The sequence below is a fragment of the Pocillopora verrucosa genome, chromosome 1 (assembly GCF_036669915.1).
Source record: "Pocillopora verrucosa isolate sample1 chromosome 1, ASM3666991v2, whole genome shotgun sequence".
In the NCBI taxonomy this organism is placed as follows: domain Eukaryota; kingdom Metazoa; phylum Cnidaria; class Anthozoa; order Scleractinia; family Pocilloporidae; genus Pocillopora; species Pocillopora verrucosa.
In genome coordinates this window covers 25,655,011-25,772,515 of record NC_089312.1, presented here as the reverse complement: position 1 = coordinate 25,772,515, position 117,505 = coordinate 25,655,011, and the positions used below count along the sequence as shown (strand labels likewise).

The following is a 117,505-nucleotide window of genomic DNA, read 5'->3' as shown; positions in this document are numbered from 1 at the left end:
TCACACGACCAATTTTTTTTGGGCTAATTTAAAGGGAAAGATTTGTTTTTACAATCCTTCGATTATTGAATGAGGTGCACAGAGCAAAATGTTCACAGAAAGCTTCTTCCTATCAAAACTTTTACTGCGTGGATTGTTGACCTTTTGGAGTTGTTTCGTTACAATAAACAAACTTTTTCACCTTGAAATTTAAATTTAAACGAGAACCCTCATTTTTTTAACAAAAGGCTTAAACGTTTGGATGTATCACTAAGACAATATCCCTGGAAAATTCCCGTCCTAGCGGAGGCTTGTACTCGGTCACGTGAGACGTTCGTACCTATTCTAGCTCTAAGATCATTCCTACCGCGTAGCTGTGGGAATGATCTGTCAGAACTTACACCTGCTTGGCCGTGGAAGGTCTGGGTACGAGACTGGTGAAGACCAACATATACGAAGGAAAGCATTTGATGAATTAGAAAAATTCATATCCGACTGTGTTTTGTATACTTTATAATTGACATAAGAAGATGTGTTTCAGTGGAATTTTCTTTGAGAGAGCACTTTCTGATGCCAGGAGCCCATTAGAAATGGGCTCCTGCTGATGCCTATTCTATGGTGAATTAATTTCTTTGACGGTCAATCTTGTTTATATCTATCAGGTTTCAAATTAGCCTTGGCGTGTTACCAAGGAAAGTTTAATTCTATGTTCATGTATATCATTAACAGTCGTCGGGCTGGAAAGGAGGACGAAGACCCAGACGAAGATGCAGACGGGGAGGGACGAGGATACGGACAGGGACGGACGAAGAAACAGACGGGAACGCGGACAGGAACGAAAACAAGGACTAGGATCAGGATGAGGATACTAAGATGAGCATAAGGATCAGGATGAAGATACTAAGATGAGCATAAGGATCAGGATGAAGATACTAAGATGAGCATAAGGATCAGGATGAAGATACTAAGATGAGCATAAGGATCAGGATGAAGATACTAAGATGAGCATAAGGATCAGGATGAAGATACTAAGATGAGCATAAGGATCAGGATGAGGATACTAAGATGAGCATAAGGATCAGGATGAAGATACTAAGATGAGCATAAGGATCAGGATGAAGATACTAAGATGAGCATAAGGATCAGGATGAGGATACTAAGATGAGCATAAGGATCAGGATGAAGATACTAAGATGAGCATAAGGATCAGGATGAAGATACTAAGATGAGCATAAGGATCAGGATGAAGATACTAAGATGAGCATAAGGATCAGGATGAGGATACTAAGATGAGCATAAGGATCAGGATGAAGATACTAAGATGAGCATAAGGATCAGATTGAGGTTTTAATATAAGTATTTGAATGTCTTGCAGCACACAAGAAAAGAGCGAAATATGTTTCTCAAGCAAAACTGACCGCACCACTTTTACGGAGACTCGATCTGTCTTCAAGCATTAACAATCAAACAACATCAAATTGAGTTCATATCAAGGGAGAGGACCAACCTCCTTTTTACACCAAATTACTGGCAAACAGAAGAAAATTCTATGAATGACGCGTCTTGCCTCCACCTTCAGATCTTGAACTCGCATACAATACACCACAGGGTTTAAGGAGGAATTTGCCATAACGATCAATGTTGATACATCTAGTATAAAAAGCGATGTGCTTCCAAAACCTTCGATTGTAACGAAAATCAAAATACAGAAAAATGGAATGTAAGTTAACAAAAATAAACAGAATATCAGAAACATGCTTTTTAGAGATTTGCGATAATGTTCCACCTGAAATGAGCGCAATGCTTGTACATGAAGTTTTTGCTGTTGTAAAGTTATGTAGTTCCTCCTGTAACAATACAGGGAAGTGACAAAACAGATGAAACCCACAATATCACTGACTACCTGTCTAAATTTCATACTAAAAAGTCTGGAAACCGTACAAAAGGCACTGATGAGCCAGCCCAAAACTAAAGCAGCAACAATAAGTTTGACAGTAACCACTGTCTTGTATCTCGTGAGGAGATGAAGAGCGAGATATCTATCCACAGCGATAATGCTCAGCGTCCATAGAGACACCATACTAAAGAAAGAAGTCATCAGACTGAACGGCAAAGCTACGGTACAGTAAAGCCATGCGTTGTCCCAAGCAGCACCCAACAGATATGCAACAAATAAGGGCTGAGTTAGTCCTGTCGCGAGATCGGAGAAGGCAAGACTGTAAAAGAGCGCTTTTGTAGCGGAGTACATCGATTTACTGCGCCCGAGAGCGAGTATAACGATTGTGTTACCAACAAGGGCTGCTAATGAACTCATTACGCTGCCCATAGCTAATAAAATGTAAGAAAACGAAGAGTTCTGGCGAGCAAAAATGAAAAAAGAAATATCCAAGGAACATGAGATGATATATTTGCTGCTTGTCCCAGAAAGATTTCTGAAGGATATTCGTGAAGAATTGGTCATCGCTTAAGCAAACTTACTTGATTATACAGGAACTCAGCTGTCGAGAAGCAGTGCAGAAAGATAATCTCCGTGGCGAAGAGTTTTGCTTTTTAACTAACGTGAGTGGGTTATACGTAATTGTCAACCATTTCATTGATTCAAATTAAATACATTTTTCCCTAATGGATACTTCTGAGCTGTTCCGATAATAATTCTGACTTACTGTTAAACCCTCAGTGTTAAGGGCGAGTTCGTCAAAATTGAAGAGCAGCCCACATCCTTTTGCTTTTAACGAGCATTTAAAGCACGATTTCAGTATACAGGGACGGTCACAATTAAGTTCAAGTGTAGTTGAAAGAGTCAAACGAACTTGACATGCAAGTAACAAAGATCAGGTTCTCAGCCTTCTCTCTGTAAGCTCTACTTCGACTGTCCTTCGCCACGTCTAGCGTAATCGTCCTCGCTTTTCTTCTTCTGATAAGATTACAAGAATTTTTTGTATAGAACTTTTTAAGTTTTATTGGAATTGATATTTTGTTTTTGATACAATGTTATCTGGAATATTATTGTACACTCTATGAATGGGCAGGTGTTGCATGAGTTGGCTTTTGTCGTCAAAGAAGTATCTGAACAATTGTTCAAGTTTATTTTAGAGTGATAATATACAAGCCTGATATCAAAAGATGTACTTTGAATTCAGGATAGCTTATTTAAGAACATTAATTTCGGCATGAGCTTTTATTGTGGTTTTCGATGCGAACGAAAATGAGCACCATAATATATGCTGGGTACGATTTGTATGTAAGGCACAATCAATCTTTTTCAAGAGGTACTTGTACTTAACAATCTAAATACAAGATAATTTGGTTTTATCAACTGAGTTGAAAATGTAAATTGGCCATCATAGAGTGTTTCTAAAGCTGGAGTTTCGAGCGTGGGTGCTGAAATCGGCATAGATGGCTGTTTATAGCTTTCCTTTTTAACTGTTTTCTTGGTAAAGGGTTTGCGAAGCATTTTATGTCAGACGTGCAAGAAACGAGTGCCTGTCTCAGAACGGAAAGCAACGCCTATACTAATGTTACCTTAAAACCTTCTTAAGAGCCTTTTGAGCGCCATTTTGATACCTAAGAGTAGCGAGCATCATTGGTTGTAATTGAATATTATGCGAAAGAACTCAATCGACAACTTTCATTGTGAGACAAGTAATGTATGAAATCATGAGTGGGTTAGCAATTTTAAGAGGTTTTGGCTGTTTTTGTGAAGTATTCATTGAAAAGAAATATTTGCTTTCAAATGACCATGGGATGGACTTTCCGAATTTTAAGAGCAATCTTTGTTGAAATAGAGTTTACTTGATATAAACAAATTGACAGAAGATGCTCCAAGCATGCCAGAAAGATTTCGTCTCGATCGATTTACTTCGGCGATTCTATGAGTAAATACGCATAAATTTATAAGTTTCCTTCAAGATGGAGAAAACGCTAAAAAGAGGGCAAACAATCACGTTATTGTAACATTTATCCCTGGGACTGGAGTTTTATGGAGCAAAGTCTAGGTTTACTTCAGCTGTTCAGCAGACTTCATGTCCAAACTCCCTCATGTAATATGAAGTAACGAGTGAACGGTCAAAGTTCTCGGTTCCCGCTCCATAATTAAGCTCTTTTCGACTTTCCCTGACTAAAGGTGACGTAATCATCATTGCCTTCCCTTCCCTGCTTAAGAATAAAATTACGAATTTTGTTGAACTAAGTTAAACTTTTTGAAACTCAATTGGAATTGTTAATCTGTTCTTTAATCAGTTCAATTTAATTATCTGGAATATCATAATGGACCTTTTGAATAGGCAGGAGTTGCAGAAGTTGGCAATTCTCATCAAACAAGTATTTAAATGGCTGTTGTCATGTTTATTTTAGAGTGAAAATGTACAAGTATGATATTAAAGGATTTGCCCTGAATTCGGGATTTGCCTCACGTGGCTTTTACGTATGCATATACTCACGGGATAGCTCCTCTACAGAAATTTAGATATTGATTTTTGGTATGGTTTTCAGTGCAAGTGGAAATGAAAAACTTAATATACTATATACCAAGAGCGACTTGTCCTAACGGTAAAATCAACCTTTTTTTCCACTTGTAATTAAGAAGCTTAGTAAATACGTATGATTAGCTGGTGCTGAAATTGGCATACACGACTCTTAAAACCTGTTCTTTTGCAAGAAAGAGTCGCCCCGATGTACCTCGGAGATTGAAGGAGTAAACATTCATCAAATAATACGTTTCCTTGACGGTGAAGAAAACCGTGACTAAAAACAAACAATAAAGAAAATAAATAGAAGATGAAACCGTGTTAACGACTTGCCTGACAAGGTAGGTGTGGGCATTGACACGAACAGTGGTGCTGCTTCAGCGAGCATGCAATATTGCCCAGGCTCGAAAAGTTGACGTATTTGAGCGTTGAAAACCTTAATAAAAGAATAGAAAAATCTCCACTTATGTCCAGGGCTGAACACGAGTGTTTTTAGTGTATATTTGATATATGAGTACTAGCCTCTCCTTTGCGAAAAAATATGCTCGGATATTTGTGTCTTGGATATCAACTTTTTCGAGAAACCCTCGATTTTTAGAGAGCGAAAAAAAGGTGTGTCTCTAAGAACAGATACCATCCAAGGACGATCACAAGACAATTTTGTTTTCGAGCCAATTAAAAGTGCATGATTTGTTTTTACAATCCTTCGATTATTGTATGAGGTGCACAGAGCAAAATGTTCACAGAAAGCTTCTTCCTATCAAAACTTTTACTGCGTGGATTGTTGACTTTTTGGTGTTGTTTCGTTACAATCTGAACAAACTTTTTCGCCTTGAAATTGAAATTTGAACGAGATCCCTCATTTTTTTTAACAAAAGGTTTAAAATTTTGGATTTATCATTAAGACAATATCACTGGAAAATTCCCGTCCTAACTGAGGCTTGTACTCAGTCATGTGAGACGTTTATACCTATACTAGCTCTCGGATCATTCCTACCGCGTAGCTGTAGGAACTTACACCCACTTGGCCGTGGAAAGTCTGGATACGAGACTAAAGTAGACCATCCCATACGAAGGAAAGCATTTAATGAATTATATGACTTCATATCCGTCTGTGTTTCGTATACTTTATAACTGACACAAAAAGATGTGTTTCAGTGGAGTTTTCTTTAAGAGAACACTTTCTGATGCCTACTCTACGGTAAATTCATTTCTTTGACGGTCAATGTTGGCTATATCTGTCAGGTTTCAAATTCGCCTTGGCATGTTGCTAAGAAAAGTTTAATTCCATTTTCATGTATATCATTAGCAGTCTTCGGGCTGGATAGGAGGACGAAGACGCAGACGAAGATGCGGAGATAGGGGCGCGGACAGGGACGAAAACAAGGACTAGGATCAGATTGAGGTTTTAAGATAAGTATTTGAATGTCTTCCAACACACAAGAAATGAGCGAAATACGTTTCTCAAGCGAAACTGGCCGGACCACGTTCACGGAGACTAGATCTGTCTTCAAATATTAGCAATGTAACAACATCAAATTGAGTTCATATCAAGGGAGAGGACCAACCTCCTTTTTACACCAAATTACTGGCAAACAGAAGAAAATGCTATGGATGACACGTATTGACTCTACCTTCAGATCTTGAACTCGCATGCAATACACCACAGGGTTTAAGAGGGAATTTGCCATAACGATCAATGTTGATACATCTAGTATAAAAAGCGATGTGCTTCCAAAACCTTCGATTGTAACGAAAACCAGAATACAGAAAAATGGAATGTAAGTTAACAAAAATAAACAGAATATTATAAACATGCTTTTTAGAGATTTGCGATAATGTTCCACCTGAAATGAGCGCAATGCTTGTACATGAAGTTTTTGCTGTCGTAAAGTTATGTAGTTCCTCCTGTAACAATACAGGGAAGTGACAATACAGATGAAAATAACAATATCACCGACTATCTTTGCAAATTTAAAACTAAAAAATATGGAGACCGTACAAAAGGCACTGATGAGCCAGCCCAAAACTAAAGCAGCAACAATAAGTTTGACAGTAACCACTGTTTTGTATCTCGTGAGGAGATGAAGAGCGAGATATCTATCCACAGCGATAATGCTCAGCGTCCATAGAGACACCATACTAAAGAAAAGAGCTGTTAGACTGAACGGCAAAGCTACGGTGCAGTAAAGCCATGCGTTGTCCCAAGCAACACCCAACAGATATGCGACAAATAAGGGCTGAGTCAGTCCTGTCGCGAGATCGGAGAAGGCAAGACTGTAAAAGAGCGCTTTTGTAACGGAGTACATCGATTTACTGCGCTAAAGAGCGATTATAACGATTGTGTTACCAACAACGGCTGTTAATGAACACATTACGCTTTTGATGGCTAATAAAATGTAAGCAAACGATGAGTTCTGGCGAGCAAAAATGAAAAAGGAAATATCCATGGAATTCGAACAAGAGATGTCATATTGGCCTGTAGCAGAAAGATTCCTGAAGAATATTCGCGAAGAATTGATCATCACTTACGCAAACTTACTCGATTATACAGGAACTCAGGTGTCGAGAAGCAACACAGAAAGATATTCTCCATGGCGGAGAGGTTTTGCTTTTTAACGAACGTGAGTGAGTTAAACATTGTTGTCAACCATTTCATTGATTCAGATACATTTTTTTCCTAATGGATACTTCTGAGCTGTTCGATGATAACTCTGACTTACTCTTAAACCCTCAGTGTTAAGGGCGAGTTGGTCAAAATTGAACAGCAGCCCACATCCTTTTGCTTTTAACGAGCATTTAAAGCGCAATTACAGAATACAGGGATGGTCATAAGTTCAAGTGTCATTGAAAGAGTCAAAGGAACTCGACAGGCAAGTGACATAGGTAGTGAAGAACAAAGATCAGGTTCTCAGCCTTCTCTCCTTAAGCTCTACTTCGACTTTCCTTTGCCACGAGTAATTTTTAAATTCTATTGGAATCGATATTTTGTCTTTAATACCCGTTAAATATTATCTGGAATATCATGGTGCACCTTTTTCAATGGGCAGGTGTTGTATAAGTTGGCTTTTTTCATCAAACAAATATCTGAACGGTTGTTCATGTTTATTTTAGATTGATAATATACAATCCTGATGTCAAAAGATGTGCTTTGAATTCAGGATAGCTTATTTAATGACATTAATTTCGGGATGGGTTTTTATTATGGTTTTCGGTGCGAACGGAAATGACCACCATAATATATATGCTAGGTACGAGTTGTATGTAAGGCACAAACAACCTTTTTTAAGTGGTACTTGTAATTAACAATCTAAGTGCAAGATAATTTGGTTTTATCAACTGAGTTGAAAATACAAATTGGCCATCATAGAGTGTTTGTAAAGCTGGAGTTTCGAGCGTGGGTGCTGAAATCGGCATAGTCGACTGTTTATAGCTTTCCTTTTAACTATTTTCTTGGTAAAGCGGTTAAGAAGCATTTTATGTAAAGGGTGCAAGAAACGAGTGCTTGCCTCAGAACGAAAAGAAACGCTTATACTAATGGTACCTTAAAACCTTCTTTAGAGCCTTTTGAGCGCCATTTTGATACTTAAGAGTAGTGAGGATCATTGGTTGTAATTGAATTTTACGGGAAAGAACTCGATCGGCAACTTTCATCGTGAGACAAGAAACGTGTAAAATCATGAGTGGGTTAGCAATTTTAAGAGTTTTTTTTGGCAGTTTTTGTGAAGTATCATTGAAAAGAAATACTTGCTTTCAACTGATCATGGGCTGGACTTTCCGAATTTTAACAACAATCTTTGTTGAAATAGAGTTTATTTGATATAAACAAATTAACAAAAGATGCCGCAAGCATGCGAGAAAGATTTCGTCTCGATCGATTTACTTCGGACTTTCTATGAGTAAATACGCATGTATTTATAAGTTTCCTTCAAGATGGAGAAAACGCTAAAAAGAGGGCAAACAATCACGTTACTGTAACATTCATCCATGGGAATCGAGTTTTATGGAGCAAAATCTAAGCTCAGTTCAGCTGTTCAGCAAAAGTCATGTCCAAACTCCCTTATGACATATGAAGTAAAGAGTGAACGGTCAAAGCTCTCAGTTCCCGCTCTATAATTAAGCTCTTTTCGACTTTCACTAACTAATGCTGACGTAATCATTATTGCCTTCCCTTCCCTGCTTAAGAAGTTTGGTGAACTAGGTTAAACTTTTTGAAACTCAATTGGAATTGGTAATTTGTTCTTTAATCGGTTCAATTTAATTATCTGGAGTATCATAATGGACCTTTTGAATAGGCAGGAGTTGCAGAAGTTGGCAATTATCATCAAACAAGTATTTAAATGGCTGTTGTCATGTTTATTTTAGAGTGAAAATGTACAAGTATGATATAAAAGGAAGTGCTTTGAATTCTGCTTTTACGTATGCATATACTCACGGGATAGCTCATTTAGAGAAAATTAGATATTGATTTTTGGTTTGGTTTTCAGTGTGAGCGGAAATAAAAACTTGATATATTATATACCAAGAACGACTTGTCCTTACGGTAATATCAATCTTTTTTCCACTTGTAATTAAGAAGCTTAGTAAATACGCATGATTAGCGGTTGCTGAAATTGGCATACACGACTCTTAAAACTTGTTCTTTTGCAAGAAAGAGTCGCCCCGATGTACCTCGGCGATTGAAGGGGTAAATATTCATCAAACAATAAGTTTCCTTGACGGTGAAGAAAACCGTGTCTAAAAACAAACAATAAAGGAAAGAAAGAGAAGATAAAACCGTGTTTACGATTTGCCTGACAAGGTAGGTGTGGGTATTGACACGAACAGTGGTGCTGCTTCAGCGAGCAAGCAGTATTACCCAGGTTCGAAAAGTTGACGTATTGAACGTTGAAAACCTGAACAAAATCTCCACTAATGTCCAGGACTGAACACGAGTGTTTTTAGTGTGTATTTGATATATGAGCACTAGCCTCTCCTTCGCGAAAAGATATGCTCGGATATTTTTTTCTTGAATATCAACTTTTCTCACGGTTTTTTAAGAGCAAGGAAAAAGCGCGTCTCTAGGAAAAGATAATATCTAAGGACGATCACACGACTAATTTTTTTCTTCGAGCCTATTAAAAGAGGACGATTTGTTTTTACAATTCTGCGACTGTTGCATGAGGTGCGCAGGGCACTATGTTCACAGAAAGCTTCCTATCAAAACTTTTACTGCGTAGATTGTCGACTTTTCGGTGTTGTTTCGTTACAATCTGAATAAACTTTTTCACCTTAAAATTGAAACTTGAACGAGAATCCTCGCTTTTTTTAACAAAAGGTTTAAAAGTTTGGATTTATCATCAAGACAATATCACTGGAAAATTCCCGTCCTAACTGAGGCTTGTACTCGGTCATGTTAGACGCTTATACCTATACTGGCTCTCGGATCATTCCTACCGCGTAGCTGTAGAAACTTACACCCGCTTGGCAATGGAAGGTCTGGGTACGAGACTGGTGAAGACCATCCCATACGATGGAAAGCATTTGATGAATTATAAAAACTCCATATCCGACTGTGTTTTGTATACTTTATAATTGACGCAAGAAGATGTGTTTCAGTGGAGTTTTCCTTAAGAGAACACTTTCTGATGCCTACTCTATGGTGAATTAATTTTTTGACGGTCAATCTTGGTTATAACTGTCAGGTTTGAAATTCACCTTGCCATATTGCCAAGAACAGTTTAATTCTATTTTCATGTATATCATTAGCAGTCTTCAAGCTGGAAAGGAGGACGAAGACGCGGATGAAGATGCGGACGGGGATGCAGACAAGGACGATGACATGGACTAGGATCAGGATGAGGATACTAGGATGAGTATAAGGATCAGGTTCAGGATCACATTGAGGTTTTGAATGTCTTTGAACATCTTGCAACATACAAGAAATGAGCGAAATATGTTCCTCAAGCGAAACTGACCGCACCACTTTCACGGAGACTTGATCTGTCTTGAAGCATTAACAATGCAACAACATCAAATTTAGTTCAGATCAAGGGAGAGGACCTACCTCCTTTTTACACCAAATTACTGGCAAATAGAAGAAAATACTATGGATTACGCGTAATGGCTCTACCTTCAGATCTCGAACTCGCATGCAATACACCACAGGGTTTAAGGAGGAATTTGCCATAACGATCAATGTTGATACATCTAGTATAAAAGCGATGTGCTACCAAAACCTTAGATTGTAACGAAAACTAAGATACAGAAAAATGGAATGTAAGTAAACAAAAATAAACAGAATATCAGAAACATGCTTTTTAGGGATTTGCGATAATGTTCCATTTGAAACGAGCGCGTGCAGTGCTTGTACATGAAGTTTTTGCTGTCGTAAAGTTAGATAGTTCCTCCTGTAACAATACAGGGAAATGACAATACAGATGAAAACCACAATATCACTGACTATTTGTCTAAATTTAGCACTAAAAAGTCTGGAGACCATACAAAAAGCACTGATGAGCCAGCCCAACACTAAAGCAGCAACAATAAGTTTGATAGTAACCACTGTCTTGTATCTCGTGAGAAGATGAAGAGCGAGATATCTATCCACAGCGATAATGCTCAGCGTCCATACAGACACCATAATAAAGAAAAGAGCCGTCAGACTGAACGGCAAAGCTACGGTACAGTAAAGCCATGCGTTGTCCCAAGCAACACCCAACATATAGGCAACAAATAAGGGCTGAGTCAGTTCTGTCGCGAGATCGGAGAAGGCAAGACCGTTAAAGAGCGCTTTTGTAGCGGAGTACATCGATTTACTGCGCCAAAGAGCGATTATAACGATTGTGTTACCAACAAGGGCTGTTAATAAACTCATTACGCTGCCGGTAGCTAATAAAATGTAAGCAACGATGAGTTCTGACAAGCAAAAATGAAAAAAGAAATATCCAAGGAATTCAAACATGAGATGTCATATTGGCCTGTCGCAGAAAGATTCCTGAAGAATATTCGGTAAGAATTGGTCATCGCTTAAGCAAACTTACTTGATTATACAGGAACTCAGGTGTCGAGAAGGAGCACAGAAATATATTCTCCATGGCTGAGAGGTTTTGCTTTTTAACGAACGTAAGTGGGTTAAACGTAATTGTCAATCATTTCATTGATACTTCTGAGCTGTTCGATGATAATTCTGACTTACCGTTAAACCCTCAGCGTTAAGGGTGAATTCGTCAAAATTGAACAGCAGCCCACATCCTTTTGCTTTTAACGAGCATTTAAAGCGCAATTACAGAATACAGGGATGGTCATAAGTTCAAGTGTCATTGAAAGAGTCAAACGGAGTCGACAGGCAAGTGACATAGGTAGTGAAGAACAAAGTTCAGGTTCTCAGCCTTCTCTCCTTAAGCTCTACTTCGACTGTCCTTCGCCACGTCTAGCGTAATCGTCCTCGCCTTCCTTCCCCTGATGAGATAACGAGAATTTTTTGTGCATGAGAACCTTTTTAAATTCCATTGGACTTGATATTTTGTCTTTGATACTTGTTAAATGCTATATGAAATATCATGGTGCACCTTTTGAATGGGCAGGTGTTGCATAAGTTGGCTTTTGTCATCAAACAATTGCAATTATCTGAATAATTGTTTGTGTTCATTTTAGAGTGATAATATATAAGCCTAATATCAAAGGATGTGCTATGAATTCGGGGTAGCTTATGGAGGGACATCAATTTAGAAATGGATTTTTTTTATGGTTTTCGGTACGAACGGAAATGATCACCAATATATATATATGCTAGGTACAATTTGCTTTTAAGGCACAAACAACCTTTTTCAAGTGGTACTTAAAATTAAAAATCTAAGTACAAGATAATTTGGTTTTATCAACTGAGTTGAAAATGTAAATTGGCCATTATAGAGTGTTTCTTAAGCTGGACTTTCGAGCGTGGGTGCAGAAATCGGCATAGACGACTGATAAAACCCTTCCTTTTTAACCGTTTTCTTGGTATAGCGGTTGAGAAGCATTTTGTGCTAGACGTGCAAGAAATGAGTGCCTGCCTAAGAACGGAAAGCAACACTTATACTAATGGTACCTTGAAATTTTCTTAAGATCCTTTTGAGCGCCATTTTGATACCTAATAGTAGTGAGGATCATTGGTTGTCATTGTATTTTGTGAGAAAGAACTCAATCGGCAACTTTCATCGTGAGACAGACAACGTGTGAAATCATGAGTGCGTAAGCAATTGTAAGAATTGTTTTGGCAGTTTTTGTGAAATATTTATTTTAACAGCAATCTATCATTTTAAAAAGCAATCTCTGTTGAAGTTGAGTACATCGATAAAACGGAATTAAAGAAAATTCTCCAACTCGTACATTTTCATAATGAAAATCAATACAAACCCTCATAACGTATAAGTACGGCGTTTGTCTCAGATATTCCACATTACGCTCGCTGATAATAAATGACCTAGCTAGTCTCAGGGTCGAAGATGTTTGATCATCGCATAAAAAGCTAAGAAACAAAAACAAAGCAGTCACACAGCTAATCAGGAGCTTAAACTTATCGTGACTGTTCGAAATTGTTTGGTTGAAACACAGCATTCGATTGTTCAAGTCTCCATCATCTTCATTTTTTCAAACTTCACTTTGGTTCCTTCGAGGGACTTCAGGTTTTCCTCTAGCTTTGGCAACAAATCCTCGGCTGATTTTCGGTTCGGATTTGTGCTTCTCCAACTGATAATGGCATCAGCAATCCCAATCACGGCACCCAAACCACCAAGGGCTTTTGTAAATGCGGTGACTGCCAGTGTTGTTCCAGCCATTGCTGCACCCTCTGCGCCGGCCATAACTGTTAATCTACCGCCCTGAAACACTGTGTTACTCAGCGCCAATGCTTGTGGTAATGAGGCCCCCAGTTTCATGGCATCTTTTATGGCATTTAAGTGTGGAAGAATTTTGACAATATCGACGAAACCTCGCACGACTTGAACACCAGCTTGAGCAGCCATTTTGGGAACACCAACCAAAAGGAAAAGGATTGCATCGTCTTTGGAGATATCCAATCTCTAAGCAAAAAAATCAACATTTTCTCAATGTTTTAGCATATGCTAAAACAGCTATCCACCTCAGTTTCGGTAGCTAGTGGTGGATATTTGCCTCGCCGCTTCGCGGCTTGGTAGATATCCACCATTGGTATATACCACACAAGTGAGTTTTGCTTTATGCGCCCACTGATTGCCTAACCCTATTCACCTCCAAGCAGCTGATGAGACAAAATCACGCGTTAAGAGTTTCATTTCCGACCATATTTCGGTATATTGATAGAAATAAACTAGATTTTTTCGGTTTCTGTGTGGAAAATACTAAAACAATTATTCCCCTCAGTCTTTGTGAAAATGGTGGATAATTACCTCGCCACTTAGCGGCTCGGTAAATATCTCCCACTATTCACCTTCACTTCGGTAAATAATTGTAAACTAGCCAGCTAGCCACCTCCACTTTGGTGAATATGCGTTAACCATCAACTCTTTAGTCTCACCATTGAGAATAATTTGTCTACTTCCTTTAATAACCATCTTTTTGGCTTTTAAACATTTTGTCTTCTTTTTGCTAAATCACATCCTGTTTGAGATGCGATCTTCATAAGGCCAGGAGACCCAAAGTGTTAAATTATTTGCTAACCTCGGTGTTATCTTTAAACTTAACTTCACGGTAGCATTATCTTAATTACCTGTGCAAGTATTTCAGCTTGTGCATTGAGCTCCTTTTGTAACTTTTCCAACTCAGAATCTTCGGCTTTCATTTCTTCGACTTTAGCTTTAAGATTTCCTCCTTTTACCTTGTTGGCAATAAAGTCGCCAATCGTAGTAGCAACACCAGTGGCTCCGGCTACGACCAAGCCAGCAAGAGCAAGGGGTGCAGCTGGAGTGAAGAGGCCAAAAAAAGATGCCACACCCAGCATCGCTCCACCTGTCTTTGCTCTATTTACCCCTCTTTCTTGCGTTTTGACTTCCTCAATAAAGTCTTGTAGCCACTTAATCATTTCCTCTCGTAAATCTATCATTTTTTGCAACTGATCCAGAAATTTGGACAACAATTCGGCGTCGAATTTTTCGGACATCTTTCGCAGCCACTTAAAACTTTTAACCAATCCTATCTAAAACAGAAAAAAGAAGCTCACATCAACGAAAAAAATTTAGTTACTTCATGTATACTGTTATTTAGATTATATGTCGCACATCTATTTACATATAATTTGTGCGCTGATTTAAAAAATTTTCCTCTCTTAGCCTGTGAGCAGGCCCTTGTTATTATTGTTTCGGTAAGAGCATGAAAAATTATCGTGCGATAAATGGGAAAATTGTTTGGTCGCACGTGATGGGCTGTCACGGACGTTGTTTCCGTGGACGAGACGAAAACGGCCGCAAAAGTTGGAAAGTTCCTTCTTAACGGGGTTGGCGATGCAGAGGTGACATCGAGACATTTACAAACCTGCAACAGAATTAGAAAGATTGGATAATCTACGCTTGTTCTCAGATACTGACAGCCATCTCTGAAAGTGTCTCGTAAGATTTCGCAAAATCAAGGTTTACTGCACTGATTAACAGAGCCATGTGTCGTAGAAGTATTGTAAAGTACTGCTCAATGATCTTTTCACGAAAATAAAACGAACTATTGACCTCAAAATATACCTCCTCAACTGTTGCAGCCATTATCGTCTCGTCCACAGAAACAACACGTGTGACAGCCGATCACGTGCGACTCAACAATTTCCCACTTATCGCGCGATAATTTTTCATATAACATAGCGCGCGTGCTTGCCCTAGATAAGTCCTATTGAGCCGCTATGAACAAAATCTTTATTTACGCACTCCCGTGCGTAAAATTTCCGTTTTTATTGCTGTTTTTAGAATTGTTCAACCTGGGGAATAAAGTACACAGTTGTTAATTGGGAATTTATCAAAACCAAAACAATCAAGGCTGCAAAAAATCTAAATGCGACAAATATTTTCTTCTTCGTGCAGATCCTTGTTGTCGCTCTGTTATAAAATAATTTTCTCATGCTTTTAGCTGTGCGTATATCAAGTTGTGGATGCACGCGGGAAGTTTGGAGAGTACTCAAAAAGCCAGAGTTGCTCTCGGTTGCGCCTCGAGCTACTCTTACGCATTTTTCGTGCTCTCCAAACTTCCCGCGTGCATCCAGAATTCGATATACGCACTCTAAGCGTAAACAAATTTTTCAATTCAGTGCGCGATATTTTGATTTCATCGTCCGATAACATTGATTTGAAAAGTGGATAGCGTGTTCACTATGGGCCACCGTAGTATCGTGATCAGTTTGCGTAAAGAGAAACCAGAGTAATTTTCGTCAAGTGACTTTCGTCAGGTGATCTTCGCCGATGTTTATCAAATCATAAGAAACTCACATCAAATTAAGGCTAGGAAGTAGTAGTAAATTGCAACAAAAAGTGCGCACAAATACAGCGAAGTTGACAGAAACGGAGGCGATTTGACTCTCAGTGGTGGCGAGTTTGTAGTGGTGGCGAATTGACCGAAATCAAACTGAAAATCTGAATACTTTTGCCACCAAAAAATATTTCACTGATTTGGGTAGTCGGCACCGTTAAGCAAACAGAGACAACTAATCAAACGAGAACGCTTACCTGCTTGTAACTCTTTGAGGCTTCAACCATCTGGTGATCCAAGACTGATTAGTGCGGTTTAAATAACCATAACAAGGAACTGAGACTGTGCGTCATTTATCTGCTTCACGTGAACGGAAACTGATTTTGTGTAGGTATCCTTCGGATGTTGTATTGTAAATTTCTTTTTTCTGTTTTTCATTTGTGGTTTGAATGAGTGCCATTAAGTTGAAAAAGATAAGGAGATCGAGTACAGCTACGCAAATGGTTCCGCGTTCTGCGACCGCAAATGAGTTTCCAATTGAACTGCAAACGACCCCTTCTAGACCATGGGTACAAACATACCAAAAAGACGTGTCTCGAGTGCAAGGCCCAAGATCAGTTATCGAACAGGGCTCTTAATGCCTTAACATTCCATACAATAGCACATACCTACAGATCACAGCCCTCATGGAATTTACTTTCACTGGCCGAAAGGAACAAGAAAAGAAAAGCTAAAAAGGTGCGTGCTTCAAGTTCACTTTACAAACCCGAAGCCCTTAACATAACGATGAAGAGGTTACTTTAAGGGAGATCTAAAGTAAAATATCGAAAAAGGAATAAAAATATCGAACAAGGAATAAAAACAACACGGAACAAAACCTTAACATTCCATACAATACAAATAGTATTTTACTTTAAGGGAGATCTTTCGAGCAACTAAATATCGAACAAGGAATAAAAACAACACGAAAAAAAACCTTAACATTCCATACAATACAAATAATATTTTACTTTAAGGAAGATCTTTCGAGCAACTAAATATCGAACAAGGAATAAAAACAACACGAAAAAAACCTTCACATTCCATACAATACAAATAATATTTTACTTTAAGGGAGATCTTTCGAGCAACTAAATATCGAACAAGGATCGAATAAAAACAGCACGAAGAAAACCGAGAGACGTTCCATTGTTCTCGTAAGAGTGCAGTGTTTTATTTACTACTCCTCTTAGGAGTAGTAAACCTAGAGACGCCAGTAGTAAGCCAACGCGTGTTACAGAATCCTCATCTACACTAATTGATTTGATCTATGCAAATTATCCATATGCTGTTCCGATGTCTCCCATATTGCCATCAGCGATCATAGCCTCGTCTATGTTTACCGGAAAATATCTTCTGATTTACCATCTAAGAGACACTCTTCCATCTCTTACAGAAATTTTCGAAATTTTGATGGTGAAAATTTACGAAATGAAATCTCTCAACAAGACTGGTCGTTCAATGAATCAGAAGATCCAAATATGGCATGGTCTGGAAAAAACAACTTTGCGCGTTGTTAACTCTCATGCTCCTTTTCGAACTAAACTTCTAAATGGCAAAACACCCTAGATTGATTCAGCCTTGAAGAAAGGTATGCGCTGTCGCGATACTGCTAAAAGGAAAGCGATAAAAATAAAGAATCCTCAAGACTGGGGCAATTACAGAAAGCTCCGAAATCGAATCAACAATAAAGTGAAAACCACTAAGACATCCTATTATCAAAATAGTTTTATTCAATCCAAAAATCTATATAGTATCTCTGCTAGGTTTATTCGTGAGTGTGCTGATATTATTTCAGGCCCGTTATGCGATCTATTTAATAAATCCCTGTGTCTGGTATATTTCCTGACGACTGGAAATGTGCCAGAGTGATTCCGTTGTTTAGACAGGGCGAGTCATCTGACTTAAACAACTAGCGACCTATCTCAGTCATTTCCGTAGTCGCCAAAGTGTTCGAGAGGATTGTGTACGATCAGTTATACAATTTCAAAATAGTGAAAAAATCAGCTCTAAACAACAATCTGATTTCCGGTCTCTACACTCAACTGTTACTGCACTTCTAAAAGCCACCGTCTGACAGTTGGGCGTTTAAATATCGATCGTGGCTACGTCAATGCCGTAGTGTTTCTCGACTTCAAAAAGGCATTCGACATGTACTGTTGATCATGAGATTTTACCAACTGAAATGAATCGGTGTGGAATTCAAGGTAAAACTCTTGATTGGTTTGAATCGTATTGGACAAATCGTACACAACGGTGCTCTGTTAACGGTTGTCTCTCTGACTTCACCACTCTTAAATGTGGTGTGCCACAGGGAACGATCCTTGGTCCTCTTTTATTTCTAATCAGTTATATCAACGATTTGCCTAACTGTCTTTCGTTCAGCATACTTAGAATGAATGCTGATGACACCCACATTACTTATGCTGGTTCTGATTTGCATTTGACTCAGTCTAGTCTATCTCACGACCTTGAAAAGCTAAGCAAATGGCTTGTGTCTAACAGACTTACCTTGAACGCGACAAAAACTGAATATATGTTGATCGGCTCCAGGTATCTGATAGACAAAACCGATTGACCAAGTTTCCTCTGTGAAATCACTTGGAATATAAATCGATGAAAATTTAACGTGGCATTCCCACACTGATAAACTGTGTAAAATGATTGCTTCTGCAATGGGAGTCATAAAGCGAGTTAAGCCATTTGTGCCTCAATCCACCCTACTCAATAAATACAACTCACTAGTTCAATCTCACTTTAATTACTGCAGCCTAGTCTGGGGTAACTGTAGCAAAACATTATCTAACAAGCTACAAAAACTACAAAACCGTGCTGCATGAGTAATAACTTCATCAAAATATGACGTAGATGTCGATTCTTTGTTTCACAAACTCATTTGGAAAGACTTGAAATCTGAAAGTCAAATTCAGAATGCCTTAATGGTTTTTTCAATTCTTTAAACGGGCTGGTTCTTAGGATTTTTAGGTTTTAGGATGTTAGTCACTGTATTAGAATTTATTGTACCTGATGAATTTTTTACCGTGTATAAATAAATAAGTAAATGAATACATAAATAAATAAATAAATAAATAAATGGACAACTCGCTATAATGGCCTCGTTTCAACAAAGTAGGCAGTTAGACAACAACTGATGTACTGTGGAGGTAAGGCGAGGTATTTTTTATTGAAAATTTGACTGTATTTTTACATCCTGAGAGCAGTTGTTAACATTCCCATACAAACTCTTATATTTTTGCCATGACGCTCATAAGCAAGATGATCATCTTACATGCAGCTGGAGTTTGGGCCGCCTGTGGCAGCGTAATAACTTAATGACTATTACATTTGCGTTAGTGTAACAGGAAATCATGATTCTGATAAACGCAATAACACAATGACTTCACGGCTACCTTTGTGTCGGTACGTAGGGAACTCTAAGATAGCCGGTAACGCAATGACTTAACGGCTATATTTGCGTCGGTGTATAAGGAAACTCTAAGATAGCTGTTGTGCTGTTTGTGAGACAAACTACTACACGTGTTTTGCAAAGAACACCATCTTTTATTCTACCCCAGAATCCTCTTGTACGTACATGATTCATGTAAGCTAACACAACAGCAGCCAGTAACGCAATGACTTAACGGCTACCTTTGCGAGAGGGAAATTATAAGATAGCTAGTAACGCAACTTTTAATGGCTACCTTTGCGTCTATATATAAGGAAATTATAATATAAGTGGTGTCCAATGTAATCAAAAACAGCTTTGCCTAGCGTGGTATAGTTCGAAACTAACTGCGCAGTAAAACTTGAAATCGAGGAAACTTTCGACCGCCGAACACTGAGTATCTATGAATTGCGCGCCCGGAAGTTCGCAATAAGCCTCGAAGTCACAGATTTCGTTTTAAGTCAGTTTAAATAAACACAGAGCGCCGAGCTTAAGCTAGCCTGCAGTTCAGGCGTCTTATTAGGGCGGGCTAACGCTGCAAGCTCATGATCGTTTATCCGACCGGCCATGTTTGATTTGGAGTTAGAGTGGACGGTAAGGGTAGGAGGCGGGGGAGGGGTTCACTCCCTTACCCCCACCCCTCTCCATATTTTTACCGATGACCGCCCCCTTGGTAGAAATTTCTTTCTCTTCCAAGCCTTCCGTTGGCATTAAAATCAAAGATGGCGGCCATAATTTTTGTCAAGAAAATAACAATTTCGCCCGCTCTACATGCTAAGCTTATGCAAAACTCGCAGTTCGGTGGAAATCGTGAAATGTCCAGCTATCTAAAAACGCATCTGATGGTGAACTGAAATTAGCAAATATTTTCGACTGCCGGACACCGGTCCGGCTGCCGCTGGACACAGCGAATTTTTTATGATACGACATTCAAGCTACCGTGTAATAAAAAGTTTGTTCATTCAACAGTTGTGGGTTCATCGTGACGTGAAGCGGTTAAAAAGGTTTAGAGAGCACTCTAGAAGCTGCTCCTCGAACGGATCTTACGCATCTTTTGTCTTCTACAACTGGGAACTGCACTAAGCACTTAATGACCGGTCCAAAGGAAGTCAAACCTCACCGTGCTGTTTCCTTTGAGGTCAGTCGTTAAGCGTTTTGCTACTCTTCAATTTAAATATCGAACAAACTTATCCTGATTGAAAACGTTTAGCTTCCATGACTGCAAAAACAAAAAATATATACTTTCTTGACGCAGGCTGGCACTCAGATTTGCCGCACTGATCAAGCACGAGTCGAGAGTTCAATTTCAGTATTGTTTCTCGACGGATTTAGTAAATTTTTACAAATAGCATCGAAATAGCACGCGACTAGTTCTTCTCCAATCGACTACATCTTTGTTCAGTTGGTCTGCTAGAGAAATTGAGACAATCCACTCATCCAAAGAAATAAAACCGAATTTATCTCACTAAATATTACAAGAGAAAACAAAATTAATTAAAAGGTCACAGAGGGCAGTTATAAACAATAATGGACTTGTCGTCAGAGACGGAGACAATCTTGGAGCCTGTGGCGTTATACTTCACTCCCCAAACCTACAGTAGAAAAATCAAATTATAATAAGAACTTGCAAACCAATTAAAAGATGAATATGAAAGTGGTCTTCGCAGTAATGAGCAGTACTTGAGCAATAGTGATAATAAGCCTTGAAAAATATCCTAGCCTGCTACGTATTCAAACATGTTCAAATCCTGTTCTGGCCAGAATCTCTTTTTCAGGCCTTATTATCACTACTGCTCAAGTACTGTTCATTACTGCAAAGATCACTTTCATATTCATGTCTTCATCTGCAGTTCACATGTATTATTTTCATATACACTCGATTGCAAAAACGTTGACACCTTGAAAGCATAAACTGTGAACGATGAGACCCAATGGTCCGAGTATGCTTTGGGCATACTTTTTTTCCCAGCAATGTATTTTTTATTGCAAAGAATAAGAATAGTAAATTATTGATTATCATGATGGAAATGAGGTTATTGTTTAAGCACTACCCACAAATCTGTCGGGTCTCATCGTTCACGGTTTATGCTTTCAAGGTGTCAACGTTTTTGCAATTGAGTGTATTCACAGTTATAAACTGAAATGTCTTATCAAAAGATAATTTTAGTGCAATCTTGAAACTCCAGCAGAGAGAGAGAGAGGAAGGGTATAAAACAGTCATATAAGTAAAATGGATTCACCAGAGCACTATACTTCCCGAGCAAGTTCGTAATATAAAAATAATAGCTACCTGGCACAAAAATATGCTAATACACTTGTTTGTGGACATCATCTACCAGATAATGCCAAAGGAAGACTGATTGGGATTCTTAACGAAACAGTAGACAAACGTTTATCATCTTGAACTGAACAATGAATGAAGACCCTTGTCCTGTTTTACATAAGGATTGAAAATTGGTAAAAATCACTAAAAAATAAAATCACCCGAAATTTGGTCTGGTGATGCTTTTAGATCAAGAGATTTATATTCTCTTGCTTTAGACCCAATACCACCTGAACAAAAATAATGTAATGGATGACAAATGGATGTGGTGTTTTGTGGGATTTTCATCAATAAGGACACTTCTTGTTGCTTATCATGTGGTATATGAGTCCCATAAACATTCAATCCTGGACAATTCCCCAGTATTTCAGACATGCCTTGGAACTCTTAACAAATAGAGCTTAATTTAAAATACATGTGTATGCATTCAACTAAGTTGCCACAGCAGCACTAAAGGAAACTGATTATTCAATTCTACGATTACCTGGTCATTGTGTTCATAAAATGTCTGAATACACTGCCTTGAGCCTGCATCCCAAACTTTTACTGTCTTGTCACTGGAACTGAAATGCAACAGAAGAAAATAGTTGTTCCTTAACCCTGTTAAAAACACACAAATCTTCGCAAATTTTATAACAAATCTTATTTAGTTTAACACAATTGGCAGACAATCTTTTTCTCTTAAATAAACTTGATTTGTGGATTATTTTAATTACAATACAAAATGGTGAATACCTCGAGACAAAGTGTGTGTTGTCTGGACAAAATGAAACACCAAGAACCCATGAGCCATGTCCTGACAGAGTCCCGGCTAAATTAGCATGTTGTCTGTAGAACGTGAAATTACCAAAACAAACAAACAGACAAAAAACAAAGAAAAGAGGACACAAAGAGTCATCCAGATCTAAGCATTGACATGTAAACGATGTAATCAAAATGACAATATCTTTTACAACCACCAACCAATCCTGCAATGAGTAGCTAAAGCATAATATTTTAAGGGTGCAACAAGTACATGCACATGCATGTATATGTACAAGTATATGTACATGTACATGTAGATGTACAAGTACATGTACATGCATGTATATCTTCATCCCGCAGCTGAAATAAATCTGCAAAATCTTGCTCAGAAAGCAGAGCCTAGTATGGGAATCAGTAATAATTGACAAGGAAGAAGGAGTCTTGAATGGTACACATCATACATCTTGATATGATTGTCATCTGAAGCTGTGATCAACAGCTGGGAGTCAGGTGAAAATGTCAAAGATCTGATGGGCATGGCATGACCTGAAAGATTGATGAAAAAATGTGAAATCACTGCCAAAGTGGTTGGAGGACTATTAAGAAGAATTCATTTCAATTTCTAACCTTCTAGAGTGTGAAGTAATTTTCCAGTTGTAAGGTCAAAAATATTGATTATTCCATCGATGGCTCCACAAGCTATGTAGTGACCATCAGGGCTCTGAAATTAAATATAGGAAAACAAATAATCAAAATATTTATGTCCGTAATAACAATTTCAATATAAGTTACAGTGATAATAAAATGATGGCAATTATTATTATTATTATTATTATTATTATTATTATTATTATTATTGTTATTATTATTATCATCATCATCATTTATATATTGTTCATAGTAGTATCATTATTTACTATATTAGTTTACTAAATCATTACTACGTTATAGTAGGCTAATATATCCATTGGAATGTCCACTAGCATTCCAGGAACTACAGTTTTAAAGAACACTTCTTGCTTACAGGCAGACTGGGAAATAATATATTGGAATAACTAAGTAGACAGAAAACTTAATAGACAAAGTTTTGGAATAGACTGGATATAGATTTGAGCACACAAAGCACAGTTTTAATAGAATCTGTATGACTAACATACATAAGCTATGCTCATGGTGAATTTTCCTCTTGTATCCAAGGCACTTTCTTTTTTACCACTTTCCACACCTATCAAGTTTATTTTTCCAGCATGGCTGCCAGTTGCTATAAGTTTAGAGTCTGGAGAAAATGCCACTGTCCATGTGTCCACTGTGAAGGAAAAAATAACATTAAATCTTATCCTTTAATTTGTTATTGATTGCAGAAAGGAAAAATTCCCTATTGAGTTGTGATTGATTGAAATTAATTTCATTAACTTCTCTTTGAAAATGGTTTTTTATCAAAAATTTGTGCTGCCCTCATGACCAATCAAATGTAAACTATCAACCAATTGTGCCTTTGTGCAATATGCTTGTTTTCTTTTCAACCTCTCCAAGGTGCCTTGCAATGTCCTTTTTCATTCCTATGGGCCATTACTAGTTTATGATCACTTGTGTTGTGGTTTTGGTTAAATTAAAACACTCAAACTAAACCTCTGTATGAAAGACTGATAGCTCATAAAATATAATTTTCACTATGATGAAATACACAATGATTTACTCACAAAATACTGTTTTTTGACAAAAAACACAACTTATTAGACCTTGGGTTCCAACCTTCTCACTTCAAAATATTTTAAATACTTCCTAAATCAGTAACAGAAAATTTATCAAGTGCAATTGGCTTAAGCTTAAACTGATAGCCAAGCTCTTTTACCTATTACCCCTTATACATCCACCAATTATATGGCAAGTCTTATCTTACTTAACCAATGTGGCAGCAAAGTAGGAGGGATCATCAGTCATTCTCTCTATTACATAAAGTCTGACTAAATGTGTGACTAAGATATGACCATCATGTACAGAACTTAAAGTTAACACAAAGAAGGTTGCAGCATTGTACCTGGACCACAATCAATGGCTTTAAGTTGTTTCCCAGATTCTAAATCCCATATTCTGATATGACTGTCTAATGAACTTGATGCAGCAACTATCAGTTGGTACTCTCGTCAAGGATTTTTCGATTTCAGCAGTCTATCAATCAGCTCTTAGACATGCTCTTAGACATTTTAGCATGGCAAAATCCTCAGTCATTTAGAGAATAACATACATGCAAAAAACTCTACAGTACTACAGAAAGAGGTCTTTCAGGGCATTGACCTCTAAAAATGACTAGCATCTAATGCCTCCTTACAAAATCACCCCTCAATCAAACTTGAAGGTCACGAGAATAAAGGTAATGATCACCAACTCAAGAGGCTCTTGATTGTTAAACAAATTCTTCTTATCAGCACCTTTGGAAATGTATAGAAAACAGTATGGAGAATATATATTAAGATGTCATGGTATAAAGGGTTAAGGTATCCAAGCAGGGGATTTTTTACCCTTTGGAGTAAGAGTGCACTAAGAAGTGCATTGAATGACAGACAAGTGGTAAACAAAAAGATTGCTTGATTTCCACTTCTTAAGGTTGCAGGCCCCACCTATTATGTACCCAGTATAGCCGCAAACGCTAATCACACGTATTTCAAACTTTACTAGAACAAACTTGACACATTGTTGAATACGGTAACTGAAAATGACAAAATTACAAACACGCGAATGAGCATAAAATAACTTACATAGTATGAGTGAAAGTACTGGAAAACGACAAAGCGAGATAAACAAGGATACTTACAAGACGAATGTGACCAACCCAAAGACGAAAACATGAAACCCAGAGCTAGATATGTAACGGTAATTTTCACAAACTAGACAACTAACCAAATAAATTACGCGCAACCAATATATATACGATATGCAAATAAATATAACAAGTACAAAACTGGTAACTGACAAAGGACACTAATGGAAGACGAGAAAATAAACACCTAACACGAAACTATGAAACACCAACACTAACAAAAAATGATAGTACAAATTCTTGCGCCTACACCCAGTAATTGATATCAGATTCTACCTTCCAAGTAGAAAGAGCTTACAGATCACATGATAAGAAACAAAAACTTGTGAGAATACTAATATATGTTCCAAGTTTTAAACCTCAGTTCACTGATGAGTTGATTTGACTCAATAAATGGCTAATAATAAATATTTGACTCAATAATTGGCTAATAATAAATATTATAATAAATAATAATAATTACCACTATTTTCTATTGAGAGATGAAAAATCCTAAAACCTTCCTTAGAATATCAAGACACAAGGTTGTTATTTACATAAGTTGAAGCTACTGTAGTATTGATTTAGGATACTTGTCCCAGTTAAATTAATATCCACTGACACCACACCAAGTTGATGACCTTCAAAATTAAATCTAGGTTCCAGCTTTTCTTCATTCCTAAAAACACAATTTAACATCAGTATTATCAGCGTCAAATAATTGGTACCTTTACTGCTGCATGATAATTTTACAGATGCGGAGTTTATTTTCTTGGTAAACAGAACAAATTCATTTCCTATCAAGGTCAGTTTTAGACCTTTGAAAAAAATCACAAACAATGCAATGCGATTAATTTATCAACTGCTTGAGTGTTTTTGATGAGATCAGAGATGTCAGCAGTATCATTTTTGTCTCCTGCTAACCAAGGTAATTTTCTTAAATTAAACTAAAGCAATTTTACTATAAATGAGCAAAATGTTAGTCATGTAATTACATTAATTCTGATAAAAAATCTTACAATTCTGAAGGGTAAAATGGACAAAAAAATTAAACAATTATTATTGTTGACTAAAGACCTAAATTAGAAAAAAAGGTTTAGCTCTGAACAGGTTAAATGAAGACAAATTCAATGAAAATTTCCTTACCATCTCCAGCATTTTACCATATCATCAACAGCACCACTTATAATATTCTCTATTCCATCTTTATCACTAGTTCCCCATGCAACTGTCCAGATACTGTCCTCATGAGCTAGAGAAAAATAACTTCCATGTTACACATTACATGAGTCTACTCTGAGGGTGCTAAACAAAAACTGGAACAATCTCAGATAGAATTCTGTTATTAACCAGAACTGTCAAGTCAAATTGGACAAATATTTTCTACTAAACTCTTATCCATTAAATCTTAAGGAATTTTTTAAAAAGATTATGGAAAACTCCTGAACAACACCCCTTCATTGCAAAATTGACCAAGATAAATGTAACAAAAGATGTTTTCACCAAAACAATATCTAATGAAATTTTACCCATTAAATCATAAGGAATTGTTTAAAAGATTATGGAAACTCTTTGAAAACACCTATTCATTGTAAAATTGACCATGACAAGTGCAGCAAAGGATGTGTTTACCAGCTAAAGTACAAAATAGGTTCATGATTAATATGAAAAGTACAGGAGGCAGCCACAGACAGATAACACTAAAATATGTTTCCTTTCATGTCTATTTAAGATTGCTGATAAAATTTGATAAGATCACAACAAGGTCCAAAGCAGGAGTTATAAGTATATAACTGATGCAACAGGAAACCACAGGCACATACACCTTTAAATATTTTTATTTCAATTTAAGAAAAAGGCATAATTCTGTAAATATTAAGGGTATTGGAGTAGAATTGTAGTCAAAATATTACTTAAATAACTCTTACTTTACCAATTCTCTCTTTATTTTAAAGAAATTTTAACATACTATGACATACTACTACTCAGGAATGAATACCTTGCTCTTGCTTGTAGCAGACACTGTATTGAGACTAGACAAAGAAAAGAACGGTGTCATGGATGAGGAAGTCTCTCAAATCAACGTACATGAAACGTTCCAAGTTAACAATGCAGGTTAAACAGTACTCCGAAACATGCAAAAACTTTGGCTCTGTCATAATTATATTACGTTTCAAAATTTGCATCAGCACCTCACTTCTTTAATTCATGAACATGATAAAAGTTATATATATATATATATGTAATTATAAGTCAACAAAGTTTTTACGCTCATTAAAATCGAAATCAAATTGATTGTACATATAGAATATAAGCATCAAATCTACATGTATTTCAGGAAAAACTTCATAAATGCAACAGATACATGCAAAATTGAACGTCAAACAAATCTAGGAGTATTTTACCCACCATGGTTTAAAGAAGACGGGAAATTTCAAGAGGAAATCGCGTCCGTCTATCAGGCAGCCATCTTGAATCGGCTCAGGCCAGCGTTTACTGCTGCTAGGCACGCTCTGTGAATACATGCGCAGTGTAGCGCTGTCTTACAATCTACAAAGATGTCGTTTGCCGGGAGAACTTTGACTGTGCTTGGCCGATCTGCCATCCGTACGCGCTGTACGGCTTTACAGCGTTACCGTGGAGACTTTTCGAATGCACCAGGAGATGTGAGTATGCCATAATTGTAATTATAATATAGCCTCTTGTGAGTAATTTGATTCGTTTTCCCATCATTGAACTACAAAATTTCGACGGATGTGTAAATCGAGCTTATATTGTGATCAACGTTGATATAGTTGTATGGTTTACGCCGGTTTCGCTACTTGTCGAGTTCGCTACTTTCGAGTTCGCTACATGTTCCTTACCGCATAACCGAGTTCGCTACTTATCATAACCGAGTTCGCTACTTGTACCTCGATGCAAAATTTAAGACTTGTAGCAGAGAAGTTGTGGGAGCAATCACATGGCACAACTCTGTTTAACGTTGTGTCGCATTCCAACGCCGAGACTCGCGACAATTAAGACCGATTCCGTTCAAAGTTCGAGCAATACGTGCAAAAATTATTTACTAAAAATCTACTTAAAGAACACTGACTTCTTGAATGCTATTTAAAACATCTCATCGTAATTCACTTCTCTAAGTGACCCCGCGATGAAACCCTCAAGCATTCTCGAGAAATTTAATGTCAAACCTCGTAAGAATGCTAAAAGCGAGTGTTATTGTATTTTTGACCAACGCGAAATGGCCATTTTAACTCAAATATGGAAAATATATGGATAGTGAAGTTTATAGAATGTATTAAGTATACCTGTCGTCGTCATTTGTGTCTTTTGGATGTTAATAAAGTTAAAGTTTGGTAGCGAACTCGGTTATCATAAGTAGCGAATTCGGTTATGCGGTAGAGAACATGTAGCGAACTCGAACGTAGCGAACTCGACAAGTAGCGAAACCGGCTGTTACCAGTTGTATCAGTGGTGCTATTCATAACAGTCTTCTTCCAAATTTTAGTTTTTGTGGTTCATACGTTTTGTAAGTTGTTTTACACCCAAACGCCACTTCTTCTTAACGCCTGATTCTTGCGTGAAATCCTGATATTTTAGCTTTTCAATTGATATTTACTGAAGATGATCTGGGTTGAAGATCAGTCGATGTTACCGACGATTACCGGGTAACCAAGCGCTACGAACCGATTTAAGTCATATCATATCGGAATGATTGACTCAATTGTGTTCCCAAAGGAATGAAATAAATGAGAGACGCACTGATATATTAACATACTCAGTTAATTAACCCTTTAACTCTCAGATTAAATTTGTAATCTCCTTACCCTCAACCATACAATTCTTGTAATGTTAGTTCAGAGAATTTAGTATTGGATCAACTTATTATTCCCAAATTGATATTTTTCTTTATTCTCATCCCTTATCTGGTTGATATTGTATTGATATCGTCAGGAGAAATTTTGTCTTGGTCACTCATGGGAGTTAAAGGGTTAACTACTCTAGGGTTTTCACTTGTAAGAATATGATAGTGGAGTCAGATCATCTAGGTGAGTGTAGTTTAGTTGTGATGTTGTTGGTAGTAGATATGATCATTTGGTAAAGTTAGGTTATTCTGTTCAACTTGTTTGTGATGTCAGTGTTGCGAATAAGTTGTTTGTGTAGTGTCAGTAATAGTTGACACCTGTTGAAGGGAGTCTGTTGTAAGTTAGTAAACCAGTTTTCAAGAGTCCATCACTCAAAGTAAATAGTGTTGTAGGATAGCACCACCAAACTATAACCCATACTAATGACTGAGTACTTGTATTGTGATATGCAGTTTGTCATTATTCATGTTTCTAGAATATGCCTTTCCAAGTAAAGAACAAGCCTAGGCTTCTGGCAACCATGATCCTCTATCTAGGAACATGCTTTACTCTTCCTTTCATCTGTGTGAGATTCCAAATGGCGAAGCAGAAAGGTGATTGATGTTCAAGAACAAGGCAAAGACCTGGAATGGAGTGAACATCTGTTGGCATTATTAAATGTGAACCTTTCCTCTTAATGTATGGTTTTTTTCAATGTTGTAATATTGTAACCTAGTAATGTCTAAACTCATAATTGTTCGCTGATTAGTGGTTTATACTGGTTTTATGCTTCATCAAGTATCATTTAAAAGATGTAACTTGAATTGAATAAACAGGCTACTTTGGAGTTTATATGTTTGTGAACAATATTTTTTAGCCTTTGAAAGTAATACTGTGCAGTGGGGACATTTAGACACAAGTTCAAAAACAGGCTGTTCCATCTATTTCTTACACAAAATGGGGGTTTATTTTCTCCTTCTATATAAAATTTAAAAAAATACATTTATAGCAATGAAATGTGACTTATTCACCTTGAAGAAATCAGTGAATTACACCCTTATGTTGAGCATTGAGTATTTCCTAGTAGGTGCCAAGATTATCATCTCTTTAAAAAAAAGGCCATAGCCATGTTTTTTGGCATGTTTTACAAAGAACTAATACTTGTACCAGCTTCCTTTACAAAGAACACACTTTTAATATTAACACACTAATGTTTACAGCATCAAATAAATCTTGTGGCAAGAGCCAGCACTTTTGACAATTTTTCTTGTCTCTTTCTTAAAATTGTTGGAATTGGTGCTTTTACTCGTGTTCCAAGGGGGGCAAGGTTGTCATCCACAAGTACAATACAGTTGTTGTCATATCTTGGAATTGTGTGATGCTTTGTTTTCCTTGTGCCAATGACAACTGCTTTATTGGTCTTTCCAGCCACAGCAACTCTTATCACATCCCCAGGGTCAGCAGTCTTCCTTTTTCTATAAAATCCTATTAAGTAAGGTTTGCGATTCTTCTTCACACTTTTCCCAAGAGTACTATTATCAACAACTTTGAATGTGGTAAGTAAGGTAATATTTCTTTTCTGAATTGAGCCAAGAAGGAATGGTGACAAAGTAACTGAGTTGCATCCTGACAACAGATTTGTTCCTGAAAGTTGACATATAAACAATACATAACTGTCAATGAAAGTTAAAAAATCACAACATGACTTTTCTACTCTTGTTAGGTCTACATATGGTTATCTTAGAAACTCAGGGCTCAGGTCTTCCCTCTCAAGTGCATGTTGTCTATGGAATAATCTAGGTAACTCATACAGAAACATAATTTTCCACTCAAATTTCATAAAAATGCTACAAAATGATTTCACTGGAACATTTTATGATTAGTAAGACTTTAATTTTTATAATAAATTTTAATAATTTAGTTAGAAGTGTAATAATTGGTAGGATTAGTATGATTCTTGTATGTGATATGTTTTTGTTTTTGTGTTCTGTTTTTGCTGGGGCCATTATGAAAATTACCAGGCTACTGGTAATAATGTATTTCACTCTCAATAAATAAAGTATTTGTTTATTTGTTTGTTTGTCTGGGGAGTGTTGCTGGAGTACTAGAGGTCAAGATATGAGAGAACACCAGAAAACCACAAACCATATGTCCCTAATGCTAGTAGTCTCATTAATCTTTGTCTTTGTGGGCTCTTTTTTCCCCCAGAGCACCAGTAACATCAATTTGTAACAAAATACCCACAGCTTGATATTATGAATTTCATGGTTACAGTTTTATTATAGCAGGAAAATTGAGTTGAGGTTTCTCTACTCTAGTAAAAAAATCTGTACCTACCAAGCAAGTGTGTATTCCAAATTTGTTTTGTTTGAGCAAACAGTGGAGATGAGCCTTGGAAAAACTGTTAAATTGTGGAGTTGAAAAGGTCAGGCCACATTTCAATATATAATTATGTCTAAGGAACAATGTGCTCCTTAAGTCTTGTAGACTAACAGATACAAGCAGAAAAACATTTGAAAGTTTCATCTAATCTGGAAAGATGCAATGCAATATTGCCCACCTTAAAACATTTTTCCAATGGCTAACTTGGTAAAATTTCCTCACAGCCCCATACTACATTATGCATTCAGTTCTTGGATAGAGAAAACAATGACAAAAACAATACATCACCACTGGGAAAACAGATTTGTTTTACAATAGTATGGGGCTGTGCGGAAATTTTATCCAGATTACGATTTCACATGTTAAGAAAAGAGAGAGAGAAAGAACAATAGCCATTCATGATCATAGCAATGAAAAATTTCTCTATCGATCGTTCCGACGTTTAGAATAACAAATGTTCTCACCAGAGACTTCAGCTGCCCGTTTGAGGAAATGGTTTTAGAGGTAAATTTAAAGAACGCTGCCATGTTGCCTGTTGGCGTTAGCGTGGGTTACAGGAAACTGGGACTTGCTCTCGAGTTTTCGAGTTTGGAGTAAATTGTTATGTATGCTACATTTTGCGTCCTAACTTGAAATGTTTTAAAATCAATTCTTCTCACAGCTTATAAAAGATTCTGAAAAATGTGAAGAAATACTCACGCATAATAAGTTATATTCAAGTCAGTTTTTATTCACTTGGAAAGAGGACTGTGCCTTTCGTAGTTATCCAGACTAAAATGAGTTTCCGCACCGTGGACGTTACATGTAGGATACATGATGAGTTAATGGAACCTAGTCCTTTACGACCTTCCAAGGAAATCCGTGCATATTCCAAAGTAATTTATGGACTTCGTCGCTGGATTTCAAGCCTTTCTTTTGTTAATATTGTACTAAATGCATAAAAATATGGAAAATGGCTTGAACTTAAATTCTTCAAACTGTGGTCAAAAGGAGACGAGACAAGGTCTGAACGCCTCGCCAATGGATATGAACAGCCTGCCTCAAGTTGTGCTCTTGAGTATCATGTCGTATTTAGATGTGAAAGATTTGGGCCGAGCTTCTTGTGTTTGTAAGCGTTGGTATAATTCAACTCTTGATCCAAGCCTTTGGAGAATACTGAAGCTCCCGAAAAGGCAAAAGGTGGACGATGAAGTTCTTGTTCGATTAACAAACTATGGATCGACTGCTACTGTTTTAGATGTTTCAGAATGTGCTAACATCTCTGAAGAGGGTTTGATCAAGGCTCTGCAACAGTGTCGGTATTTAGTCGAATTATCTGTTGTAAGATGCTCGGCTGTGACTGATAAATGTCTCACTGAAATTGGACAGAGTTGTCAGAACATTAAGTTTTTGGACATAAGCTTGTGTCGTGTGACAGACTGTGGAGTCAAAGAGGTGAGTTTAATTTCACATTTTGCGCACAAATTATTTTTCAACTTCTCTTTGTTCATTGACCCCAGTTAAATGCAATTTTAGGAGTTCAAAGTTTTATTACATTCCGGTTATTACTGTTTTTATTTTTTCAGCTTTGTCAAGGTTGTGTCAAATTAGAGAAACTCACTATGGACCAGTGCCGCTCCCTTACTTGTGAAAGCCTTTTTGCAGTTGCACAAAATTGTCCAAAAATTAAAAGCATTTCTGTAGAATACAATAGTAAATGTGAAGATGCTGGGGTCTGTGAACTTGTGCAAAGATGTCCACTGCTTGAAAGACTTCATCTTAACTCCTGTACAATTACTTCGAAGACAGCACTCCACATTTCACAATACTGCAGGAATATGTCTGTTTTGGATCTCCGTTGTTTTTCAAGTCTCACTGATGATGTGGTGAAGGAAGTAGTGTTTGGTTGCAAATATCTTAAAGTCCTAAACTTAAGTCTGTGCACTAATGTGACAGATTCATCTCTAGAGTATATTCTTTCAAATTGTGCTTCTTTAAGAGGATTGTACTTGGTGCACTGTGAAATTACTGATGATGGTGAGTAGTTTGACCTTTTACACCCCAACATCAGTATGCATATTCTCTATACCATTTACTATACATTTCCTTAGCACTGAAAAGGAGAATTTGTTCAACAATCAAGAGCATCTTAACTTGGTGATCATTTAATTTATTCTTGTAACCTTAATACGTGATTTAGGGGTGATATTGTAAGGAGAAATAGCAGTAACAAATAATTGTCAAATTTTGTAGATAAAAATATAATTCCTGACACTTGTTTGAAATTACATATTAAGTTTCATGTTTTAAATAAGTACAGCTGTAACATTGTACATGGTGTGACAGTTTCAAAGAAACACATTTTTTGCAGTGAGACTTTAAATGGGAAGACCACACAGGAATGACAAACCTTCAGACCCAGGATGTATCCTACCACAGTAACTATTTGGTCACATCAATTATTCACCAAGCTTGCTTGTAATTCTATCATTTAGGATTGAAGGCCTTCACTTATCACACTTGTAACCTGGAGAGATTGGACATAAGTTGGTGCAAAAAGATTACAGATGAAGGAGTCAAAACTGTCTTAAAAGGATGTCCTCACCTTAAACATTTAGGTGTGTAACACTACCAATGCCTGGTAAAGTTTCCTCTTTAGTCTAGAAGTCTGCAAGTGCCATTGAAGTTTTGACTCATGTTGATGGACATCAAGAGTATCTGGCAAGATTTTCCAGAAATGTTTTTTGCATGGGTTTGGCAGACTCTGAAGCTATAAAGGGTAACCTGTTTTGAAGCATAATTGTTCCGTCTTTATAAGAGAAAACTTGTCGACTGCATTTTGTATATTATGGCCTTGCAAATGTCTGTAAGAGACAATGTAGCAGTTGGAACAAGAAACAGTTAATGCACTCTTGTCCATTATGTTACTTGGGCTTTTTTTTAATTTTTTCTTTATAAAGTCATTCAATAGGATAATTTTAAAAACTGATATCTGTCAGGCAACGATAAGGATCTCTGTATGTGGGATGTAAAGAAGGAAGGCTACCTTATATTATCATTGCAGGTGTGAGGAGTAGTTTGTTAAATGGCAGTGTGGGAGTTCAACATTACTTACATTGTTGATTTTTGTGTTTGCATGATTGTTTTAGGACTTGTCAGATGTGATCAAGTCAATGAGAAGACAGTTCTACAACTGAATCAACACTATCCTCATGTCTTCCTCAGCACTGTTACAACAGAGATGAAGCTCATGTGTGAGAAAGCTGGCTTCCCAGACCTTTGTAAACAATGAAAACTTTTGCAGTAAGGCTTTTTAACATAAGGTTGAACACTCACTGGAAGGAAAGATGTGGAATGATCTGTTTTCTCTCAGATAGAGATGACCTATTTCTTTCTCAATGCAGTAAAAAGACCGAAAGCCATGTTTGGGGCAAGCATGAATGGCAAGGTATACATACAACAAATTTATTGAATCCAGGAAAATTCTCCAAGTCACACAAGGGGACTTTTTGCGTTGACTCATCATCATGACCCATCAGAAAACAAAACATAATCTATGAACTCTCCTAAGGATAAGAAAAAGAGACATGACTTCTCTAAAAACACACTTTAAAAAATAATAGCCCTCATTCCCAAACAACAGGCATACGCATTCAACCTTAAATACTTATAGTAATAAAAAATCACACAATCTACATATATGAGTAATAGAAACTAATGCGAGCTAATGTAATTATTAAGTTTTTGTAAGTCTGTATCACTAGATTTATTATAAAGGAAAGTCCTCAGACAGCAAATCCAATGAGAAGCATTTATTTAAGTTGCCCCACTAATCTTGTTTTGGTAGACTGTGACTGTTCCCCACATTAGCTTTAAACTGCAATAGATGAACTCTAAGGGCTGATTATTTAGTAATACAGGAAGTTTAACCCAAAGCATAGTTTCTTGTAAGCGATGGGCCTCAGGTATTGTCCATAAGACGATTGATTTAATTAAATATATGTTACTTCCACTGTCAGCTTTTGGCCCTCTTGACACTCTTCACAATATGAATGATCAGATAAAAAGGTTTGACTAAATTGAAGATCATTTAGAGTATGGTTTTGTTAAACAAAAGCTGAACTTTATTTAAATAACCTGCCATTAGGGTTTCTGAGGCTGGCAATCATATACCATTCATGCAGGGAGTACTGACTGATTTTGTTAAAAGTAAAATAAGATAGCCCCTCCTCTTTGTGAGAAGATTTCCTGATTAACTCTTTTTGGTGTTGTCGTAAATCAAGAATTCTTGCTTTTATAAATATATATATTAATTTACTTAGTTGTATAATTCTTAATTTTTATCCACTGACATTGTACACAGTTTTTACATTTTTCTGATGGTTCATCTGTTTAAATAGTTTTTTTTTCTTCAATTGTTAATTTTATAGTTGTCCAGGGCACCCATTTATATCAGCTTCAGCTGATGGGTTTACCTTGGTTAAATGTGTTATGTTATTAGTGCTATTTTATTATTATTATTATTATTATTATTATTATTTTTGTTATTATTATATCTTATTTACTATTATTATAATTATTTTCTTGTCATTCAGAATCTTTGTAGCAATGAGATCCAATAGTGTTTAAAACACTTGAAAAGTTTGCAGATAAAGAAAATAAATACATTATGGTATTGTATGCTGTTAATTATTTATCAACATTTTGGAAAATAATTCCCATAATTCTTGCTGTTCCAGGGAATGAAATTTTATGATCTTTAACAACTTGAATAATATAATTTTTGTTAGCTTGTATTGCACTAAAAATTTCCTGTACGAATCAAGATAAAACAAACTCATTTAGGGTTTCAAATGACTCAGTAAACTGCAAATGCAAGGTCTTGACAGTGTAGACTTTAAGTAGAATGCAAATGTAACTCTGCTTTCAGGACAGCATTTGATATGTCTAGGTGTACAGCCTAGTGACACTTGATTTGGAACATTTCAATGTGCAAGTGTGTAGACCTGCATGTGAAACAACTGTCTTTAAAATTTTAAGTAATGAAGTAGTTTGCCAAACCTGGAAAAAAAATTGAAAACTTCGGAAAGGAAGCTTGTAACTTGGAACCTAGAGGCGACGAGTGCTTAGTTGGTGAGAGTGATAAATTTCATCAAGGATTTCTCAGGAATGACCTTAGGTAGGAGGGCATAAAGAAGTAATCCCCCATGACTAAAGTGCCACCTTGAACACTGTTGGAGCGGTTAGGCAGCTTGTGTTGAACACCTCTCCCTAGATAACCTCAGTCTTTTTACCTAGACCCATTGTGATTCTGTAAAGACATGGGTTAGGAGCCACAAAATGTAAGCTACTGGTTTCCTTAGATGGGAGGTGGGGATTGGAGGAAGGGGTTTGCAAAGAGCCAGCCTCTCTGTGACGATGTTAACCAGCTCAACATCTGCCCACAACGGTCTTGCGGATTTCACGTCAGAGGCAAAAATGACTGCCATAGGAGAAGTTGATATGATGATTTGGGCCTCATCTGATGTGAAATGGATTGAAATTCACTCAATTTGGCTCCTGTCATTTACTGCTGCATTCAATGTGTCAAAAACCGAGAAACAAAAAACTATAGCGCTTTCCTATGTCGAATTCGTTGCGTGCTTGCGTTTAGATCTTATGCATTTGTTGAAAGTGCAAACTAAGTATATGTGGGTATCCTTGACCTTCTTCGTTGGAAAGCACCCCAACCCACCCCACCCACCCCTGAATGACAAAAGTCCACGCGTTTGTAGTGTAAGCTTGAGCAAGTCGTCCGTCGGACTGCTAAGTTCTAAAAAAGAATGGACAGCCTTCAATAAAAACATTTATTTATTGTATAATTTTCACAAATACGTAAGCAAAAGAAATAACTGAAATAAATAAAGAATAATGTCGGCTCCCTTTGGCCGATTATTATAAACGCTTAGATTGTTTGAATCGTTAAATAACAAGAAGTCGTAAAGAAGATGGCAGAGATAATTTCGCTTTTGTAGATTTAAAATCTTTCCGTGACTACAGGAGTTATGGTGAATTCCACGAGGCGTACTTCACTGATTAAACCACGATTTCAAACTGGCTAATTTTGCTTTCGAAATGGGTCAGTTAATTGAAGCCGTTTCGCGTGAAACCTGCCAGACACACCGGAGCTGTGTAACAGATTTCCTCTTCGGTCTGTACTGCAAGTTATGCAACCTAACCTCCCTCCCCTCCCCTTTTATTTCATGGGCCGGTTGCTTCGCCCTTAGGTCATAAACCTGAAGGAAAAAAAACTTCATCTGTAACTTACCCTAAGGACCTTGAACTCAGTTAGTAACAGGTATTTATGTTTTCTCTAATTGTTCCTTAATTGTAACTTTAATCGTTAATCACTTGCAACATTGACTGAAGCGTTTACGGTGCATTATTTGGCCATGAAAAAAATATATTCCTTTGATCCTTTGCTGCTAATAAGTTATTTTTAATGTCTTTACCACCAGGTAAGTCAAGAAACAAACCTATTTCTATTTATATCGGAAAGTACTCATCAAATAAATATTAAATTGTCCAAATTACCACGTTGTAGACACGAAGTGCCTACCATGATGATTATAAATTATCATTTAATACTATTTGTAATAATATATGAATAAATTCAATAAATAAACCTTTTTTGCATTTAATTAACATTAAGCATCGTCTAACTTTATTTTCTTAAGCTTCACATTACTCTTGATCATGACAAAGATTGTTACCATGGAAAGTTACTACGTAGACCTTATACTATGACTATAAACCGCCTAAAATGGTTAATATGGGAGTAATAAAAACTATCAGTGTTTCACAGAGCTTCCAACCGTATTCCCCCATGGTTTTTCAACGACGTTCGTTTTTAAAAAGTCACACCTCTCCTTCAAAAAGTATCTTACTCACTGCCCTACTGCCCGTATAATACAACAGATCGAACCAATCAGGACGCACTTAAATTCCTAAATAAACCAATCAGAGCTCCATGTGAAACAGTGCGGTTTGCAACTGTTAGGAACGGCGGGAAAGGTCATGAACACAGAATTGCATGTCCCGGCTTATTCAGAAATGTGAGCAACAAGAGGTAGAGCGAAAAAATGAGGTTCGAGACGAATTAATATATCTAACCAGTAAATAAAAATCGTCAAAGTTACCAGCGTCGTGCCTGTGGTATGATCGCTAAGGTATGATTAACCCTAAAAAGAATTGTTGTCGATTATATTGTTGCTAAAAACTACATTTTTCAGCCTACTCCTACTTGAAAAGTTACACCACAAAATAGACCGATACTCCTGGATTCAAACCATGTGCGGTATTACTTTAAACTGTCAGCACCAATTTTTTTCTGCTGGCCAAGTTCCATGACTGAAATTCTGAACACGATTTAACTCATACGGAGGATTCTTTCAATCGCTGCCCAGCGCATCCAACCCGTCTTCTCGCTGAATAATAGGTAGGATTCAAAATAACATCTCCCAGACCGTAATGAAGATCTCTTATGGCTATCTTGAGCTGCGACTGAAATAGAAAATTAATAAATAAATCAGGGACAGTCAACATTTATCGTCTGGTGTGTGTGTGTGGAGGCGAAGGGGGGGGGGGGAGGTCAGAGGCGAAGGGGGTAATCATATGGTTTTCAGGGAAACGGATGGGGGATCAGTCGTCGCAGAGTATAAAAGGGGAGAACTTAAGAAAATTGACTACCAATAAGGGGGGATCATTAGTTGTACTACAAACCCTTATAGGGGGATCAGGCAAATTTTTACTACAAAGCCTTAAAGTTGGGATCAGGCAAATTTTTACTACAAAGCCTTAAAGTTGGGATCAGGCAAATTTTTACTGCAAAGCCTTATAGGGGGATCAGGCAAATTTTTACTACAACGCCTTAAAGTTGGGATCAGGCAAATTTTTACTGCAAAGCCTTATAGGGGGATCAGGCAAATTTTTACTACAAAGCCTTAAAGTTGGGATCAGGCAAATTTTGTTGCGACACAACCAAAATCGTCCGACTAAACAATGATTGGTAACTCGCTGCAATAAAACAACTCATAATTATTTATAATTATATAACTATCCACGTTCTTAAAGCTGCATTATCGTGTTTTCACGTTTTATATAGCACGGGTCGTGTCATAAAGGTATGGAAAGGAGAAAATGTTTGCTAAGCCGCTTCAACGTTGTAAATTGCGGAAATAAGGAAATAAAATCTCTTGTGAGATAAATCTGTATCTAGTCCATATTTCCCAACAAATAAAAAAAAGTTTACGTTTGCTTTTCACGCGGTAACCATGTCTGTTTTCAATACATACCCTCGAGGTTTCTTTAAAATCCCTTTAAGCGGTACTTTACTCTTTTTGTTGGCGTCTGTTTCTTCCAAACGACTCTTATGAAGCGCATGAGTGAGTAAGCTGTCCTCTGTAGCCTTTGTCAGGTCCTTTTCAAACTTATCCATAGCACTCAGGTGCTGTGCTTGTAGATAGAGACTCTGCTCCATGGCAAACCGAAGTCTTCTTTCAAACTCTTCCACGCGTTTTTTCTCGTCCACTGGGGAAGTAGAATGCTTGCTTGGGGCTACGTGATCCATTTCCTTAGAACGATCATCATGAGTAACTCCCTTCTTGGCGCCTCTCTCCAAAATATGACTGAATTTGTAAAACAAAACAAACAAACAAATCACATATACTATAAAATCCCTTTTCATAAGACTGGCTGATCTTGGGAGAGGGTCCGAAGGTCAGGATTCAACCCCCCCCCCCCTTCATCACACCCGTGGGTTATTTCAACTACTTCCCTGCCACCAAAATTCTCGCAACGACAGGATCGCATGCCATTGTTCGATGTGAACAATTTTAAGTTTAATCGCCTTGAAAAATGTTTCAGGCCGTAGTGTAAATAAAATATCCTGGATTTCTGGATTAAAGTTAGGAACCCCCCCCCGCCCCCCTTTCCAACTTCTCCATGCCAAAAATTCCAAGATCTACCCTTGCGAAGATTGAAATGAAGGTCTGTTATCTTTTCTCCTGTACATCTACACAGGACGCGTTTGACATCGCCAATCTCTGCAATACACGGAATGCTTGTCAGCTGTGTCCCTACATAGTTCTTTTCACAAGCTCACCAGAGCTTAAGTCTGTACTTGAGCCAATTGGCCTATGCACTCTGAGCTTATCCCGGTTTCCATAGCATGAAGCTTCTAAAAGTGTTTCTACTCTCCCCTAGTTCGGATGCCAGTCCATCACAAGTCTACCCCCCACCCCCAGCATTTCATCAGACTTCCCTAACAGTTGGCCATTTCTACTTCAAACCATGAGGTCATCACATGATCCACTATGCTCACCAAAGAGCTCTTAGTAACTCAAACGCCAGAGCATCAGCCAGCGAAAGAAAGAATGATGAAAAAAGAAAACCTCATGTAATCGGCTTGGCGTTGACCTCAACTTAACTATCAAAATATCTTTCGATATGATTTCAATTAAAAGAAAAAAAGAAAAATATTTCCTTTTTTTTAATAAACAGTCGCTTTTCTCATCTCTTTATGAACTTTTATCTTCGTCAAAGAATTTCTTTAAAGAATTGCTCATCATATATAGCCCCGTGATGACCAAAAATGAGCTCAGATTATGATCATAAACGTTACCTTAGTCTAATCTGATCCTCTTCAGCCAGTTTGTTAGACAACAGAGGAGTCTCCTCCTGTGGCTCTCCACTCGCCGTGTCTGCGCTTCCCTCGTCACTAGCCTCGCAATCGAACACGACGTCGACAGTATAGTAAATGGACACCAATAGACAGAAGCCGCCGAGCAAAAGCAATACCTACGTCGAAGAACAAGATTTTTTGTTGAGATTCACCATTGACCATAACTGACATTTATGAGGAGGAGAAAAAGGTAAAAAAAAAAAGGGAAAACAACAGACTAAAACTCTAAGAACTCGATGAATATAGACGCGACCACTTAAAAAAGGAAACGAAACATAGTACTGATAATGTGGCATTGATATCATATCTGATTGGATTAGCGTAGCTTAAATCTAACAAACCGTCGTGTGATTTGAACCAAAAACACTAAAAGTGAAATTCCTATGAATTCACGTTATCTACTGCAAGTTCTCGTCAGATTGTCATCTTACGCATCCAAAGAATAGGAAAAATCACGTTTCAAGTATCACAAGTCTACCTTGAGCGTTCTCTCGGACACAACATCTTGTGGTGCGTACAGCGGGGGCCTGGGCGGACAAGGTGGAGTATCGTTACTGTGAAGGTACTTGCCACTAGAAGCTTCCTCCACCAATCTGAAAAAAAAAAGAATGCATAAGTTACTCATAGAGGAAATTTTTAAAGAGAATCATTAATTCCTGATAGTGAGTTCCTCTCCCGGAGTTGTGTTCATAGGCTTCACGCGTGTTTAAGTTTGAATCAGTTTCTATTTACGGCAGTCTTAAGTTGAGTGTCGAAAAAACCAAAACCAAAGTAATCACAGAGACCAATCAAAACAAAGATTTACTGCGTCATTAGCCAGAAAAATTATCTCTGGTAAAAGCTATATTTGGGCCGAAGATTCTTAGCAGGAGCCAATCTTTGTCTCTTCTATCATTTTAGCACTATTTTTTAAATAATTCGTAAATAAAGAGCAGTGTTCAAAACTTTCCATTTCCTATTTACGGAGGTGCCGGATTAGAGATTATTCTTACAAGCTGCGCTTCGATTGCGGAAAAAAAATGTTTTTACCTCTGTCTCTTCTGTATCTCTTCTGGTGTCATGGAAGAACCGTAGAAAGTCAACTTCCAATCCTTCAGGAAACCTCGGCTGTGATCAAAACCTGGAACAAGGCGAATTGATTACTGATTTATGCAAAGTCGATTGAGGGTTGTGAAACAAAAACTTTTGCATTCATAAAGATCCAACCAGAACGAGAGCAAATACGGACCAAAGATAACTCACGTAAAATACAAGCTAAGCGACTTGAGCACGAAAAATACAAGTGACCAAGGCCTGATTTGTATTAGATTTGCATCTGATTTCTTGTGGGTGTGGTGCGAGTATTTTGTATGCCCAATCAGAAAGCGTAGTGGGGTACATCCCCCCTCCCCCCTCCAAAAAAAAAAAAATTTTCGGATTTTTCTCTGCAGTTGTCAAAAATGTAGCTGCATTAACCTGCGTAGCTGGCGGTTTTGCGCTCTAAAGCGATGAGCGGTGAAGCCGCGACAGGTATGGAACAGAAGATAGCTTAGTCTTTCCACTCGCGGCTTTGCTGCTCATCACCTAACGCACACGAAACAGCCAGCGATGTAGGCCACTAAAACAACGGCATGCACTTAGCACACTACAATCTAGTAGTGGGTAAGCAAATATAACTGAAAAGGAATTTATAAATAAACAGTAAAAGTAAGGCACTGAAAAGAAACGGTTTGACAAATAGGATCAGATAGTTGATACTACTGCCTTGCCTTCACAATAAAATGTAATGGGACTAAAAGCACATAAAACATACGATTGGTTCATACCATTATCAATAACGATCAGCTGCCAAGTTCCTTGTGGTTTTTCGCCCCAGCATCGAACAGTGGAAAACGTCCAGTCTACGAAACCATCCGAAGATCTACGTTGGAACAGATATTCAATGTCATAAAAAGTTACTTCTTTACCACGAGTTATGATCGGACACCTTACGGCCATTGCAACAACGATACACCGATGCCGGTATAATCCTAAATTCCACTTAAAAGAAAAATGGTAAACTAGCATTGCAAGAAGATACTTATTGGCGCTGGTTCATGAGCTCCATAATATTTTCGTTGGAAGCACGCGGGAGGTCTGTCTCATTTCTCGCGCCAGACCCCTCTAGATCACCAGGGTGCAAAGCGGGTCAGTTCGACTCAGGCTTCGCGTGTAGCCCGCGATATGCTTTTACAACAGGACCATTAATGAGAGCCTGCTGTCGGGCTGATTCTGAACATACCTATCGTGTTGTCTAGCTGTTGCCAGTTTGGATGTCGTTCCTTCAGCGGACACTAAACTGACCATTAAGTTTCCACGATGCCGATGCTTGAGATTCACCTGGAAGCAAAGGTAGAGTAAGACAATTCTTGCCAGCTTAGAGACATAATTAAGACACCTCTCTTTTCTTATTTTTTCCCTATATCATTTGATGCTGAAAAGGAACAGTATAAGATCTGATCGTTTGTTTCAAGATATCTTCCGACATAGAATTAAAAAAAGTTCTTTCAAGAAAACTGATTGGTGAGAGGAATCAAAGTGACGCTGTAGTGAACTCGTGGATATACTGTGCAGAATATAACTACAGTGTACAGTGATTGTACTAAATGCATATGATTCTGGAATTCTAAGAAACAGAATTGAGCCGTCATCCACACTAAAGTCCTCCCCAGCTTAGCCTGCAGAACCGATGTAATTTTTTGCATTTCACAGGCGAACGGAGACAAGCGCTAGGCGAGCGCGAATCAAGATTCACGCGCATGAGGAGGAGCGCGAAAATCATTTTTTTTTTTTGCGTTCTTCCCCTCACACGTGACTCACACTTCGCGCTCACCTTGCGCTTACCTCCATTCGACTGAAAAACGTCAACAAATTACGTCGGTTGTGAAGGCTATCCCCAGCTGATCCGCCATATTTAACAATCAGTCTGCCATCTTTAATAAGAAGCACGCTCTTGCCAGATTCCTAATGCAGGGCTAACGACACGAAATTTGCAGATCGAATCCCAAAATTACTCATACCCATGCTTCGCATATCATCGAGTAAAAAAAGGGAAAATGAACGAATTTTACTTACTGTGACGGTGACGTGTTCTAAAGTAACCACCTCTCCGACGTTGTCTTTAGACACTGGTATAGAAAAGAAATAAAAGTGTTAGTTTTAGTTTACGCTAACATCACAGGAAGCATAGCGAGAACCACTTGGATTGAGTTGTTTCTAGCGGCAGAGTTTCAACAATGTTTTACAAAAGAAACAATTTAACTGGTGTACATACCGTAGTACTTTTCTATCAGTTGATTGGTTGATGTCGGGATCTGTTTTCCAACATGAATAATGGGTGTTGACCAAGATGTCATCCAGGGCACTGCCTTCCATACCTGAAAAAAAAAATATTGCTTTGTTGAAAACAAAGCTCTGATAAACTTACTTTCAGTAAAACACAACCAGATGTATCACTTTATATATTTTACCGCGCTTGATTAGCTAACGTTGAAGAGCGCCGGACTTCCGTGCAGGAGGTCGAGGGTTCAAGTCCCAGACCGGACCAACACACACGGACTTAAAATAAGCGAGGAGAATGTGCTGCCTTTGCTTTTACATCGGCAAACAGTTAGACATTCTCGCCTTCACGGATAAGGACGATAAGTCGTAGACCCCGTCTCCTGTCTCTTCTCGCTACTGGCTAACAGGGGACATTTAAGAACCCACACACTTCTTACAAAGAGCACGGAACATGGCCCCCGGTGTTGTGGTCTGACCTTGTCATTGTTTATACAGGCCCCCCATTTAAACCAGCTCTGAGCGGAACTGGACCAGCCTGTCTAAATATCGCAAAACACAAATACAGATACAAATTTTTCAGATTTTAATCTTAATGAATCGCCTATCCTTGATGAGAGGGCTTGTCCTGTTGATAGTGAATGATGTACCTCCTGAATACCTTCCCGTGATTAACGAGCTCTACTTCATGGCACAGAAACACATTTCACTACCAACCCTTCATTCGACAGATCTACACTTTTACAATAAAGATAAATACGTGAATACCTTAGCTGTGTTAACCAGTCGCCAAGAGTCCAGAAGACCGAATCCATACTTGTGGCTATGGTGATACTTGGCTCCATTTGTATAATAATCACTGTCGTCCACATCGTGCTAAACACATGAATATAACCATTACAAAAAAAAAACAATTCGATAAAAGAGCTATAAGAGGCTAGCCTTTAAGTCTGCGACCCGACACTCAACCACTGTCCGGGAAAAAAGCCCTCCCTTCTTGGCCCGAAGGGATGTCGTTTTGGATGGCGAACCTCGTTGACGGCCATATAAACTTTTACCTTACAGTTGTACAAGACACTCACGACTCAGTAGAACGTTAACGCAACAGAAAACCAAGGGGCTTAGATTCGATAAACTAAGGGGACATTACACCCACTTCTCGCAAAGAGAAGTGTGAAGAAGATATAACATTCCCCCGCCGTTCCATTAAAAAGATTCTATTGAAAAATAGCGAGACTTGAATTCCTTATAAAGATTTTACGCGCTTCTCTTTCTAGAATTACTGGTGAGGATCAACTCGTCACAAAGGGGTTCGTTATACCGTCCACAAAATGGCAGTTTTCGGTGAGATAAATAATCAACCAAACATTAAAATTTCTTTATACCTTGACAGCAGTAATGGCAATAATATGTTGGACATCTCTCCATGACAAACATGGTCTACAAAAAGAACAATCCTGGTCAATGATTCGATTATTTCAAACAGCAGAATTCCGATCAAAACCTCACCTAATTCTACACAAAAATCTCAATCGCGTGATAAACGTCCCAGTAAATACGCCCATCTACAAGTGAACTTAGCCCCCTCCGAAAATATTTATTTTCTTTCTTTTGAATTCACCTTACAATCCTCCTCGTCCCCTCCCCTCTCCCCCTGCAATGTAAGCCTCTCAAAGCCCCTATTGAGACAGCATAGGTTCAGGGCTTCTATCGAAAGTTTTTTGAGCAGTATCATGGGGGTATTTGCTGTTTGTTGTTCTTACCTTGCTTGTAACATGAGGGCGATCATTCCAGCCGCTAAGGGCGCCGCAGCCGAGGTTCCCGTATGTTTGTCTGTGCAACCCGTGCCAGTCCCTAAGCGCCAATCAGTTGTCACCTAGCAAGGCAGCATCAAATATATAGTCACCAAAGGGAATAACTACTGCGCGACACTACCCGCGGGAATCCCGAAGACACGGGCAAAACAACAAGTATAAAACGTTTTTTTTTCATTGAAAAGAACTTCAACAAATCGCATTTCGCAAAAGTGGCCATAAGATGAAGCTCAAATACCTTACGGTAGGTAGAAATGTACCTCCGGCCTGGGTAGCAATCTGCATTGTTTTGTTTTTTTGTTTTGTTTTTTTTGGAAGGGGGGAAGGGAGGGATACCAGAGTTTGCAATCACGTTCTGAAGGAAAGAACAGTTTATAGGCTTTGCATACACGCCATACATGTGGCTTGCACAGCAGCCTGTTGAGTCATACGGGAATCTTGCGAAAAGTATCCTTATCCCTTTGCCCCAGCACAACAGCATAATAACACCACTTTGTTGTAGACAGGGTTTGCATACGTATCTAAACACTTACTATGTTCCTCTGCATGCCTTGTCCACTGCTGTAAGTGACTGCCAACATGGCAGCACAGTGTTCTGCATAATATGGCATATCTCCTAACTCGTCCACAGCACCTACAATTAAATGATTGACAAAATTTTTAATAATGAGACAACTGCGCAATTGGTCATGATTTGCTGTGCCACATTGACGACGCGTAGTTAAGGTAATCTTTTCCTCTTTGTTCCACGCTCTTCGCAAGACAAAAAAACCTTTCTTAATGAAGGCTATTCTTTGAGACTATGAGCGGTCCCAATTAACCAGCTTCGCGATAAGCTTTCCCAATTTACCAGCTTTGCAGGTGAAAGCGAGTCAATGTTTTCAAAAGCCTCCGTTTCCACTTGTCCATACAAGAGACGGAGCCTATTAAAAACGAAGCGTTTTCAAAATGGTCAACTTTTGAAACCGTTCTCGAAAGGCTCCGCGTTTCTGGGCTCTTTAGTGTGAAAGACAGTCAGACAAAGATACATAAAAATTATATGGATAGAGCTTCATCTGTGCACAAACCTATTGTAACAGTGTAAATGGAGTTGGCATATCCATCAAAGTTACAGTTGTCTTTGAAATGTCCTCCGTTGCCAGATGCCACAACAAAAATACTGCCGTAACCTTTCCTACCAGCTAAAACACCATGAGCGAGAGCAGCCTATGAGGAAAACAAAAACAAAACGTAATTACTCAATATGGTATGTGTTATCATAATGATAATTATAGAGCAATAGGAATATGGAGGTATGTAAGGCATGAGATGGAAAAGGACTTGACTTAATAGGGAAAGATATTTTTTTCCGAAGAGCACGGGAGTACGAACTTCATATATTTTTATTATTTCTCAATTATACTTAAGCACATTGGTTTACATACCTGTGCCAATTGATGAGGTCCATCAACAGTTTTTCCATTATCATCAGGCCCCCAACTGCGAATAAATTAATTTCAGTAACTTGAAAGGTGCTTAAAGAAACGATATAAACTGGACATAAAGAGGAACATTTCCAGCCAGCACTTTGCCTGTCTAAAACTTGGGGACTGTAAGTGTATTTTTCTCTCCTCTTACGAAAAGCTTATGGAGTTTAAAATCTTTGTTTTTAATTATTTTTCCACATACCTGCAGCTATAGATGTCATTAATGTGCATCTTACTGTTGAATGCCATGGCCTCAAGGCTGTCCGTCATTGGACCGTCAAGAATTCGTACACCTACCATTGGTCAAGAAATTCATCAGATTTGTCAGAAAGAACTAAATTTGGTGATGAAGTGAATTTTTGGAGAGCTCAATTTACTCTCAGATTACCACCCTCTTACCAGCTGTCTTTTAGCAAAACTGATTATTAAACATGGAAAGGAAAGAACAAAAACTTATCTTGTAAGACTATTTGGCAATAAAGCCATCAAATTGTTTTGTAGTGTGCTACTTACAAGCTACAAAAGACTGCTATTTATTTACTATTTAGACAAAACGGAATAACTCAGTTCCAAGGCTGAATTGCTCACCCATGCTTTTTCCAGACCAAAGTTGTCCTTACTCAAACATTTGAACTTTTTGTTGACAGACTGACTAACTGAAAAATTGTAGTTTCAATCCATATCACTTAAATCTAATTAGGGCTAATTCACCAAAGGAATCCCACTCAATTTCTCTCTGAATCATTTGCTAAATCCCAATATTTAATCTGTGTTCTTCTTACAGAGAAACAGAGAAAGAAAATGATCATGCAATCCTAGCAGAGTCTTAAAAGTCTATTCACAGTTTCAAAATTAACTCATTAAAATGTGAGGTCTTGAAAAAAAGGACCATAATGTGCATTAGATTGTAATAATAACCAGTAAAAATGAGCCAAAAAAATTTTAAATGAGTGAAAAAGACAGACAAGAAGCCCTCCAGAAAACAAAAAGAATTCAAGCAGAGGCTGATTGATTGTCAGTGGTACAGGGTATTCTGATTTCATTGTAATTGACTCTAAATTTTTTAACTTGATCATCAAGTGATCTTCTAGTTATTACCTGATACTTTTGCCCCATAAGCAACACCTACAGCACAGTATGTGTTCGGCACAGCAGCAATCTCACCAGCACACCTGCCACAAAAGTTAGGAATTTTGAATTTTATATTTGATGGGTGGAAAGATAAATTTTAGTGTGATAGCACCTAGCCTTGACTTAAGCTGCAAAAGACAAGATGTAAGATGATTCCAAACCTTTATTTTATCTCTAAATTATCAACCAATATCATATCAATACATTTTAAATTATTACACATTTACACGTAATTATTTATGGAAAAACTCTCACCCATCTAAAAGCCTCACTAACCCTCTTTAATTATAAGGGTAACTAGCTGTAATACGTGGTTCATTCTCATGAAAACTGTCTTGAACAAAATCAAGGTACAGTGAACTCAATGGGTGCTATTAACCCTTTCCACCCTAACATCAGTAAACATAATTCTCCACAAAAGCATCACTAACCCACTTTAATTATAAGGGTAACTGGCTGTAATACGTGATTCATTCTCATGGAAACTTTCTTGAACAACATCAAGGTACAGTGAACTCAGTGGGTGCTATTAACCCTTTCCACCCTAACATCAGTATGCATATTCTCCACACTGTTCCCTATACATTCCCTAAGGGGCTGATGAGGAGAATTTGTTTCATAATCCAGAACTTCTCTCATTGGTGACCATTTCCTTTATTCTCATTAACTTATGTGTGATTTGGAGCTGATATTGTAAGGAGAAATAAGATGCTAGTCACTCTAAGCATTTAAAGGGTTAAAGTGACTTAAGAGATCATGGGCCCAATCTACTCTAGGTCTGGACCAAACAACTGCAGTGTTCTCATCATTGTTTTGACTCAATAATCACCTACGGCTGTACACTGCATACCTTCTTGTCAAAACATTATTCTGTGACTATCAATTAATTAATTATAATTATTAAATAATGATTATCAACAAGAACTGAGATTGCTCTGTTTGATACTCAAGACTTTAAATTACTAAAAGTAGGCTGCACTATCGTAACTGCTTTATTTATCTGTACTTCTAGCCAAAAGAAGTTTAATTTCCTATATTTAATTTGTTAATTTTTATTTTATGCATGTGTCAACTTATCAATGACAAGAATCATGGCAATATTTTTATTCTAGTCTACCTGGTTCCATGATGATTTAAGCCAGCCTCATCTGCTCTTGGCATTGGATCATCGTCATTGGAGTTGATATCCCAGCTGCCTTCTGAACTCTGTATCAAGGTGTACAACACAACTTTAACCACTTTTTAATTTAATTCTAATTCATAATTAAATTCTCTCAAAACTCATTTAGAAATAATTTGATTTATGACACATTTGGTGGAAACAAACTTCAATTAGCCTTAATTTTTGTTTTTATGGATGATAGATCATGATGAAATGCTGGTGCAATCAAAACTATTTATCAACAACTTCTTAAAAATTAAATTTAAATTTGCACTCTATGCATTTTCCCAATAGGAGTGAATATATGCATAGTACAAGAGAAAACATTATTTTACAGTAAAAAGAGTATAGGCTACAGAAGCTTCTGAAGCTTAGAAATTTTTAGTTTACTCACAATTTGCAATTTATACATGATGAACTATGGTTATCTTAAAGGCATTAAGTTTAATATTCAGGTCACTGAACACCATGGTATTTTTTAAGAGATTGGTTGAAAGCAATATTATTTGGTAAAATACGTATATTGATGTTAAGAAGAAGGACATTCCAGATCTTAACAACCTTGTAAATAAGAATTAAAGAGTTGTGTGTTATTAAAAGACTGATTCCAATGAGTGTGGAATATCTAGTTATTTCAACAACAGAGAATTCACACATAAAGGAATTGAGAGCCTCAGGGTATATAAGCATCTTCAATACTCACATAATTGTCAAGAATATCAGGATTGGTCCATTCCACACCTTAAAAACAAGTGGATAACACCAAATGAATAGTAACAGTAAACTGTATGTAGTGTAAAGTTGAATATTTTCAATTTTATAAATCACCACTAATATTCCTCCAAAGTATTTCCAATCATGATTACTCACCATCATCAATAACAGATACAACTATTCCACGTCCTGTGATGTTATTCTCCCAGACACCAGTAACATTGATATCATGTCCTATGAATCGTAAATTGTCCTGCCATAAAAAAGTCAGATATGTTAAAATTAAAGTTTATATTTCTACTATGTCAAACTGTGCAAGGTAGATAAAGGAAATAATGGATCCCAGAAAATTTTCATTTTATCTAAAAAATTCAAAAGTCTATGCACTATGTCTGAATTTGGAGTATTTTAAGTAATTTCTAGTGTTTCTTTATACTCAAGCTCATATTGTGTAAAATTGGTATTATTTTCTGAAAGTACATAACAATATGCAACTCTCATTACTCTTAGATTCAGCAAACTTTCATACATGTATCACTACTTTGGAGGAGCCTAATTTTGGTGAGTAATTTTGACCAAGCAGAGTGGCCATGGTCAATATAGCATGTATTGCATTTTATCAATTTGGGTCTGTAGTGACAGTTATTGGTATAGAGAAATATCGTAAAGGCGTTTCTATACTTAGCTGCTCATTATCCAAGACACCCTTTCAATAAATAACAAAGTTCAATATTGAGATAAGTCCTTGACCTTTAATTTGAAAGTAGCTAAATCTAATGAACACTCGACGGACAAAAGAAAAATTTCTACTTTCAGAGAAAACCTGCATCAAGTTAACCCTATCATAAGGCATTAAGATAACGACTATCAAAAAGATGTTAGTTTAACCTTTCAAATATATTGTTTTTAGAAAGCTTCTTGCGATAATCTAAAATCTATTTCAAATAAATTATTAATTAGGTCTAATCGACTCTTACCAAGTGCCATTGGCTTGGAAAATACTGATCCTTAAATTGTAGGCTTCGCTTATAACGCATTCGAACTACTTCTTGTCTTGACCACTCGATACTTGGATGTTTGGCTAAAAGTTCCGTAATGCTATTCTGCATTTTTCCTAGAACGTGTTCTTTGATTCCGCTTTGATTGAAGAAAGTATTATTATGTATGTACAGGTAATGTCCTTTGAGACCTCCAATTTGCCCGCGATTTACGAGGCCTGCCTCGTCCGCGATGCGGTCTGCTAGCGCATGGAGATCAGATAAATTAGAAAAATGAACCAGTGGTATTCGAATGGCCCACGATGAAGAATAATCCATTGAGTTTGTCGTTCTGTTGTGTACGATTCCATTATTGCTATAACATCCACAAATCAATAGAACAAAAACACGCCAATAAAAAGCCATAAATAGCCGCCATCCTAGCAGCTTAATGGGCATAACAAGTAACTAAGAGGCTACATGAAACATTCGCCAGCATTTCAACCAAGACCACGAAGACAGGAAAGGAGAAATCTAGAGAAATTGTGGCGATTCCCCTTTCCTTTTTCCGCCATTAATGTGTCTGCAGGTAACCAAGCCTGCCTTTGTCTGAAGATAACCGGAAGTCATTTGAAACATTTCAAAACATCTGCCCCCGCACAGACTCTTGGGAGAGAGACTGCAGTTCCAGTCTCACTCGTGTCAAGCCAATATGGCGGATGCTTAAGTAAAGAAGAAATGAGACAACTTTTTCGCAGATTTTCATCATATATTGCCATGAGTGCCTATGAAGTCAAACACAATGTGAAGGGTCAGGAATTTTACATTGCTTTAGAGAAAGGTTTGTGAATCCCTAGGAAGTGTATACCATACTCTCTTGGTATTTGTGCCTTTTGCCTAAACATGCAGGCCGTCCTATTAAAGCTTAATTTCCTTATATCTGTCGAAAATATATATGAATAAATAAATAAATAAATAAATAAATGAAGAAAGAGAGAGATACATATGATCACAAGTTTATCTAACCCATGATATGTTGCCTAAAACATTCATCATTAGCCAAAATTTCAACCCCTAAGCTGTAGGCCCATCCCAGGGTGATTTGTTCTTGTATACAGAACCTCACCCCCGCCCCAGCCTTTGTCGCACCCCATGATTACGGACTTGGTTGCGACGTGAACATGTCGTGCCAAAAATCTGAAGTGTAGGTTTTGAAATGTTTGTAATTTTTGTCAGGAATACTTGGCGTATTGAACCATTTCTTTGGCTTATGCATAAGATGCACCCGCGTGCATGGAGCAGAAAAATTGTGGAAAATTCCCAACTCCTTATTTAATTAAAGAACAATCCACACAGTTTTGTCGGAAAGGCCCTTGAAAGACTATTGGTGAAAATTGATTTTTACCCTTTACTACTAATGGCACAGGTGTTCAAAACTGTCTTCAGTCTTAACAAAAATAGCGAGACATCGTCAAGGAAAATGTCGCCACATATCGTAAATGCCCCTGGGAGCAAAGGTTTTTGGCAAAGAACTGACATATTTCACATAAAATTGTTATAAATATCTGTCAATTCCCTAGGTTTCCTTGAGGTTAGACCTAGGAGCCCTGTGATGGAAAAATGCAAAATTTTTTTAAACCTATTTTTATTAACAATTCATGTTCAAGAACCCCTCTTCCACCACCCCTCTTTAAATGCTTTATTATCTTTTACATGCACTTAGGTAAGGCTGTACTACAGTATGAAAATGAAGGAAATAATACCATGAATATGTACCACACAATGGTACCATCTGAGTACAGAGGAAAAGGCATTGCTGGGCACCTTGCCAAGGTCAGTGGTTGCTAATTAATAAGCGGAAATTTATTTTTAAGTTACCAGTTCAAATAAGACTACTAGAATCTGGTACAGGTTCGACTTGAACCTCAGGACTGGCAAGGGTTGAAGTCTGCTCACAAGTAAAGTGGTTCCCCCTCTCCTCTCACTAGCACTTAATCTGGTTTCCATGGCATGAAGGGGCACAGCAAGAGTTAACCCTTTAACTCCCATGAGTGACCAAGACAGAATTTCTCCTTACTATATCTATACAATACCATGCAGGCAAGTGATGAGATTAAAAGGAAAATATCAATTATGAGATTACTAATTGATTCAATACCAAATTCTCCAAACTAACATGATGAGAATCATTTGGTAGACAGTTAGGAGAATTACCAATGAGATCTTGGGAGTTAAAGGGTTAAGGGTCTTGCCTGTGAACACATTTTGATATGGGTCCTGGTCATGGCTGTAGTCTAGTACAGTGGTTGTTAACACCCCTTGCATCTTTCATTAACAAACAGACTTGATGTTTTGCCTTTGCATTCTTCTTTTGAATTTGCATTTGACTGGTCTTGAAGAGTAAGGTAGCCCATGTTTAAGCATTTACATTTAAAAGTCAAACAGCTTCTTCTAGCCATATACTCTGGCAATTATTGATTCCACTCAGCTGAGTTCCTGGTCTCCTTCCCAGCTCTTCTTAAGAGTGTCCCACAGCATTAGGTGACATCCTAAAGAATAGCTACAAAGGAGCCAACTTAGGCCAACAAATTGCATATTTTTAAACCTTCAATTTCAGTTTGAAGGCATGTCACAGTGATTATATTTTACATGCAACTTTGAAATAGGATTTACTTTTATTTCTTTTTCTATTTTCCATTAGGCAGCATTTGATTATGCAGTGGGTGAAGATTTCAAGATGAGGCTAACATGCACATATTTGCAGAAATATGTAAAAGACAACCCGTTACCTGAGTATACATCGCGTGTTGTTTGATAGATTCAACATTTCACTCAGAGGGAATAACGATGAAGTAACATGTATGCTATAATGGTAATTGATCCATCTAAGACTGCAAAGTGTAATTTCTATCAGAACATGGCTGATGAACTCACTAAGACATAGTAAAAGGTACTGGCCATTTTAACAATTTTTTAAAAAAATTTTATCAAGAATTTCTACATTTTAATGAACCAAACATGCATTCATGCAACTGTCCTATTTATTTCAAAATTCAGCTCAAAGTGTCCTAGCTGTCAGATACAATGTTTTTTATCTTAATTAAAGCCATAGACACCCTTGTAGTGAATCAATTGTCAATAAAACTGATTTAAATATCATGTTCATGTTGTGTGTTGATGGTATACAATATGAATACTTTTGCAAATTCCCATCTCTTTTTCTTAAATTATACAGTGTTGTTACAAGTAATATGGTTTTACTAATAGAGAATTCATAATTACTATCATTATTATTATTCTCAAAATAAGAACTCTTTTGGTACAATATATTTTTGACTCAAACTGATAAGCTTTAACATTCAGTACACATAGAGACCATAATTCAAATGGAAACAACTGAATGTAAATCTCAAAGTACTGCATAAGAAAACAGGGCTAGGAAAGAAAACCAATAAGTAGACATGTGCCATTCTTCATTAAGCATGTGGAAATCTGGCTATGCCATTTCCATAAATTGTTATACCTATGTCTAAAAGGACAACTGAGATATTAAGTGGCTCTCAGTGATCAAGAAGTGTTTTAGATGAAAGTATGAAAATTATATGGTGACATTTTCAGTTGGAACTGAAAGGAACTTTTTGTGTGGTAACACAGCCTGATATCCAATCACTTGAGAGGAAGAGGAGGAGGTAGTCTTTATCTTCCCTTGTGTTTGGATGGGGCCACTAAGCACCTAAAAAAATTCCTCTATTTTTTTTTAAGTAACCCCTTCTCACACACATGCCCAATAGCATAAAACCTTGAGTTGCTGTACTTCTTAATTCTTCAACAATAATGAAAATTACAGTATCTTCCATTAATATTGTATCTATGAGACATCCTTTACTTTAACATATGTTCATAAAACATGTTACCAACCTTTATATCAACAAAGTAAATTGAAATGACATATCCTTTAAACACCTTCTTTGCTCTTGCTGTTGTCTTCTTTTTTTCAGTTTTTGATACTTACCATAGTTATTCGGTTATAGGGCGCACCGTTTTTTCCAAGAAATTCCTAATTTCTACTAAAAATTACCGCCAAAGTTTGAGTGCGTCTTATAGGCGAATATTTTCCCGAAACAATTTTTTTTATCACAGTTACTGGTACGATTTCAAGAAAACAAAAGGACACAGTGTTGGTCATTGACTTTTATAAATATGGTGGTTCTGAAAAGATGAGCGAAGTCAAATTTGCATAGATATGATACGTGCTCGAGAGCACGTTCTCAGTAATTTTTTTTGTTTGTGCGCGTGGTCGCGTGTGCGACAATTCTGCTTTTGTTAATTAACAGTAAACTAAAATCAATATGCGACTTTTTCGCTTTTTTGTAAGTTTATGAAAGAATTTACAATAAACTTGACTGATCTTTACTCCCCAAACAACGGTGCGCCTTATAACCAAGTATTTTAGCGATATTTTCAGTTTGAAAACATGCAATAATGAAGTTGCCGAATTGGGGGTGCGTCCTATAGCCGAGTGCGCCTTATAACCGAATAACTACGGTAATACTGTACAATAAGTCTGATTATGTAATTACAAGCTGTCAGAACTGCCTCAGTAGTAACCCATCCTTGATGTAATTCTTATTAAAACAAATTCCTGCCTATATATTTGTACTAATTATTATCTTAAATGTTATGAGAGGTACTTAAATATAGAATGAATCTGAGAAAGAATCCAATGAAATGGGATATGAATTTCTGGCAAGAAATCCTAAACACATGCTTTTTAATTTTTTTTTCCACTAGATTTAGATGTTTCACTACAAATAACTACAAACCTCTTCAATTTAAACAAATAATACACTTGATACCTTAGTTATAGTGGGGGTGCACTTTAATCAGCCAAAAATAAAAACTAGAATGCAGAGACATTATCAGCAATGGCTGGTTAACATTGCTCTAGTGCCTCTGATAGAATCTTGCTCTAACTATCATCTCTTGGGATTATATATCATGCATGACCCCTTTTGAGTTGACAACTACCTTGGAAAAAACTACACTTGAATTTGCAGGGGTGGAGGGGAGGGGGATTTAGCAATTAATGCAGTAAAGGAGATAACCCTTAGATTGCCAATAAATAATCCCAACCAGTTGCCATGGTCAAAGTGGAATGTGAATTGGAAAGCTCCAGATTGTTTATAATAAATCTGAAGAGATGACTTATCAGCCATGTTGCCTCCATGCAAGAGAAAAAGAGGAAAAACTAAAGATCAAGAAAAAAAAAACAGGACAAGCTGAGTGTGAGCAGAGAAGGCACGATGACTGCATCACTGCCAAAGTAGATGGACTCGCATATTATTTGGTGCAACCACAGTTGGCCATAGTCTTTTTGTGTTGTGGGTAATCACATGATTGCAGTCTTATCCCAGCATCTATTTTATCCCAACCGTCCTCATCACCGTTTATTACCTACAGTTTTCAGAGAAACAAAGTTGTTGTTCATTGTAACATTATAGACACAGAGCTTACTTTAACACTTAATGAAAAATGGCAGTAGGAACTCAAGAAAATGCTTTTGGTGAATTTTTAATCTTACCATATCTGGGTCATTTGCATACTTGACGTTTTTAGCAAGTTCCTGGAAAACCTATCAAAAGAAAAGAGTGATACATAACAAGTAAACATTAAATATTAAATACAAAACTAGACACAGAGTATATGTAGGATACATTGTCATCACCTACATGCTTGGACAATTGTAAAATTATCAGAAAAAATGATTAATTTAAGATAGATCTGTCATTGATTACTGTATAGTATTGACTGAAAATGTGCAGACAAAGCAAACTTGACAAGAAGACTACTCATAACTCTCCAGTAGAAAAAAAAAATGTAGCCTTGCTGTGAAATAAAACATAACGGATTGGTGATAAGGAAGAAATAAAATTAACTGCTTTAGTTCACCTCTTGGACATTCTTTTGTGTTTTTGCACTTGTTTCAAAGAACTTCAACCCAAACTGTCTTGCAAGCTGTTCACAAAAAAAATTGCAATTTATATCACTTGCTTCAGGAAAGGCTCAATTTACCCAATTGTCTTGAGTGTGGTCACTGTTCCAAACGTGTCTTTGAGGAGGAAGTACCAACTCATTTCCTAAACAATAGCTGGTTATTGAACTTATCTTCAGGATACCATGGAAATTTTTTATTATCACACATGCAGAAACTTTACCATAAAGGATGTGCAGTTTTTGAATGATTTTGGTGGTACTTGAGGTGACCCTGATTATTGTCAAAGCCTTGGGTTCTACACCACTTGTATCCTGCTTAATTCTCTTGATATTTTGCATACTCTGCACATATATTTCAACACATACACAGCAGGACCAATGTTAGATAAGATGTTGTTTCTGTGGTTGTTTTTCTCCAGAGGACTATGTCCTTTTTCCTTTTGCTGATATTACTGAAGCAGAATGCTATCTTCTACCTTTTATACACCCACTCTGAATACCCATCTGCCAATCTGACTACAAAGACTTGAATATAGAGTACACCTGGGTAAGTTGGAACTTTTATGTAAAGTAGCTGTATAGTATTTTTAAAATTGGCCAATCAAAAAATAAAAACAAAAAAACAAAAAAAAAAAACAATGTTGTTTGACCTCCTTTCCAGTTTGAGTGTCCACTTCCCAGCTTTTTCTGTCATAATCACACTTGTTCCCCACAAGTATTACTTCTTCATACATCAGGTTATGCTAAAAACAAACATTTACAATTCATGTAAAATGCAACTTATAGCAATTTGGAAACACATCATTTCTGCCTGTTAAGCGTGTTAGATAGTGCGGTTCGGCCCATGTTATAGACCATATTCTTTCATTCTTGTACAATTTAAAAATATACATGTAGAGGTATGTAAAAATGTGCATAATCTAGATAAATTTCTATGAGTAGAACATTCTCTTCTAATTCTATACATTTCCTTGTAAATTGGTGCTTATCAAGTTATTATATTGTCATTTATATTATGATATAACACTTTCAACCTGATATAATCTTAATTGTTACTCTTCTCGTCACATTCTTTTTAAGATAATCATGAATGCAGTAAGTTATTACTTAATCAGTTCTGAGAATTAAAGGGTTTAACTACATCAAAATAATCAAGTGCTAGTAATTTTCTGTGCTTTTAAATCAAGGATCAAAAATACAGTTAATTAAAATCTTAAGACCAAATTAACATTCTATACAGCATCAGTCTGATACAATTACAAAATTATACATACCTTATTCATTGTCTTTATCCAGTACTGAAGTTGATCAAATGAATGAGCATTTGCAATGTCATAAACTAACAATATACCCTGTAAATTTTGAAAAAAACAAAACATATACAATCATACATTAACCAGGTACATGATGTAAAATGTTCACATGTTAACATCATGACTTAATCAGTGACATGTCTTCACTCAAACCATAAGAGCTCAGGACATCACCAACTAAAATTGCCTCACTTTCTGGCAAAAAAGAATACAGAATTTCATTTTCATCGCAACTTATCATTTTATTAAGATCAACACCTTTAGAATCATAGTGAATTTGTGCAGTGTTCAAAACAGAAAATACCATTGCATAGAAGCAGTCATGAAACCCTAATTCGCTATTATCTTTGCTGAAAAAATTTATGACCATTTGGTAAATTTCTCATTATAATTGGTAGTTTGGTTTTTTAAGGGTGGCTGTTTTCTTGTCTTTCAAGGCTGTTAACACATTTTCACAATGAAAATATGTGAACAGTGGGCAATCAATTTTCTGTCTCTGTCAACTCTTGCACATTCAATCATGCAGGGTACAACATGAAAAAAAAACTGTCTCAAATGTGATTAGAACAAGCAAATTTGGATAAAATGTGATGATGATATACAGACCTCACTATAGTCTATATATACCACCTCACTGGTCACAATTCTCCCCAAGCATTGCAAAAGCCTCTGTTACTTTAACAAGTACTCAAATAGAAAGCACTCAACTCACCTTTGTACCCCTAAAGTGCATGGAAGTCAGAGTTCTAAATCTTTCTTGACCCGCTGTATCCCTGATGGACAACAATTAATATTCACACAAAGAAGGAGTAATGAATATTCACTTAATTCTATTTTTTCTTCTCTTTTTCTTTTCTCTTGTAAATAAGTAAATCAATCTATTGCCATCACAATGGAAATGTTTGCAAAACCTTAGTGATTAACATTTAATCACCAGCCCAACAACAAATTATACCATCCTTAAATTCAAAACAACAAGTGAGGTTTACAAACCAAATCTGCAAGCGAACACGGACTCCATCCACATTCGTAACCACTGTTACAAAATCAATTCCTATTGAAAAATAATAATAAATTATTTATTGCAGTTAAGTATTAATTTGAATTTTTAAATAGCATTACTCCGTTCAACACACTTGTTATAAAACCAAGTCATTATTTCAGAATACTTTCATAAAAACTAAACTTAAGAAGTTAAATCCAACTCACTCAAGCCATCAATACCCCTTACAAATAAAAGCTTATTACAAAGACCTTCTAACAGAGTGAAGAAACTAAGCTATCATCCCATTCTACACAATAACACACACACCAAACTTGTTATGACATGTATTCATTACAGACTGAAATAGATGAACTCAGAACCAACTCACCAATTGTTGGCAGAAGAGCTGCCCTGAAAGATTCGTTTGGTTTAGAATAGCATTTTATCAATGATGTTTTCCCAACAGCTGACTCTCCAATGATTAAAATTTTGTAAGTAACATCGTAATCTTTTTCCCGTAATGACATAATTCATGTTACATCTACGGCTGCAAAATCCTTCATGTCTTACTAAACAGGTATTCAGCACAAACTGAGAATCTCTCTTTGGAGCATGATCTATGAAAAAAAAATACATTCACCTTATCAGCAAAACCGTCTTCCCTTTATAAATACTATCTCACCTTTCCCTTTGTCTAATATTGGAATGATCACTTAAACTTCTCCTTTAAAAATCACTACATTGGTTAAGAAAGTGAAAACAAAACAACAGTTATTGTACAATGTAGCACTGAACACAAATTGATTTTGCTAGACAGTTAATGAAGACAACTTTCTCAAATTCTTTTTCAAAAAGTGATGAAGAAAAGATGGAATTGTCATCCAAAATTAAATGAAATAAATGATATTTTTACCAATGGATGAAAAACCAGTAGGTAAATGATCCTTTCATGTGACTGCACTTCAGGAAATTGCAGAAACAAAACCTGAAAACCTAAGGTTCTGACATTATTCAACCTCATGCCTCCAAGAAAGTACTTGGGGATTACTACCACCTAGCTACATAGCCACATGCTAGGAGCCAAGCAAATCTGAGTTGGTTTTTCTCTTCCACCAAGAATATGATCACAATTTTATGAAATAAATCACATTTAACCTACTAAATTTTGCCTTACTTCCCAATTAATTTCCTGAGGTTTATGAAATAATTATCTCATACATTCTGATATTAACCTCGAGTGGAACAAAGACCAGTGCAGGAAATCGTTAACATCACCTACTAATCTTTCAATCTTGCACATCACGTGAGTTAAGTCACTCGTCAATCTCGTGATTTACCAATGTATCAATATACCATATGCACGGATCACAAGGTGAGCATAATTCAGATACGTTTAAGCAATATTGCATTACAGTCTAATCAAACATTAGTAACATGCATATTGATTTTGATGATCGATTGGATGCAAAGCGACCAAATGAAGTCACGCGCTAATCGCAGCATAAGTTTATCAAGGAATGAAACCAGTCTATGCACAGTGTGACATTCCAATACCAGGAAAATAGAAAACTACAGAAGTAATTAACATAGCAGACCGAACGTGTGGAACATTATGGGAACTTCCGGATTTTCCAAGAGAAACTATCGAATATCTCTCAGTATCATTCCTGCTATAATTCGATTCTAATAAGATTCTGGAAGGTTATGGCTACTTCATGGAATAAATATATCATCAAATCTTACTTATTAAGCAGAAATAAATGAAAGAGGAGTTAAGATTTGCAAAATGATCAATTAAAGGGAAATTTCCGTCTATCGCCTCACCTTGAACAGTAACTGCGAGAGTCCAATATCCCAGAATCCATCGTGAAATGCTAGTTCCAGTGTCTCGCTATTAAGCAGTAATCACGATCAAAACCAACGAAAGACTTGTCAGAAACGCGTGTACAACTGCTGAAGATGCCCGCAAAACCTACAGTGAAACACAAAATTGCACTGGTTGGAGATAGTGGGGTTGGAAAGTCCAAGATTTTGTCATCCTATCTAGGAGAACGCTTCAATCCCCTCTATGTACAAACTCGAGGTAAGATGCATTGAATGCTGATTGAGTTTTCGTCGCAGTAGTGTTCTTGTCTGCCCAGATTACAATATTCATGAAAATGCCAGTTTTGTCAGTGATGGTTGTAAAAATGCTGAAAATTCCTTTTTACTCCCGCAGAAAGAGAAACAAAGAATACTGTTGTAAACTTTGGGAGAAGAGTTGTAGAACTTCAAATATGGTAAGAGTTCAATTCTATTTTCATGAATTTACGGAAGTCGGACTTTTTCAACGTTGCATGTTCACCTTTCTCTCTCCAAAATTGCGGTGCAAAATCAGAACCACCTTTTACCTAGCGTCATGTTTAAGTTATACTAGCGCCACAATGAGCATCTATGATCATTACAAATTTTTTGAGGCAGCTAGATGTCGCTTCTGTTGGAAAAAAGGAACTTCATTTCAAAAGCGTAAAGTGTACAAATTTTACGTATTTTTTCAACGTTTACGTCTACAATTTCAAATTGTCTTGTAAGTTTGAGTGTTTAGATGACGTATCGTGGTAATATTACTTTCTAAGATAGCGGTCAATTTACATTGGACCTTCATCACAGGAGTTACTACATCACGGGCGACGAGCGGGTGAAGGAGAAAATGGCGAAATACGAGTGGTCAGCGGGGAAACAAATTTAATAACTCTTGTCGTCTTGTAAAGCCAAAATGTTAACAGTATTCTTCGCTAAATAAAATGTTAGGCAATTTTTCAAAAGTGTTGATGGCACATATATCTTTTACTGCTGTATTAAATAATGGAGGCATCGGAAAAGGCATTGGTGGCATTCGGAAAAGCACCAAGAGGAATTTATATTTACGTAACTTGCAAAAAACAATCGTGTTGTAAAGCCAAAATGTTACCAGGTATTACTTCGCTACTTAAAAAGTTAAGCAATTTTCTAAACGCTTTGACTGGAACAATATTTTTACTGCTATATTAACCAACGGAGGCATTGGGAAAGGCATCAGTGACACCGGGAAAGGCATCAAGAAGAATAATATTTACAATATGTAACTTGTTGTATGACGAAAAAAAGTATCTTGACTTGTTTAAGGCGTTAATCACAGCTGGTTCGCTTTTCACTTGAATTTTGCAATTGCTGCTTTCGATTCCAGAAAATGAAAAGCTAAGCAACTCTAAAAAATTTTTGTTCTAGATTTTTATATTTTTAGAGTCATTAATAAGTTTGTATCCACAGCCTCTAGATCGAGGTTTTCAACGTTCATAAGAAAAGCCCAAGGCTGAACACTCCATTTCCGAACGCCTGATCTGAGAAGCGAAAAACCCAAGCTCAGAATGACCGGGCGACCAGAAATCCAATGCAGAATCCAAGCACATATACTGTAGTTTCATTTCAATTCACTAAAAACTCAATCTTCCCTGTGCAACCAACACTATGCCGCAGTTTGCTTCAAATATATCCAGTTTAGAGGTTTCTAACAGCCCGTGGCCACATCAACCTTGACACACACCCGTTGAAAACCAGCTTGGTAACCCTACCTCCTTTTCAAACTGAGCCTCACCGGGGACCATACCATCAGTTATCGTCAATAAATTGTTTTAGAACCATGGGTCCCCTCAGTAGAAATCGATCAAGAGGCTATTGTTTCAATTGGCCAATAAAATTCGCCTCTGGAAATGTTCACAAATTCAAAATAATTTACAGGCATATTTCCAAACTGCACCGCTGATCTCATAAATCTCAATAATTTCCTTTCAATTTCAAAAGGGAAAAATGTCATCGGTAAAAAATAGTCTATTCCACAGTTGCAGCAAGGATGTAATCAATTCAAACTCGTATCTGAAATGGAAATCGTGGTAAGTATTGTTGCTGGATATCCATGCGGATGAAACGAAATAACAGTTGTCCTGTTGGCAAAATTAAACAAAGTATGTCCAGATAGAACTAAATTGAATACTGGAATAAGTCCTTCCAAGGTTTTCCTCTGACTCTGAAAATAATCACAGATTTGTAAACATTTCCGGAGGCTAATTCAATTGGTCGATCGAAACAATAGCCTCTTGATCAATTTCTTTTGAGGGGACCCGTGGTTCTAAAACAATTTATTTACGATAACTGACGGTATGGTCCCTGGCGAGGCTCAGTTTGAAAAGGAGGTAAGGTTACCAAGCTGGTTTTCAACGGGTGTGTGGCTATCACACCAAATTTTTAAAAAAATCTTTAAAACTAAATTGGTGAGCAGCACTTTGCAATCAGTAGTTGTAAAATTTTATTCTCCGACACATTTCGTCTAACTGTTGTAGACTTCTTCAGTGAGTTTTACAATTTAACACTAACCAACTGTATTTATAAGCCATAATTAGCAGCTATACGGGGCCAATAACCATAAAGGCTTGGCTGGACCTACAAATAGGAACAGGTGAAGTTGTGAAAAATTTGAAAATTTTTTGGGGCAAGGTGGGAGAATTCATTTGGGGACCATAGTTTTGGTTTTTTTCTTTTTTCATCATGCACATCATGCAGTGTCTAAAACATAGCAGTTTGCATGGACTAAGTAGGGTAAAGAGCGCCAACAAAACAAATTGCAAGAGTAAAAAATTTAGCAGACCAGCAAGTAGAAGAGAATCAATTCTTTGTCAATTCAATCTGGTTCAATAGTCATAAAAAATTGCTGGCTGATTCTTTAATTGAAAGGGAATGTCAATCACTAATAATGCATGCATCTAACAGCTCACTGGTCACAATACAACTCCTACTTACCTCGAAATCTGGCCCTTCATCTTGCCTTGTTACAGCAATTCATTCAATCTCAATAAATGGTGCAAAAGAAAGTTGAAGAAAAACAAATTCTCATCACTTTTATTTCCTTTGTCGTTACTACAGAAATTAACACAGCAATGATCATGGGCCATGCTTGCTTGTAATCTTCACTCAAAACACTGTAATGTAACACAAAACCTATACCTTTTGCCAGTCCAACCTCGATTTGGTGCACTACACAATCCAAGATGGCACTGTGATAAAGGTATATATGGTCGCCATGACATACTGCAACTTGAAGATGGGCTATTTGAAAAATAAATGAACACACAACAGAGGGAGGTCTACAATCAACTGAGAGTGCTTATCAGAATATTCAAATAAAGAAAAACTGTTTGTTAAAAATCTCTTTTATTTGTGAAATGTGGCACAATTATAATTACTCTTACTTTTATTATGAATTTCACTGGTGGAGAGCTTGTTTCTCCTTGGTCTTTTGAGGATGATATTGTCTGATTTATTTTATCATTTGTCTTGGTGTTTTGATGATGATACTGTGTGATTTATTTTATCATTTGTGCACTGAACTGTGGTAAATACAGACACATGGTTCAATGTTTTGTACACTCATCGACAGCAATATTCGTCTACACAGTGGTCAAAATGCTGTGGACTCACAAATCATAGCCAAGTGAGTTCGCAACAAATTTCCAACCACTGTGACAGAGTGCAACATTACTGCCAATTGTGGTATAAAAAAAAAAGATTTTGATGTTGTTCTTTGATTTGCTCATTAGGGACACACCTGGTAACGATCTCTTCAGGACAATGACAGCTGCATATGTACAAGAAGATGTTCAGGTAAAGGAGATTAAAAAAAGAAACCAGTTGACATCAATAATGTACTGTTGAGGACTAGTGTTTAAACAGATACCTCTGGAACAAAAAAGGTGTCTATGGCCTAGGCTGTAGATGGCATTTACCATTTTAGTCAATTTTTGCAAGAGCAGAAAAGTACCTTGTTTTTGGCTGGTTTGAACCCAAGGGTGACATGCACAGTTGCTTGCAAAATGTGATCATCCAGTGCCAATGTCTGACTGAAATTTAACCACTTGAACACAATATGATTTATCAAAAGCTACTAGGTAACAACCTCTTTCATCTACCAACTTTGATGATCTCACATGTCACTGAGAGGTTATCAAAAAGTTGTTTATTGTCACCAACTGCTTTATTTGTGAACTGCCCTGAAGTGGATGATGGTAGCATGAGATCAGTGTTCAGTGTAGTAAAAGAAAATGATCATTTACTTTAATTTTCTTGAATTCAGAACAAATAAACATATTTCTTTTGAGGTAATGAAGATAAAAAGCTAGTCTTTTGTTGGTTTGTTTGTATACTTTTGTTATTGTTTGCAACATTTTCTAGAAGCTTAAATATTAGATTGAGTAGTTGGTTTGTTTGTCCATTTACAGGGTGTGGTTGTAGTGTTTGATGTTACAAATTATGATAGCTTCTTGAATGTTCACCACTGGGTCAAAACAGTAGAACAGGTAAGGATCAGCTGACATACTGGGAGAATTTAAATGTGGCAAGGGGCTTAACAATCTCCAAGCTAAGCTTATACTCCCTACTAAGTGTCAAATGATGTCCTCTGTACAGTTTGCAAGCAAGCTCCTTGCAATATTAGCAATTTACAGTGTGTTTGTAATCAATTTGTGAGGATGTAGTGGTAAGTAGATATTGAAAATAAGTCTTAAAACATCATTTTGGCGAGCATGTTCTTGAAAAATTGATTTGTGAGAAATCGCAACACTGCATGTATGTTGCTTTGCTAGTTTTGCTCATCATGCTTTCCCAACAAAAATGTGGCAGGGTTCCACCCCCTGATGGTGGGTATTTTACAACTCATCCCTGATTGGTGGCCAGTTTGAGTGAGACTGGGAGGAAATGAAAAGCACCATGATCATAACTACTTCAGATCAAATTCATCTTTATTGGATTTTTTCAGTTCAAATAAGTGTCAAGGTTAAACCTGAATGTTTATTGAAAATCTCATTATTATTGTTGTGGTTTTTGTTATTATGATCATTATATACAATATATGTTCAATACTGTTCATTACAGTAACACTGTTCATTATTGTAGTATGCAAGACAAGATAATGTTAATTTTGTGTTTGTTGGAAATAAAACTGACATGGAGGAAAAAAGGAAAGTTTCAAAAGAACATGGAGAGGAGGTAGGAAAAACTTGAGTGCAGCATTCTCCCTTATTTTAAGCATGACAGATAAAATAAATTTTCAAACCAGTAAAGCAATCCTTTTACCTATTGAATTTTCAAGAATTCCAAGCAATTTTAAACAGTAATAAGAGGTACTACAGGCAGTAAATGTTACCGGTTACTGCCTGAAAAGGAGAACACTGTGAGTGTGATCATGCCAGATTAACAACTTTTGGATTAGATAATTTGGGATTCAGAAATGGGACAATTCCAAAGTCCAAAAGAGTAAAAACACTAGTTTGATCCAAACATGAAATTGTCAACAATTTGTTCATTATTTTATGGGTAAAGGGAAAAGGCTCCGACCAAAGGTCCCTTTTAATGTAGGCATGGATATATTTTTAGACAACACATGCAACTTGAATTGTGTCAGTAGAAGTTTCATAGGAAGAAAGAGCTCGCTTCTCTATAATAGGATAATTTGGTTTTATCACCTGAGTTGATAAAGTAACATAACTAATTGACAAATGTTAACAGTTTGAAAACTGACCTTTCAAGCTACTGACAAAAGGCTATTTCCCAAAACGTTAGCCTTTAAACTGTTTACGGTGGCCAATTTATGTTTTAAGCTCAGTTGATAAAATCAAATTATCTTGTCATACTCCCCAACTGACGTGGTACCATAGTTCTTTTCGAAACGTACTCCCTTTTTCATACAGTGAATTTCTTTTTTTTTTTTTCAGTTGGCAAAACAAAAGAATGGAGCCTACATTGATGCAAGTGCAAGAATGAATAGAAACATAGATCTGGTAAGCATTATACTTTGCATTCCATAATTATTTATTAACCCTTTAATTCCCAGCAGTGATTAACACGTGACTTTTCCCTATTGCATCCATACATTATCCAGCAAACAGGTAGTGAGAGTACTCAAACTTATCAGGTACAAGATATTATCTTGATTGAACGTCAAATTCTCATCACTGGTTTACAAGGAGATGTGTAGCAGCTAGAGGAGAGAATTAACAATCAGATCTTGGGGGTTAAAGGGTTAAGTTCCCAGGTGATGATGGGAAGGTACACTTGTTCTGACAGGTGAAACATCGCAAGAATTTCTTCTTATGACTATTAACCGACAATTCAAGGTGATAATGACAATCAGGCCCAAATCTGCTAGTTTATATCTCATTGTCCTTGGAGGGTGTCGCTCTTGCGGTGGCGAAAAAAAATCTAATTCATAAGATTCCAAGGGGTGTCGCTCAAAGACGCGGTTAACGAGGTGTTTGGGGGCTATTTTACAGATTGAGATTGAAGAATAACAGACCAAGGTTGACCGTTTATATGAATCTTTAATCTTGCAAGTAATTGACCACGAACCACAATCAACGATCAAAATCACGATCAATCTCGCAATCAATCAATCAATCAGTCGTAGACTGAAACAATAGGACATCAGAGCTCTATCAATCTAATGAAATGTTACGAAATACACAATTAAAAATCGCGTGTAAAAACTGGGCCTTAACGCTGATAACGATATTAAAATGATAATGGACCATACAAGTAAACCAATACAAACTCCGATAAGTACAATAGTTTCGGTACAAAAATTACAAGACATTTGGTGGCAGGTTAACAGCCTATCGTTCTTATCGAAATGGTGGGCGTTCACTTGCATCGCATTCACTTGCATCTGATACAATTTTGGCCTTTAAATCTCGAATCAATTGATAATACGGCAATACAACAACAAAATATCTGTTTGTATACTTTCGCCCAATGCTGGAAAACTAAACTTAGAAAAACAAAGTGACAAAGGTACACTTGTATTGGTCCTGCTTGTGCCAAAGGTTCAAGAAACGAAAAGACGAAAGTTCACAAATACTACTCAAAAACTTATGAAGAACTGATTACAGAGACACTAAACTCGCTTTTATATTCGCGTGGTGACGCTGAAAGGTCCGATTACAAAACCAGTAGAAATATAGACAAACAGACAAACATTGTAACTCTCTTCGTATCTAGGACCATTCTGAAATTATTAAACTAATCAATAATCAATTAAATAAAAATGAGTCATCTGGCTAGGTGTCCTTAACAAAGGGGACAAACCTTTGGAAAAAAGAAGACAAAAGAGGAGGTAGATGATACCCATTCATCTTGTAAATTTATATTCACCAGAAAATTAGTTTCAGTTGTCAAATTTTTTGGATAATCACAAACTCCTAATTATATAATAAACTTCTCTTTGATATATGGCATAAATTGTGGATTTCTGTTTAAAATACAAGTTTATTTTATTGAAAGTTCTTGTAAACTTTGACTTCCATGACTGTTACTCACTTTTTACCTGTCCAGATATTCCAAAGCATGACAAAGATTATTTTAGGTATAGACGAAGGATCAAATACGGTAAGAATACATTATGTACACTTCAAAGTTTATAATATGCTGCATGCATAAAGTTTTGCAGTTTTCATAATTTGCATGGTTTTAGACTTGCTAGTAGGCAAAGCCATGAACATAGCATGTAAAAAAATTTGCACTCCAGAGCCCAAACTAAGTGCAAAGCACACTTTTAAGATTGAGGATTTCCAACTGAAAGTAAAGGCTTTCTTAAATTCTTCTATAGATGTAAGCTGTGAATTTGAAGAGTATTCTTCATTTTTTTTTTTTTTTTTTTTGGCCTTTGAATTCAGTATTACACAGTGAGACCACTTTCTTCCATCACGACTGCACTGAGATAAACCTGTTTGATTGGACTTCTTCCTTGTGCCCCTCTAAAATTCAGGCATAGTTGAGGATATTTAGTGTTTTCCAACCTAGGGAGCTCATAGACACTGTACCAACAGGGTTGTAGATAAGATCCGTCAGCCGGCGAAGGACGCCGGCTTCTCCGCAAGGTTTCGCCGGCTACTTTCATTGCTTCGAAAACCCGTACAGAGATGATGTTTATCAGGTCTAAACTTGGGCTCAATAAAAATATAAATTTGCACTGCCTATCTTTTCTGAAAACATAAAAAGACTTCTGACTCAAGTTTAGTTTAAAAACGTTGTGATGGGGACTGTCTTTTTGACAAATCTTGCTACGGTGGCAGGAAAGTACGAACGATATGACGTTTTGTCCGCCATATTGGATTTCGAGACCCACAACCACAAAACCTTAAAGAAAACCCCGACCAAGTGTGTCTCCAGGTACAAGCATTATAATCTTAAGGACTGAAATGACACCTGAATAGTGTCCAGAATCCAGAGTTTTAGCTGATTTGGCAGCCTTCAATAGTCCTCCACTGAAGTTAATCGTTATTTTGTACTCAAACCTTGCAAGTATCATGCCTCAGGAAATTCTCTTGAACCAGGTGTGTTTTCTTGATATAAGAGAATAAGCAATTTTGAATGATGTAAATGAAGATGGTAAATTTTAAGCCTGGTTAGTCTGGTGAAAGATGATGTTATTCAGTGAGTGACTTATGTATATTCGGAAAAAAAACTTAGAGTGCTTCCACTAGGTCTTGACCCAACGACTTTCCGATTGGTACTTCAGATGCTCTTCCACTGAGGTAGAGGTCCATGGTTACGTGTCTACAAACAATTAAATTATTGGGACAAATATGCTTTTATTTATTTATTTGTTTATTTGTGTTTATTTTTCTCTTTATACGTATTTATGTATTAATTTAATATTTATTTGATTGTTATTCTTTTTTAATATTATGATGTTTTTAATTATTTTTAGCTTTACTTTTGTCTCTTTTCAGTATAATGACCGAAAATCTGGAGCAGGAGATTCTGGAAACTACAATGCAAGAGTAGAACAGAAGAGATTCTGTAATTTTTTGTGATAATAGTATCTGCTTGTAATGAGTGTATTACGACAAAAATTTTTTCAAGCGCAAAGCAAATTCAAATTTTAAAAAAAGAAAGTAGTTGAAAGGTATTGATCTAACTTCAAGCTTTGAATCGAATGAGCTCTATTTAATTTTCATATCGTTAATTCTCGCTGAGATCATTGTCCAGCCTGATTTTCAAACAGTAGCGGGTCGCTCACTCCCTCCTCTCTAAAGTAGTCTTTGAAAAGCTGATCGAGACTCAAATTGACTATCGTTGATCGTGAGAGCAAATTAGGAGCCGCTTGGAATCTGATAAAAGTGGACACGAGAGGGCTGATCTCGCGCTTGCTTCACAGGCTTCGTCGCTTAACAATCGAAAAACTGCGATGGGTAAATTTCATGAACCCTAAACTATTGTTTTGTTTTTGGATAGAGTAGGCTGGACGATTCTCAGTGAGGGGTGGGGTGACTTATTTTATGAAACAATCAAACCAGGTGCACGAGTGTTCTTTTGGAAACCACTCTGTTTGAAAAATGACTTTATTATTAACACAAATGAATTCACTGTAAGTTGAGACCATGGATTGAACTTTGGGTTGAGAATATAAACAGGTTATGATCTCTTGATTTTGGTTATGAACAATTAGTCACAAAATTGCTGCCCATCATTCATTTTTAACATTTTCACGCTCAAGCTTTAACGAGGTCAGCGGACAGTTATCTGTGGTAGAAATAAAAAAGTTTTACCTTTTTATCGTGACTCAACGAATTAACAAATGTAGTCTACAGTGTAGACTTGTGTGATGATTTTAGGTTTTTTGATAACGTTTACAGCACGTAAAGTTATACCGCAACCTCAAAGATAATATTTTCGGTGGTAAAGAGGAAGGAAATTTTCTAGGAATCTTTTTTCAAGGCCCACGTCAAAGTGTTCAAGCAATGTTACATTATTAGTGGTTTCCAAAGCAACGTTAGGGAAAATTTTGAAATTCACATCAAAAAATGAATAGTTAATTTCATGACTGCATAATATATTTATCCTGTAAAAGCGGGACCTAAGAAAAGAATGAATTTAGGTGAAGCAGAAAGAAGGGCTACCTGTTAGGTGGAAGGAGCGGCGGTGAAGGGGGGGGGGGTTAAGTGTTAAAGTAATTTGGTGCAAAACAATTCTTTTGCTGAGTAGTATGAGGCAGCTGCTATTGATGACCTGAAAAAAACTAAAAGAAAGAAGGAAAGAAAAGAGGCTGCGCCAGTTTTAGAGGAAGCGCTACATGTTAATGCGTGGGTGATAAACAATTTAAGTATGTAAGAAAAAATTGTAGTGTGGCAACTGGAAGACTTAATGAAACTGAGTTTCAATAAACAATCAGACTTCAAGTCATTCGTGCATGATGTTAGTTACTGTGAGTCAACACGAACATTTCCAGTAAAGAAGAGAATGGTGTTCAAAGTAATAACTGTTAGAAGTTACTTCTACCAGAGGCTTCTTTCAAGCACAAAGCACAGGCACAAAATGAAATAACATTCGCTCGGGATGAAGACGCGGGAACGTCGCTTTTTCTTCCTTTCAGTCATTAGTCATTACTACGTGCCAGCTTTTTCTTACTAGGGCACAGGCAAATGAACAACTAAACAAAAATTCTGATCTTGAAGAATAACAGGTAACAGGTCATCAACATTAGTTTGGGCATGGTATACTGAGCTGGACCCTGTTATGATAGAAATTACTTCTGATTCGCAAAAGAATTTTCAACGCAGTGGTGTTATACGTATCAGACCGGGTATCCAATTGTAAACAAAGCTTCTCCGACCGTGTGACGGCCAACGATTTCCAAATCCGCACCTCAGTGAGGTGCGGATTTGGAAATCGTAAAATAGAACAGTAAATAGAGCGCTGCTCGTGATGTGCATGAGAATGAATGTCCTCAGCATGAAAAAAAAAACTGGAAAGTTCACGATTTACTAATGGTACAAATAACTTGCGTAAATTTGATCAACTATTGTTACCATGAACTTGGTGAGTGTCTCTTAGTCTCCAAGCGTATTTTTCCTCGTAACGCGTCCAGAAATGTCGAATCCTCAGCTTGTCGCATTATACCTGTTGTTTCTACTTACAAAAGGATCAGCACACTCTTCGGGCTTATTAGATTTTGCCACGAATGAATTTCCAAGCTGCAAAACGCGTAGTCCTTCTCCGGGAAACCCAGAATACCACTTATGAGAGAATGGGAGAAAAGCCGATAGAGTTCTCGATGGCATAAATATCAGGTCTACCTCACAAAATGACTTCTTCAGTCTTTCCTTGCTTTGGACAAACTTTCTTAGTCTTCTTACAATCAATCATGAGGGGACGCAAATCGTCTGCACTGTAAGTACATATCAAGCTCTGTAGGTGATTTAATCCCATTTTAATCCCATCCGATCTCACAATTTACGAAAACTTCATTATTCTTGTGAAAAATGATAGCCGTCTTATTGAAACTTGATGACAAGTATAAGCCGGCAAAGAAAACAGTGCAAAAGCAATAATCTGTCACATCGATGTCAGCAGCAACAGGATTATGACACCTTACAGTCCCCATACATTTTCTTAGACTAAAAGTCTAAGAAAATGTAGGGGACTCTCCGGGATACTTACAGTACAGACGATTTGCGTCCCCTCATGGATCTCTGGAAATTCCACCAAGGATTAATACTATCTTCGACGCCCCTGTGTTTTCCATCAGGTCCGCCCACGAAAACCGAATGGTAATTACTATCTCATAATTTAAGTCTAGCTGTTTAAAACAAAATCTGCCAGTTTGCATTTCAAGTTAAGCACAGTCAATTTTTCCTCCTTCTTATCCTTTGATATGGCTTTGTCGTAGTCTCCATTCATTGAGGGTTCTTCAGGTGCAGTAAACTAGACGTGGATGCAACTGATGAGACTCTCCTGATCGTGCTATTATCATCAAGGTTTGTGTCAATTTTCCTCAAGATCAAAAAATTTGTCGCTGAAGTATTAGTAGAGCATGCTAAGAAGCACCTAACAAGCCACGCAAAATAGTGGGCAATTTACAATCAAGCTAAGCCACGGTTTGTATGCCTTGAAAAATGTAGCCTTAATTTCTTATAGCTTTGTGGTGCCTTATCCTCCCCATTTTGTAAAAAACTAATCTGTTGCAGTCTTCCGCAAGTCAGAGGCAAATTTTAGGTCACGCAAACACTTAAAGAAAACGACTCGACATGTCATAAAGTAGTCCTTTGAATTTTGTTAAACGGTGAAAGGAAGATCTTTTTCAGGAGTATGTCATAACGGCCCAAGGCTATGCTCATTTATAAAGGCAATTAAGAGTTTTCTCATCCTTTCACCTGCGCATCTGCGAATCCTTTATTTCGAGGAAAGAACATAAAATAAATACACGAGTGATCACGCGTGTCGCGTTTAGCGCCGTTTACTCCCCTCCCCCCACTCCCAGAAGATTTTATCTAAAAGCCACTTGACATAGTAATTTCCTGCCCGGACATGGCATGTTTGCATTATTCATGACAATCGAAGAGTGGTTGTGCAACACAAAGGATAAGATGTGAAGACTAAGAAATGGGGGCCGAAACGGATCTTCATAGGTTGGTAGATTTGGCATTGCGCTCTCCGGATGCAGGTGTCGTGAACTTCAATCATCTTCACTCTCTTCTTCACGCCATTTTGAATCACATCGGCTTGAGTTATGACCCGCAGAATGGAGTGCTAAATACTCAGTCAGCTGCTGCTCCTGATGAAGGAAATGACAAAGGAACTTCATTCGAGCAGTTAAATGGACCAGGTAAAGAAATTTCCGACGCTGACAATTCCAATCGTGATGATAATCGCCTGGTTCAGACAACAATTCAGTTGGACCAAAGAGGCCACTTCGACAGGTTTGATAAGCTTTTAGTTTGCCACACTTTTATTACAACCATAGTTGTTCGAATATGCATATGTAGCTTAAGCTGTTAAAATGGTGTTTCTGTGACACTCTATTGTTCCATTTCATCACAAACACCGTTTTGTCGAGCGGTATACAACAGCGAAATTTGTAAATCTTGATCAGCGAACCGTAAGCGTGTCATGATAACAAGGCACTTCGTTCTGTTTATCACTTTACCGGCCATTACTTTCAGTGTTCTTTTGACAGATAGTGTTGTGGATGTTATAAATTATTCAGATATCGCTTTAATAGCGTTTTCACGACTAAAAGTTAACGATCTAAAATGGTTTGTCGGTGTGCAGAGCTGACTTTTCGAGAGCATCTTTTCACGATGAAGTATTTCCCTTGTAATCGCGCGAAAATAGCTCATATTCTTAAGCGGATTTTCACTAATTGCATGTTACATTCATTATCAACAATGACGGTAAGCGAACAAAATCCAGCCATTTTTACATGCAGCCGGAGGGTTCATTCTCTTTACGTATTTTGATTAAAAGTAAAACCTTGAATTGATCTACTTTGTTGCGTGAGAATTTTACTGGACAACTCCTCAGAAAGACCGAAATAGTTAAAAATATTCAACAAAACGCTACATTCTATGATTTGTTGACGGTTCAAAGTATTTGTCGTCGTGGAAACGAAGACATTTAAAGTTAATGTTTACTTTGTATTTGTTCAGTTAGGCGCTCATAAATAACTTTACAGTGAAATGTCAATTTTTCTTTTTTTGTTACTTTGCTTCAGTCTTTCAGTTTTGATTAGAGAGAACTCCGTTCAAAATTTCAGCTGTGCAGATGTTTTGGGAGAGGTTAAATATTGTAGCAACTTTGCAGGGGGCTTATTAGGTTGACTTTACTTTAATTTACCTAATATTCATAAACACTTGACAGTGTTTGCAGTGGGACGAAAGCCAAACTATTGTTCTCTTTAGTTATTTTTGCAAACAATGGTTGGCGGAATTATCTGTAAGTTTCAGCAAATCAAGGTAGAGAGTATAACTAGACTTGCACTTGAATAGGCTTCAGTTTCTAGACTTTCCTTAAAAAACCAAATCATTTATAGAATTTTGTGCCATTCATGTTAAGTTGACAAACTTAACTAAGAGGAAAAAATGCACATAAGGCCTGTTAAGTGTCTTAAATATGTAAATGTCATTAGTCTAAAAACCTGGAATGGTTTTGAATCTTTGTTTCAAATTTCTTAAACCAATTACTAATACTAGTTTGAATCAGCAATGCAGTTTTTCAACTGTAGCCCCTTGTGGACTGAAAATAAATAGCAGTTCGAGAGATAATTCATCACTCTTAATTTAATTTTTAGTATTTTTTTGTATATTTAATAGTAAATCTTATTACCACAGTATTTATCTCCTGCATGAATTAAAAAAATGTGAGCAAAAATTGGTAGTATAAGGTTATTTTTGATGCAGAGGGCAGAGCAAGTTGATTCACCACTTCACCAATCCATTTGTGTTTACAATCAGTAACTAATATTTTTGTTGTTTCCTTGGATTTTGAAGCCACTTATGAATTTGGAATTCCTATCAACCTTTTTTAGCACATTTTGTGGATTTATCTGGGAAGCACAAATTGTATATAATCCCTCCGTATCACTTGGACATGAGCTTCAAAGCCATTCTCTAGAATTATTTGATAAGCAATCTGAACTTTGATTTGATTATTGTGAAGAATATTTTATTTTATGTCTGTTACTCTTGTTTTGGCAATTTTTGATAATGAAGTTGGTTTGAATTCAGTTTGCAGATGAGGCAACAAAACCTTGAGAATAAAGTTCAAGAACTAGAGGACAAATTAAAAATCCTTGATAACCTACCATCCACTCAGTTTATAATTGAACAGGCACAAAAAAATTCAACAAGTGTAACCCAAGATGATGGATCCAATCAAAATGTGCTTTCTGGAATGTGGCAGTTAATGAAATTTAACAGCAGGCTCCAGGCTACAGAAGAAGGTATTGATAGAATAATGACAATTTTGAATGAATTTCTTGGGGGTGATGGAAAAGGAATCAGTAGAGTCAAAGATGAAGTGAAGGATATTGCCAGTGAACTAAAAAACCTGAAAGAAAGATTTCTTGGTCAAAAGCCATTTGAGGATGATAACCTTGGACAGAGTCTGTCTGCAAGGAAATCCCATGATGCGGAGAACTCTCAGTTACTGCAGCAAAGGATGCATTCTCTTGAAAAACAACTTCAGGATAAATTTGTGACCAAGGATGACTTGTCAGTGTATGTTAAATGGCCTGCCCTACAAGAGGCTTTGAATGTAAAGAAATCAGACTTTGAAAGGAAATCTAAAGAGGAGGATGGTGTTTTAGGAAAGGAACAAGGCTTTATGTTAGGAAATGGGCAGAGCAGTGTTTTGGAAAAGACATTTGATCATCCTGAAAGTGAAAATAAAGCATCAGATACAGAGTCAGATGGGCGTCCACAGAGTGCTCCAGTGCCATCTACCCAGCAGACTCCAGTGCAGACACCTGAGGTCCCTAAGACAGCTTTCACAAGGAGCACACAGGTTTGACTGTAATATGTATGATACATTTTATGTTGGCCTATCAGAATCAATTAAAGCCAATTTTGTTGTTAAGACAGGAGTGTCGAAACGTTGGGTCTATGAATTGTAACTTCTTCGGTTACATTCATTAAATCTGCAAACCAGTGTAGCTTCAAACTATGTCTGATTGTCCACCTGGTTGCCGTGTGAACTTTAATATATTTTAAGTGAATACTGGTTTGAAAAGCTGATGGTAAGACTAGACTCGAAAAATGTGTTCTTGAAAATTGTTTACATATGTGCATTTGTATACGCTGTACTTGTATGCTACTTTAGTTTTGGTAAAGTTCAACTGTCAAATGAGTGATGGTCATATCATTCCAGGAAAGAGCTAAACATTTGCCTTACAACATTATTTTCACTAAACCATTTTTCTGATCATCATCATCATCATCATCATTAGGTCGAGCTTGCTTGGTATTCCATGACACACTTCCTCCACCTTTCTCTGTCTTCCATTGCAATTGGTACTTTTTCAATTCTGCATCCTGTGTCATCCATCAATTGGTCAATGTAGGTCTTTTTTGGGGCGTCCTCTCGGCTGATGTCCTTGTGGTGGCTTCCAGAGTAATCCATCCCCTGCTTGTTCTTCTTTACTGCGCCAACAATGTCCTGCAAATCTCATCCTTTGTTGCTGTAGCAATTTACTGATTGGTGGGATGTGGCCATAGAGCTCTACATTTGTGGGGTGGTCCTTCCATGATCTGTTTAAGGCAGTGCATAGCATTCTAGTGTATGCTCCATCAATTTTCTTTTCCAGATGTGTTGTTAAGGTCCAGGAGACTGAACCATATAAAAGGACGGTCTCCACTGCTGCTCGAAAGAAGTTTCTCTTCAGGTTGTCTGTGAGGTTTGATTTCCATATCTTGTCCAGTTCATTTAGAGCATTTCATGCCTTTCCTAGTCTGATGTTCACATCATGTTCGGTAGAGGCAATGTAGCTTCCCAGGTATTTAAAATCTTCCACTTGCTTTATCTTCTCACCATCGAGACTCTTCATCCTTTCTGACGCATCTTGATTGAAGCAGATGAACTCTGTTTTATCTGCATTGAGGTAGAGCCCTATCTCCTTTGTGTTCTTTCAATGCTGTGCAGCAGGAATGTTGCATCTTTTAGGATGTCAGCCAGCACTGATAAGTCATCAGCATAGTCTGCATCTGTTATTTTCATAGATGGGTAACATTTGCTCTTCTGCTTTGTGAGGGTAAAGCCAAGTTCATTGTTCTTGTCTAGAGCTTTACGCAGTACATAGTCAAGACATATAATGAATATGTTTGGGGCTAGTGTATCACCTTGGAGGACTCCAGCACTGATATCGAAGAAGTCTGTGTCTCCATCAGGGGAGCAAACCATAGAGCAGGTGTCCTGATACATTATCATGATGGCATCTACTGTTTCCTTGGGTATTCCATAGGCATAATTTTTTTTGTTTATTTTTCTGATACTTGCAGGTAAATATTCAAGAAATGCCCTCGGTAGACCACCCCTCTCAAGAGATGGTTGAATGTCTTAGGCAAATTGGGGAGCTATCTGAAAAACATAGTGTGATAGAGAAAAAAATTACTAATGTCATGGAAGCTCAGGAAGAAATGGCTGGAGAGCTGGCCAAAGTGGAAGAGACTCTGCCACAGAAAATTAGTAAAGAAGATTTAAACATTCCTGAGGACCTGCAAGATCAATTGGCCTTGCTGAAGCAAGGTGTGTGAAATAATCTTATTTTTAGTCAACCATCACCGATTTTTTGATAATTACATTTTAAGAATAATCATTATAAACACTTTAATAATTTGGTGTTAAAGAATTATTCTCTAAGACATTATCACTTGCCATTATCTCACATCAAATACATTCTAGAATGGATACAGTAACTTCACAGTCAAGTAGCTCTTTTCCACAGCAGTCCTTCACTAAGGTGGTGGAGATATTCTTTCATTTACCATGTATGATGTAAAAAATCAATAAATATTAGGAAGTCTGCAAGTCGATTTTCGCGTGGAACAGTGCTCAATACGTTGAAGCAGAGCAGAATAAATATTATGAGAGGAAAAAAGGACGCAACTACATTTCCCGATAAGCCTGTTTCGTGAATCGCTTCACTCTTCAGGGGTTTAATGTTTTAGGTTTTTGTAAAAAATAATATATGTTAAATCCTGATGATTATAATTTAATTTGATTTGTTCCTATTTCTTTCTAGCTACATTTAGTAGAGTCAACAAGCAAAAGAAAATTCAAATCAATTAGTTGAAACTATGATTTTATACCTCATTAATTTTTAACATTTGTACATGGTGTTAAGATTTCTCATGTAGATGTCAAAGGACTGACTTACATGTCAGCTGATTTAAATATCATTTCAAAAAGGTTTGGAATTCCTAAACACAAATCAAGATTTGGTAGCACTGGCAGAAATCAAGAAAATGGCTCAGGATAACAAGGAGCGTGTTGAAGCACTTAAGCGTGAACTGGCCATCTTTGCACGGCAGAGCAAACAGCAAACAGCTTTTACAGGAGTGGTCAGCCAATCACCTGTTGTGGACAGCAGTGTTCTTGATGCTCTAAGAGAACATTTAAATGAGCTCCAAAATCAACAGGAAAAACTTGCCATAGCCACCGGTAGGCAACACTCTGAGGTTATAGGAGATCTTTCCAGAAAACAGGTTGGTGTTCTGTATTGAGAGGCAGCATGGTTAAGTGGGGGTGGTTGGACTCTCACCTCCAGTCCCACTCCAACCATTCAATGCATTTTTCCCTGGATAGTCCCAAGCTACCCCTAAACCAAGCTTGTAAATAGCAAACTGGTTTTCCTCCTGCCTGAAATCACGTTGCCGCTGATTTGTATTATCTGTCAGTCTGTAAAAATAGTAATATTATGTCACCCCCACAGATCATGATGTTGGTATGAAGGTGTATGCTGTGGGAGTTATTTAATAGCCACTTGCAGAGCTATTGAAGCAAAACTCCACACTTAAGAGAACACTCAGCTGTTAATTACTCCCTTTTGATATGAATCCATTCCTGTTTTCTGCAGGAACACATTGAAGCCCTGTACAACTATGTTGAAAAACTCCAAGAGAGCAAAGCGGATAAGGAAAATGTAGCCATGGAAATGGACATTAAGGCTGATAAGGCGTCACTGGACAGTAAAGTGAATATATCAACATTTGATAATACGTTTAGCATGCTCGATGAAGGGCTCAGAGAAGCACTACAGAAAATGGATGATTACATGAATGAAGAAATGGCATTAAAACAAGCACTGAAGCAACTGTCTAATGATATGTCAGAAAAGATGGATGGCCAAGCTTTCCAGGCACTAAAAAACTACCTGGGTGAGTCGAGGGTTGTACATAATCTTTTTTTCTTCATCTTATTTATATGAGAATCCAGATTCCAGCCCCAGCTTTCTGGAGGCTTATTAGGCATGCAACTTACCCATGCAATACCGCTATCCACCCAACACTAATTGAATAGGTAAGAGAACATTGCCACAAAAACGTCTTAGAAAACAAGGGGTAACCTCTAATGGACCCGCAATCCATCCAAGGGTAGTAATGGTCCTCCTTGTCACTGAATGCAACAGCAACTGGGGTAAATTCTGAAGGTGTAGACTACTTCGTACGCTTGCAGATTTGATTAGAAATGTTATCCTTCTGGAGCTACGCCATAAGTGTAAGAATGGTACCAGTGAACTCTAAGGGACACTTGACAAAATACAGAGGGGTAACCTTTGATGGACTAACGTCCCATCAGGATGACCACCAATGTGAATTCCCTGCACATACTTGCACTTGTTGTTTGGTGACTATGAAAAGCGTTGAAGCCCGAATCACACGCTTTGTCGGAAGAAGAAAAAATTGCGTTTTAGATTTCTTGTGCGAGGAAATAAATTATTGTGACAAATGTATCAATTTTTTACTTTAGAACGGCGTATAGCAGATGTACAGAAGTCCAGGAACATGATTGCCGCAGAAGCAAAAGTGGATTTTTCGGACGCAGCTGGCTTCCGCAGACCAATCAAGTTTAACTGTATCTCATGTAGTAGACCTGTGGAACTTCCCCTTAGGGGACCCCTCCGGGCCAACCTGCCGGCCCCCAGAGGGGTTCGGACAAAAAGGTCCAAGGGCCCATATTTGTCCTATGAAATGGACCAGGTGAGGATTGTTGTTTCTGCTTGCTCGTTTGTTTGGTTGGTCGTTGACTGATCGGGAAACTTCGTAAGAAACCCGTCATGGGCTCGTTCCACTAAACACAACTAAGGTTTGAGGAGTCTAGATTGAACGAGTTGTGCAGAAGTATCAGTTACTCGTTTTGGTGCCAAGAAGAGGTATCATATGCAGTTACCCGTCTGGTGCCAAGATTTTAGACTAATGAAAGTTCAACGATAAAGATTTCCATGCATGGGTTATTTTCTTTCCTCAGCCAGAGGAGAAGAACAAAAACAATTAAATTCCCCGCACATACATTTATAGATATAGTGACAAGCATGGTTTTGTTAAATTTGACACAAGATACATGTAACATTGTCCATATCAAAAAAATGTAAGTATCGAATTAACCACGCATCTACCCCTCCCCTAACTCGACAACAGTAAACTGATAACGTTGGGTTAGGGGAGGGGTAAGTGCGCAGTTGCTAAGATACTGACATTGATCCAAAATTCTTGATCAATTTTTTTCTTTCATTGAATGTAAAACTTTCCTTCGCTGTGTGTAGATTCGTCAGTATCAACGTGGTCACTACAGCGGTGGTAAGGCTGAGAGAACGTTGAACGACATCATTTCCGGTCGACCATGCGGCGGGAGCCATACGGTGATGTATTTACCAAAGAGACGGACGAGACCTACCCAGCTGAATCAAGTGTTAGGAGGTTCGTTTACTGTGATGAGTGGATGGTACTAGCGGAATCTGAAGTATCGTTGGGAAAGTGGGACAACAAATATCGTTAACAGACATAAGTTCACTCCCCTTGGACGTGCCTTTCGTTTGGAGAGTTTGAAATATTCGGGGTCAGAGGGAACGAGCTAGGGTTTCCGCTTTGTCTTATGATATGATACATGAAAGAGACACTATTAGCATGTGTTATAACCAAAAAGGAATACATGTGATCTGAAATATTTATCCTCAAGAAATACAGAGTTTTCTCTACACTTGGTGATCGCTGAGGTGCTCCCGAAAATTCTGCTGTCATTTTGGTCAAGACAGGTTCGCGATCTTTTCTTACAACGATTGACATTTAGAACCCTATCCAAACCGTTCAAGTTTGTTTCTTTATTTAGCTCTCTCACAATATCCCATACTTTACTCAGAACTTTATACTTCTGTGGAGTGTGACGTGATCATTAGATTGCAAACCCTTATGTTTTTCAAACTTTTAGGGCATGACGATAATCCAGATATCCCTATCTGGGGGAGAGAAAAATCTGTCATTGACGTACTGAAAGGATCTGATGGACATGTTTATAAAGGCCGGTTTAAACAGGTATGTTATGGAGAGCCACATCGACCCTCTAAAACTTGCAGGATGTATATTAACTTTGTATGTTTTTATTCCTAGACAATCCCACCCATTGGCAAGAACTCCACCTCCCCCCTGCATGAACACGAAGTGACGTCCCTTAATAAGGAGGATTCACAAGTGACGTCATCACACTCCAACTCGGGCCCCAACTCTCCGCGTAATATAGTAATGGGAGAGGTAAGGCAAGCACAGAGCAGCAAATTGAACATCTGACTTAGGATGTCTTTTAGAACTTCACAATTGCTGTGTGGTAGAGATCGAATCTAGTTTTGAATCAATTTTTTAATTTCTCGTTTTAATCTCCTCAACGTATTTTAAGTTTGAGAATGTTGTCTAGCTCACACATTTTGCAGTCACGCATTTTCCATTTTGCCACTCAAAAAACTAAACAACTTACATTAACGATAATTCACGTATCTGTAAAACGAAAGAAAGCGGTAAGACTGAAAAAAAAATCTGAAAAACTTCTGAGTGATAAAATAAGTTGATGTCGATTGTGTTGGAATCAGTCTACGAAAACCACGATGATAAAGTCAAGTGTTACTCGTTGTTGTCTTAAATCAATTTTCTTCAAGGATTAGCACGTCGTACTATCGGATGGTTAAAAAAGCGACAATTTTTTCTTGTCGATGATTACATTAATGGTAAAATGTCACCAACTATTTTCTCCAATGATTACGGAGCGCAGATAATTCGGATCATCATATTAAATTTTTTTGACAATGGCTCCCCGACCAACGACCGTGACACAATTTAGCTTGGATGGCTGGAAGTTTTACGCATGCTTTGAAGCGTTGAGCGGCGAAGAGACGGAAGGAAGCGGTCAGTCTTGCATGGCTGCCAGCTTGGTTTTGAGTTAAAACAAACGTCAAATATTTTAAGCAAAAGTATGAAGTGTCTTTGTGCTTTACAGCCTGCAGAAAAACCTCCAAAAGAACAACAAGGCAGTCCACGAGAAACACAGCTGGGGAATCAGTCACGGAGCACTTCACCAAGAACTCGTATGAGACATATTGTGAAACGACACAGCTCCGGCTCACCACCTGCTCCAGTGCCTTCACCTTCTCCCCCAACCGTGCGGGAGACTGAAGCACAGAAAGCTTCACAGAAACAGGAAAGGCAAGGAGAGGTAATTTCCCTTCGCTGCTCCTTTGTATTTCTCATGATTTGGTTTTAATCATTTTTTGGAAATATTTCGGTACTTCCATCACAATGCTGGGCATCTTTCATAGTGCCTAGACAATCCATTCCTCGAAAGATTTTTTGAGCATGTGACGTTTTTGGAAGTATCTGAATTAAAACCACTTTCATTCCATGTCGTAGCTGATTAAGTTCAACCCTTGATTTGAGTCAACACTACAAAGCTTGCGATGGATAAAATGGTGTTATTGCAGCATGTTTGCTTTGTGCGTATATTAAAATGTTCTCATTCGTGCATCACAGGACGCCCAGTCAAAGTTATTTACGCCAGCTGTTCCAAGGCCATCCCCCGACGGAGCCAGAGAAAACGACGACGGAGATCCGGGTGGAACCAGAAATGTTACGGTAGGATTCAGTGATGACGTCTAGTAAACATCTTTTTGATTGTATTGATGGACATTATATTCCTTACTATTCTTAAGGAACCTCAGATGCTGCCTCCCCGCCCGGAACATGAAGGTGGATTCACAACAAGCAACGAGTAACTGATCGAAACTGGGAGAAGACCATAAGAGAGATTCAAATTGTTTTACTTTACATTTATATAGTATATTCCAGAGTCTTGTATACATCGTGTATTCCTGGAGTTACTGACTGATTATATAGTACAGTTAAGAAAATCATCCTGAAGACAAAGATATTGTATTGATACGAGAACAGTTATTTTACTCCAGAGTCTTTCATAATCGGTGGCTAGATTTAAACAGAGTTTGTACCAAGACAAGCATTCTAAAAATAGTATGGACATTTTTTAACTAGCTTTAAATACTGAAAGAAATTATGGGATATGGAGTTGAAGTTTTGGAAAAATTGAAAGAAGCACTTAACAACTGTTTTTCTGCTCGAGCCATGTTGTACTATTGATAAACCCGAGAATGTCTTAGGCGTAGTCTAGGAAATAGTATTGAACTTTGTTTATAAAGGGTGCTTAAACCCTGGAGAAGTTCCTTATGAGTTGAAAAGTTGATTGGGAAAGATGTTATATAATGTTTCAAGTGTTCAGTCGGTAAACCGCGGCGCAGAGCAGCAGAGGATAGGGGTGGACTCAGGCAGCATCATCAGCTGCCTCCTCCTCCCCCTCCCCCCTCCACTTTTTCCCCCCTGGTTTTATTGCAAGGCAATCTGATGCAATTGCGCTGCTGGTTATTGACTGCAACCTTAGAACAAATTCAATGATACATTGACATTATGCAAATACCATAGAAATTATTTATCATTCTTACTATTAGTACTATGATTTTGAGGGCTGGCCCGTTTGATTTATTATAGAGGTTGTTCATATCATCTTAAAAGAATGGTCTTAACCATAATGAGAGTGTTATTTATTATCTGATAGTCATTCCCTTTTGAGAGAAGGATTGATGGATTTTTCCTAATATTCACAAAGGAAGTGAAAAATAGAGGTATAATTGGCCGTGTTACAGGAGGAAAGGAGTTTGTTGACTTGAGTAGATGAGAATCTTTGAAAGTCGTACTAAATATTAAGCGCAAGGTGTAAATTTGTTTGATCAGTTGTATTGTATTTCCCTCAAGGTTGTGAAAACGTTATGCGTAAACTCCAACCTGTAACTTTGGCCAATAAAGATATGCTGATATGCAGCTCTTGAGCACTTCACTTCTCTCTAATTTCTTCTAAATAATTTATTTCAAAGCGGTTAGTATGTATTTTTTAGTTAAAACTCTACTAAGTCAACCAAGAACATCCTTTCAATGAAAAATCTTGCAAGTTAGATCGGCTTGGATCGAACAGGCTAGTTCACCCCATCAACCTCTCTCCCAGGCTGAAGACGGCAGGAGAGGAGACACCCTGGAAACGAGTTTGTCTCGTTGTCAAGGTAGTGACGAACCTTGTCGGAAGTATCAAGGAACAATTCTGAGAATTTTCTTCCACTTCCTAAATGCTCCAGTTTCCCAGAATCTCGGACGATGACGTCAAGTGCAATGATTTGACTCCTTAAAGGGAGACGCTAGGGTGACAAAGCACACTGAGAAGGAGGAACTACATTTCCCGTCACTGAAATCAGACAGTAGTGTCCCCAGAAGCGCCATGGCGGAAGCAAGTGCGAGTTCTCCCACTAATTCAGGGAAAATAGCTCTAGATCATGGCAAATTTTTTAAATACGAGTCTATACGCATCGAGTGGACCAAACACTTTGAGAATCATTACTTTGATGAAGTTCATGTGGTGAAAGGATTCTTCAAAACATTCCACCGCACTCACAAACGATTTCAGTTTGTAGTCGCAGAGCTCTTCGATGAGACAACTCATCTTGTAGTTCGCGCTGATGACTACCGAGGGATCAAAGAAGAATTGGAGCGGAGAACGAAGAAAAGTCTGCCTGAAGTTAGCCATGTCTCGGGCGTGAAGATTATGGAAGATAGAAAGTCTTTCCTTGACTTTGAGTCACACCGAGAGTTTTCCATGTCCCTGAAAAATGAGAATGACAAAATAAGACAGAGGTATGTGCTGTTAAATCGAATATCTACCTCGAATATCTGCCGTCCAAACTTAATTTCATGAATTTCAAAGACTTACTCATCGCTGATTGCATAAATTCTAATTTTTAGTTGAATATTTAATATTAAGATCGTGTACTTAAACTCCTTCGTTCTTAACGGTAAATCGCGCCTAATCGATTACTCGAAACTCTTATAATATAAATCGTAAAATCTTTTTGTGGCGATATTTTCATTATTGACCTTCACCGAAAAAAAAAATCTTCCCTTTGTTTACATCTCTAAATCAATTTCGCCTGTGCCTTTCGAAGAAAACCGCTCTGGAAGTTCTGCTATCTTTTCCTAGAAAGAGCAAGATATTTAACGAGCTATCTCGTTCAAGTCACGCAACTTTCGTAACCATCTTGGACGAAATTTCAATCCGGAAGAAACGAACAATTCGTACCTGGTTATTGAATAGATCCAAGAGAATATAAACGATTTATAATATTTTGATAGATCGTATACATTGGTCGATGAACAAAATATATTTTCAAATTCACATCCCGGCACGGTTCGGTGAGTTTCTCAGAAAATACCCGGAGGTGATTGCGTGAATTGTAATCGATTCCCTCGAATGATTTGAATGAGATTTGAAAGACAAACATGTTTGCCCATATTAAACGCGAAATGTTTTTATCCAAAGGCTCGTGTTTTCTAATCGATGACTGTTAACATGATATTAAATATTTAAAGGTAAGACTTCAAATCAATGGAAAAAAAAGAATACTCTACAAAAACATCAAGGGCAAATTGTTGTTTGGAAGAGGTAGATCGCTTACCGTCGTGACCAATGAGCACGGCACGAGAGTGCATGCACGGGCCTAGAAGCAGCGCATAACAATCAAATAAGTGGAATTACATTCATTGATAAACCGAAAAATAAAAAACTCTGATATTGAAGTAAAGCTCAAATTCAATATGATTTCCAAAGTTAAAAAAAAACGGCAGAAATCGATCGTAAGTTTTCCCTGACTCGTTGTTGCTTGACGCCTATTAGTTCATCAAATGAGTAGATAAATACATGGATAATACCTCCTCTATCGCTGCGTTTTTTTTGTTTTTTTTTTCATATTTAGGAGGAAAGAAGAAGCGAAGAAACACGCAGGTATATTCCGTGACTCACTGAAAAGCAAGCCTTGCCCACGCGTTTTGGCGTTTGATGTGGAAACCTATGAACACGATAAAGTTACTGTCCTCGAAGTTGGCTACGTCATCGCACAAATTGACAAGCCGGAAGAGCAGGAAGCGTTCCATTACATCATCGAGGAGAATCTCCACTATTCAAACAAAGACTACGTCCCTGACAACCGCGAGCGATTCAAATTTGGTTCCTCAAAGCGCATGTCTCTTGTGGAGGCCGCAGAGAAGTTCCAGCAGCATATCGCCGACGTAGAGTTTTTGGTGACCCACGCTGGCCATAATGATGAACAGTACCTTGCGGGGTGTGGCATCTCTTTAGAAGGAAGGCAGATATTTGATACACAGATGCTGGCCTCGACTTTGATGACCGGTGGTCCTCAGACTTACAGCCTCAAACGATTGCTTGGTGACTTGGCCATCGAGTATGACGAGGATATTTTACATAACGCAGGGAATGATGCAGTGTACACACTGAAGGCGTTCCTCAGTCTCAGCAAGAAGATTTAGCCTTCAAACTTTTCCAGCTTATGTACAATTTAGTATTGTACGTTGAACTATGCAGCGAACCGATTTTAAATTTGAGTTAGAAAATATTGCATCAAATTTTAAACGGAAATGTATACAGCTACACTGAATTAGTATGACTAAGCAGGATCTTACTCCTTCCCAAATACTTTGCTTAGCATTCCTAGAGGTCAGATCTACCCAGAACTTTCAAAACATGCACATGTGGATGGATCTCGATCGGAAATGCAGGCATTTCAAAACTTTGCATCAAGTAAATTTTATTCGCACATTGGATATTTGCACATGCTGATTGCATTTCGATAACAAATCGGGCTTCACCGAACTAGTCTTGACGTTACAAGCCCAATTTTTAGGAAATTGTAGTTTTACTTTTAAAACATACTCAGACTTTGGGAAAATATTCGATGCTTTCATTTTCCAGAAAGCAACGAACAAGGTTATTAGTTTCATAGGTAACTACTGCGCTGCTTCGTAGGCAAGTGAAAAAGTTGGTTGTCAGCTATTCAACGATTACAAGGTAAAAACAGAGTTACCTTATCACAGAGCCTGGTTTTGGCCTTTGCAGATGTGCCCGTAGAGAAACACCAAAATTGATTCGTTTGCGCATGCCCTGCGTTTGACCGCTGTATTACTTCATAACGAGGGACAAACCTCGGTCATTAATCAAGACAAATGATCGCGACAAATAATCGCGACGTGCACGTGGTTACGTGGATCAACAGCTGGTAGGCGATCGTTTAACTTTCGTTCACTACCGTAGAGTTCCGATAGTAGCGACCCTCATTACTTTCGAAATCAGCAGCCTTTGGGGGTCGCTACTTTCGGGAGGTCGTTACTTTCGGAGAACAAAAATCGTTTACAAATAGAGCTGGCGCGAGCTTTTTTTTCTTTCGAAGTAAAAAAAGAACAACATTTTTTTGCATTCCATATGTATAGATTGTGTTTCGTAAATAGAAGGTAACAATGATAAATACAGCAATACGGTAATAAAATTGATCGATATCAACACCAATAAACAAATAAGACAAAATTCGTCTATCCAGTTTCATGTTTTAACTGCGACATGGGTAAGCTCCGGATGTCTTCCTAGATTGTATTGTCAGTGGTCGGGACGAGTTGTATCAGTTTGTCTCTCAGTTCTTTTGTTAGACTTCTGAGTCCTTTTTTGACGTCAATTTCATAAATGTAAGGAATCTCGATGCCTCCTCCTTGAATCCACCATTAGGCACACCTGCTGATGACAGCAAGATGACAGCAAGTCATCTTGATTTCCTTTTCCAGCAATGGCGTTTACATGACCTCCGATAGACTATCAGGCATGTGTCCAACTGTAGTTGCATCTTGTTCGCCACCGTTTATGTTTTTCATCTTCACCACTATTGCGTTATGTGATTATGCGTTGGAACACTCGGGAATGCAGTTGCAGAATTTATTAATTCGCGGATTAGACCGGTAGCAGGGACAGTGAAATGAATATCGATGGTTTACCGGACTACCGCATGGGTGAATCAGCCGATATAGAGGAGATCGAGTTCTGACTCAGAGGAGGAAAGCTAAACTGTTTCGATCGTACTGCATGACGCACCGCTGCGTTTTAGTCTGTACCCCGTACCGGTATCTCAGTGTCATGTAATTGGAAGAAAAACGTTCATGTTAATCAACGAAAACTATATAGAGTTTTCAATTTCAATTTGAAGAAACGTTCCTGTTGTTAATACGAAATTATACCGGTTTAGTTCTTACATCGCTACATCAGTGAACTGAGGTCAAGGACGAATGGTGGCATAAAGCTTCCCCTTGTTGTAAATTAAAGTGTCTTATCGTGAACAATTTGTGACATTGCACGAACATATTATTGTAAAATAAAATTTTGACTATTGGTATACGGTATGCAATTTAAAAAACTTGGTTTCGCTACTTTCGAGGGAGGACCCACTTTCTGGAAGTCGCTACTTTCGGGATTTACTAGCGGCCACAAAAAATTGACGTTAATTTCGGGGGGGGGGGGGGGCCGTTACTTACGTTACTATCGGAACTTTACGGTATATAAAAAGGGTTGTTTACTGAGGAGATTTTTCGCCCTCTCGGCATAGAAAAACTGAGGAAACTGATAAATGTCTTAAATATGATTATAGGTGTCATATTTCCCTAGTACAGAACTCCTTTCGGCCAAATTTGATATAGAAGGAACCGCTTTCCTCCTGCTAATAACCATTGATTAAAACTGAAAACATGATGGCAAAGAATGACGGCTCTTGAAACGTCACAATTCAGGCCCGCTATGAGTGTGTTCATTGGTGGTTATAGATATCAAGGGCTTGATTGGTTGATTTTATTAATGACAGCCAGTATATTGGCTAGGATAAGCATACCTTTTATGGGTATTTCAGTCGGCTATTCAGTTCGGAAAAGCCATACTTGTGTATATTCCTTACATCATTTTCTCCAGCCATGGCCAGCAGAAACGAAAAATCACCCGGCGACAGAAGGTACGGTCGTTATTACAAGTACGAATCTATTCGCTTTGAGTGGAGAAAGTTCTTCGAAGAGAACCACCCCCGACAAAGGTACATGGCAGAAGATTTCTTCAAGAACTTCTTTCGCAATCACCGTGGTTTTCAGTTCGTAATAGCCGAAATTTTTGACGGGACAACTCATCCTCTTGTGTCCGCGGAGAAATTTGCTGACTTGAAAAATGAACTGGAGAGGAAAACCGGTCAGAGTTTGCCAGAAGTGTCTAACACCTCCGACGTAAAGGTAAAGGAGGAACGACGATCCTTTTCTGATTTGCACACCTACATCAATTTTTCCAAGTCCCTCAAAGCAGCGAATGACCAAATTAAAGTCAGGTAAGCGGTGTTAATGTAAGTTAGTACAAAATAACCGCGACTAATGCGTATTTTTGCCTGTGTATTTCTTGTAAATTAACCAATTCCACCGACCACCTTGAAGTTCGTACCGAAATTTGACAAAACAGCTCAAATGAGTGGGTAAGAAGACTCGGCAAAACTATGAAAACATACGTAACCAGATTTTTCATCACGCACCTCCTTTTGACTCGAGTGAACATTGGTCGGTTGGTCCTTTTTTACTTCTGTTGCTTTGCTTTGTGCTTGATTTATTCTTTTCAACAATTAGAGTCATGAAGTTCGAGTATTCGTCGTTTTGAATCACATGATTTACAGTCTCGCTACTTTCCGCTTGCCAGGGATCGTGAAAGCTTTCGAGATGAAACACATTTGTGCACTAGTTCCCTAACTGATAATATCGTCAGCAGCGACTTCTCTACATTCTAAAAACTTTGCCAAGTTTCTTCTTAGTTGGTATTTTAGTTCTTTTGGTCGACAAATTTGGTAATGTTTTTTAGAAAGTGCTGTTTGGGCAAGAACAGAATATGATTACATAAGTCGCAAATATATACGGTAGGCCTTTTTTCTTGGAACTATACATGTAAATCACTCACCAAATTTTAAAGATATATGTTGATTATGAAAAATCATCACGGTCGAAAGCGTATTTCCATTTGATGTTGGTGTTTCTGGGAAAGCTTCATCGTCACAATTTTCCTAGAAAGTGGCATTGGTTAATTGACCTCCCACAGACAGGTTTGAATTAAGATAAATTTCGCCAAATGTTTCCTCAACAAACAGTTTGGGTCATTGTCGCATCATATTTTGAGTCACTTAGTGTTACAGAAAGATGCCTTTGAATGAAAAGAATCCTCGACTTAATATCTTTTTTAAGTATTCAAACATAAAGGAATGAACCGGTGAGAGTTGGGGTAAGCGATGGCGGAAATTAATACGTGCATTAATATTGTTGTTTAAAGACGAACTTGTCCGGTCATAATTCTAGAATTCACTGTGAAGCGATCCCTCGCGTGATGTTGATTCGACTTCGGAAGCAACCTGTCGCTCTACTCCTGATTGGGAATAGTGGATTTCCACTTAGCGAAATGAAGTTCATATTCTAGCGTTTTAAAGCAAGTCATGTGATGGAACTAATAAACAGTGATATTTGCAGACTTTCTTATTTTGATACCAGTCATCAAAATAAATAAATTGTCTTTCATCATTGTCTCGTTGCAGGAGAAGGAAAGATGCAGAGGAAAGTGTCAGGGAACTCCGTACTTTTCTGCAAAGGAAACCTAATGCTCGGGCAATGGCGATTGACATCGAAACATATGAAAACGACCACAGCAAAATTCTCGAAATTGGCTCCTTCACCACTTCCCTAGCCAGTCCTGAGGGGAATGAGCAAGCTCATCATGTTATCATTACAGAGAACCTCCATATGGTGAACAAGGATTACGTTTCTGACAACCGAGACAAGTTCAGATTTGGCACCTCACAGCACATGTCCCTTGCAGAGGCCGCTGGAAAGTTCTCGCAGTATATCAGTGATGCAGATATACTGGTGACTCACTCGGGCGGAGGTGATGAGTTTTACCTTGCCAAAAACGGCATGTCTTTGGAAGGGAAACCAATGTTCGACACGCAGCTGCTTGGTTTGGCACTGCTGACTGACGAGAAAAACTTGAGCGTGTTTGGTCTGAAGCGGCTGATGGGGGACCTGGGTATCTCGTATGACGAGGATATTCTCCATAACGCTGGGAACGACTCCTACTACACCATGAAGGTGTTCCTGGCCTTAAAGAAGAAACTGTGATGAGGATTCCAGGAGCGAAGTGAGTCTCAGACCGTTGGTAGTTTTAAATTGATCAAGAAAAAACGGCAAAGAATCAAAATGAATTTTCAAATTATATATGTTGCATCATAATACAGCTTGACAGAAGCATTTAACCTTAAGCTACGATAGATCAGAAAATTACCTTCACTAATTTTTTCTTCAATATGATTTAAATGGCACTTTCAATTGATCAAGAAAAAACAGCAAAGAAAAAAATGAATTTTCAAATTATATATGTGGCATGATAATGCAGCATAACTGAAATATTTGACCTTAAGTTACGATCGATCAGAAAATTATCTTCACTAATTTTCTTTTTTCTTCGATTATTTCAATTAATGACAGTAGTGTAATAGTCTGATCGGTCTTTGTTATTTGATAAACAATGCGACCACCATTGAAACAGGAAAAAGAAGTTGCCCAAGGGAGGTGGTCTTTTAGAAGAAAGTTATTTAAAAGAAGATCCATCAATTACTGCTACAGTTATCTCTTCATTTAAGGCACAAGGGGTCAGAAAAGGAGCAGCTGACCGTTAATTTTGCGTTTTGAAGACACTTATGATTAAAAGAACACTTGAAATACATGATTCTTATCATGTGTCACTTTATTCATCATAATATAGCTGACAATGACTCTGCATTTGACATCAATTGATAAGCTGATTATATCTTGTTTACCGCTTTACTTCAAGCATGTGTTGGGAAAGAAATTGATCACATAATTATAATTAATAAAACTGAACATTTTACTGAACATTATACATTTACCTGTCTTCTGGGAGGAATAAAAGACCTATATGATCTTAAGATGGCCTACAGGTAATTGGCACTGTTCCTCATTGTGGCTCTAGTGCAGGACATGACTTTGACAGCTCTCTGAGCAACATTTAAATATTTCATTTTGTATACATGAGGTAACCCATGGTTAAATTTCGTGGTGGGCCTTGGTTTTACATTTAGGGGAGGGGGTAGAGTAAACAAACTATATTATATGCAGTTGGGGGTTATGTAAGATCACCTTTTTTACACAGATGGGTGAGGAGGTCACATCCATACTTAGTCCCCACCCCCCACTTTAAAAACCAACAATTAACCAGTGCAGAAACAGAACAAGTACTTACTTTACATACATTGAAGGTGTTCAAAATTCTTGTTCTAGGATTTCTCATTTTAGAAACCTTCACACAAAAACAAAAGCAGAAAACAATGAACAAACAGAAATTACTGAAAGGGTTTCATATTTTATTATCAGTTTTCTTTACAAGCACATTTTCAGGATGTATTATACAGGACCACAAAAGATGATATATGAAGAAGAAGATGGCAAAGGAAAACATCCACACTATCCAAGAATTATTCATAGCCTCTGCAAATAAAATTTAAAATGTACACATTAGTATAAGGAGAATATTCATTTTAACACCAGTCATTATAGATAAAAAAATTAGTGTCTGCAATTAAAAATTGTTGAAACTCACTTGACCATTGGAGCAATTTCCCAATTGGTTTGCGCACTGGTTGCTGGTTCAATCACAACACCATCACTTGTTATGACTGCAATTTCATACTGTAATCAAATAAACATCCATTGTTAACTGCTTTGACTTTGGACACAAACGAAAAGTGACACCTTGTAGATTCAACATTGTACAAAAAGTAATACAAACCTTGTTTAGTGACCTGGCATCTCTGTAAAACAACACCTGCAGACATTTAGTGATCACTTGCCTAGCCTCCTCTAGAGACATGCTGGGATCTTTTTCAAATGCATCACGGAGAATTGGCTGAAATCAGAAACAAGAATATTCAAAACTTAAATCTGACAAAAAAGTTTCCTCAACCATTGAAATTGGCTGGCCTTGCACTAGCAGTTACAAATAAGTGCAGGAAAATTCCATATTCAACGTGTGCATTCCTTTTTCACACCTCCTAGTTGGCTTAGAGGAATTTCTTTATGATGGAACAAGTAAATTTAGAGGAGGACTTTTATAGACCCCAAGTGAAAAGGAAACAAACAAGGAGAAAAACAGAAATCTTTGGAATTGACACCAGACTGCAATGCCATACCCTGGCCAAAAAGAGGTATAGTTTGTTGATAACAATTTGAATTTTACACAAGGTACTTTAGTAATACTACATAACTATATAAACTTAAAACATGGTGGTATATAACATAATCTGAAGCTTAAAGTCCTCCAACAGGAAAACAATTCATCAGACAATGACATACATGTAGACTTTATCACTGACTGCATTGCTTTAGGCTTGTTATGAAACAAATCTCAAAAAAGAAAATGCAATCGCATTATTCCACAGGAAGACAAACCTAAAATTTGCCTCATTCCCAACATGTGGCTTGGTAGCTCAGTTGGTAGTATCATCCGACTAGTACTTGGGAGACCTGGGTTCAAATCGTGTCATAGCCTGAATTTTTTTAAGCTTCTTTTCTGCAATCACTACAACTGCAGCACACCTTTAACATTTAAACATGTAATTGTGAGGCACAAGGAATGTGGTAGTACCCCTCTATACATGAGTTATTATTGCTTATTATCATTATTATTTATCTGCTAACTGGTGGCCAATCAATGTTTCAAATCAAGAATAGGCCATTTTACAGTTGTGTAGTTGCCTAGCCTTTGGTTTGGAGTGAGGCTGAAGGTGACCCTAACCCTAACCCCAGAGACCAGTATCTAGCATGATAACAAAGTAATTTAAATTTGAAAAGCAGCAAGGTTCGTATCATAACGAGGTCACCCTTAGCCTCACTCCTGTTCATAGGCTTGGCAAGCAACCAAACATGAAATGCAATACATGTATTTCTCACCTGGGCAAGATATGCACCAAACCCAGTGGCTATTGTGGGTGCTTCAAAAGCTATGCCAATCTTGTCAACACATCCCAGGAAACTATTGACCACACAAGAAAAACAACTTAGGTTACCAGAGTGCTTATTCAAACACCCTGACAGTGAAGTACTTAGTTCAGCTACCACATTAAACTTTTTAATGTTACCAAGCAACAAAAAGCATTGTGGATTAACTTTGAGTAGGTTTGTTTCTTGTTCACACCGTATCCCAACCCATGAAAGGGGTAGAACATAAATTGTTGGATTTACTTCTTTTATGCCGCCCAAAAGATAACACCCAGCAAAGACAGATGCAAAGTTATCAGTAGGCATTCCCCTCAATTGTATGCCCCATCAAACCAGAAGAATGCTGCATTTACTTGAAGCTTGAAAGAAAAAAAATAATGAATTGCATATAATTCAGGAAAGTATACCATGCTCAAAAATAAAGGGAAAGATTTGAACTAAAAGCACATTTCTACTCTACTTGATACTTAAAGATACACTTTACCCCAATTGTTGTCAGTGATTTAAGAAATAAGAGTTTGAAATAAATGCCTCTTTCAAATAAACACTGCCATCAAATAAAACTTAAAGATTACAAATTTGAACTGGGAGTTAAAGCGTTAAAGGAAAACTGAGATAAATCAATGACTCTATAGGTTTCCTTTCATTACTAATGCTCTGAAGAGAGGTTTATTTCTACATACTCTAGGGAGCCACATTGATAAGGATGGTATTCAAACAGTGGTTCTTGTTGCAATGAATCATCATGGATGAAAACGCTCTAAATTCTTACGTATACAAATGTTCCTATAGTATGTGATTTGATATGTTGAGACACATCTTCTGACAGACAGCTACAGCAGCAAAGATAACTTGATTTATTTATCAACAGGCTCACCTTTCACCATTGTGGACACCACCAACAACAACTTGATTCCACAGGGGATCAAAACGTGTGCGCCTATATAAAAAAAAAACAACAACGACAACACAACAAGACAACAAGATGTAAACTTGTGACTGCAGGAAGTAATTTCGGGGATTACTCTTCCAAAGTATGTGTTTTCTCACACAATTATCCCAGAAATGACATTTAAAGAGTACGAAATACCTGTAATACATTATTCTTGTTAACCAAGAATATATGGACTTTGGAGTGTAACCATGGCCATCATTTAAACAGGCATCATCAATACTGAAAAAACAACAAAGAAATGCTCAGCTCTCTTATTGTGCAATCAAGAAAAAGGATTAAATCATTTCGCAATTACAATGTGTAGTTCCAGAAAATATCCATACCCCCACCACGGAGGGAATTTCATATAGGACCCCCCCACCCCTTCGGATTTTCCATTTTGGGGTAGCAGTGGTAGCCCCCCCACCCCTCTGGAATTTCCAAATAATTTCCTACCACCCCCTATACCCCCTGGAAATATATTTTTTTCTCATAGCAAACAACAAACAAGAGGGACGTGTGATGTTGTTGCGTGTATATTCGAGAGATGGCGTACACGAGCAAGGTAAACGTCGCTAACTAGCTTAAACTTAACGTTTGCTTTATTTTTAAATACAATACTTATCCTTAAACATTTAACACAGTATTTTCAGTACACGAAAGGAGAAAAAACCGTACAAGTCGCAACAAAACACTTTTGAACTGTTAAGTTTGTACAATGTACTGAGAAAATTGCATGCACTTGAAATGGAAACGTTTGAAATCACATTAAGCAATGTAAATTTGTACAAAATTGTGTATAAATAAGAGAGCAAAAGAGAAAACCGAGTCAGCAGTAAGTTATTTTGAACTCATCTTTCCATATTCCAGCCTCTAATGTAAAATTTCTTCACACAAGCATTGATTCTTGTTAACAGCGGGTCGATAATTTCGTCCGATTGTGCATAAACAAAACTTGGCTAGTTACCAGTCCCACGTGCATATATACAAAGCCCTGGATCCTAATGTTTCTCAATTTTACTATCAACTGTTTTCGACTACGGTACGACTGTACTTATCATTCATTGTAACATCGCAAGCAAGTAAGCCATAAAGAAATCATCAAGTCTCCTACACATTATGATGCAACAGAATTAAGCTCAGTGCAGATCAAAACTAAGAGATGGCTGGAGTCAATAAGGGGTAGCGAATGGTAAATTTATGCGAAACTTTGCGAGACGTCGAGACCAGCGTTTTTTTTTTTTTTTGCGAGACCGAAACTTTTTGAGTGTTTTAATTGCGAGACCAATGTTAAGACCCCAAAACGGCTTTGCAAACAATTCGAGACTGTGAGACGTTTTGAGTCTTTTGAACCGCTCAAAAAACGAGACTGCAGGATCGATCTGTGAGATTTAACTTAAATTTTAAAAAAACAGCATCAGACAGTTATTTGTAAATTTTACGAACACGAAATGTGTTATGACCAAGGAAAATTCCTAGGTAACCACTCCTGTTAGTTGTAATCTTTGGAGACTGGTAACGAGTAATGGCGGCTCCATTCGAAAAACAAAGTGGTTCTCTTCTTTATTTGATGTTATTTATGTTCCAAAGCGCTACAAGGATAAAAGAAAACTTTCTTTGGCTGCAGAACTGTTAGAAGCTTCGTAATTTAACAACTTAAACTTCAGAACGTCCCACTGAAGTAGGTAAGTGGCGCCAATTGACATACAAAGAAAGTCGATTGACTTCCTACCCTCTGGACGAAAATTTCGCCTCTTACCCCGCATCCCCTCTGGAATTTCCTGGGACTTTGACCCCCCCACCCCTCTGGAATTTCCAATTCCCTCCGTGGTGGGGGTATGGATATTTTCTGGAACTACACAATGTAAGAGAATTATTCATTTCTCAACAACAACTCAACTGATGAATCCCAATTGATGGTTGTCAAATAAAGAGAGTAAATAGTGACTCCCTCTCATTGTTTGATAATCTGAATGGAAAAAGATATGTAAAAACTTAGGAGGCCTTTAATCAATAGCCATAAGAAGGGTTCAAGAAGATATCTAAATCAATACCTCTTACCAACTGAGTTTGAGGTCTGCATTCTAAGTTATTGACCAAGGTTTTTTCCACTTGGATTTATGGCCCCAGTGAGACATGTGTGGGCCATAAATCTGAGCATGAAAAGTGAGGTTCCGTAAAATGTTTATAACATCCATGGGTTCAAATAGAGGAGAGAGATTTCAATTCAATCAAACAATTTATTTTAGCAGGCTGCACAGTGAAAATATAGCTCCTTAAATTGACCAATCATAGTGCACATCCTAACTGAGAGATATAATAAATTGACCAATCACAGTGAACATTCTAACTGAGAAATATAATAAATTGATCAATAATAGTGCACATTCTAACTGAGATATAATAAATTGACCAATCATAGTGCACATTCTAACTGAGAAATAGAATAAATTGACCAATAATAGTGCACATTCTAACTGAGAGATAAAATAAATTGACCAATTCTAAACAAGAGATATAATAAATTAACCAATCATAGTGCACTTTCCAACTGAGAGATATAATAAATTGACCAATCATAGTGCACATTCTAACTGAGAGATATAATAAAATGACCAATCATGGTGTACATTCTAACTGAGATTCTAACTGTATCTCTTTATTTATAAATTCATAGCTTCTCTAGATACCATCAATGTGATACTAATAGAGACTTACACTTTCTGATCCAGAAGAGATTTCAGATGCTGAAAATCAGCATAATCCCCAGAACCACCAACAACTGTGTTATTGCCAACAGCAGTGAGTCTTGAGACCTCTCGGAATCTTGCAAGAGATCCATAAGATCCTTCAAGCACACAATATTATCAGCATTATAATTTAAAGTACTTTATTACAAGAAAATACTTGTATAGTAGTAAAAATGGAATAACCTCAAGACATTGATGAATGAAATATTGTATGTAAATAGTAAGCAAGTAAATAAATAAAAATAATGATGAAGGAGGTACATCCCTGCAGAACCTGTGGTGCTGCATTGGTGGGATGTGATACAAGATAATTTGATTTCATCAACTGAGTTGATCATGTAAATTGACCACCATAGCAAGTCTTAAAGTCTGACATTATTAGTGTCAGCCCTTTATCAGAGAGAGTTTTTTTTTTTAAGGAAGGCTGATACCGTAAAAACCCGCAGATAAGCCGCACCTGTAGATAAGCTGCAACCGCAGATAAGCCACACCCTGAATTTAGCAGCTCAAATTTTGGAAAAAAAAGTTTTTTGAAAGAAATCAAAAGAAATCCAAAGTCTAAAGGCATTAGATCAGACGCGAAAATTTCAACATACACAACACCATTTTCAAATGTTCCCGCAGATAAGCCGCACCCCCAATTTCTAGTGACGATTTTTGGAAAAAAGGTGCAGCTTATCTGCAGGTTTTTACGGTACTTGAAACTTCAGCTTCAGAAACTCTCTACCAAGGTCAATTCACATTATCAACTCAGTTGATAAAACCTAAATAAATAAATAAGATTTCAAAATCAGTGTAATATAACCAACCTAATGTGTCTGCTGCCATAAGAATTCCACCATCAAACTTCACACCAAGCACAGAGGTACCAGTTGTGGTGGGGTATCTGACAAAAGAATAATTGTGACAAATATCATAATATGAAGAACATTTTACAGTATGAAAAATGCTACAATCATGAAGGTACTACATGATGCCTAAATTGACGTGGCGCACCGAATCATATTGATGGGCGATGCAAAATTATTTGGGCTAAGGAAAATTATTCTACTGACCACTTAAGGAGTTACTGTTGCTATTCAGAAACACCTGTGCGTTCCCAAGAGTGTAGATCCCACTGAAAAATTTAATTATTTTTGTGTAACGGTATTTTTAGTTTTTGAATAGGTCCCATTAAAGAAGCATATGAATAAGTCCTGAACAACATCATCATTGTGTTTTTTATATAATCACGCTAGCTCATCTACAAAATTTACCGCTTTGGTTTAATCCTTTATCAATCTAATGTTTGACGCAATGAAAAAATTATACGCCAATTAATATCAAGAAAAACTCATGCCTTTGAACCAGTTTAAACTTATTCATCAAAAACTAAAACCTCTTGTAAAGCACATGAACCTCTGTCGAGCAAAATTGTCACTAACTACTATATAACCAGATGTTTACTCACAAAGTTCTCTTAGCCGGTGAAAATTTTTCAGCAGTTCTAGAACTACTTGGATTGCCGGGAAAGTTATAGAAAGCGCCTGGTGATGGTCCATTACTCCAAAACTGATCTTGAAATCCAGGAACATTCATTGCGGCCATGTTTCTCTTCTTTTTGCCTGAGTCATTCCCAGCATGCAATATAGTAATAAGGGGTTTTCTACCGGGGTGGGTTTAGTGTTTCTGCAAGCTGTTAAATGTAAGATTCAGAAGGAAAATACTGAATTTTTAGGCATCATATGAGCTAATTAATTCATGCTTAAGAATTTTGTGAGGGAAAGTATGCTATCGAGAAATTTTCGACAATTTTTGAGTGTCTCTTTTCACCTTTCTACTTACCCCTCCCTTCATCTCTCTGATTTGTACATTTTTCACCGCTGATTAGTGCAGGCGCAAGTACACTCGTCTCTGTTCAAAATGGCGGACAAAGTGGAGAGTCTCATCGTGGGCAGAGAAACCCGGCGAAATGCTGGAAACTTAATGTCTAAACTGATAGCAGATGAGCAAGAAGTTGATGATTTTTATAAAACAGCTTTTGGAGGTTTCGAAGAAGAATCTGGGGATGAGAAATATTCAACAGAGGAAGAAGAAGCGGACGTTGTAGACTCCGACTTTAGCGTCTCTGAGACAGATGAAGTGATAGATGATCAGGGAGATGACGAACCGGTAAAAAAGCGAAAAAAGCAGTTCATAAAGCCGTATAAAGCTCCGAAGAAAGACCCTGCACCTTCGAAAGCTACTAATAAGGAACCAGAAGTGAAAAAACGGAAAAGTTTCGAGGACGCTCCACGAGAAGGTGTGAGAAAATCAACCAGGGCGCTTACAGTTGAACGCGCTGAGGCAACGAAGAATCGTTTCAAACTTGAGAAGGAGAAAAAGAATTTGCTTAAAAAGAAGCAACCGAAAAAGTTTCTCGACATGAGGCGCCTTACTCAAGAAGAACTTTTAGCAGAGGCGAAAATAACGGAAGAGGAGAACGTGGCTTCACTTCAAGCTTATCAACAACTAGAGGCCGATAAAAAGAAAACAAAAATCCAGAAGGTTGCATTAAAGGGCCCCATTATCCGCTTCCATTCTTTGTCCATGCCGGTCGTGGAAGTATCAGAGCCTTTGGTGAAGGTTGATGACAATGAAGACGAGGAAGTAAATGTAGATTCAACGAAGAGGTGCTGCAGAAATTTTTTGATTTTCACAGATGCAAAGAATTTTCCCTCTGCATACTTTCCCACTAAAAAACTCAAAGTTCCACACAGAACTTACTGTCCAGTCACAGGGTCACCAGCTCGATATCAAGACCCTGTCACTGGTTTACCATTTGCAAATGCCCAGGCTTTTAGATGCATAAGAGAGAGGTATGCAATGCAAGCAGAGGAAATGAAAGGAAAGACTTCTGAACTTGAACAAAGAAGAGCCAGGAAGTTGTAGGATAAGTAACTGCCTGCTTCAAACTGTACAGAATGTGAAACTGAGAACCAAAAAAGGGAACAGTAATACCAGGTCATAAACCCCCTTAAACTTTTTTTTTTTGCAACAATAATGAATCAGTGAATTATTTTATCACTTAATTCATATATCATTGCAAATATGGGATTATGATCTAATAGTATTTTCCATCCTGGTTTTTTTTTCTTAGCAGTAATCTTGTGTAATCTTACTCCAAATTTACATCAATGCAAGCTTAATTTTCTTTCCTTTGGTATCACTGTATTGTAGAGAGTTTTTTTCACATACAAAGGTGCAAGATTGTTCAATGTTATGATATGCAAGGAAGCGCTATTCTTTAGAACTGATCATGAGTCATGCATGTGAGAGTGCATATTTGAGTTCTGACTGAAGCAACACTTCACAAATTCAAGTTTTTTATAATAATCATATGATATATAATCACAATGTACAAATGTATCTATTATTATTGCCTCTACTGGTTGGAATTCAATATGGTTGTCATTATTTCTTCAAGAGAAAATAGACATCACCAGTCACATGAAGAGTAAACCACATTCATTTATTGCTATATTATGTAGTATAAGACAGTCTTAAAATGTTTACCAGCCAAGTATTGTTTTTCACTGTTGGTGTTTTTGTTGAGAGTGTAAACCACTGTTATATTTTTGTTAAAAGAATTCTTGTGTAAGTAAAATTAATGTCTTGTAAAAATTGGTATAACTGTCTAGTAAAAATGATTTATTTACTTAAGACACTGTTTATTGTTTTGACTTTGGGAATTAAGAAGCCAATCATAATTTCTAAAAGTAGTGGGAATGTTCCAACATCCAGTGTAAATTTTGAAAGATGAGTAGTGTTGGTATGTTTTATTGGAGTAGAATACAGATTCATATATCATTCTGATAGTGACGTTTCACGTGCATTCTGTCTGTCTCCTTAAGGCAATGAATTGAGTTTTCCTTGAAAATTTTAAATAAACTGAACTGAAAGAACCAGTACTTGGAGAATGCAGGTGCAGGAACTCTTACATGAAGTCATTTAGAGTATCATTCGACCACATGGTTTGACAAAGACTGGCGCTTCAGCATCGAAACATGGTCTAAAACCTTCAGGGACTTCAAATCGCAAGACAAACGATGAAACGTAAATGTAAGAGTATAAAAATTCATGTCAAGTTCCTCTTCCAGGAACTTAATCACCTTATATAAGATTTCTACCAATGAAAATGGTTACACTGTGACGCCAAAAATGGCCTTGACTTTCTCGTCGAAATTTTTTCGATCAATATTTTATCTGGAATTTACGCTAGATCTTAGGTTAATTGGCGAGTGTAAGAGGATTAAGAGATAAAGAGTAGGGAAGGGAAGTCATTATCCTGTACTAGCCTCATAGTTAAAAGAAACGAACTACAGACGGCGAGTTCACGTTAAGAAAAAGAAAAGAGAGCTGTGACTTAGAAAACCATAGCCACATATTGGTCCTCGCCGTATCAAAGTTGTGCTTGTCTCCTCTTCTTGAGAGACTGGATCAGTCTGGAAAGCTAGCTGCAATCTGATCTGTGAGCTGGATAAGTATTTTGGCCTGATTGGATTGATTAGATTAATATCTAGCACTATCAGGACACACCCTAATTCCAAATTCAGCCTTCTTTGCATGATAACTAAACTGCGACAAAGCAATGTCGAGTGTAGACAAGAGAACATATTGATTTGAAACACATTTGAAAAATTTGGGACGCTGACAAGGAGTCAAACCTCAGACCTTTAGATTCTACGCTCCGATGCTTTACTACTAGGGTACAGAGAACTTTATGCTACTCTATTCTTTCAACTCCCAAATTACGATTGTGCTTTTGTCTCGTATAACGTCGTTAGGCTTAACATGGGGGTTCTTAACAGATTCTTAACAGCACTTGCGTTCATCGAGGCGCTAACTGTTGTGAGAATAAAAATAATTAAAACGTAGCGCACACAAAACAACAACATGAAAGATATCAGCAATGAAAGTACACACAAGAAATAACAAAAGTGGAATATTTTATTAAAAATTACAAATCTCGATGAAATAACGCATTCTTGATATAAAAACTCAAATTCCTTATTTTTTTAGTCGCTTTTTTTTCTGATGTTTTACAACGTGTAAGTTTTTTGACTTAGTTGTCAATTGTTCCCCCCCCCCCCTCTCTCTCTCTGAGCTAATTTAATATTCTCTTTCATGGGCCGCTCAAAACCATCGCCTTTTGGGTGTTGCCGTCAACATTGCAGAGCGAGAGTCTCCAATTCTCCCCACCCAACTCCCTAACCCGTCTAGCTATGAACCAAATTTCCATTTTTTCTCACCCAAAGAAAGGAAACTGTACGAGGCTCTTACTTTCTTGAGAAAATATATCACTTTAAAGTCTTCTTTTGCGGTCGAAGGTTTGTTTTCTTCGGCTTTCCTCTCTTTCTTAGTTGCAATGTCTCTTAGAAAACAGTGGTCTTAAAAAGACGATTGTCTTAAAAGATTTTTCCCATGATCCCGAGCTCTTGATAGGCTTATAATTTAATAAGATTTGGTTTTATTACCTTGTCAGTACTCTCCCACTGACGCAGCACCGCAGTTTCTTTAGAAACGTACCTCCTTTACAATTTAGGATATTCGCAATAATCTTGCTTTAAAAGCGATAAAAAAATCTTCATGATGTAAAAAGCGTTATAACCCGCGTTTTGAAGTTTGCGAATTTCGCACGGAATTTCCAGCTTCATGAGAATATCTTCTATGCTGTTGTTTTTCCGAGAGTCAGGAAAAAGAGCAGAATGAACGGTGAGCGTATCGATAATTTCCTTGTGCTCTTCTCGAAGGCCTTGAGATTTGAGGAAACTACGAATATCTTCTGAAGACGTTGAATGGGTGATCAAAAAATCAACGTGAGAAACGTTTTCTTGAAGCTTGGTTATTATATCAGTTAGTCTTGCAACCTCTGCACTTCGAAACAAAGAGACGTCGTAGCTCTCTAACTGCGTGTTATTGTTTAACAAAGGTACATTTTCCTTTACTAAGAATAGATGATAGTTTTCGCCATCCTGTTCACTTTCCAGCGAAAACACTACGTATCCAATTTGCAAGATTTTTGTGGGGTCTTGCTCAAAAAATTTTACGTTGAAAGCTAAAAATAAGGGTGATTTTTGCTCAATGACTTCATTTATCCTTTGAAGCGTATGTACTCCATTGATGTGCCTTTGACGAGCAATGGAACGATTCTTCTGTCGCAACTGGTCATGGAAGATGACGAAATCTTTCAATGTTTTAAAGACCCGCATAATTTGCGGTGTTTTCCGGGACAATTTAACTGGTTCCACGTCGGGCAAATTCTTTGTCATTTCTGCTGCCTTGTCTATCTTTTCTTTAAAGAATGTATACCCTTTGTAGTCCAGGAAAATTCCTGCGTTGTGATCGAGATCATAGGCTACCACAAAAATCATTTCTTTTAAATGGCGATCAAAAGAATGGCTGAAATAATACTTAATTCGTTCGTAGCAGTGTTTCCCTTCTTCGCGACTGGCTCGTGTCCAGGTCTCTCTCAACGTCTCAAAACTGTACATGTATTCTGGGCAGTTTTGGCACACCATAGAACATGGTAATGTACATCTGTCTTCCAGTCGATACTTAAATTCACTCATTTTTTCATGCAAACTAAGTATACTTTACTTCCATCAGAAACGATCAATTTGGCATCTGCATTAAACCTGCAACATAAAATCATTTCATTATTCAATTTCACTTTCCGCATAGTAATCGAAAACTAACTATCTTAGAGTTGCTAATTTTGTTCTTCAATGAATTTCGTAAAATTAATTTCGTTTATCTTGAAGATGATGTGACATATTTCGCAAGACTTAATCTTAACGATTTTGCAAGAAAATTGGTTAATATTATCTAAATTTCGAAGATCCACATCTTCATTGGGAGTGCAACATATAACTTTTTCGTGAAAAAAAATCCAAAATCACAGAAGTTCTATACAGGACGAAAACAGTGATTGCATGTTGGTTTTTTTACAGCCCCAGTACTACGATGTGACGCAAGAGCACGTCCTTTACAGTCAGAATACACATATCCCGTTCTTGAAACTTTTACAAGGATAGTTCTCTGGCATTGGTAAGGCAACGAAATTAATTAACAGCATGATCGATTTTGACAAATTGAGTGTAACATTTTGATAACTTTACGTCTAAGGTCTGAAAAAATCTTCTTATTTTGTGGTAATGCTTTTCGACGGACTTGGAGATTGGAAACATTGTGCAATTGTAGTCCCGTCAAAACTAAGTTAAAATATCGTACCAGCTAATCACCAGCATCATTATGAGCAGCAGATATCTGAGTCTTCAAACATTATTTAAAAAATTGGAAATATCATAACTGCTTGCAGTGAAGATTCCTTACTCTACTTACATGGCATATTAGTGAATTTCATATTAGAGGTTCTACAATGCCTGGTTTTAGTTCAGACGAAAGTAGAAGACAGCCACAGCCCAGACCAACCAGACCAGCGTACTGTATCTGGAGCCCGGCGCTGTTTGAGCGCCGGTTAAACAGACTGCGTTTAGCTTAATATTGGACCAGGCTTGGCTTGCCAGCTATAAGATTTATCGCACACTTGCGGAACGACGTCATTTTTCAAGTTTCGATTATTTAGTCTTAAGGGTTTTTATCCATTGAAAAGATCCCAGCTGAGAATGTCTGTATGTACGCAGACCTCTTCACATTCTCGGATTAATTAGCCCTTCATCATAAGTTCAAGTCGAACGAAAATATAAAAGAATAAAACAAATGAAAAATTATGCTGTAAAAACGATTTTTACGTAGCAAGCTTTTGGGAATCGGCCGACAATCTGAGGTTTTTTTCACTTTCACTTTCACAAAGGGATACTAATTCTGAGCATGCTTTGAGATGTTTTAAAATCACCTTAAATATCTTAGCAGCTGGAAATGAAAAGAGAATCGAAAATTAAAACAGCAATAGTGAATCCTATAAGGAACAAATGGTGAAAAAAAAAAACGGATAAAATGTCACGAAGTTGAAAAGTTTTAGGTTTCAAGAACCGACTTGGACGAAGTCCTGTTTATTCGCCCTTAATTCACTTGTTTGATCTTCAGCTTGCGCGTCACAAAACAACCTACGTACAAGAGTCTCTAAGGGAGAACCTCAGAGGTTGGCAGCTCTGAAGTTTATCACCAAACTAGAACCAATAAACCAAATAAACAAGTTATAGGATGCTGTTTGGAGTGATTGAACTCCAATGAGATCGTATCCAAAGTGTATAGCCAGTTGCACTGTTGTCATTAATAAAATTGCAATCTGTGATTAGCTGTCAGTGGCAAATAATGAATCAAAATCTGTATGGAATATTTTCCGCGCATGCAAAACTGCATGCATTGTCTATATACAGCGCTTACAGCGAATAACAAGCGTAGCATTTTCTTACCGGTTCGATTACCTCTTTCCAAGACTCTCGATTCTTCCTAAGTAGGTGTTTATTTATGAGACAGGATTGTGGTGAGCACAAATCAAAACAGATGAACGCTGCCTTTCGATCTAAGAGTGTGTTTTCCCTTCCTTGAATTATTCCGGCAATTTATCATGATTTTAGTCATGCATATTGTAGTTTACTTTTTTCCAAAAAACATACTTACAAACTTCACTTACTTGTAGATCTATCAGTCCAGTTTTACGGCATTAACAGCTAATCTTGGCGTCTTAGTCGTGGAAGCAAACGAAACCACACAATTATGCATATTCAGAGTCAATTGGGGTTAACGCTATTTTAAACACAATCAAATTCATTTGACTTTCAAAGCCCTTTTGTAATTTCTCTCAGCTTTTCCTTTGTTTCCAAGATTTCTTTGCGGTGGTATGATCGAAAATTATTGAATAACAGCGGTAGTCAACTGCAGGAAGGAGTCTTAATTCAAATTGAAAAAAAGGAGAAAAAAAGAGAATTGAACATGTAACAAAGCCAAAAGTAATTCTTGTAGAGTCTGGTTGGGATTACCCGGCAACTGTCAAAAAGCGCTAATGTTAATTTATTTTTTCCTTTCCCAAGAAGTGGAAGAAAAACAAAAGAATAAAAGAGCGACAAATGTCAATACATTTTTTTAATTGGAAAAAGTAGCGACCAAGGAAATTTGTAAAGTGGCTGTGTAAAAGACATCAAAGATCTGAAATGCGGTATTTTGGTAATCCATGCAGGGAGAACAGTATTAACTAAAAAAAAATTTCATGAAAAGTCATATAAACTTCAAAGGTCTCATTTAACTGACGATACTGAGTTTCCTTAATGTTGCGGATGATGCGCTTACCGAGAATGGAATTAAGGACATGTTGTTTCTTATAGCTGGTATCTTAGATCTTATTACTTATGCTCTTGAATTACGATTTACAAGAAAATACGAACCTCATTGTGACTATGACCTTATAAGCTAAAAGCACGTGATCAAGTGATGACCAGTTAAGAAAACCGTGATGATAATCTCTCAGTCAATCTTTTCACAAGTCCATTCCATTCCAGAGCAACTACGTTTTACCCATACAGCCCTAAAGGTTTCGTGTGTAAAACGCTTCTCTGCAAATTTGTAAGAAATCACTCTCTTATACGATATTCTCTACATTGCGATTGGTTGTTGCTGTGTGCTGATTTAAAAGGTCATTCAAGGTTGCGTTGATCATGTAAACTGATCAATGTTCCAAAATCACTTCAGGCGGTGCTTCTAGTTCTTAACCTAATCATGTTCACACTCATCATCTGATGTGTGTCACGCCACGCATCACAAAGTTTCCGACAAAGGTTAGCATAATGATATCAAAAGTTTCCATGAGGCTTCAGGATTAAAAACTATGAATTTAGCAGTCGAGAGATCTCAAGTTATAAATAAAAACTGCACACATTTAAAATTCTAATACACTTCCACCAAAAAATAAGATATCAAAAGTACACAAGCTTTGCATTAACTGTGATCAGGATAGTTTACGATGGAAAACGTTTATGACCATGAATAACTAATATAGTTCCCATTTGGTGACGGGCAAAAACTGATTTTAAATCATTCTGGTCTCGTGTGAATGAAGTCAGATCACATCCTTATTAAAGAACTTCCTATGTAAATAGTTTATTTTCAGTGGATAAATAAATATATCAAATGGAAATCAAATTCATTTTGCTTGTTATTTTTTTTGGCTATCAAACTTAAGTCACGGGATGAGATAAACATTTTTGTTCTGTCAGTCGGTGACCTGGTTACAAAAATATCTATGATATATTGTATTCGTTTCAATGATGCAAAAATGACGTGATCTTGTAAAGTTGTTAAAAAAAAGAGAAGAAAGACCAAGAATACATTATGCACAACGAAAAAAGTTAGCTGTCGCTTTTGCATTAAATTAGGCTGAAGCTAAAAGCTCATGATGTTTCCATTTTGTTCAATTAGATTTTGCTCAGCTTTTCTTTGGTCGTTTAATACGACTGTAATTTTCAAATTTCAACAACAATTTGTTCTTGTGAATTAATTATTCAAAGTTAGCATGATAATGGATGCACCTGAGAGTAGCTGCGTGATGAAAGTGGGTTCAAAGAATGACAGACTAAGCATGTATATTATAGATTTTTACGTTGACAAATTAGTCTAATACTATTAAAAGAGAGGAAAAAAATTAACCTGCACTGCTAGTTTTGCTGTAATATTTTCCTATTAAAGAAAAAATGAAAACTTGTTATTTTCGAAATTCAGTCAATACGTGGATTTAACCATGCAACCATTAATTGTAAGATTTTCCCTCTTTACATTCACTTTTAGACATAATTTTAATTAATCTACGTATATGGTCATTCTGAGACTTAAGAGAGATATTAGTTGTGGGAATGTGTTCCAGAAGAGTTTTGCACTTAAGTTTTAATCGACAAATCGATTTCCATAAGTGCACTCTGTTATTCATCCACCGGTATCTCTTAATCTACCAACATTCAAACACCGTTTTAACGCCGTAAAATTTGAGTGTTACGTGGCGTTTACAAGCACATCTTGAAAACTGTAGAGGACTTCAATCTCGGAAGTAACAAAAGATATTATTTTAGTTTAGGTTGGTCGGATGAGAACGCATGGAATGGTTTTTCGTTTAGTCAACATCGCACTAAAAGACGTTAAGCGCCACCTGTCGGTAAAGTTACATACATTTATACGGCGTGTGGCTTCGTGTAAAGTTATAACCAGCAAATTCAATGAATTTGAAAGATTAACTGAGCTGAAAATGTTTTTTCCCAAAACGAACCCTCCATGCAGCTTTAGGAGCCGACATGCTATGAAAATTCATTATTGTAACAGCCACCTCTTGGTGTAAAACTTAAATTTATCTGTAAATTGCGGCACAGGGTTTAAACATTTACATCAAAAGTAAACCACAGGCCTGAGTTTAAGAAGATATTCCATGATACACTTTCTACGACAGAAACTAATTGTTACGAATATTTTTTTGGCCCAACGGAAATCTTTCTAACTAACCTTGCGAATGTCCACTGTTACTCCGAAACGAAACGTAGGTTGTACATGTTGTCCACGGGCCACCACTAATTATTACAATAAAAAAAGGCTTTCGACGAGGTCAGTTAAAGTGGCTTTGCATTTAAAATGCAAATAGTAAATCTATTTTAAAGTAGTGGCATCAAGAACTATATTTAGAGAAAGGCTGATATATTGTAAGTCAGTTTGTAGACCGAAAAAAAGTTAAACAGAGAAAATACAGCTCGAATGATTTTAGAGTCACTATGATAAATTCTTTAATAAAAATAGGAGGACTTGTACTGTTGCATAAATTATTTGTTGATTATTTGGGATGTAACTTAATACTCTTAATTTGCATACTTGTCTGTGTGATAACCGATGTATTTACAAGAAGGTCCCAACTAAATAAGTAAGCTCAAAACCGGCCGTAAAATGTAGCGAAAACCAAGCAAACAAATTACAACAAAAATAAAAACATCAGCAACCATCAAATCTATTCACCGCACAGTAGAAACTTAAGACTGACAATTGCAAATTTTTAAAACACTTAATCTCTTTCGTGTCTGATTAAGTCCATTTACGTAACTTCAAACGTCTTTTCCTGATCATCCACGTTTGATCTATTTGGACACAAATATTCGATCGTTCTTGAATAAGCGACTGAATATTGGTCTCGTGATAAGCAAAGATACGCTTAAAAGGAGAAATCGAGCTAATAGCAGATTGGATATGGTACTTATCATATATTTTTTCATAAAAGTGTTGTGTTAACTAAAAAGATTATAATCTCTTGGTTCACTCCATGGTCCTAATCCACTTCCAGGACCCATTCAAGACTAGCGTCCCCTTGTGTGGGATTTAGTGGACAGCAACTCGCCAAAGACGCTAGTTTACCAATATGAAGAAACAGAGGGACTTTTCACCATCTTGGATGGTGGTAACATGCTACAGAGAACTTTTAACAACTTAAAAGTTGTTCAGCCAACAAAATTACGGAAACACTTACCAATCAGTTTGAACGAATCACACTTTAAGGACAGACTTTGATATCTTTCCATTGTTGTCACAGAATTATTTTTTACGTTTAACTTTTTTTACAGTCAACGGTTAAAATTTGTCAATTTTTTAAGCCTGAAGTTTTAGCCCGTTTTACGGCTAACGGTTGACCTTAAATTTGTTTTGTGAAACCAAGGCTCTGTTGCCTTATCGAGTTTGAATTGTAGCGCGTGAATAAAGACACAAACGATTTGACGAAAAAAAAGGCACCAGAGCAACATTACTGCCATCCGATGAACCGGCGCGTAATTAAGGAACAATGCAGTAATTGATACTATTAGAAGAAAAGCAGCTGCTAGTGTGCATTCATTTGTTTTGAAGCTCCTTGGCATCGAGGCATGAATTTCACCCACCATCAGTTTAAAATGCTTAATCAAACTAATAAGCTTACAAATGAAGATTCTTTCAGACCTGTAAATCTGCGTTGTCGTGCACGAGTAATGATATTGCCTGTCAAACTTAATTAATTAAATGTGCCTACAATCTTACAATCAGGTTATATAGAGTGAGCGCTTGTGCGCTAACAGTTTGGTATTAGTGCAAATATGGTGACGGTAAAATAAGAATAAATTAGTTGAATGAAAAGATAAATTTTTGTTTTAGAGTTTGGCGGCTTTCCGAACTGCCTAGATATAGGGAAAGGCCACAAACTGTCATATGCTGTTTAGAATGATTAGGGAGATTAGAGTGTCTAGCGACTGGATTGGATGCGTCCTTGTCATTTCTTTCCACCTCGCGAAGGTGCAATAAGTGCAACTATGCAATTGATGACATTGGCGGAGGTGCACACGAAGTGATCAGTGATCTTGATGGATCTCACGGGTCCCGGCATTACCTCTACGTTATGAATGAAAGGACGAGTTTTGCATCGTGAGCGAACGCATTTGAAAGTTCCAGGTTGATAATTAGTTTGAAATGAACATCTGAAGTTGCCAATTTTTTTTGTCGCGTTTGAATAATTTAGTGGAGGTTGCGAAAAGATAGTACCAGTTTCTGAATCGTTTTGAAGTAATTTAAAGTTTTTAAGAATGATAGATTTAACTGCGTGGTTGTGAGGGTGAATTGCAAGAGTGAATGGAATGCGATCGGTATTTTCCTTCTGTGCTGACTGTCGATCATTTTTTTGGGCGCGGTGGTGGCCCGCTTGAACGACAGAAACAGGGTGGCCACGTTTATCGAAATACTGGCACATTGCCTCTTATTTGTCGGAAAAACCAGAATCGCCACTGCATAAACGACGAAGTCTGAAAAACTGTGAAAAAGGTATGGAATTCTCTACGTGTGATGGATGCGAATATGAATAACACAATGCGCCAATGCAGTCGTCGATGTAGCGACCGTAGAGTTGAGGTTTGGGGCCGTTGCATAGATTGAAAACTGATGGTGCTCCATAATACCTACGAACAGATTAGCATAGCTGGGTCCCATTTTGGTCCCTATGGCTACGCCATTAGTTTGTTTGTAATGGTTGCCGCCGAATGAAAAGCAATTGAATGTTACGGTACTAGTTCGGCTAGATGGAGTAGTGTTTCAGCGCTAGGCTAGGTTAACAGTACGATGATCGAAAAAAATGTTTGAGGGCTAAAAGACCTTCGTCACTGGGAAGGCGACAGTATAAAGAGATGTAATATCCATAGTGAAAAGAAGTTTGTCTTGGCCAAGGAAATTAAAAGTCGCAAAAAATTTCAAGTGTGTGTCGGCTGTACCGAATGTATGATGGTAAAGTTTTGACGATAGATGCCATCATTTTGTCTAAATAGCTGGAAATATGTTTGGTATGACAACTGCAGGCAGAGACGATGGGTCATCCTGGGTTGTTAGGGTTTGTGGATTTTAAGTAAAAAGTAAATACACGAAGTTCTGGGAGTGGTGATAGTAACATTTTTGGCAGTGGCCGGCAATTCTTGTTTTGCTATAAGATCATTAATCGTGTTTTTGACAGTGTACGGTAGCCAATTTACATTATCAACTTAGTTTACAATTCTAAATTATCCTATAATATCTGATTGTGGTCAGTAACCGAGTGATTTTAAGTTTCATCAACTTTTAGAGCACAAAAAGGCAAAACTGCGACCTCGTGATCCAAATGGTAGCTTTTTATGCGCAAAAAACCCATCTACAAGGCGACATTTGTATGAATAATCAGAATACTGTTGGAATACAGCCATTGAGGGCATAAATATTCGGCGAATAAATTTTGCATTACTTGACTGGATATGTCAGACAGGAACTAGCAAGTTCTGCTTACGAATTAAAAGGGCTTTTTGAAGTGCTGCTCCTTGCTAAGGAAGCAATGAAACCATTATATGCTGAACGTTAGATGCAATCCAATCAAATAAAAGTTAAACTTCGTATTTCATTCTAGTTTAACTGAAAATCTAATTTAAAGAGGGAGCCTCACCGATAAGCCTTCCTAGCTTCTCGAAACTTCCTCGCCTTTTCCTTTTTCTATTTCATATTTCCTATGTATTATCTATGCAAATAAGCTGTTCCTCTTTTAATATAAAATAAGTGATTTTTTAAAAAAAATTAGAAAATCGAGCAGGTCGGATGAAGTCGAGCTGAAATAAAAATTCCAGGAATAACCGAGTGTATTTCCCTTTACTTTCAGCCTTGCTTTACCAGGAATGAACATTTTCAACGTCACTGATCTTATTGTGATAAACAGATTCTCAAGTAGGCGCAAAACCAACAGAAAACAGAATTAATTGAATAATACTAAACGAATTGTCGCAACCTACCAGCAACGGCCTGCGAGATGAGAATGGTCACCGTCAGTTAAAGGCAATTCATGTTCAAGACTCGTAAATCTACAGTTGGCTTATCTCAATAGCCCTTCAAAGGGACAACAACACCTTACAGCGTTTGGTTCGTTTTCTTGATCACTTACCCATAACAATGGTAGTTGTCAGTTGTACTCATCACAAACAGAGTTTTTATTGAGTGAGAGAAGATCACGTCTGATTAAGTTTTACAAAAAAAGAATGTACCGTTATCCTAATAACTGAACTAATGTGTGATTCTTTTGAAATACCATTTACCGTATGTCCCAACAGAGAACTTCCTATTGTTAAGCTTCATGGCTGAAAATCTAAAATCAATTATCGAAAAGGGGTAAGGCTGAAAAGATTGGATTCTACATTGTCCAGAACTTTGCATAAAGCAATGTATTTTGGATGAACTTTGGACGAAAAAAATGCGTATCTTTGAACAGATGTATCCATTTGTCGATAAATGTTTTTTCGACATGAATTATTAATATCTGAAAAATGAGAAACAAGGATAATTTAGCAATGCCGATAAAGCATAGCCCCGTGGAAGTTCTGCTATTACGCGTACTTGCTTGATTCAGCTGATATGGACGATATACCCAGGGTTGTGACTAAAAAAATTGGCCTAATGTAATAAATTTTTTTGCCTAACGTTTGTTACCACTTTGCATTTTCTGGACAAAAGCGAAACGCGAGTTGATCCTAGCTACTGTTTTCACTAGTTTCAAAGTAACGCATTATTAAGGGGTAAATAATGTTCATCAGCGCGAAATAGCCTACCAATCAGATTACTTTTCTGAAATTACCAATTGTCATCTACAAATATATAGTTTGTGATTGGGTGGGAGGGTCAGACAGGGGAATATTAAGCTTAAGGTCATGAAAAACGGGCAGAGCGTGCGTAAGTCTATCCATCATGACCGAGGACCAATTACCTTCTTAATCGGCCCGATCTACCTTAATTGATAACCATTTTATCATGTGAACGCCACCGCTTCTCTATGTCTACCTTGAAATATATATCATAAAATCTCCGTTTGGGGTTGATGGTGCAGGTAGGGCTAAAGAAGAAGTCTTGGTTCATCGTACGGCGCAGCGAGAGGAAAAAAGAAAGGAAGAGAGGGAAACAGCGGCAGTCACGCAAATAAAATACTGATTGACTGAGTAAGTAATGTGTTCGTCTAACGAAGCGTATGTGGACAAACAGCTCGTTTCCAGGCCATTACAAGCGCCCTAGAAGATGCACGTGAGAAAGAAAAAAAAAGGAGCAAAGATAACAGTACGGTGGGCTACAGAAGTGAACGATCGTGAGCGCCCTTTTATTCAATCATACGAAGTAAAGCCACAGAAAAATAGATTTTGAAAGTTTTAATGGAGAAACAAAACGCGAAAACCAACAAAATGATTAAAAGTAGTGACAATTGCCAGAAACTAAACTTGCACGGGAGATTCCGCTGCCTCAACTGTTCTGAAACTGAGTACATATAAAACTTTCGGTGACCACGTCAACGGAAATGAAAAGTAGACTTGTACAGCCTTTCACGGCTTACTTCAGCAGTGCTAAGCCCAGGACAAAGCAAACGGCCAACAGGATGATGTTGGAAGTGAAATATGAGCTTGCGTTACATTCGTCTTTAGAACAGCAGCCAACCGCGCAATGGTAGTCCTTCAGAGTATCTTTCAATTTATCACAAGCGGACTTTTGGGCGTCACAGACCGATTGGTACGCACATCCACTTGCAACCACAGCATCGTCATCTTTGCTTTTAGACCAAGATCTGATGCATTTATCGCCAAGAATACACGTATGTAAAAAGATGCCTTTGCTTTCTTCCAACTTGCTCTTCTTACACGTGTTTTCAGTACCCGCGCAGACATAGCATTTTAAAGCAAAAGCTGACGAATTAAAAAGCAGAAAATGATGATAAAAATGTGTACAAACAGCATCTTACTTACACTGTATTCAATGGGGTTTAAAGACCTACTACAAATTCGCTATTAACTCTTTATCATGTGTACAGTGGCGGGAGTTTCATTGCTGTCCTCATACAGATTGCACTGTTTGTGTCTACTCTTTAGAGCAGTTCTCATAATAACTTTAAGCATTTATTTTTGCGTTTGAGAATGTCATGTCAAAGCAAAATGTCCACTAAAGTGAATTGAATGAATGTACATCCTGGGAGGTGGGTGGGGAATTTCCTTGATGGGCCTAACGAAACACGTATTGCAATTGCACAATAAAGTACGGCTCTTTGGATCTCGAGTCTTGAACAGGGCTAGAAAATGAGCAGATTTTGTCCTAAGTGGGGCCAGGATTTTAGGTCGGGGGTAATAAACTCCTATCCTTTTGGGCGGAGTTAAGCGACGGGAAAGCAACCATCTTCCCCTCATCCTACTACTTCTTCAAACCTTCAAGGAACGTTTTACTCTACCTTGGGTAAAAACGAAAGAAAAACCAGGACCCAAAAAGTGTAAAACTTATGAATGTTCTTATTAAAAGAGATAACATTGAGCCAAGAGTGATAAGTATTCATAAATTACCCGACCCAAGATAGGTGAATAAAATGTTTCCCCTGAGTTTGACCCACACCTGACGTACGACAGCTTTGAATCAATCCCTATGAAACTATATATCATTTTGAAGCTTATAACCTACAAAATTCGATAGCTTACCAGCCTGTTGTTTTTTCTATTTTTCCAAGATACAGAGATAATAACTGAGCAGAAAGAGAAAACTACTCG

General features: G+C 37.4%; 14 protein-coding genes across 18 annotated transcripts; 7 read left to right on the top strand and 7 right to left on the bottom strand.

The window, feature by feature from the left end:
* Positions 1–12,741: 12,741 nt before the first annotated feature.
* LOC131796405 (uncharacterized) lies at positions 12,742–15,170 on the bottom strand. Its single transcript, XM_066158850.1, has 3 exons — positions 15,113–15,170; positions 14,152–14,577; positions 12,742–13,486 (listed from the first exon to the last, which is right to left on the bottom strand). Exons 1-3 carry the CDS (start codon positions 15,131–15,133, stop codon positions 13,031–13,033), a joined length of 903 nt encoding a protein of 300 aa, XP_066014947.1. The 5' UTR covers positions 15,134–15,170; the 3' UTR covers positions 12,742–13,030.
* Positions 15,171–20,747: 5,577 nt separating this feature from the next.
* On the bottom strand, positions 20,748–27,665 carry LOC131796384 (superkiller complex protein 8). The gene is made up of 11 exons (XM_059113963.2): positions 27,585–27,665; positions 27,175–27,208; positions 26,322–26,427; positions 25,769–25,854; positions 24,417–24,503; positions 23,536–23,684; positions 23,006–23,099; positions 22,831–22,924; positions 22,370–22,462; positions 22,119–22,197; positions 20,748–20,903 (listed from the first exon to the last, which is right to left on the bottom strand). Exons 1-11 carry the CDS (start codon positions 27,585–27,587, stop codon positions 20,814–20,816), a joined length of 915 nt encoding a protein of 304 aa, XP_058969946.1. The 5' UTR covers positions 27,588–27,665; the 3' UTR covers positions 20,748–20,813.
* A 2,526-nt stretch (positions 27,666–30,191) lies between these two features.
* On the bottom strand, positions 30,192–32,009 carry LOC131796385 (large ribosomal subunit protein uL14m-like). Its single transcript, XM_059113965.2, has 3 exons — positions 31,867–32,009; positions 31,358–31,421; positions 30,192–30,664 (listed from the first exon to the last, which is right to left on the bottom strand). The coding sequence occupies exons 1-3, from the start codon at positions 31,927–31,929 to the stop codon at positions 30,243–30,245; spliced, it is 549 nt and encodes a 182-aa protein (XP_058969948.2). The 5' UTR covers positions 31,930–32,009; the 3' UTR covers positions 30,192–30,242.
* A 43-nt stretch (positions 32,010–32,052) lies between these two features.
* Positions 32,053–36,061, top strand: LOC131796429 (F-box/LRR-repeat protein 17). Its single transcript, XM_059114013.2, has 4 exons — positions 32,053–32,836; positions 32,968–33,418; positions 33,877–33,999; positions 34,531–36,061. Exons 1-4 carry the CDS (start codon positions 32,336–32,338, stop codon positions 34,671–34,673), a joined length of 1,218 nt encoding a protein of 405 aa, XP_058969996.1. The 5' UTR covers positions 32,053–32,335; the 3' UTR covers positions 34,674–36,061.
* Positions 36,062–37,240: 1,179 nt separating this feature from the next.
* Positions 37,241–52,247, bottom strand: LOC131796427 (proprotein convertase subtilisin/kexin type 7). The gene is made up of 21 exons (XM_059114011.2): positions 51,664–52,247; positions 50,843–50,939; positions 50,676–50,713; positions 49,928–50,016; positions 48,778–48,851; positions 47,882–47,972; positions 47,638–47,692; positions 47,281–47,419; positions 46,747–46,847; positions 46,163–46,275; positions 45,785–45,839; positions 45,168–45,275; positions 44,395–44,497; positions 44,196–44,248; positions 43,363–43,460; positions 42,908–43,002; positions 42,132–42,222; positions 41,581–41,695; positions 41,043–41,218; positions 39,715–40,047; positions 37,241–38,923 (listed from the first exon to the last, which is right to left on the bottom strand). The coding sequence occupies exons 1-21, from the start codon at positions 52,120–52,122 to the stop codon at positions 38,908–38,910; spliced, it is 2,499 nt and encodes an 832-aa protein (XP_058969994.1). The 5' UTR covers positions 52,123–52,247; the 3' UTR covers positions 37,241–38,907.
* A 117-nt stretch (positions 52,248–52,364) lies between these two features.
* LOC131796379 (protein NATD1-like) lies at positions 52,365–54,822 on the top strand. Its single transcript, XM_059113958.2, has 3 exons — positions 52,365–52,504; positions 53,387–53,496; positions 54,365–54,822. Exons 1-3 carry the CDS (start codon positions 52,402–52,404, stop codon positions 54,476–54,478), a joined length of 327 nt encoding a protein of 108 aa, XP_058969941.1. The 5' UTR covers positions 52,365–52,401; the 3' UTR covers positions 54,479–54,822.
* Positions 54,823–55,560: 738 nt separating this feature from the next.
* LOC131796376 (ras-related protein Rab-13-like) lies at positions 55,561–61,900 on the bottom strand. Of its 5 annotated transcripts, none has more exons than XM_059113952.2 (9): positions 61,780–61,900; positions 60,344–60,572; positions 59,964–60,024; positions 59,683–59,743; positions 58,932–59,009; positions 58,308–58,400; positions 57,613–57,678; positions 57,245–57,295; positions 55,561–57,117 (listed from the first exon to the last, which is right to left on the bottom strand). In XM_059113952.2, the coding sequence occupies exons 2-9, from the start codon at positions 60,480–60,482 to the stop codon at positions 57,004–57,006; spliced, it is 663 nt and encodes a 220-aa protein (XP_058969935.2). In that variant the 5' UTR covers positions 60,483–60,572; positions 61,780–61,900; the 3' UTR covers positions 55,561–57,003. The 5 variants fall into 5 exon arrangements, with proteins under 5 accessions (XP_058969935.2, XP_066019283.1, XP_058969938.2 ...); XM_066163186.1 differs by lacking the exon at positions 61,780–61,900 and adding an exon at positions 61,699–61,745; XM_059113955.2 differs by lacking the exon at positions 61,780–61,900 and adding an exon at positions 61,188–61,267.
* Positions 61,798–72,201, top strand: LOC131796378 (uncharacterized). Its single transcript, XM_059113956.2, has 8 exons — positions 61,798–62,038; positions 62,174–62,234; positions 65,565–65,628; positions 66,243–66,320; positions 66,916–67,008; positions 67,734–67,799; positions 69,349–69,402; positions 70,749–72,201. The coding sequence occupies exons 1-8, from the start codon at positions 61,915–61,917 to the stop codon at positions 70,830–70,832; spliced, it is 624 nt and encodes a 207-aa protein (XP_058969939.2). The 5' UTR covers positions 61,798–61,914; the 3' UTR covers positions 70,833–72,201.
* A 2,129-nt stretch (positions 72,202–74,330) lies between these two features.
* Positions 74,331–85,671, top strand: LOC131796387 (putative leucine-rich repeat-containing protein DDB_G0290503). The gene is made up of 12 exons (XM_059113967.2): positions 74,331–74,717; positions 76,524–77,301; positions 78,792–79,038; positions 79,702–79,997; positions 80,369–80,669; positions 81,262–81,491; positions 82,055–82,208; positions 82,717–82,820; positions 82,896–83,036; positions 83,773–83,988; positions 84,303–84,404; positions 84,482–85,671. The coding sequence occupies exons 1-12, from the start codon at positions 74,401–74,403 to the stop codon at positions 84,542–84,544; spliced, it is 2,949 nt and encodes a 982-aa protein (XP_058969950.2). The 5' UTR covers positions 74,331–74,400; the 3' UTR covers positions 84,545–85,671.
* A 256-nt stretch (positions 85,672–85,927) lies between these two features.
* LOC131796388 (uncharacterized) lies at positions 85,928–89,246 on the top strand. The gene is made up of 2 exons (XM_059113968.2): positions 85,928–86,519; positions 87,635–89,246. Exons 1-2 carry the CDS (start codon positions 86,107–86,109, stop codon positions 88,203–88,205), a joined length of 984 nt encoding a protein of 327 aa, XP_058969951.2. The 5' UTR covers positions 85,928–86,106; the 3' UTR covers positions 88,206–89,246.
* Positions 89,247–90,621: 1,375 nt separating this feature from the next.
* LOC131796435 (uncharacterized) lies at positions 90,622–93,663 on the top strand. The gene is made up of 2 exons (XM_059114022.2): positions 90,622–91,075; positions 92,315–93,663. The coding sequence occupies exons 1-2, from the start codon at positions 90,678–90,680 to the stop codon at positions 92,892–92,894; spliced, it is 978 nt and encodes a 325-aa protein (XP_058970005.1). The 5' UTR covers positions 90,622–90,677; the 3' UTR covers positions 92,895–93,663.
* Positions 93,664–94,135: 472 nt separating this feature from the next.
* On the bottom strand, positions 94,136–101,081 carry LOC131796437 (proteasome subunit beta type-4-like). The gene is made up of 9 exons (XM_059114023.2): positions 100,924–101,081; positions 100,283–100,359; positions 99,442–99,571; positions 96,880–96,963; positions 96,667–96,729; positions 95,742–95,823; positions 94,582–94,698; positions 94,393–94,481; positions 94,136–94,280 (listed from the first exon to the last, which is right to left on the bottom strand). The coding sequence occupies exons 1-9, from the start codon at positions 101,058–101,060 to the stop codon at positions 94,268–94,270; spliced, it is 792 nt and encodes a 263-aa protein (XP_058970006.1). The 5' UTR covers positions 101,061–101,081; the 3' UTR covers positions 94,136–94,267.
* Positions 101,082–101,374: 293 nt separating this feature from the next.
* Positions 101,375–103,120, top strand: LOC131796433 (vacuolar protein sorting-associated protein 72 homolog). Its single transcript, XM_059114020.2, has one exon. It carries the CDS (start codon positions 101,376–101,378, stop codon positions 102,381–102,383), a length of 1,008 nt encoding a protein of 335 aa, XP_058970003.2. The 5' UTR covers position 101,375; the 3' UTR covers positions 102,384–103,120.
* A 1,608-nt stretch (positions 103,121–104,728) lies between these two features.
* On the bottom strand, positions 104,729–108,147 carry LOC131796462 (uncharacterized). The gene is made up of 2 exons (XM_059114052.2): positions 108,091–108,147; positions 104,729–106,129 (listed from the first exon to the last, which is right to left on the bottom strand). The coding sequence occupies exon 2, from the start codon at positions 106,061–106,063 to the stop codon at positions 105,026–105,028; it is 1,038 nt and encodes a 345-aa protein (XP_058970035.1). The 5' UTR covers positions 106,064–106,129; positions 108,091–108,147; the 3' UTR covers positions 104,729–105,025.
* Positions 108,148–117,505: the final 9,358 nt, after the last annotated feature.

Coding starts and splice junctions, on each gene's coding strand:
- LOC131796405 (XM_066158850.1), bottom strand. CDS start 15,133: ATGGCTGCAACAGTTGAGGAG. Junction 14,578..15,112: donor TGGCTGCAACAGTTGAGGAG/GTATATTTTGAG, acceptor TTTCTGTTTTAG/ATAGGATTGGTTAAAAGTTT. Junction 13,487..14,151: donor AAGCTGAAATACTTGCACAG/GTAATTAAGATA, acceptor TTTTTTGCTTAG/AGATTGGATATCTCCAAAGA.
- LOC131796384 (XM_059113963.2), bottom strand. Junction 22,463..22,830: donor CATATCAAGATGTATGATGT/GTACCATTCAAG, acceptor CACGTTCTACAG/ACAACATGCTAATTTAGCCG. Junction 22,198..22,369: donor AACACACACTTTGTCTCGAG/GTATTCACCATT, acceptor GTTGCATTTCAG/TTCCAGTGACAAGACAGTAA.
- LOC131796385 (XM_059113965.2), bottom strand. CDS start 31,929: ATGGCAGCGTTCTTTAAATTTACCTCTAAAACCATTTCCTCAAACGGG. Junction 31,422..31,866: donor ACGGGCAGCTGAAGTCTCTG/GTGAGAACATTT, acceptor ACAATTTAACAG/TTTTTCCAAGGCTCATCTCC. Junction 30,665..31,357: donor TTGGAATACACACTTGCTTG/GTAGGTACAGAT, acceptor GTCAACTTTCAG/GAACAAATCTGTTGTCAGGA.
- LOC131796429 (XM_059114013.2), top strand. CDS start 32,336: ATGCATAAAAATATGGAAAATGGCTTGAACTTAAATTCTTCAAACTGT. Junction 32,837..32,967: donor CAGACTGTGGAGTCAAAGAG/GTGAGTTTAATT, acceptor TTATTTTTTCAG/CTTTGTCAAGGTTGTGTCAA. Junction 33,419..33,876: donor CTGTGAAATTACTGATGATG/GTGAGTAGTTTG, acceptor TCTATCATTTAG/GATTGAAGGCCTTCACTTAT.
- LOC131796427 (XM_059114011.2), bottom strand. CDS start 52,122: ATGCCCATTAAGCTGCTAGGATGGCGGCTATTTATGGCTTTTTATTGG. Junction 50,940..51,663: donor TTCCAAGCCAATGGCACTTG/GTAAGAGTCGAT, acceptor TTTTTATGGCAG/GACAATTTACGATTCATAGG. Junction 50,714..50,842: donor TGTATCTGTTATTGATGATG/GTGAGTAATCAT, acceptor CTTGTTTTTAAG/GTGTGGAATGGACCAATCCT.
- LOC131796379 (XM_059113958.2), top strand. CDS start 52,402: ATGAGACAACTTTTTCGCAGATTTTCATCATATATTGCCATGAGTGCC. Junction 52,505..53,386: donor TTACATTGCTTTAGAGAAAG/GTTTGTGAATCC, acceptor ACATGCACTTAG/GTAAGGCTGTACTACAGTAT. Junction 53,497..54,364: donor TTGCTGGGCACCTTGCCAAG/GTCAGTGGTTGC, acceptor ATTTTCCATTAG/GCAGCATTTGATTATGCAGT.
- LOC131796376 (XM_059113952.2), bottom strand. CDS start 60,482: ATGTCATTACGGGAAAAAGATTACGATGTTACTTACAAAATTTTAATC. Junction 57,679..58,307: donor ACACTCAAACTGGAAAGGAG/GTCAAACAACAT, acceptor TTTTGTGAACAG/CTTGCAAGACAGTTTGGGTT. Junction 57,296..57,612: donor CACAAAAGAATGTCCAAGAG/GTGAACTAAAGC, acceptor TTCTTTTGATAG/GTTTTCCAGGAACTTGCTAA.
- LOC131796378 (XM_059113956.2), top strand. CDS start 61,915: ATGCCCGCAAAACCTACAGTGAAACACAAAATTGCACTGGTTGGAGAT. Junction 62,039..62,173: donor CCTCTATGTACAAACTCGAG/GTAAGATGCATT, acceptor TTACTCCCGCAG/AAAGAGAAACAAAGAATACT. Junction 65,629..66,242: donor ATGTACAAGAAGATGTTCAG/GTAAAGGAGATT, acceptor GTCCATTTACAG/GGTGTGGTTGTAGTGTTTGA.
- LOC131796387 (XM_059113967.2), top strand. CDS start 74,401: ATGGGGGCCGAAACGGATCTTCATAGGTTGGTAGATTTGGCATTGCGC. Junction 79,998..80,368: donor GAGATCTTTCCAGAAAACAG/GTTGGTGTTCTG, acceptor TGTTTTCTGCAG/GAACACATTGAAGCCCTGTA. Junction 83,037..83,772: donor GTAATATAGTAATGGGAGAG/GTAAGGCAAGCA, acceptor TGTGCTTTACAG/CCTGCAGAAAAACCTCCAAA.
- LOC131796388 (XM_059113968.2), top strand. CDS start 86,107: ATGGCGGAAGCAAGTGCGAGTTCTCCCACTAATTCAGGGAAAATAGCT. Junction 86,520..87,634: donor AATGACAAAATAAGACAGAG/GTATGTGCTGTT, acceptor TTTCATATTTAG/GAGGAAAGAAGAAGCGAAGA.
- LOC131796435 (XM_059114022.2), top strand. CDS start 90,678: ATGGCCAGCAGAAACGAAAAATCACCCGGCGACAGAAGGTACGGTCGT. Junction 91,076..92,314: donor AATGACCAAATTAAAGTCAG/GTAAGCGGTGTT, acceptor GTCTCGTTGCAG/GAGAAGGAAAGATGCAGAGG.
- LOC131796437 (XM_059114023.2), bottom strand. CDS start 101,060: ATGGCCGCAATGAATGTTCCTGGATTTCAAGATCAGTTTTGGAGTAAT. Junction 100,360..100,923: donor TCACCGGCTAAGAGAACTTT/GTGAGTAAACAT, acceptor TTCTTTTGTCAG/ATACCCCACCACAACTGGTA. Junction 99,572..100,282: donor TATGGCAGCAGACACATTAG/GTTGGTTATATT, acceptor GTGTGCTTGAAG/GATCTTATGGATCTCTTGCA.
- LOC131796433 (XM_059114020.2), top strand. CDS start 101,376: ATGGCGGACAAAGTGGAGAGTCTCATCGTGGGCAGAGAAACCCGGCGA.
- LOC131796462 (XM_059114052.2), bottom strand. CDS start 106,063: ATGAGTGAATTTAAGTATCGACTGGAAGACAGATGTACATTACCATGT.